The sequence below is a fragment of the Nothoprocta perdicaria genome, unplaced genomic scaffold (genome assembly GCF_003342845.1).
Source record: "Nothoprocta perdicaria isolate Ctin4 unplaced genomic scaffold, notPer1 scaffold_132, whole genome shotgun sequence".
NCBI classification, from domain to species: domain Eukaryota; kingdom Metazoa; phylum Chordata; class Aves; order Tinamiformes; family Tinamidae; genus Nothoprocta; species Nothoprocta perdicaria.
The window spans coordinates 690,487-834,665 of record NW_020454450.1 but is presented as its reverse complement, the minus strand read 5'-3'; the positions used below and the strand labels follow the sequence as shown (position 1 = coordinate 834,665).

General features: G+C 38.1%; 1 protein-coding gene and 2 long non-coding RNA genes across 8 annotated transcripts; all 3 read right to left on the bottom strand.

Moving 5' to 3' along the window:
* Positions 1-28,061: 28,061 nt before the first annotated feature.
* On the bottom strand, positions 28,062-123,068 carry GULP1 (GULP, engulfment adaptor PTB domain containing 1). Of its 6 annotated transcripts, XM_026033710.1 has the most exons (15): positions 123,028-123,068; positions 99,658-99,736; positions 86,662-86,782; positions 75,667-75,740; positions 66,837-66,898; positions 57,099-57,170; positions 51,774-51,872; positions 49,442-49,579; positions 47,994-48,110; positions 47,543-47,635; positions 41,165-41,392; positions 38,269-38,407; positions 35,299-35,393; positions 34,224-34,234; positions 28,063-29,828 (listed from the first exon to the last, which is right to left on the bottom strand). In XM_026033710.1, the coding sequence occupies exons 4-15, from the start codon at positions 75,692-75,694 to the stop codon at positions 29,807-29,809; spliced, it is 1,104 nt and encodes a 367-aa protein (XP_025889495.1). In that variant the 5' UTR covers positions 75,695-75,740; positions 86,662-86,782; positions 99,658-99,736; positions 123,028-123,068; the 3' UTR covers positions 28,063-29,806. The 6 variants fall into 6 exon arrangements, with proteins under 6 accessions (XP_025889493.1, XP_025889494.1, XP_025889496.1 ...); XM_026033708.1 differs by lacking the exon at positions 34,224-34,234 and having other exon boundaries at positions 28,062-29,828; XM_026033709.1 differs by lacking the exons at positions 34,224-34,234; positions 123,028-123,068 and adding an exon at positions 102,965-102,985 and having other exon boundaries at positions 28,062-29,828.
* A 2,421-nt stretch (positions 123,069-125,489) lies between these two features.
* On the bottom strand, positions 125,490-133,350 carry LOC112942720. Its single transcript, XR_003248433.1, has 3 exons — positions 133,333-133,350; positions 131,925-132,087; positions 125,490-126,056 (listed from the first exon to the last, which is right to left on the bottom strand). It is a non-coding gene; the product is annotated as an uncharacterized LOC112942720 (long non-coding RNA).
* A 4,155-nt stretch (positions 133,351-137,505) lies between these two features.
* LOC112942718 lies at positions 137,506-140,027 on the bottom strand. Its single transcript, XR_003248432.1, has 3 exons — positions 139,944-140,027; positions 139,493-139,517; positions 137,506-138,068 (listed from the first exon to the last, which is right to left on the bottom strand). It is a non-coding gene; the product is annotated as an uncharacterized LOC112942718 (long non-coding RNA).
* Between the last annotated feature and the right edge of the window lie 4,152 nt (positions 140,028-144,179).

Genomic DNA, 144,179 nt, shown 5'->3' with positions numbered 1-144,179 from the left:
GAGGAGAATATAGATCCAGAGTGAAAACAAAACAATGTGCAACCCAATCTCAGTCCTTAAGGAAGCTGAAATCCTTTAAAACTGAGAATGGTAATAATGAAATTCTTGCAGGGATTGTTTCTCAGGATTTATCTTACCAAATCAGTCATTAAAATGCATTGTTAGATTGATGAACTTTGCTATCTGAAAAAAAATCACACAGTTGTTAAACAAAGCATAGAAAGTAATGAATAAATAACATTTTGGTAAACAAAAGGGAGTTTCTAGTGGAAGTTTGCTGTGCTGGAGAAGAATGCATAAATCATGAGCAAGAGGCTGTAATGTTAGAAATCAGTCTGCATAGGACCAGATCACTTTAGACCAGTCATCTTTAGATAAAAGCGAAGAATGAATACTGGGAAACGAAACATATAGTCAGCGCTTTCCATGTAATATAACTCTGGAGAGTGATCTCAGCCTTCTTTCAGTCAATGTTTCAATGAACCAAGTCAATATGCTCTAGCTTTGCTAAGAGAGAGCGTGCAAATGCAACACAYCACCAAGATGTTGAAATAACATTTAAAATGGAAAAAGAGTAGACATAGAAGAAGTTCATCTGAATGAAGAGATCTGTTGCACTTTCTTTTTTGGCAGTGGGCAGTTCAAGCTGGCTAAAAGCATCCTTGCCTAAAAAGTTAACTCTCGTCCTGGAGCAGTATGGCTTAATTCAGGCAGTGCTGTGTCCAAGTGCTGAGTTTTGGCTGCCTGAGGATAAAGCTGCACCTTGTCCTTCTGCACTTCATTTGGTAATCTGGAATGACCACAAAAGCTATCTGCATCCTCCCTGAAGGTGTATCCTCAATCTGGGAAGACCTCTGAAAAGCCCTCTCTGAGGGAGCCTGCTAGGAATTTAAGGACACATATAGATCCGTACACATTATTATCTCCAGAGCACTTAGAAATGCTCTTCAGTCTTCATCGGGTTTGAAGTAGAAGCTTTAAGCCTTATTACCACTGAAAGCTCAAGTAGCAGGGCAGGATTGTTTTTATTGCAGAACTGAGTTCCTCTGCACTCCCTTGCTACGCTTTGCTATGTTATAGGCAGAGAACCCCTTATATGGCTGAAATATTTGGTTTTGAYATAGAAAAGACAGGGAAACCATTTTTTTAAAGAAAGTGTATCCATTACAAAGTAGTCTGGCAGTACTGAGGCAGCACAACCTCAAAATGAAAGCAGAGCATTTACATTACTCCTGTGTTTTTCACCTTTTTTTTTTTTCCCATTCTCCCAGAAAATGCCTTTCCCTGCCCTATAGGTTGTAGAACCAGTAACATCTCTGAGCTGCAAAGGGACACTGGACACCACGTCCTCTGTAGGTTGATGTAGAGAAACATACTGTTAAGCCCTAGAAAAAGGTCCTATTTACAGTACGAAAAATTATTTTGCGCGTACTCATATTTCATATTGACATGCTTGGTYAGATAGTGTTAGTGAGCTAATAAGACAAAAATGGGCTGGAATTTCAAGTGTCCAGGGGGTTTTCTGGTTTCCAGGAAATGTCAACCCCATCCCTTTTTGAAAATGATTCTGTTAGGATCTGACTTATTCAAGATGAGCCAATATTTTTCTAATAGTGCTCCACCTTTTCAGTTTAAATTAGGCTCTGTAGTGTTGCTTCATGCCCATGGGGCTCTGTTAATGGTCTAGGCAAAGTTTTAAGGCCTTAAAGAAGATAAGCAGGTGCATTGCTTGAGTGCAGAAGGTGTCCTGGGCCTCAGGAGATGCTGGGTTATACTATCGCTGCCACCTCTTGCTGCAGGGCCCTGGAGAGGATGTTATTTATACTCCTGTGAGCATCCTGCACAGATTTGCTGATGTTAACAAAGGTTGAATTATACCTAAGTTAGCTTTCCCTATTATGTTTTGCTTTGATTAAACTGTTAAATTCAAGGTCTCTATCTTACAATACTGAGCAACACAGAGATGTTGCCRTCATTGTCTCAACAATTTGTATTCATTGAACTAGAGCAGTGATTCTTGAGGATCAGATTTTCACTTCAGTTGGAAGAGACATAAGCAAAAATACTGGAGCTTGTAGACCTTCTGTGAGATAAAGACATTACCTCCAAAAATATATTACATCAAGTTTCCCTTTAATTCTGCTGTAAACAAGTCTTTTTCTTGCTCTTAGGCTATATTTAAACTGTTTGCTAAAGTAAATCTGCTAGTTGAACTAGCAAGCTTAAAGAAGTAACAACATTTCTATTTTTCGGATCTTAAAAATAGACCCAACTGCGTTGGTGTGCCAAATATCTAAAAGTAATGTTGATCAGATTGGATGAGACATACAGCAGGGCCTTGAAAAATTTATTACTCTGGCCAAATTTGCCATTGCTGGCTCAGGGGCTAAAATTGAAAACAATTAGTTTTAGAAAACATTAACTTGTCTACTACTTAAGCCATTCTAGGTAGTCCTTTAAAACAAAAAAAAATTTATTCTAAATTGATACATGTCATACCTTCWTTTCTCATATGACTCCTCCAGTGAAGAGAGTTGTTATGAATTAATAATGAATAATTACCTTACCTTTTAAATTCAGCCACCAAAGCATTCCTTTTTAGTTCTTCTTTACTGATTTATGTCAAAATATCTGCAGTTGAAAACACAAATGGAAAACATAAACACCACAAAGTTACAAGAAAATGTAAAAATCAGAATAGGAGACACACAAAGGCACAGTAAAGATAATTTTAAAACTATATTAAAGACCTAAAACATTTACACAAACTAATCTACAAATTATAGTGTCTAGGTGGAGCAGTTTTTTCATTCATAGCATACATGAAATAGTATTAGAAACACTAGAATAACAGTGCACAATTTTAAAGGTATATTCCTGGAATATGATGCTATTCTTTGCCTATTTTTGCCTCAACGAGGTGTCTCAAGCTGCCCTTTTCATGAAAAGGCTGATAATATTGGGTAAGAGTTTAATTTTTTCCAAAATTTGAATTTTCATTAGAGCACATTTTAGAGAGAGGCATTCCCATAATTACCTGTCTCGCTACCTGCCAAGGCCTCATGAGTCTTGGACACATGTGTGTGTCCAAGTTGGTCCCGGGGTGAAACAGTACAGATTATGGGTGATGGAGAGAAGATTTCTGGCCTTAGATTTTTTTTTTCTCCTTCAAATCAGATCTAAGCTAAAAAATAGTTATATCTCATAAGCATTTATTGCTATCTTGTATACCTGAGACCACCAAATAAATCAGTGACTAACAATGGTAAAAGCAGTAAGCTAATGTCTAAGAATAATTTGAAGGTCACATATCTTTTTGAAAGAGAGCAAATTTGATGCATCTAGATTTTCTGTTGGATGCTTATGATTTCTAAATGCTGAAAACAGATATCGATAACAACACAGATGGTTCCTACTTTCTCACCCTAGCTATTATTCTGCTTGGTATGTCTAATGGTTAGCCCTGATTTCTTCTGAAGGTTTTCCAACTTCTGTTTTCAAAATGAAAAGAGTATTCTGTCTCTTTGAGCCAGAAAAAAACTAGGCATTGTCACTTTTTCAAGTAGTTTTGTGATTTTCAAGATACATATGCCAAACATGGACATTAAAAAACGTCATGGAAATAAATATATATATATATGTATATGTGTGTATGTGTGTATATATATATATATATATATATGGGTTTTTTTCCTTCCTTGCCTGGCTTTTTGGCATTTCTAAAAGGCACTGACAACCTTTATAAACACATTTAATTGCATAATAATATTATCAGCTAGATATGCAGTTTCTTCCTTATCACATGTGGCCACAAGATGTAAATGCATGCCCATGCAAAAGACACTAGAAACTTTGTAAGCTGTCATTCAATCAGGAAAGTAATCTCTAGCCCTAAAATAAAAATGGGCAATTTTTTTTTTAATTTTGTGCACAAGTATTCAACATCTACTCAAGGCTTTCTTTGGGCCTCCACATTCATGTTGTAGCTCTTCATAACAACAGCTTATTGCTTATATCTATAATTATGGAAAAAACGTTGGTTTTATTTTTAAAGATACTCTGCATTCACCAGCATTATCAGGTTAATGGGCTTGTTCCAGCTCAGAAATGCCCAAGCTCAAGACATTGCATAAGACATCAGCCCAAGACTGGCACTTTTATGCTGGAGTGCAAACAGCATTTTCCCTTTTAAAAGATACAAGAGCGCCAAAGCAATCAAAGAGACCATGGCAATGCTTTAACCATGTGCCAGTCACACAGACCTGTAGCAGTTGAATAGTGCTGTCATGAGATCCCCATTGCCCACRTTTCTGTTGCATCTCTATTTGCTGGCATGAACCATCTGCCAGGTGCTTTGGCAACTACATCTGTGAGGTTTTGTTGGCTGATTTAAAGCAAGAAGCTCAGGATGATGGAAGTGGCTGTCAGGATGATGTCTTGTCTTGAGGAAAGCAAGAGACTCCAAGCCTCGTGGCCTATTCAATACACCCGACACAAGCACAACTGCTGAAAAAAACTTCAAAGATCCTGCTGAATTTTGCTGTCCTAGGCGCCAGATATTAGCCAAAGCAAGCACAGATTACCTTTCTAAAGCAATAGCCCCATCTTGCAAGATGCTGCCACGTTCAGACTCTGGACCAATGCTATGGCCATTGCATCCCACAGGATCTGAGGTGGAAGAGATGATAAATGAGTCTAAAGGTGCTTTTTAAAGCACAATCCAAAAGAAAAAAAGCACGCACATATTTTGTAAGCAAAAAGCGCAGACGACCTGTTACTCTGCCACTAAAGAGCTTTAGGTTTCAGGTCCTTTACAAACTATAATCCTTAGCATGACACTTGCCAGCTGATCACTACATGGAGGAGATGCAAACYCAAGCCAGACATGTATGGCTGGAAGGCTCTGCCAGCCCCTGCACTGTGTGTCTCTCCTGTGCAGGGCTGCCACACAYGCCTTCCAGGGAATGTCCTCTGAAACCTGCTCAAGCTCCAAACTGCTAAATCTGAAAGCTAGACTAATGCTAATTAATGCAAAATTAACAGGTAGAAGTAGCAATAAGATAGAAGTAACAATAAACAATTTTTCTTATAAATACACCAGCTATTGTTCTTATATTCATTTCAACAGGCAAATAGATACATTTCCACATTATTTATTACAGCAGTATCTCACTGATGCAATGTGAGTTAAACCCATGTTCACCAGTTCCAGGAAAGAAAACTCTCTTGAGGCAGCTTGTAATTCTGGCTGTTGAAACAACCTTCCCAAATCCTTCTTTCCTAAAAGTTTTGGACTAGAGATAAGCTGTGCTCAGTTTCCTCAAAACTGGACGACTGAGGGCCACAGATGGATCCACCTTCCCACTTGTCATGGAAAATGGCCTGTAGATGTGCAAGAGAGAAGTCTGTGACAGAAATGCRAAATAGAGGAGAAAATGGCCTGTGTTCAGGCAGGTCCTATAAGTGCTCCAGATGATCCAGTCAGCATCTGCTCAACTTGATTCTGCTTAATCTCTTTGCRGAGTGCAAATAGAGCAGGAGAGAGGGGGCATTTGTATACATCAGTGTTATGCAACATAATTTAATCACAAATAAGGCACAGGATTAAAAAAATGTAATTTTTCATGTCCAAAAGCAAACAAATCCTGATATCCTGCTCTACCACRTGACCAAAGCAGTCACTTTTTATGTCTTCATAGTTTGTCATTCACATTCCTTTGCTTGTGCTWTTAAAGGAACATGTGGAGCAGAAAGGAACATGTGGATTTTTCACCACTGCTGAAATGCCATTTAGATCAGTGGAACAGATCACTAAAGGAGATTATGATTTTTAATGTGCATTTAAGACTTATCCCAGCTCTAGAATAGACTTTAAACAAAAGAAGAATCTAATTAGCTGTTATTGCACTGACCAGCTTAGATTTTATAAACAATAATMATTACGGCCCAGATTGGAGGGCTTTCTTAGAAAGCTGATTTATTCAATTTAGTACCATACAGTTACAAGATAGAATGTTTATGTCTATGAAGTTTAATGCATTTCTAATGTGAATTAAGCAAAGCATAAAAAATTGAGCAATATGAAAAAGATGGGATTCATGTGCCTCAATTTTCAGCAAGAAAGAGAATGATCCTCAGCTCAGGTTTTCCATAGCAATGTTTGCTGATAGGCTGTCTGATACAAAGTCATGCTGGTGGTAGCTACAACTGATGCACAGTTCTGGTGATTCTGCCTAATTAGAGATGTCGCCTTTGCTGCCACCAACCTCAATTGGTACAAAGTGACTCGTCTTTCCTGTGACCAAGTCTGGCCTCCTACGCACCGAGAAGAAATATGGGTTTATTGATTCAAATTCGTGCCCATTTTCCATAGGAAGTGACCCTCTTCCACAAGGCTGGAATGGTTAGGGAGGAACTCCATCAAGAGAAACTTCTTRGATGTTTATACATTTCCACTCAAAACAAGGTTAAGTTGCCAGAAAAATGTTTTATATTTGCTTCATTTGCCAGTTTTCTATAAAAACCAAAAGGATCTGAAAATTACCGATCTACATTCAATGCAAACCATTAATATATTCAAACACAGCTGGATACTGAAGCAGAAAATAATAGCTTTGACTGATAATGACGTAGTTCACAAAACAGACATCACATTTTACTGAGCTGTGGTCAGTGGAAATTGACTAACTGGAATTGGTCAACTTTTGAGAAAAAAAAAAGATGTTCATGGTCCAAAACACCTTTTACATCAAAGTCCTCAGGTAGATTAATAAAGGTCAATTTAAACCATGGACTCAAGACAGAGGAATCACTATGCACAGGGGTGAAATCCATTTTTTTTTCTCTTTTTTTCCTCACATAATTCTGACTTACAAAAGAGAAACAGACAGAAACAGAGTTTGATAGCTTTCATACACGAGCAGCATCCATGCTATTTTATACCATATTCTAAGACGGAAGAAAAAAAAAAAAGTGAACATATGTCCAAAGCCCCTTGGCTTGGACTTGGCTTATGATCCCTAAGCCAAGAACATTTGCTCGAGTTTTCCAAATGATGTTGATGCAAGTTAYACCAGTAATACAACTTTTGGCCCTTAGACTATGTAGAAGACAATGTTCTAAATGACTACAGTTCACAACTCAATTGGAAACTATAAACATTAACTTTTATTCAAAAAAAAAAAAGAAAAAAAAGCATATATGTTGAGAAACATTTCTGTTCCATTAACAGAGAAGGGAAATAAGCTGAGCTGAATAACTAGAACTAACTACTTAGGCTTATGAAATGAGAAAAAATATAGGAAAGGAAATCAGTTCTCAAATAAAACACAGCTAAAGAAAAAGACACAAAGCCAGTCTGTCTGCAGAGCACTGCAGAGCCGTGGATTATAGATTGGACGTGACRCATGTGTATTGCAAAACAGGTAACCCAGGTCCACAAACTTGCAAGTGCTCACATGTTCTAGAGACATGTCAGGTAAGGTCACACAAAAGCACTCCAAATGTGTCTCACTGATGTTTTCCAGAAAGAAGAACAGGGGAAAATTAAACAAAACCAAACATTGACTGAGAAACAAATTGAAAGAGGCAAATTGAGCAGCACGCTTGCTTTTTCCCTGAAAAACGTCTAGCTACRTGGCTACAAATTATAAACACACAATTTGTAACATTGCTTATCGGCCTATTTTTGGCAAACAATAGACCAAATACCTACTAAAATAACTGGACACATYTGCGGCTAGCATTCTTTGGACACATTAGAAATAATCTGCAGGCAATTTCTAGATCTGTAGCTACGTCCAAAACAATGCCCAGATACTACTTAGGCTTTGCATCTGCCAAAACAGAGAGACTGCAATAAGCAACCTGCAATACAAATACTCACATTACTACTGTGATTAATACTATGAATTTGAAAATGTGCTCCATATTGGTGAAATTGGAGCTGCGAAGCCTCTCAGCAAAGCAGCATGATCCCTGTGTGGCATGTAGCTAACCTACGGTACAAGAAATGGAACAAGTTAGCATTTAATTATCTGAGTTGAACATAAGGATGCTTTATTTCTAATATTTCTAATATTTCTAACATTTCTAACATTTCTAACAAACATTTCTAACATTTCTAACATTTCTAACATTTCTAACATTAAAATATCTAATTTAGCAACAAATATGTCATCACTCTATGGGACTCCCTGTTTGTGCCCACTCAGTGCAAATGCAAACTGTCCCCTCCCAACCATTGAGACATTTATGCCTTACATACACCATACATAGTAAGGCCCCCTATTTGCACATCAGGGAATACATTATGGGCTGAGTATTTCAGCTGTATCTCATGGGGCTCCTCGACTCCTTCTTTGGTTGTAATATCCTGCAGGAGATCCCAAGTTTGTAACCCTTTGTAGAAGTTTGCTCTGCACCTCTGCAAAGAGCCCAGCTCTGTCCTCTCTGCAGTGCCCACCTCAGGGGTCTGAGATAACAGTGAGATCCTCCTCCTGTTGCTGCTCAGCTTGATTTTGTCATGCTTGACACAGATGTGTTAACCAAGGTTATATATCTGTTGTCTTTACCAGTTTTTGGCAACCATTCTGATATGATGTTGGCACTGCAAATTGCCACTAATGGTATCTTAGCTCCCCGAGAGTTTTGGTTAGTAAATAAAAGAGCTGGTTTATTTGTAGCTTGGCTGTGGGGGTAGACTGTTGCTCAGACAATCCAGATGACTTCCTCTGCAAGATTTAAGGGTTTTATTAATCTTTCAGGCTTCCTTTCCTGTTCAGATGGTGATGAAATACCACTGACCTAGCACTGATCTAATGGGAGTAGGAATATAAAGATTAAAGCTACTTTTCTTCCCCATAAKCTACATTTACAAACTAGTTTGTAATCAGTGCATATTCTCTCTCATTCTACGTGCTTTTATACTGTATAGAAAACAAGGATGTTGACTTTTTCCTGCAACAAGCTTCATCTCTACTCCTAAGTCTGTTACTCCAGACAGTGGAGATGCCACATGCTTGGGACAGAAGCTGCTTTTTCTATGGGGCTGTTTTGAGAACTCCCTCTTTGGTTCACATTTAATCTTTTGTTTTCTAAACCCAGTCRGAGAGCGAGAGACACCCAGGCAATTTATTTCTTGGTATTTGAGCCCCAAGAGGTCACATGACTCACCCACGCCAGTTCCCACCAGATGCTTTCAATCAGAGATCTGCAGGAATCCACGTTTCGGAAGGCTCCCAAACAGATGCTCTGGACAGACTGTTTCTGCTTCGCTGTCACGTCTTTGCCTGGAAGGGTGCTCTGGGCTACACAAGCCTGAAGGGAAAGAAGGGTGCGAGAGAAAGATGTTCACAGAGGGCATCACAGCCCCAGTGCAATTACTCCAAATGAAGGACTGTCAGATCTTACATGTGAGGAAGAGCAGGAAGGAGGGCCACAGGTTGCCTTGGAAGGCCCAACTGGCTCCTCATTAGCATCATATCTCCAGAGATATCAAGACTGTCAGGAGGAGAGGGGAGAATAATGAAACATTTCTTCAGTGTATTAGTCACAGCAAGAATGCCTGGGTTGCAGATTTTACTGCCTCTAATGCCAGGTTTGGTTTTGGCTCAATTAGAAAAAATCTCCACTGATTACATATTTGAGGAGTGATTATATACATGAAGATGCTTTTAAAATGGAATTTATGTGACCTCGGCTATAAAAAATAGAACATCTGTGTTACTATATACTTCAAAATGCATTGTTTTGCACAATCTGAATAGTATCAAATTACAACTTAGGGCAAATTGAAGTTGCTCCTGGCAAACCTTGTATTTCAAATTTTTAAAAGTTAGACTTTGGGCTGTGTTTGAACTTGTGACTTTTACCAAGGAAGCATTTTGTAACAGAGTTTTATAGTAAAAACTGCATGTCTCACWAACGGAATAAATAAATCTAATGAAAATATATAACCTAAGTTACTTCACATTATATTCAACATTACATGCTAAGCTTTCTAACTGAATTTCAATAGTAATAACACTTAAAAAATAAATCACATAGCATAAGCACCTATTGAAAGTGAATAATAATGTTAATTATAGCTACATGACAACTATAAAGCAAAAACTATTCCAGCAAAATACAATGCTATGAAGCCAAAGAAAAAATGCCATGATGAATGATCTGGCATTTGATAGCCTTAAGCCGCATTGCTTTAAGTAAAATTGCTTATAAGATTTCAGTTATATATATATTCTAAAGTATTTTCAGAAAGAGCTGATTTAAGCCAAAATTATCTGAAGATTTACTTGGTGCATTTGGCTTTGACTGCAGCTCCCCTATCTGCCTGACAGAGCGAATTAGAAACTTTCTCATGTCTAACGACCTTACATAAGGCTTACAGTGGGTCTGCATGACACCAGTCATGTGCTCACTGTTATAATTTAGTTCATTTGGCAAAGCTCTTTGGACAAGCTCCACAAGAACTCGCCCTTTTATGTAAAGGATCTGCTTTTCTGTAAAGGTTAATGTTGATAGGCCACCGTGGGCCAGACACTCTCTGTGCTATCATACGTGTAATTAATTACACACCATCCTTTAGCGCCTATGCAATATGTCCATTAAGATGAGACATGTATTGCTTAATGAGACCTTTGACTTTATGTTTGTTTCCCAACTGTTCAGTGAAATTTATATTTGTAAGTTTAAAGCATTACCAAACKGACAGTGATAGCTGGTTTGGCATTAGTCACTTTTTTTTCCGAGATTTAATCCAAYAATATCTTATTGAATACAGCTGCAATATTCAGATCTTACAGATGGTCACCACAGTTCTCTGAGTCTAGAAAGCCAAGGCATTGGTGCCAGCTGATGTAATGACCCTTAAACTAAGTACTGACACGTACAAGGAAACCCATGTGTCTCTGCTGCGACTTTTTCATAAGCAGGCACGGTTCTGAAGGGGACCTGAGTTGCACGATGCTGACTAAGAGGTCAGYGTTCCTTGACACGAGGGTGAGGGTACACTCTTTTATTCCCTCACGAGGAAGTTAAAAAGCAGATTGTTAACGACGGCTTGGCTTTCCCATGTTGGTGGGAAAGAGAGAGGACAGTCTCTGTGGGTTGAGTTTCTTCCCAAGGCAGATTCACTTCTCATGGCAAATAATGCCTTTTTTTTTTTTTTTTTTAATCTGAAAAGATAAATACTGCTTTTATGTGTTGTTCTGTAGGGAAAAAAATAAAACCAATTTGCAGTCAGGAAAATAGGATTTCTCCCCCCCCGCCCCATCTTTGTGCATGTCTACCTCCTCTGATTATGAAAAGTGCTCATATTTCATGGAAGACATACAGGTTATCTTATAATCACTTGGAACAGCAAATGAGGGTGGAGATTGTTTCAAGGTGTCTAATTCGCATTCACTGCACTTTAGAATCCATCACCGTTTTACAGAATAGTGTCTACAGTTAATAMTGAGTTTTAAACAAGTTAGAGAGGGCTCTACTTTAAGTATTAAAATACTTGGTTTTTAGTCCTAGTACTCCCACTTCTTACTCAGCAAATGATATCTTAGCATACAATTGATTATTGGCCAATGATATCTTAGCATAGAGTTGATTGCTGATTTTGAAATCATAAATGACAGTTACAGACTAATACAGAAAAAAAAAAATGAAAATGCATGACGCCTCCTGTTACAAAACACGTCCTGTAAGTGTTGCTGAGCATTTAAAAAGGAGGAAAGGTAACACTCATAAGTTACAGGTATGTGACAGTCTCCTCTCAAAGTATCTTGACAGAATTTTCTCTGATGCTTCTTTGAGGCACGAGCACCTCTCTGAGAAGGAGGTGGAAACTGCATGATATTTGGAAGTTCAGATGATCCAGCAGGCAGCGCCACTAAAAGCATACCCAGCTCCTACAGCTCTGTACAGCAGTCTATYCAGATTTTGGCCAAGCAGAATGTATTTGTGCAGTACGTACTTCAATTTACTAACAATATGTGCCTKTTTTTCCCCCCTGAATTGCAGAGTCAGCTTGTAAGAAAATGCAGGAACTGAATTTCTTGAAGTATTCTGTATTAATAAAGTTCATGGGCTCTAGACATGATTATTAAATATATGCAAATTATTTTATATAGTCTATTTTAATAATAAAATTCAGAATAAATAAYAGAATTAAAAAGTAGGATACAAGGATACTAAATTGCCAATATACACCAATTGACATGTAGGCTCTGTTCGAAAATCCATTGAATTAAACGGAGCTATGCTGAGTTAAATCAGTTGTCAACCCAGCCTGTGAGTGTGTTGCTTTTCATTTGGCCAAAGGGATGTGCAATGCATCAACTGGTCACACGCAAAACAATGATGCAAGGGTTATTTGGCCAGAGAAATTATTAAGCTGATTTTGCACTGTGTCTATGAACTTTACATACCTTTGTGAATGAAGATACTTTTCTTCCCAGAAATAAAAATCAACATAACTGGTATATTCTCTTTGGCTGCCTTATTTAGAAGCTGTTAAAAAAGGCCATAACTTTAAAAAGACACCACTGAAACAGAAGCACAGGGACACTCTGCCACCACCCCCACGTGTTTCTGTGCAGGGCCTGAGGAAGGGGAGATGAGGAGCAGGGTTCTATGCACAAGACCATGCAGCACATATCCATGCTAACTATCACATTATTTATTTCTATACCTTTTTTCCTGGCAAACTGCTAGGCAGAAGATTAAAAAAAATAGAGTTTGATCTATACTAGACAAAAAACTTCTCTCAGGTGTATTCCCACGAGACTGTTGCCAGATACCAGATACTCATYTTAAATATACCACATTTAGGAAAAGCAGATTTGATTAATACACCAGTGTATTGTTACTGTCAGAGATGAAGCCAAATACCTCTTTCTTCTGAGCCTAAGCTTATTTGCACTTATTCCAGAGTGCTGATTTTTTTTTTTTGTTACTGACGTGGTCTCCTTCGAGATGTTTTTATAATCTTTGGAACAAGCAAAAGCTAACAATTTCCTTGATGTTTGCTGTTTATTTAGGGCCAATGTAAACCAAACCATTATATATTCCAATCCTTAAATGACCCTCAAATATCAATTTAACATATTTTTCTTAGGATTAATACTGCTGATGCCAAAAATTCCAGTCTAGGATTSCTAGGAGATAACAATACGCTGTTATAACCATGCTTCTCTACTAACCTTAATCCACTCTACTGGCTCCCATCCTTTGTAGGAGTTTGAGCCGTTACAGATCATATACTGCTGGAGCCTAAATAGGTTTGTATTTTTATATGCACTTGAAATACGTAGTTTCCCAGTCTCTGTAGCATCACATTTTGTTGCATCTTCAGACACTGGGTATCTCACATGTTTGTATTTAACTTGAGATTTTCCAAAATTGGAGCTGAAGAACAATCATTTTGAGAGCTGTTTGCCAGACACCTGTTGCTCACTAGATCCTGTTTTAATTCCCTAGACGTTCACTTCCATAAAGCAAGATATTATCTTTGTAGTTCTTAGAATCCATTGTACAACAAAACTGCATTCTTGGTGGAAGAGCTGCAGTGCCAAACTCAGCTCCAATAGGAGAGTCAAAGGGTGGGTTGTAGCTGGTTTACTGCTTCTCTTAAGGAGTTTTGTCCTTCACTCATAGTTCAGTGAAGGAATACTCCTTCATAACAACGTGACTCCTCAAGTGCCAGGTACTTTATCCTCTCTTATTTTCGTAAGTTTATTCCCTTCCCATTTATAATATATGCATTTATGCACTCCAAGTGCCACACTGATGAGGATGAAGTCAACACTGCAAAACTCCTCTGCATCTGACTTCATTTTTTCTATTTTTCCCTGTGTCACTGTTTCTGACACCGCTCTGGGCTGCAGCTCTCTGTGCAGTTTAAAATTAAACTTGCCACTGCCAGCCCCAGCAAGGTGGGAAGCCTGCTGGGAACCAGCAGGAAACTGGGAGAGCTGGAGGAGCCTTCCTCCAGCTCTCCCAGGGCCAGGGCTCCAAGGTGGCRCAAAGCAGCTCTGCAGGCCCCTGCCAGGAGGAGAGCTCCTGCTATGAAGAACTTGCTGCAAAGCAGAAAGCAACAAAAAAGTGCTCAAATAAGAGCAAGCAAAGGGAACACCCTGTCTTCCAAAGATAAAGATGGTTAGCAATGGTTATTTGCACACCTTTTTATATCTATTCATTTTTGCTTTTTCTCTTTCATAAATTGCTTTGTTCCAGATTGTATGCTAAGAAAATTCAGCATATTCAAATCTTCTAACAGCAATGCAGACCAATCTTAAAATCGGGGCTGGCTTAGCATCCTTTTGGCCTTCTCRAATTAAGAGGGCTCTTCTGCCACTTTGAAACCATAGCCCATATTTTACTAACTGCTCTGCTTTGTGCAGGCGTGGCAGACTTAATGCCACCATGTGCTTATGCTTGTGGACACAAGACTCTTGCATTGAAATATTTTGCATTCTCTGTCCTGCCCTCGGTGTGAGAACAGAGTCTGCTTTCTACAGAGTCCATCTGAATTTGTCTGGCCAACCTTTAATTGCTTTATCGGGGTTTGTCCTGGGGCCTGCAAAAGTCTCCAGCAGAATTTTGACCTGGATCCCATTTCTTGGCTGCTCTTTTATCAGATTTTCTGCACTCTTTTTACACAGTGTTCAGAATTCTCTGTGCTGTATTTCATAATTTTCCTCTTCTTCCTGACCTGAGCACTGCTTCCAGGACCTCTGAATCACAAAACAAAAATAAAGCCAACTTCTGAGAGTGTCCTTTTTCACAGGCACCCACAGCACTTAAATTGTTGTTTCAAAGCTGCTTAAGCTGTCTGACATATTTTCAGAAGTTTCAGCCTGCAGTGCAGTTTTTCTCTGATTTTCTAAAGGCCTTTTTGTTTTATTCTTGGAGTCCATAATCATGTTCAGCCAAGCAGTATGATCGAGTTCAAGTTCTAGAGTCTGTTGATGTTCAAATTCTAATTAAGCAGCATTGATGAATTCTTGCACAACACAAAAATAATACCCAACAGTAAAAGCATTTTCAGGACATGRTTTCTGAAGGGCAATTATTCAAAAAGAACAGGAAACTACATTCATTAATTGGCTACAGAAGWCCAACATCTGGAATATTGCTTTCGTAAGGAATTTGATTATCATTAATATTTAAGAGATAAGAGGAAACTGGAAAATAAGTTATTTAAATTTAACTATAAGAACCAGAAAATAGAAACCATGACACTGAAGCTGCTAGTTTTCTCTACAGCTATCTAAACCTTTTAGAAGTGTTAACTCCATAAATGGAGGTCTAGATGATGACTAAAGATKATATAGGAAGGCTATCTGTTTTTGCTAGGATTTATAATAACCTATCTGGTGCTATATAGCTTTTCTAGAATTTTATTTACYTACTGTATTTCTGGACAGCACTTACAGTTGTCGTTTACTTTCAGCATAAGATCACAACTATTATATATATTTATATGTTTTTTTTCTGGTACATTTTAGATATTGCATATTATTGGATCTTTTCACATTTCTCCTAGTACATAAGCATATTAGCCATCACAGAGCMGCTACAGCAATACTGCATTCAGAGGAACATTAGAGGACATTTAATACCAATATCCTCTAATTATCAAAGCAAATGTAAAACTAAGGATGCTCATGCAGCAAAGAGCTTTTAAACATAACCGTTCTTGAGAATGGACATCTTAAGTGACATGGCAGCTAGATGGAAATGGAAAAGAAGAGTCAAAGCCTCCCCACAACCTGACCTTATTACTGTCCTTTAAAAAGAAACATCATTTCTCATCACTCAGCCTCTGTCTCATCTATTCTTGCAACAGCTATAGGCTTGTCCTCACAGTAAATGAAGAAAGCTTTACTTTCCAACTAGTCAAAGAGACTAAAGAGCCTACGGAGTTGGAGTGGCAGYGGGAGCGAGCCAGTGCGAGCTCTAACCAATAATGTTCCCTATAAAGTCCAACAGGCTTTATGAAAAAAAGGATATCCCAAGTAGATCCAGAAGAGGTTCTGGGAAAAGTTAAGATGGATAGATGATTTATATTAATTCAGAGCATGTGGGAAACAGAATAGAGGGGAAATAAACCACAAAATCTTTGGGTATCTGAGCAAAATTATTAATTGCTATATCAGATTGTGGCAGAACCATTCTTATGATTGATATATCAATAAAAAATGGTATAACAACTTCACTAAGTCAATAGCTTATGCTATGAAATTCACAAGATAGAGGGAAAATAGAATTGCTTGAAGTCTYAAATGTTTATTAAGGGGAAGAGAAAGTGGTAATTATTATAGTGAATTTTTCTTCCAAAGATATCCAGACCAGGATAACCCATGGTTGAACAAAGTCTCTTTAGAGAGAAATTAGAGGGTACATACATATTCTTTGGGGACTGGAGTGATGATTCTAGTAAATGATGCTTCTAGCTAGCAGTGAGTGAAGCTGCAGTTCCAACGGCACGAGGGAAAAATGACTCATCTAAGTCAGCCATGTTCCAAGCCCCAAAACGATTAAACGGGACACTGGTTTGTGGCAAAATGTTCCATCTTTGCTTCATTGCAGAGAAAAAAACAGCTACTTTCCACAATACATGCGGAAAAGACCCTTTCTCTGAGCACAGATTAAAAACAAATAAAAATGTCCATTTTGTTACAGTCAGGCAAAGTCAACACGGAGCACTGGGGCCCACAGCAAGACTGGCCCACAATGGGTCTCTGAAGTCTCTTCACTGCAAATGCCTTTACTTTGCGAGATGCTCACGCGAGATCAAAAGCAATGTAATCTAAGGCTCTAAGTTTATTTGTTCCCAACAGTGTGAAAGTGCTTCAAACCCACAAGTACTTGCATCCCCTTCATCAGATTTAGAGGAGGCACCAGAACCTCAGTCTCACAGAGGTACCTCTAAGGTTTCCTGCAAATCAAAGAACTGCTGCAGTTCAGGCTCAGAGTGCCTGAAAGACAAAGCCAGAAGGATTTTAAACTCAATTTATACTTGTACTAAGTATTGGAGATGAGAAGGGCAGTTTGCAGTGAAATCCATGACAAAGACTGAGGAAAAGATTGAGTACAGTGGGAGGCTGCAGTTAAACCAGCGATCAGTACAGGCCTAGTGAGGTTCAAGTGACTTAGTCCCTGAATTGCTCCACTCCTGTCGAACCCACAGCTTGGAAAATGCTCCTGAGTTTTTGGTTGTCTGTTCCACCTCTGCTGCCACTATCTATATTTATAGGGAGCAATATCAGCTGGTATTTGCCACTGAATTTCCATGGAATTTGGACAGTGAATCCCCTTCAGGTTCCATGAAAACTATTTTAGTAAYGTCTGAAAAACAATTTAAATGTAAGTGAGGACATCCAAGCAAAATTATATCTCTACTGAGTATCTTCTAATGCAGCCTTAATGATATTTGATTTCTGAATGTCTCAGCTTTGTAACACAAGAACTCTTACAAATACAAAGTTTGAGTTAGCCACAATGTCAACCAAAAAGAAGAAAAGCATGTGGCTGTGCTGTATTAACAGATGGAAACAGTAGACAACCCCAGATAATTTAATAATCTCTGGCAATATTAACTTTAAATCAGAAACATTGTGAGAAAAAAGCATGTCTGATTTTCCCTAAAGACATTAATAAAACCTAAATCAGCTAACACATAAATAAAATGGTTTAATAAGAACATCCTTGAGGTTTTCTGTTATTCTTTCTGTAAATTGGTCCAGTGTCACCTTGACATAGAATGTTGTTATGGCTAAGAGATCCACACAAGAAGAGCCATCTGCATCTAATAGCCATTAAATTGACTGCACTGTGGTCAGCATTTCACCAGGCAATCATTTTGAACGGTTGTTACGAAACATTACAGGCTCCTGCTGTGCTTGTGCTTCCATAAATGTGGCCTGAGTAATTGTCTAAAATTATAGCTGTGYGATATGCTTTGTTAGAGAGAAGTACAACACTGGAATCAGGCAAACTACGTGTCCAAAGCAATAAACAGAGAAAGGAAATGAAGATCTTCATACTGCCTAAGCTTTAGAAACCAGATTACTACCTTCACTTTTTCCTGCACTATGATTTACAAGTGTGTAGTCTGTTACTGAGCCTGCAATCAGTGTAATAAGCTGCAACCCACTCATATTACACACGTTATACCCAGTTTAAAGTGGTGGCACAGTAGCCTATATAATTCAGTACCCTGATAGTTGAAATAACTCTTATACYGGAAAATTGCAGAATAATTTGCTTTTAGGAGATACTTCTATCCAAATCCTGTTCAGTGTGTAGTAAGATGATGCCAGGAAGCACATACGAAGGTAGGGCAGGAGAATGGATGACCATGGGCTCATTATTAGCCTGTATCTCTGCCAAGGCGCTAAGGCGCTGCACGAAGGGGACACTCCTGATTTGCCTCCCTTGCTGCAGCAAGGGCAGGGAAACTAGGCCAGTGACTGACAATTAATCAAGGAGTTTGCTAACTAAAACAAAGCAGATGGGCTGTCAAGGATTTCCTAGTAGAGCAGTCTGAGACTTGCAAGCTGCATGTTCAGACTTAGATCAAAACCACAGAGTACGTTGGAGTTTAGCTTAGATTTGAGTTTTTCCAGAAACAACGGAAACATGATACCACTTCACATCAGGGACAAAAGAAGTCAAATTTTCACTGCAGAGTTCAGCTTGTGGTCATGTTGTATGAAAGAAGGTCAGATTACTAGTGACACTGCCACACACTTATAATYAAGATAAGATACAATGAGATGCGAAGTAAAGAGTTCTCTAATATTTGATCTAAGAATATCACAACCTACTAGTATCAATGAACTTTAAGTTTGCTAGAGCGTGTGTTACCAGTGATGTCTAAAACATCAATTCAAAGAACAACACAACTGAGCTCGATACAGAGAGCACCAGGAAACTGCTCTGTTGCTGCTAATGGTTTGGGCTTTTTGTGCCTTGGAACTGCTGGCAGTGTATTCATGYGCATTATTTCATTATTTTGTTCTAAGTATGCTACATTAAGGATTAAGAAAGGCAAAAATTGTGAAGAATAGTAATAAAATTACTTAATTGYTTAAGAAATTTGTGGGGTTGGACTAGACGACCTTTAGAGGTCCCTTCCAACCCTAAGGACTGGTCCATCTTTTCTCAGACATATTGTAATATGGATTCAGGATAGAATAGAAACAACAACCGAATACAGAATTCTAGTTTTATCCCTTTCTTCTTCTCCCACTGTCCTSAGTTTCAAATCATTCTTGGGCCTTTCTCTTTCCATTACAGTTAAGAGGCTGCTAATGTGAAAGACCTTCTTCATTTTGAACCTCAGCCAAAACCTTCTCTCTTACTAACCCTGGCACTGCTACTTGTTTGCCCAGCCAGCTTGTCCAGACATCACTTTCAGCTGCAGCTTCCAAAGGAAGCTGATAAAGCTGTTGGAACCYGGCCTTGCCCACCACAGACCTTCCAGACCCTGCAAGGGCTGACTGGCTTCCCCTGTTTCCAGAGACTGGATCTTCTCCGACTACAGAGTATTTTACCTGCGGTTAAAGTMAGTAAAGTCCTTCGCCACACTGAAAAAGTTTCAGAAGAAATTCCATCAAATAAAGATGAAAGTGAAATAAGCTTGTGGGATGACTTAGACCATGAGAACCTTCTAAGAGCCAGTCTTTTCACTATAGTCTGACATCTCCTCCAACCATCAAAGAAATCCCTCACACTGGATCCCAATTGTCCCAGAACTTGACAGAGCTGACCATGACATCCAGAGGCACTCAGACCCATTAATCTGTCATTCAAACACTGGCAGAGGTGAAGCTGGAAGCTTTACTCTCTGTCTGGATGTGCAGTCTTATTCTGAGTTCATTTGTAAATTTAGATTCAGTGCCTTTGATCCTTTAACAAACAGCACAAAGGCCTTCAGCAATACACACAAGGATGAAAATATGRACTGGAATGTGGTAAGGGACAACTCCGTGGGTGGCAGCCTCTGGACAGTCTAGCCAGCCAAGACTGCAGGGCAGCTATTCACTTTTCCACGTGCATTTAATCTGCAATGGCCGGGGCCTGGTCCTGAGAGAGCACTRTGCAAACTGAGAGTATATTTGGCTTGGCCCCAATCAGCATCTGTGCACACCAAACAAACTGCTGAGGACCATGGTGGCGGCCACACAAAGCATGCAGTTCCAGCAAGACTTTCAAGGGAAAAMGTGATTTATTCGTAAGCAGCATCTAATCCATCTTTCAGAAGATTTAAATACTTACACTTCAAACAGATCCTACAGGAGTGGTGCTTGGAAGACTGGTTTCTCTCTCAGCAGGGGCAGGCACTCCACAGGAAGCAATTAAAGCTCGTGCAGAAAAAACAATTAACACATATCAAGTTCAACACAGGATTTCTTTTCAAGAAGAGAAAGGAGAATCCTGCACCGATTAGTCAGGAGTCAGCATTCATGGATGTGGCCTTAGACATGCCAATATGATTCTGCTGCTTGCACAGGGACTGTAGGTGGGAGAAAAAGGAAGCTAAAAAGAAGAACCCAGAGTTGAAGGGACAAATAGGCTTGTATAARTTCTGTGTGAACTTAATCATCCATCCCATTCGTGTACGCAAAACATCCTGGTACATAAGATGCTTCCCACTTCCATGAGACCAGCCAGTGCTGGTCCTAACAACCTAACAATTCCTAACTTTGTCCTCCTGTTCCTGGTGTGACTACAAAGACTCCACACTGTGTCTAACAGGCTCAGTTAAGTCACCACTTTCTATTGAGCTGGTACAAAAGATGCCACCTGAGACACATGAGTGTTCTTTCGTATTGGGGCATGAAGAACCTCCACAGTGACAGTGGCCTCCACCTTACACCACCTTGCTGGTGATCCTCCACCAACCTCTTGCAGGAGGTGACTTGCTCAGTGTACTCCAGGGAACAGACGGCTCTGCAAAACAGCATAGAGCTCATGACCACAATTGACTTTTCTGCCCCACTGCATATATGAACATCTCTGCATAAGTAAACTGGAAGCAGGACAGTTACATTAGAGATGGCTGCAAAAGCACACATGCCTTGGATTGCCCACTGCTGGGCATCTGACATGCTTAAGGGTCAGCCGAGAGCACACCAGTCCAGAGATCAYAGCACAGAGCTGCCACACCATGAAAATTTTGCTCAGGAATTCTTCTTATAGAACAAAGCTATGAAGCAATTCCCTTGCCTTTTTATGCAAATAGCCAGCATGCTTCTAGTGTGCATTATATATTGTTGTATTGTAAATCATAACACCAGAAAAAGACTAATAGCTGACAGCACGCTAGACAAAAAAAAAAAAAACACTAAGCTAAACCACAAGGTGGTAGCAACACAACCCTACTACCCTGAAAAGCTGCTTCTTCCCCCCCGCCCCCATGATCCTTGGTTTGTTTTTAAAAAGTGATTGCATGAAGTTGTGGTCCTTGCAGTGGCACCAACATTTTTTATTTCATCCTGTCCCAGTCACACAATGGGAAACTGCAAGTGTAGGTAACCCCACAGATGGATTCAGTGAAAGCCAGGGGTGCTGGTGGAATCTATTTTCCTCTGGCATCTTGTGTCAGAACAAGTGAGCCAAGCTGCTCAAGGAATTTGCAAAGCTTCAAACCCCCTGAATTTTCCCTGCCTTTTATCAAGGCTCAACACATACAGAATTGGATTCACAGTAAGTCTGTATCTAAATGGGCGCAAACTCTCCATTAGATTGTACTTAAAATAGTTTCCTCCTGGACGCTGGCCACAAGAACTACTTTCCAAGAGTACGAGACTGGAACATTTTCAGTCAATATTCAAGCAGTGTGATGCTGTGGCATTAGGTGTGGAAAGAAGCTGTAAGAAGACATGGAGTTGTAGACTTCAAACTGGCTTATCACCCCTGGAAGATGACACATTTCTCAAGGCCAAGCACAATATTTTTTTCCAGTTTCCTTAGCAAGTTTGTGTACTTTTTAAAAACATAAGCATGCAATTTGTGATTCCCAGGGAAAAAAAAGAACTGAATTTCAGCATAAGAAAAGTGTCATGTCCTAGGGTTTAGACAGTAATATGCTGAAATATTCACATACATCCCATCAGTGCATTTCASAGTTTACCAGAAATTTATCTAAATAAAAATAGTGGAGAAAAAAGGATGAATTTGTAAAATTTAAGTAAATCTTATAGAAATAAGCATTATACCAACACATAGAAGCCTCAGTCTTCTCTGTACAAACAACTACTCTCAGTTTCAAAAGTTTGCATTTACAAATGAGGGAAATAATGCACTTTCTACAAATTTAATTATACTTTCTCTGACTTACATTTTGCTTCTGAAATAGGGATAGTCAGGAAGGCACATAATTTGCTATTGCTCTGCAGGAATCCACCTGAAGGTATCTCTTCCCATGGCTTTACTCTGACCTGAAAGGAAGAAAGCTTTACATGTCCTCTGCTTTAGAATAGATTCCAGAAGGGGCCAGGGTTTTGAATGGTATCAACACCTGCCTGCAGTGACTGGCATTGACCTTGAAATTTTACTTGAGATTTCCTCAAACCTTGCTAGCTCTTTTAACTGGTGTTTCAGTTCAGAAACTGATGTAAGCAGCAACTCCCAGTTTAATCACCAGACTCCCCTTTTGATTGCCAAACTGCACTTTGAGACATCCATGTAGAAGAACCATTCAGGACACCCCTTTGCATGTTACAGTATTTGCACAGTATAATTTATATAGCAACAGAAGATTGCTTTCCCATATTAATGTCAATAGATTGATGGGAATATGTCACTTTGGACAGTGCAAAMATCCACGTTATGCACAGATGATTCTTCAGAAAAACAAAACATAAATATATACCTACAGGTTTTATATTTATTTTATATAGAGAGATATATAATATACAATAATTTATCAATATTTTAGATACTTGATATTGCTCAGCCATATATTTTGAATCACTTATAAGTTAACAGATGCTCAAAAATTTTTCTCAGGTCACTACAACATCGCAGGAGTGTTTTCTCTGGTCTATGTTGTCACACAAATCAAGTTTTTTTTTTTTTTTTTTTATTGATAATCTTATTTCCCAATCTCAAACCCACATTAGTATTTGCATTTTCACCACCTTCCTCTATTTCCCAGCATCATTTGCCTACTATAAAATCCATTTAGGACCACTTGAGCATCAAGATGTTTCTTGTAAGCATATTTAAAAATAGGACTGCTAAAGCCAGAATAGAGTTGATCATCTTCTGCACTTACTGAGTAATGCTATTTCTAACTTGATGAACTGTCTCAATAAGCAGCCTGCATTTGATGATCATGTTTCTAGCTCAACCTTAGCATAAACTTAGCTAAAGCACTATGGTGGTTCAGGGTCAAAAGACATTTGTGGGAGATTTTTTTTTTTCCCTACAGTATTCAAGTCTGCGAGAGACTCAATCTGTGGTCCTGAGAAAACAATCTCTGTTTTCCCAAGTACATTCACTTTGGTTATATGACTCATGAGGCTTTAGCGGTCTTACTGGCTTATTTATTGGACTGCTAAGTGGCATTTTTTGGTTTACTTAGGTCTCTAATCACATATATCAGTCTTTAAGTAAAACTGTTTTGCTTTTAGAAAATAATTAAACTTTCTAAGGACTATTAAATTTGCTGAACCTCATTTGTCACTGCACTACAGTTTTATACATCAATTCATTATGTTATTACAACATCAGCCAGCTTTGTTATCATACAGCACAGGCTTGTATGAACTTTTTGCGGCCTAGTCAAATATTATGACAATMTACAAATACTATTAAAATATGTACAAATGCATGCTAACAATCCTTAAGTATATTGTAGGATAGACTTTAGTGTAGACTCCAAACCTTAAGGCTAGCAAATAGACACACACTTTGGAAAGTCAAGATTAAAACTCTCCAACATTAAACACTTCCCGGAGGCATATTGCTCCACTTGGCAATCCTAGCATTGCTACACAGCAACCAATACAAGAGAACATTTTCAGAAACCTTCATCTGTTTTTCTTTGTTTTTCTATTGGATATCATCTCTCATGTAATAGTCATGCCTCTGTCATCTTAATCATGAAAAATGTATTATCTGCTCTCTCCTCTCCCCCCATTTAAGAAATTTTTAGATCCCAGAAGCCTCTATCATAAGTTACATATGTCAATATCATTATTTCACAGAACTGAACTATCTCAGAGATTCAGACCTCTTCTAGTTCCTATTGCTCCGTGGTTGAAACTGTCCACATAGTTTTGGTCTACTACTACAGCAGAGGCCTAGAAAAAATAAGTAAATTATGTATATGAATCATAATGCTATTCTACTGTTGTTTAAGAAGGATAAATATGGAAAAATGGGATTTTATAGTACAGCAGTATCCTTGAAACACTTAAAAAAGAAATGATCTTCATGACAATCTCATCTCAAGCATTTAAAAGCACTTTTCTCCAAATCTTATTTCAGAACGCCTTTCAAATTCTGAATTCCTATTTTTCCTGAAGAAAATATTACAGCAGATTTACAGGTACATTTTAGTTTCTGCGCAGCAACTTTAGAAAATACCTGGTGCTTTTACAAAATGAAATGCTTACACAATACATTCAAACGTGCGAGAAATAAATCTTACCATCYGCAATAGAGCCCTAATCAGTTTCACAAATATGTGATTTTTCTGACAGCTGCTTTTTGGTCAGAAGAGCTTGAGTGTAGGATGAAGGTGGAAAGGGAGTATTCCAGATTCCTGTTTTTGAAAAGCTCTGATTCTTAAGGAGATTCAAGTTTTGTGTTAACAATCTGTTAATGGGCATTTAGAAAGGACTTTCTGTAATTAAAATATAGTCCYGTTGACACACTTTCCATTCAAAACGAGAATAAGCAATTAGCTAGAACATATTTGTATTCTTTCAGTACAGACTCCCCCTCTGGAATTCCTCCTCAGATGAACATACTGGTCAGATCTTTATTATGGTACAAACTGCTGGAAATTAGGATCAATGAATGGAAATAGGAGCTAGTGACAGGCATGTATCTTCGAAGAGCCTCACTGAGTAACCTGCTCTATACAAGGAAGATAAAAGTGGTAAGAAAATATTCATGCTTATGGTTAGGCTCRAACAGCTCTAGTAGCAGTTCTTGCAGACTGCAAATAAGTCAGATCTGCTCCTTGGCAGTCCTTGTGTGAACTTGAGGTAGCTGTAACAACTGACATGGCAGAATGAGAGAGATCCTATCAAGTCAGTAGGTTTGACAAAATATTCAGCATGTTACTTTGTCGCATGTTAGCACAGGATGACACTAAGGAGTCCTTTAAGCTTTCCTCTATACTTCATTTCTATTCCTAATTAAGGCCAGGCTTTCTTGAATTAAATTTTGGAAAATGTGAAAAAATGACAGTARAAGCTCAAACTGATTCTCACTGCTATTCATATGAGCCTTAAAATGAGTTCAATCTATTTCAAAACTCACTGTTGGAGACTGAACTTACTATTTACATATAAATTGGATTCTCGAGAAATTTCTTAAATGCAAAAGGTATATTGCATATTCATAAGCTCAGAAATCTCTACCCCATCTCTCACACTTTGTGAAGTCCCTCAAATTCACTGGTTTGATGATAATACATGAATGACCAATTTAATCCWTGCACAGTCACTAAAGTGTCCAGAAAGGCTGAGGTCTGTATTCACAGACTTTACATTTTGACAAAGTGTTGCCTACCATGCTGAAGTAATAGAAAATAAATATATATTTTGATGAGAACTACTATATATGTACTTTTCATAGTTGACAGTGCAACACGTGTCACAAACTCTCAGTAAAGGGAACATTTTTCTTAAAGGGGGAAAAATGCAGGTCATTGCCTATCTACCAAAGTTTGTTGTCTTTAGGTAAAGCTTGYAGAGGAAACACTGAGCTGCATTTTAGAACATATTACCAGTTAGACTTTTAAGAATGACGCCTGCATTCCGTTGTTCTAAAAACAACAACAAATACCTGAATTATCAAATTAAAGTTGAGAGGTGGGATGTAGTTATTTACACATCATGTTACCTTAAAACGGTGCCAATCTAGTCATTGATAGGATATAATGAAAATAGCGACTCTGCACTAGTTTAGCTAGAGGTTTCTCAGACAGTGGTATGTTTTTCCACTATAGGAGAGACTCTTCTTGTGAAGTAGAGTCTCTTCGTGAGAAAGAGATGGTGCCGAGTTCAACAAATTGAAAAATAATCATAATAATGAAGCCTCAAGAGCCAACTCCATTTCTTGGCAAAGACAATCACCACTGGGATTATATAATCATGCTTGCTTCTAGAAGTGTTAGAAAACTTGAGGCACTTTTTTTTCCCTTTCCTCCTTTCCAAAAATGAAGCCAAAAAAAATCCTTGTCACATGAAAAATTGATCWTTGCCAATTTGAATGACCTCTTCAAGTATACATGTCCAGCACAAGCCACATCCACCACACAGAAAGATGAACAAAAGCTACTTACAAAMCAATCTGAAGTAAAGATAATGGCTTAAGCTGACAACATCCTGTAATGATCCTCAGTAATTCATCCAAGAAAGACTCCAAACAGGGAAAACAAGAAAAAAAGTAACCAGACATAAGCTTTTCTTAAGAATATTAAGCTAAAAAATACATTTATGCATTATGTAATAAGAAAAAGTAGCCTGCATCATACAGGGAAAGTAATAGAAATTAAGGACTCTCACTTGCAGGTGTTCATGTGATTTGAGGACAGACATGAGCACAGCAGCCACTCAGCTGACAAACGGGCCTGAAGTCCACCCCCTGAACGCGAGGTATGGAGGTGGTCACAGCATGGTCAGTACAGACATCACAGTGGTCATAGCTCAAAGTATTCTTTTTTTTTAAAAAAAAAAAAGCAGGCAGTAAAAACAGGAGGCTTCTGCTAAGTGAAATCTCCGAGATCACACATTTAGCATAGCTGAACCATTTGGAATTYTCAGTGTGACCTGTCTGTCCCTGCCCTTCCTAAAAGGCAAGCAGACCCTTCAACACACTGTGGACTATGGTTTTTAAATGATAATTGAGCAACTAGGAATTTGTTACCAGGCAGTTTCCAAACAAAAATCTGCTCTCAGCAATTGGAAAGCTCCTAATTACTCAGTGCAAGAGTAACCACCTAGACTCCTTGGGCTATTCTCAAATACATACTTTTAATACTAACATTCTTTTACATACCTATTTCCTGCTAGCACTGCCAACATCCATTTCCTAATGGAAGTTAGATGGGCTGTAGAGTAGCTGTTTGATCAGATCTCCCGCAATAAAAATAATCACCAGACTGTTTTAAGATCCAAAGCATCAACACCACATGCAGCAGCATGTCCCACTTAAAAGTCAGGTTTACATTGGCTTTCTACAATTCAGAAAGACTTTAATGTCTCCTTTAATTCTCAAATATATCCTAGTTTTTTTTTTTTTAGTAGCTAAGCATAATAAAGCAATTAAAAATTCTATTAAGCCAACAAAAGATTCAGAAAGACAGAAAAAGTGAAGACAGGCGTAAATATTCTTGCTTACTTGTATTACCTACCACATATGGAACAAGGTCTCTCTTCTAGTTACAAGCTAGGCTAAACAACACAAAACGTCCAACAATACTTTACACTGGTTGCGATGAGCTTTTCCAGTTTATAAGATAATCTTGATGTATTTCAGCATTAAATCTCTGTGATGCTTTCATATTAAAGTTCTTCTCAATACTTAGGCAATGCCCCACATGCTCTTCCACTAGGCATTTTACTAAATGAATATTATGTTCTGGGATGCAATTTATTTAAAAACATTTATTTTAGGCAAAATTAAACAGACATTTGAGATTACATAGAAATACAATTTCCAATCAAATCACTTAACCTTTCCATTAAAAATGCACTGTTGTGTTGATTTAAGTACTTCTGGATGGATCAATCAGTTACATAATATATAGCCATGCCATTTGCAGTCAACTATCATAAAAATCTGTAAAGAAAAGGTATTCTTAAAATGTGCAAATATTATCTTAGTATTGTTACCATTGATTATAAATGGCCACTAAATATATGCTCATTATGTAAAGCTTTTTAAAATACAATAAAAATACAAATTCTATTTGTTAAAAAAAGGCCATTGCTATGGCTACTAAACATCCTCATTATACAAATTCCAAAATACTATATGACAAACAAAATTATAAAGACTTTTCTTTATGAAACATATACTACTCTATTTGTTAGTGATTTTATATATATATATTTTTATATATATAATACTCTATATGAATGYAGAACGAAGGATAAAAGAGTGGAAGACTAACATAACGTAGAACATTAAGGCCCACATTCAGCAAGGTACTCGAGCATGTGCCAAACTTTAAGCGAAGGAGTAATCCCATTCATTTCACAGGACTTCAGGGAAGGCTGTATGCAGAAGTGCTTTGTTGAACAAGGCATAAACATATACGTGCAACAACAAATTTACAAAATACATTTTAATGTGTAAACCATAGCCTCTAAGATTAGAAGTGTCACAAAAAAAACCCCTCTCTTCAAAAGGAAACAAAATATCCAAAAAAAATGTGATTTTTATTTTTCCAGATCTAAAAACAGAGCTTCCAGAGAACTGAATTTAACTTATGTACAGACTGGATATTAAAATGCTAATGATAATACTTCTCTGGGGTAAGTGTAAAATGTCACTTTATTGCTTATGGTAAAGATTAGTGAAGAGTATGCATAGACAAGTTAGAATTAACCTTACAAACAGCCGAAAGTTTTGGTGTGCAATTATTTCTGTATCATCAGTTATAGTGGATATCAAGAACTTAAGTCACACTGAATACTTGCAATGAGCTTCAAAATTATAGAACATTTAACAGTTTAGCAGGCAGTGAAAAAACTACGCGATGGACCTAGACTGTAGACACTCTGGTGTTGCAAGTAACTTGAGTGATGCCAGTAAACATAGTGTCTGCTTATGCATAAAATTACATAAATATTCTGATCCTTCTGTGATATTATTTTTAAATTGTGATTAACACCTAGTGAATTACAAATTATACACTTTATGGCTTAACAAAAAATAAAATCAAACCATTGGCAACAACTTCGTCTACTCTGCGATTTAACAGTCCTTCTACATTATTTAAATGTCAATAACAGACTAACAATGTTTGTTTCTAAAATGCAAATAACAGTTCTAAAGAACTTCTGAATTTAATGAACTAATAACAACATATATGCTGCATAGTAACCATACAGTAATACATGGAATACAGATTAATCTTTTAAGCACAGATTAGCACTTTTTCATTGCAATTCCTTTTTTTTTTTTTTTAAATGAGATAAATAATATTACTGGTTGGACACTAAATAATGGCTTAAGAGCTTCATTTCAAAACTCCACTATGTGAAATATTAAGTAAAAATCGTGCTTGCTTGTCTGCTAACAGAGAGGTATGCATGAGCTTTCCAATAAACTTTCCCAGGCCAAAGAAACAAACACAACACTAATTTAATTCATATTTCATAAACAATACAACTTTTTACATTTGTACAGGGAAATACTGTAACTAAACTGAAATTTTACAGAAGCAAACCTTACAGGAATTAACATGTTGAAAAATATTTTTGGCACATAGATAGTATTTGTGAATATCTGTTTGGAATTAAAAAACACCGAGTAAGAATTTCATATTTAGTTTCTTGCCATCAGCACCTGCTGTCTAGTGGGTCAAGACAAAACACTGTGCCTTCAAGGGTTAATCCCATTTTGAACCCCTCCTGCAATGAAACAAGACATAGTTAGTAAAGAAGAAAGCAATTTCTAGGGGATTATTGTTGCTTCTATATATGAGTTCATCTTTAGGCAGGCAAGCAGCATTCTGAGACTTTTCATAATGATACTTCAGAGTGAATCACAGATATTATATTGTCAGCAGATATTTAATGTGTCCCAGGCATTAACATATAAAACATTGTAACCCTAGCATGACAAGATATATACATAAAAGTGAAGAAAATAATGAAAATATTAAATATTCATATACATAAAACAAACAAGCCTGATTGCACCACATTGGTCTTGCATAAGACTCAATGATTGAAAAATTATAAGCAAGAAAACTCAATGCACAAACTATCATATCAACGCCTTAAACACTAAAGAAAACCTCAGAGCTTTGTTCTGAGCTGTTTACTGTGCTAATGTGGCAGGTGTATGTTCTATGGCCTCTATTATCTGAGCTTGGCTAAAAGGTGAATAAAAATACTACCAGCTCCACTGCAAATGCACCTAGTACAAATTTTGAGGATCTTAACTCCATGAAAATACAATGGTGATTAAGTACTAATAAATTTTCAACAAGGTCTGACCAAAATTCCTCTATTTCCTCACATTAGTTTCCTTAGTAGAAACATTTTAATGTTTCTAAGAGAAAGGCTGCCAACCTGCCAACCCCTCTGTTCAAAATAACTTTATTCTATAGGTAGCTCTGCTTTAAAAATATGCTTTGCACCAGTTCCAAAATAACATCTTTTAATAGTTTAATACAGAGACAGGGTTCTTGTTTTCATCTATTCTTTTTAAGTAGTTGAATAATTATGGCTTGACACTCAAAAGAAAAAAAGTCACATTTGAGTCAAGAAAAAAATCCGTCTCTTAGGTCAAAGTACTATAAAACTATACACAATGGGAAACAAGGGCTCTGCACAGAAATGCCAAGAGAACATTGACTCCAGGGGCACCGGTTGGGTAAACACACCACATTATTGCACAGTTTACCTAGAGTACTTGCTTGTGTGCTATGAGAATCAAAAAGTGTGCTTTTAGGCACACATCTTGTAAAACAAAATAAATTCTCTTGTAAAGCCATTTCAATTGGGATTAAACTCAAGTCTTTTCCCATAACTTCTAGAAGCAACTCAAAAGCAGACATTAGAGCTTTAAAGGATAAACCACAAGTCAAACTAATTTCATTTTGAACAAATTTAAATCACAGGCTAGAATTCTAAAAGTGTATGAATGTTTAATAATCCTACCAAGTACGACCATCAGGAGAATAATTCTGGGAAGTAAACCTCCTGGAGATGATTACCAAATGGCCCAGGATTTTCCAGAGTCTAGATTTTCCTAAAAGCAAATTTACCCAAGTAGATTATGAGCCAGACGCTACTGAACTGTAAGCCTTACCTAACCACACTGGTAACCAGTTTTCCTTACTCAGGTGACATGGAGTTGCCAAAGCTCAAGGGCATATTCAGCGTTCTGGTCTGTATTYCTCAAGAAGCTAAGCAATTCAGAAAATCTTCAGTCCAGTCAAAGCCTGGACAAAATGACTGCCATCAAATTCCTGCAGATCAAGAAAGCCCAGGCCATAGCAATCGCCATTCTCAATCCTACAAGTTTTGCAAAGTGACTTCTTAATTTTGGAATCTGCAAAAGTATTCTTTGGCAAACACGCCATACACTAAAAACATCCAACCAGCCGTAGTCAACCAAGCCATGAGAAAAGCTGGTTTTTAAGGGAAGGATCTCTTATGCTGAAGTGCAGTTGGTCTGTGATTAATGCACATGAACTATCCTATACTGTGGTTCTTCAGCAATGCAGAACAATTACAGATTTATGTCTACTTTCAGAAACACATTTCATACACCCAAACTATATGCTTTTCTCAATTCTTGTGGCTATCTTAAGGTGCTGTATGATTATTATGACACCCATGATACAGCATATGTCTGCTTTCAACTCGGCACACCAAAACCCAGCATTAACAGCTGTAAAAATAACCATGTCAGCTGGAAAGACTGGGGAGGAAAACAGATTCTCAGCTATGCTTTATTATTTTCTATTAAACTATATTAACAGGCAGAATATATTTTCTTCAAAATGACATATAGTCAGCTTTAGTTCTGGATAAATACCATGTACATGTAAAATTCATTTTAATATATGGTATTTTAAATATTTTGCCTTATGAAATACAAAATTTCACATTCCAGTAACATGATCCTTAGCATAACACATTCCCTGCTCATTAAAACAACATGCATGCCACAGCCTCCAGTCCTTCAAAGGTTCAGGCAACAGCAACTCCTTACTTAGAAAATAATTAAAATCTACAGATTTCCAGGGAATGCAGAAAAGCAGCAACCCCTGACATCGGACAAGAGTGGGAACAGGAATAGCTCAGGMGTGAGGATCTACATTGTGCCTTCTCTCCACAAAGACACCATGAAGCAACCATTTTACTTCCAAGGTGATTTAACACAAGTACCGAACATGTTAGTTACTCCATGACAGTACTGCGCAAGACACAGGGTTAGTCTCTACAAGGGAGAGCAAAGCTCCTTTTCACTAGAAAAAAATAACTTCCAAACATCCTCCCCAAGAACCTCCATTTTTTGTTACTTCACAATAAACAAGGCATGTGAGTTTTTAACTGTGAAATAAAATTTCACAGTTTTTAACTGTGAAATAAGGCTTCAACAACAAAACACAACGTACTTCTACTCCATCACAAGGTAAATTTGCCAAAGTCAATCCTTGTGGCTCTCACTTGATCACTGCATAGTCTGACTGCGCTCAATGCACTTTAGGAGCCAAGAAACCGAGGATAAATTTATATGACTCTGGGAAGACCATCTACAGGGCTGAGAAAAACTTATTTCAGAGCTACATAACAGAAGTCTGCTGACTGCTTCAGGCCATGCAGGAAGAATGGTTTGCAGCTCCTGGAAGATCTTTAAGCTCTTTAAGATATCAACCACCTGAAAGTTTTTATAAATTATAGCAGCTGTTGCCGGTATGACTCATGATGGAGGGAAACTTCCCCTTTCTATGAGATTTCTGGGAAAATAGACACATTAATTTTATTAATGCTTGAATAAAGTCAAAGTTGAGAGGATGAAAATATGTTTGAGCATTAGGATGAGGGGAAACAGGAGACTGGATAGTCAGAGAGGTTTGAGCTGTTAAGTTCCGATCTCAGCATATGTTTGAGTTTTAATCTTTGAGCTCTCCAAAAAAGTTAAGAGCTTATATTGAGAAAGGGAGTAGAAAAACCATGTGAAACCCGGACCATCATTATAGTTTAACTATGAAAATATGTCACCAGTGGTCAAGAAACTTCACTGACTCTCATTAGGTTTGGAGTATTAGATGCAAATGAAAAGCATCTGCTACCTGAAGGGTCTTCTCCCCTTTGGTCTGCTTTCCTATTCCATCTTGCTCATGCATCTCCCACCTGACACACACCTYGAGGCAGCTCTTTCCATTTCATATTGGCAGATGTTGCTGAGGTTACACAGCTCCACATTAGAAAGGGGCTAAACCTTAGACCGGAGCCGCTGCGGCCAGGCCGTCCCTGGCTGCCGCCCAGGCAGCTTGCTGGCCACTCCACGAGCGCACGACGCGCTGTATTTAACGACGCGCTCTCAGAATACACTGACCACCCGAACTGTCAGGTGGGCGAGCAAACAGCTCGCCTTCCTATATTGAATCAAATACCTATTCACTACTACTCAGACTTAACTTTCAATATAAAGACTTCCTACCTCTTAACTTTCTATTTGAGCACATATCCAAGCATGGAAGATGATCAGGGGTTCCTTTAATGATCCTTACTGCTATATTTCTCTGAGCACACAGCAGTTGTGGCATTATTTTTTCTAGTGTTCATTTCATCCATCTCCTTTTAGGCCGTGTCTCACTCTACAATAGCTACCTTCTGCTCACTAATCTTTCAGATTTTAAAAAATATTTTTTTCTAATTCAAAAGCAGATTTACAAATATGAACATACTAGCACAGAAATTCATGCATCCAAGGTTTGGCTTCTAAAATGTAAAACTGAACATTCCTATTCATGAAGACCATTTTACATAATCTGATAATGAAAACTATGTTAATATTTCACTAGTGAAAATGAAAAACAAACATCAGTGAAAACTAAGGTTTAATATTATGGGCTGAAAGAAATACCTAAAGAAAACCAGAATTGGTTTTCCCTATCATGAAWATTGTAGGTCTTAACGTTATTTCCTTATAGAATTGCACCAATAAAATAAAAATCTTAAAATACATACATATATGTACACATACATACACACAGACATGAACACACTCACATTTTAATTGTAAGTGCTTTAAATACCATTAGTAAAATATGATATACCAACCATCGCTGACGCTAGGCCCCCAGGAAAGCACAAGAAAATAAAAGAGATATTAGTAAAAACATGTTTCAATTTCTATTATGCATCACTGATTCATACCAACATCACCTATAAAAATAACTTACACATACCTGGCACCTACATTTACGAATGGCGATGCACCAAGTGATGGAAGGATGTCATAGTTAATGAATTGTACATAGTTTTTGCTTTGGTCAAAATCAGAAGTGKTTTTTTCACATCTAATCAGCCTTAATCTTAACCTCAACTGGATGATACCTGAGCAAGTTTTCTACCTACTCAAAGACCCACTAATGAATTTTCAGTAAAAACGTAAGGTTATGTCATATAAGTATACTAGCACACTAGCATAGAAAACACATAAGAAAGTTGGCAAATCAAAACATGTATGTACAGGGAATACTTAATCAAGGGAATGAAAATCCAGAGAAGAGGAATTAAAACTATACTTAAGAAAAGAAACAGAATTCAAATTTTAACTTAACTAAGGTAAGGTCTGCATCTATTTAGATACCATACTGAATAGAATTTCAGAATTAACATTTTATCACAAAAAATATTTATTGAAAAATATTCTCATTAGTTTGAGCATCCCAGTACCCTAGTCAACCAAGGCTATTTTTACAGGCAGAAAATTGCCATGGCTCCTTCTCCTACTTTACCTACATCAGCACTGCAGAAAACYAGACTCCTGCCCCCGAGGCAAACAGCATGGTGTAAGGGTGGTGATGGCTGCTGGAATCAAAGGGTGGCCAGGATCAGCATGTCTAGAGCTTCAGCTCTCTATTCCAAATCACAGCCCTGAGCAGGGGCAGCAGCCTCTGTTTTGACTGTGCTGTTGAGAAACCTTTAACTGGTTCAGGTGTCTGTATTGACACCGTGGACTTACATTTTTAAGGATCCCTAGGCGGACAAATTCCAATTCCGATTCAAAGTCAAGAATACTTCTTACCCTATGTGTGCAGTCTCAAAAGTATTTTTAACCTACTATAAATATATATTTCATGCAWATTTATGTGGCAATGAAAAACCATGTAATTGATAACTCCGTAGTTACCTGCATCTCATCTAGTTTGGACTGAATGTCTGGAGGGAAATCTCCTGCTCCACAGCTAAAAGGGTCAAAAGGTTCTGCTCCAAAAAGGTCTCTCTCTGGAATAACAAAACAGTGAGTCACTGAGAGAAAAGATGCAGTTTGTGACAACAGCTTTATGAAAAGAGACAGCTACTTAAAGCTGAGTAGTAACACACCTAAGTAWGCAGTAGGCTAACAATTAAAAAAAMCAAAAAACTCAAACATGAATTTGAAAATCAGGTCTAGATTAGCATAATGTTAATACTAAAATATATTTCCAAGGACACCATCAGCTTCTGTTTAAGCCTWTATTTAGTTTTCATTAATGCTCTTACCTTTCACAGGAATTCTGGGGAACTGATAAGAAGTAGTTTATCAAGAACACAASAGTAGACCACCATTAAAGGTCATTTTAGAAATCCACTAAGCATGGATCCATTAATAGAAGGAAATCATCCATTTCACCCGTTTTCAGAAGGACAATYAGATTGTTATTCAAGGCATATTTTGAGGATAGTGACTTGGCCTAGCAAGCTCAGTAGACAATCAAATTTGAAACTGATAGTTATTTCCTAGCTGGGTTTCTACAAAATATTATTTTGGAAACTTTCCCTATAACAATTCTTTACCATTTAAGTGCACAGGCTGAAAAAGTCAACAGACACCTAAGAGATTGCATTGCTAAAATCTCAGATGGACGAAGTTCCACGACATGTTTCCAATAGCATCAATGGTGTTTCTGGTTTAAACAGAAGCTGATGAAGGTGTCAAAACTAAATGAATACTGAAATTTAGTTTTAAAAGCTATCAATGTTGYAAGGCATTTCCAAAGGTTTATCTACTAGTGTCACCACCTAGTACAGAGGGTGCCTTCTTCAACAGATACAGAAAATTTGTGAGTGATTTCAGTAACTCGATTTCATGCTAGGTAATTTGCATTGAGCTTTGTTAAAAGTAACAAAATTATCTATAGATAGGCAAGCAGGTTTTTCTCCAATATGTAGCAACCAGGAAGCCTTTGAAGGTGATCTTTTCAAACAACATATAKGACTTCCTCTTCCTCACTCAGACCAATTTGATGCCTTCCTGGATGCAAATAAATTCCCAACTTGAAAAATGCGACCAAAAAAATTCCGAAATCATGACTTGTTAATATTTCATAACCACAGCCCAAACTACAGAAAGAAATAAACAAGGAATAAATTACTGCTCTTGTGACCTATCTGACACTCAAGACAGAGTGATAGAGAAGAAACAAAACAAAAAAATAAAGAGTAGCAGTCTTCCCTCCATAATAAACTTGAAGCTAGCAGGAATCAAATAAGACTCTACARCCATTTGACTTTTCTGCTTCATTTTGCACCTAATCTTTACACTAGCTACCATGCATGTACAGAGTGATGTTGATATGCGCTTCCCCCAAGTGTCTTAGAACAGCTGTATTGTGAAATAAAATTTACATTAAGTAGAAGCACCCAAAAATACTTGGGATAAGCCAGGGAAATATGCACATTTAACACAGCAAGTTAAGAAACATGAAGATGATTCTAATTTTTTTTTTTTTTTAATTTATTTTTTAAGTGATGAAAACCCCTCCTTCAAGTGCTAARTGCAATGGCAAAGAAGGCCGATAGAGGAACATGAACGAGAAACTCAGAAAACCAGGATACTCCAAATTCTGGCTCCCCTTGGTTGCCATCTACTTGACACATATTGGAGAAAGAAATGCCAGCTTGTCCGTACACTGTCAGCAACAATGCCAAACTAGAGAATATATTATTGTACACTGTTTAAACAGGGTAGCACTACACAGCTTGAATGAAATATTCACGGGATCTGAACTGTCTCACTCAAGACTCTAGGTCCCTGTCTGATTGCACAATATTCATCTCACTTTAAACTATTTTTAGAATATACCAAAGGGTGTTAATAGTTGATGAATCAGTTTTCCACATATGTTTAGAGTAACATAAGGCAGACTGAAAGAGCAGTGATGACAAGGATGGCATTGATTGCCTATACTKTGAAATAAATCATTTTAATCTAATGCAAATGAATAAAGTGCAGAACTGTAACTCTTCTTAATCAGCCTATATTACTGAATAAATACACAATTTTCTATGATAATCTATAACACAAACTTCACTGATTAAACAAATATAAAACCAAAGGTAGAATTTTTATGACTAGTGTTGAGTCCGTAAGAATTTAAACACTGATTTCAATGGAAACAGAGGCAGAACAACAGCTAGTATAATTGAAAGAAAATAAAGTTGTCCCGTAATTCAACAGCCTATAACAATGCTTGTGTGTTACCATCTCCATTCACACGTTTCGACAGASCCTTAAAAGTTTAGGGAAGGTGAAAACCTTTTCCCATCTACCCTGAAGCATTGGAAAAGCTTGCTGTTCTTAGACATCTTCTAGAGGGCTTTTAGAAATAATCCACAAGCTGCAGCGCTGCATCAACTGTGACTGAAAAACAAAGCTGTAAATTATAGGAAAAATAATGTTAAAATTACTACGCCAACAGGCTTCTTCAAGGATTTCTTCAGTTCTCTCTTCAGCATCATCTTCACCATACTTACTCCACCCACTGCTTTTTGCAGAAACATAGATGCTAGAACTCTTGCAGAAACATAGATGCTAGAACTGTGACTTGATATGGAAAGAGCTAATATAGAGTCAGACTATTTCCTGAATTCACTACAAAAAACTGCAAAAAGAAAAGCCAAGTTATAATTCCCAAACTTCCTTAAACCGTTAATATTTCAGCAATATAAATTTGTTTACAATGTCACTTGGCAGCTACAAGTCTTTGGAGAAGACATTATCAAATGTGATTTACAAAAAACTTATTTGTCTTGTCATGCAAAATGTATGCAATTCTTTTCAGACCAATACTAAAAATATAGTGTCAGCAAAAATTAGGTCAGTTGTTATAAAACTTACTGATCTCTGTAGATCTACTGGGTACTGGAGGAGGCTGTGTGCCATTGCGAGTAGGTGTTGATGACTGAGGGGATATGGGAGAAAAGGGAACCATATCAAAGATGTCAGTGGAGGGTGATTTAGGTGTCACACTGCCTGCCTACAATAAGGACAATAAGTATTAGGGCAGTAGTTCACATAAAAGGAAAAAACCACAAGACTGAATTCCTCAGCATGCAACATTTTCAAAAAAGTTGAAAAAAATAACAAAAAGCAGCATGCAAAACCAGCTCCTAACAACAAGCACATGGCATTTGCAGTCCAGAGCCTATGAAACATGCTAAAACTCTCCAACCATATTATAAGTTTTTCCATTTTTGGTACATCTGATACAGTCAGAAGTATATCAGTTAAGCTTGAAAAGCCTGGGAGACAAACAGTTSTATATTCCACCAAGAAGTGTGAATAGAGATACTTTTCACAAGACCCATTTAAGTTAAGGCAATAACAATATTTTTATATCCCTGAATACATAGAATCAATTGCTGAACTTAGAACATACATTCCTAGTATTTCCTTTTTACTAATTCTTCTTTATGTGATTACTTGACAACCTAAAAATGCTGCTGTGATCAAAGTTTCAAATGCATTTTTACTTAGTAGCAACCTAGAAATGCAATATACCAAATGCAAAAATCAAAATAAAGTTTTCTGAGCTTGAATATGGAGCAGAACAGATTTTGTTAGTAAAGCCTGAGATTCTTTGGCAGGCTTCAAAAAATACTAGATAAACAATCCCTGCTCTCACCCCCCTCCAACTCAACAATTCCTATGGTTCTACAGCCATATTTATTTTTAATGACTCATTCCTGCCATCCATCTATTACTTCAGGACATAAACAAGCCACAGTTAAGTGAAAACAAACTAAATGCTAAAAACACATGAAAGAATAGATTAAAATTTAGACTGACAAGCTCAAGGTAAAATAAGTGTGCAAAACTAGTTTGCATGTTAACGTTATTTGGAAAAATGAAATACTACATGCTGGGTAACAGACAGGTCACACTGTCAGGCATAGAGGCAATTTGCTACTTTTAAAATAGATCCAGTTTAACCATAGTCCTTGCACAAGTTGTTAGTGCAGGTTAAACTGCTCAGGTTCTTTTCTTCCAGAATACTTCCATGCCACAGCCTGGCAAACCGCAAACTTTTATCACTGCTGGTCCACGAGAGCTTCATTAAGAGGTTCATCTAAAGTTTACTTTGGAATATTGCTTCCTTTAGTGTCCTCTGCTTCAGCTACTGAAGCAATCCTTCCACAGTAAAGAACTCTGAACTAAGTTCCTTAGTTCAGGTAGCCTTAAACTAACTCTCTCTGGATTTCACAGTGACTGCAGAGAAAGAAAGGTTAGGGATCGTGGTCTTCCACTGAACACAGTGCCTAGAGAAAACTAGGCAAGGAAGCCTTATGTTCCTTTGTGTTTTTAATTTTGAATTTGAAATGTGGATTAGTACAGATCTAGAACTGTTCATTGTTTTTGTGATATTTCTACCTGGGTACACTGAAATACCAAGCAGAAACAACCCAGATTTTGTTTGTTGTTTACTTTGATCTTTTCAAAAAGCAATTTTCTCAGCCATTTACTTCCCTCCAAGGTCAGGGCTGAAATATATACATATATGTATATATTTAAGACTACAAACTAAGACTAATTTTACTTCATTCAAGAGGAGTTGGCATAACAGTTGCAAGATTTCAGTGAACACTATTTAGACACAACAGGTTTTTAGTACGATGCTCCTAGGACTTGCACTGACCTCAGAGTYAACACAACTCAAGTTGGAAGAGAGTGCTGAAGGTCAACTGCCACCACTCAAAGCAGGCCAGTGTAYGTGCTGTGATTCAAAGTAAACCCCCTAGTGAACTCCAAATCCTTCAGACAAGCAAAAGAGTGGAAAGGTTTTGTCTGCATTTGGAATATGGGACTAGGTTCAATGAGAGTGGGTACATGCTGTGTATTGCCTACACTTCCCATCGACAGTGACAGATAATCCTAGAACGACTTGGGGAGAGTAAACGCTAATAGAGCTTCCTGCATTTCCTAGAGTGTTTATGGCTACATAGACACTAGATATATAAACAGTATTTATGTTTAGTCTTAAATGAGTCTTTTTGGCAAAACAAACTTTTCACTGACATTTTCCATTTATGTGTCATTCTGTTGAGATTGCTGAACATATTGATGCTATGGCTACAACGAGCTTCAGTAGAAGCATAATTTACTTATTCTAAAAATGATATATTTCTAAATCTATATGACTATAATACACTTTTAATTAGTGAATACATGCAGAAAGTCATGATATTTGCCAAATACAGTCAAATGTTACTTGAATAGAAGAATAGTTGGGAGTAATAGCATATTGCTATGAAAAGTAGGCCATTCATTTTTAAGACCATTTCATATTTAAGAATAATTTTCAACCTTCATTTTGCATAGGTAAAAGGTATATTAAAAAGATATTTAATGGCTGACTTTCTATGATTCAAAAGAAAAAAGACACTCAAATCAGACCTTTACATTGTTTGCTTTGAGAAACTATTCTTACTATAATGATTTTAACAAAGGATTGATAGAAAACATGGAAGGATTCACTGATTACTTTTAAAATAAGAATTTTAAATAAGAATAAGTTGGGAAAATAAGAATTTTAGTTTTGGATTGGAGTCGGGGAGAAGCTATGCAGAAATAAATCCTCACAAATTCTGTACTYGTATGAAAAGATAATCTAAGATACATCTCATCTGTCTTCTAATCACTGTCCAAAATGCACAATTTAAATACAAGTTAATAAAGAACAGAGAACATCTGAAAGCCTAAAAAAAGTAAAAAAGCTTTTGCATAGCAGGATTACGCGAGGTCTTGGATAGCTGCATTCACTGGCTGGCTTTTGAAGACCACTTTTTGAGGGTGGTGGTATTAACAATCCAGATGGTAGTCGGGAGTCAGGAGAACTCCTAGGAGTAAGGGTAATGGAAGACATATCTAAACAAGGAGGTGAATCCTCTTTGTTACACCAGAAAAAAGCAGAGGAGGGTCTTTGAAACATATGTTCATCATTATCACACTTTACGTGCAGCAGCTGAAAAGGAATTACAGAAAGAGAAAACATTCTGAGGAACAGAACATRGTAATGACAGGGAAAGAAGAAGAAATACATTTCATGCTTCAAAACAGCTTGTTTGGCCTTTAGTGCTATAGTGACAAGATAGAGAACTCTAAAACATTTTCAAAATAAAATCTAAACCTGTATCACAATAAAAAGTAGCCCAGCATTAAGTGGAATGAAGATTTGCTCCTAGATTGCATCAAAGCAAAAGGGAGGCATACATCTTCCCAAAGACGTAGGCGGCAGATGCATCAACAAATGTCCGTATCTACCAATATATTGGCAATATCTCATATTTGCACATGGAAATTACAGTCAAGTATGCAATCAGTAAAAATGGAGATAAAATTTGAATCATTTTGAATTAAATTTCAAGTGTTACTATGCTATAACTACAGAAGACTTCCCCTAACAATGAGACAAAATATGTAGCACTTGACATATCCACTGTGGAAATACATTAAGTTTCACTAGCATGAAACCATTGAAAGTTGCACTGCTCCTTGGAATCTCACCACCTCATTCTGTGATTGCTGCTCTGCCAATATTTCCTCTGCATTTCTCCCATGTCCTTCTAGGAGCCCACTGATGGGACAAGTTCAGTAGAAAAGCACATGTAGCAATGGAAAACAAGAAATGGAAGGCTAAAGTGATGGGTGATACAGGGCTTTAAAAAGCTGAAAATGACAAATTCAGAACATGCAAAAGGAAAAACAGCCTCTTTCTCTACAAAATGTGACCTTTCATTTTGCTTTATGCTTTTTCAAGGTATATTTAAGAAGCTCTTTGAAAAAAGCCTGTCTATTCTTCATTTAAATTCCTACATGGTCTTCAAAGAGTTGATCTGTAAACAAGACTTATCAGTTAGGCAAAGAGTTACTAGGGAGTCCAGCAATTTCCTGGTTTGTAAGGTTGCCAGTAAAAGTGTGCTGTATAGGGAGAGATCAAAATCAGCATCCTAAAGCCCCTCCCTTTCACTGAATAGAAACATATGGTAAGAGGATTTTAGAAAGTCTTACATGTTTCTTTGATTATCATGAAAGTTCCCTTTGTTACAGAAAAACATATCTARTGCTTTCTACACGATTGCAGCTTCTGAAACTTAGTAGTTTTGGGGAGTAAACAGAGTAAATATAGTAAAAACATATTCAAACGCCATGTTATATGGTAGCACTATAGCTTCCGAGCTTCCCACTCTGTAATGCTCAGGCATGTAACATTGATCAGATTGATATTATGACTTTCCAATTGGGGTCCCATTTCAACAACCCAGGAGAACAATGTGATAATGACTCTTCATCTGGCTGTACATACTGATGTTAAGGTATAAGTTGAAAGGACTGGATCTTACTGCAATTAAGTGTTATCACATGCTGGGAAAGAATAGATTTGGGACTGCTCATGTTATTAGGTGAATAATTCATAAACTACTGTAAAAGCATTAGCAACTATATTTAAAAAAGTCTTCAACTCATTTGCAGTTTTTCAACTCATTTGCAGTTAACATGAAACCTAACATCAGCATTTTTTTTTGCACAAGTGACCTGTGTATCACTAAGAAATCTAATCAACCAGTATATTTCATGTTCAAGGCCTGCTAAAAATGGATTTTTTGCTGACACTGACACAATAAAGACAGAGTTATGTGAGTACATGCATCTACTTGACAAGATAATCTGTTTCTTCAGGATCTGTGTGAAGATCTCAAAGCAACTTGCAAGCAAACCCTCCCACTCTCCAACCAAAGCAGAAGAAAAGCGTCAGAGATTTCAGCTGTTCTTAACAGTTCAGAGAGGAGCACAGTTCCTTTTGGGCTCGTCTTTCCCAACCACTTCCCCCTACCTTTTAYTATTGCCTGCTGCTAGGTTTCTGCTTCTTTAAAATTCCATCATCCCCCATGTTAAATTCTTTTTCTGAATATTCCTTTTGCCTTTTTTTTTTAGTCTCCTATCAGAAGGGGGACTCATGCAGTAGTCACAACTGTTTCCCTGCTTAAATACCTTGCTCAAAGAGAAAGCTTTCAAGGAATGCTTAAGGAACTTCAACCATCTCTAAAATAGATAAATAAAAGTCTCTCCCCTCTCACTAGAGGTTTATCAGTGGCCATAAATGATTTACAATTCACTCTACTAGAAAAACTGATGGTGCTGAGTGTATGCAACTGGTAACCCACATGAAGGCTGTATGTACAGCTAGAATCTCTATACAAGACCGATCTCCTGGTCTACARTACTCTAAATAAGACCAAGAGTGAAAATATGCTCAAAGTCACAGAAAACATGAAAAAAGAGGTCAAGTAGACTAGTGCTCCCAAAGATGCACTGAACTTTGCAGCTCCCTTTATAGACAGGGCAGAATGCTAACTTTTATTGTGATACAGACTTCAACAGATTCATTACAAGAAAATGAAATGAAAATCAGATTGCCCCCATGTAATGAAGACCAAATGCAAGACGGACCAGTGATTAATGTATTGCCAAACCACTAAAACAGAGGAAAAGTAAACAGCAAAGATACAAAAGTAACAGAAACTTTAACTGCACATCCAAAGGAGTGACAGACAAAGCAAAAAATATCCCATGCCAACAGTTCCTATGCCAAATGTAAGTGTAGCTATAGAGGCAAAAAAAAATTAAGGAAACCATGTTTTGCTACAGCCTGCCCTTCAGAAATTTAGAAGACATCATAAAAAGGTAACAGTTTCTGTTGCATAAGACTTCTTCACTGGCAAATATATATAATTTAGTGGCCAATTTATACCAAATTTAGCAAGACTAGCAATACTAAAGCATAATGCCCAAAAACATCACTAAGGAATTGATTATTTACTGAACATGTTGTATAAACATAATCCTAAATAATTGTAATAACCTGTCAGAAAAGAATAGGCAAGGAGGATATATAATTTGGTATTCTAACTTTGCCAATATATTTTATGCTACAGCATTTGATTATAAAATCTAGTTGTCTTTCCTGTGGTTCCAACTATGTTCTCATTGGTTTTAATGATTTCTTTTATAGATTCAGAAAGAAATTTTATTTCTTCCATACAGAGTTTATGTACTTACAAAAAGAGCAATTAAATTAGGTTGATGTTAGCATGGTCATTTGACTAGATTTAGAATAACCGCAGAAACATTTTGGTGGTGAGAGCAAAAACACCCCTGAGAAGCAGAAGCCTCCCTGCTTTTAATAGTTTGCAGCCGTTTACACTTCAGGAAAAAAAAGTGCATTAACAAGCATATTTCTAAGTACTGTAAAGTCCAAGTGCAGGAGCCTTKGAAGTTAGATGTGGACAAAGTATAACTGATTCTTAGTTTCTACTCAGTTCTTATTCAGGTTAAATTGAAGAGCCAATGACTTATTTATTCAGAGCTAGTATTATGGGGTCAATGAAKTTCATATACAGCTAAAAGTCCTGAGCAAGGGCAATACTACAAAAACCTCTAAAATCATTCCAATGGTATTGAATGGGAATTTTAAGTGTTGYGGTATTACATTTTTGATGCATACAGTTTATACCCATTTCAGGTTGCCAGTATTTTAAAACAAGTCCTCAATATAATGACATGATCTGCAAAAAAAATTAGCAGTGTGATAAGGATAATCAGGATATCGGTTCTGTACTACATATAGGAATGTCTGGGAAACACATGTGAAAACTAATACTGCTTTTGAACTGTAGAGAACAAAGGTGCTCACGTAAAATTCCCTTTCTTACTGTTTACATATGTGAGCATATTGTCTCCTTTTTAATAACAGAGTGATTGCTTTTACTAWCATTGCCTAAGAAAAACAAAAGCAATTGAAACACCTGGTGGTGGACGTTCCAGGTCAAAAGATGCTGTGTCAGTGGTAACTGTCAACTATTCAAATTATTTTGAATTCTTTAAAATAAAACATTAGTTTACAATTGACAAAGCTTGCATTTTTTTCTCTTATTTGARCTCTCAATGGATTTTGCACGTGTCACCATCTAGTTTTCTTAGGGAACATTCTGATGAGGGGTAGCTACAAATTAAAATTTRATTGAAAACTCAGTATTGAAAACCATGTTTCGCAATAAAATGTTCCACATCATTACCAAAGAGTTCAATACTGTCTATCGCCTTTTAGAGAGATAAATCTCCAACAGTAGTTTCCAATATTGCAGTCTAGCCTTTAATAAGGAATTTGTTCTTGAGAATTATTTTCTTGAATTATGTGCTTTAGAATCATAAAGCGGTATATTTGGGCCAAACATCTTTAAAAATTAGGGCAGTAAATGAGGATCAAAGTCTGAATTCACAGAAATATTACATTTGATCTTGAATATGAATTTYAGCAAATGAGTATAACACGCATCTTGGTACTTATGAAGACTATTTTAAATGACAATGGAAAGTCAGAAAAGTTTACTTGATATGACAGTCTAGTTGCATCTGTGTAGAACTGAAGGATACTCTTGGCTTTTTGGAAAAGCAGTGAGCAAAATATTTTACTATATATACACGCACACTATACTTTTACCTCCACAGTTTACATATCCTCCAAAACTGTTGCTTTTTGATATGGAAGTCTACACTGCAATAMAAGYTTTGATTGCCYATCTTGACAGCTTACAAACCAAAAGCAAAAAAAACCCTAGAGAAATCATTTGCATATTCTCAGATGGAAATAGGGGAGACTATGAAATCCAAACCAGATATATAATATAGCACCRTTAACTGGAAAATCATCTGGGAATCAGAAGATTTGAGCTTTGTCTCATTTTCAGGAAAAGAAAAAATGTTTTTTCAATATGGGATGTTTAGATATGTATCATCAAATCATATATGCTGCACATATGAACACCATCAYACAGGCCCGGGCATTTAGGAAGCCCAACAAGCTACCTTAAATACAGGCAGGCTTCCTCTTCCCTTCACTGAAAACCATTTCACAATGATGCTTTTCCACCTTATTCTTACTTTCTCAAGCCTTACTCTTACTTTCTCTCTTACTCTTTCTCTCTTACTCTTACTTTCTCAACCTAATTGGTTGACTTACATATGTTTACTCACGCTAACATAATTAAAACTGATTTAAATGCAATTTAAAACAGATCTACAATAATTTTTTCCATAAGTTAATAGAACATGGCAACTTAAGATTATGTTCCTATGTGTCAATTGAGAAAGACATTCCTGAAAATATTTATTTTCATCATTGGCTGCACAATTCAAAAAATCATATATAGGTAGAAAAGGATCTTGGGGGATCATCTAGTTTAGTCTCCTGCTCAGAGCAGATCCTATTAGAAGTGGTTATTGAGGACCACAGAGAAYGAGGTTTAGAATAACTCCAAGGACAGAGATTCCTCAGTTGGTACAGACCTTCCTCAATATTTACTCATCATTTATCTAGATATATCATATGTCCCAATAAGTTTAGATACTAAGCAGGCTAACAGATAGTTCTTACTCTAAGTCTAAGCATAAGGAAACTCAAAAATTGAGAGAGGAGAGAGTTGATTTTTATAACTCTAACATTTATAAGGCTTAAAAAGTAATATATTAATTATATGTGAACACAAATTCCTCATAATACATAAAATGAATTATTTTAAGTGAGGAGAGATTGCAATTATACTATTTCATTCCTGAGAGTATTTTTCACTAAGTTAGATGCGGGATTGTATAACATAACAGCGTAATAGGTAGATACATATTACAGAAAATAAAAGCTTAAAAGGTTAAATGGCAGGAGTAAGTAACAACATGCTTGTGACAAGAAGTTCTTAAAAATTCAATATTCCAATGTCCTAAAGCTGTTCTTGACTCAGATCCTTTAAATGCAAAACACAATTCTTGATCCTGTGCTTATATGTGTAGTTCTCTCTAAAAAGGGAGTATTTACTGTTGCTAGGTACCAACAAGTACCAAAAGGATTAGGAAACCACAGTTTCTTGAAGGACTGCAATTTGCGTTTTTGTTGGCTTGCCACAATCTTACTGTTACTTCAGTACTGCAGTTCATCTGACACATGATCACTGTATGTTAATTATAATCATTAGAAAGAACTGGGATACTAACAATTATCATAACACTCTAAATTTACGATCATTGGTAATGTCAAATATAAAAGTTATATTCGTGTACTTACTGGAGATGTATGTACTTGTGTTATTCTTAACTGATTTTCCAAATCTTGAACTTTATTTTTCAATTCTGCATTTTCAGTTTCTAGCTCTTGAATCTACAAAGTAAGTAGTTATTTCAACAGCTATTCGGATATTCATTCATTTTCATAGTAGCTACTAACTGTTCCTTAAGAATAAGTTTTATATGAACTGTGTTGATTAACTATTTAGGTGTTCCTATTAAATTACACAAAGTAATGAAAACAAGCTTTTCATACAGCCTTGCTTTTCTCTCTAGTAATTACGCAAGATGAACAAAGGCACATATAATTTTTTCATAGTATTATTTTTTTCAATTGTCAATATCTGTTGAAATCGCTAGCAATTTGAGAAGAGCATTGAAAATTAAACTGCTGCAAAGAGCACACAAATACAACAGTACATTTATTTCTTTAAAAATCATGTAGAACTTACTCTTTTCTGTAAACCTGCAATTTGTTTTCTTGTCTCAACATCTTTTCCTCCAGATTCCAGAAATTTCCTGTAAGCCAAGTCAAATGCTTGACCAATTGTTAAAGTGATCTCTTCTGCCTTTACATGAAGGAAAAAAAGGAGATTGAAAATAGCATATTAAGCATACTGTATGTAATTACTTTCTTTCCAAAAGATCACAGAATATTTCACAAGATGTATCACATTGAAAGAGGTTACATCATCCATCATTAAAGTCAATACTACAAATGGGCATGGTAATCACACTTGAACAAAATAACCTGACATACGATATACTAAATGCAGCTGAAGAATCCTCTACACAAAGAGTGGAAAACAGGCAAAATAGCATTAGCTAATTCTTAGTATCAATTACGACTCGCATTTCTACGCACACAGAGAGCATGCTGCTGCAAACCTCCCGACAACTTCTGATGTGCTACAGCCTTTTCTGTAATTGTACCCATTGCTTCAATTTTAAGGGATGCTCAGTTGTGCCTGTTTTGTTTTAAATTGGGGTTTCAGTGCTTGTTTTTAGCATTCTTACAGCATACCATTTATGAAAATGTAGAAAAATTTATCTACCCAAGTATTTAAAACTACAATAATTCAACYGTTCTCAACAATATTTACTGAAGCTGGCATTGGGTCAGCATGGGTGAGCAATAAAAATCATGAGAAACATTCAATCTATTAAATATATTAAGTAATCTAAGAATCTATTAATTAGTATGCAGTGATATATAGTACATGTGCACACTTGTAAGTATGCACTTTTTTCAGTGTTCCTTATTTCCCAGAGTGAACTCCTAACCCTGTTTCAGCCAGATATGACTTTTGTCATTTCCTGTATTCAAGTATTATTTTCTTCTACTACAGCACTTGTCTGAATTTCAGTTGCCCTGTTCTACCAGATACGAGTGCATTTCAGTGGTGGGTGAAATTAACTCTCCTGCAGTACACAGAGACATTAAAAAACCTGATGCATGTGGCAGGGAAGGAAGGAGGAAGAAAGGAGCAGCATTATAATTAAGAAAAAAATATGAAATAAAAAAACAACAACAAAATCCCATGAAACTGAGTGTCTGAGACAGAGACAGGAGCAGAAGAGCCTCCCAGAGTACCAAGTCCCAGGGTTGCAGCAATCTCTACGAACAGCTGTGCAAACATCTCAAGCTTGGTGGGATACTGTCTGTTCTCTAAGAGTAATTCAGAGGGTTGCCTTACGGTATGGGCAGTAGGAACTGCGGTCCAGGAAAGGCTAATTAATACATCTAATTTGCAGTGCACCACATTAGCGTGAAAGATCATGTCACACCAATGCCCATCAGTAGGAGGACTATTTGATTTTATTATCCATCCTTTATTTGAAAGCAGATCCGAGTCTATACTAGAGACTCAAATTCTTCTAGAGTATCTTGCATACTTACACACTTTTCACTGTCAAATACATAGCACAAATGCTTATTTGATTCTGAATCTTTGCAAATGAATGTAAATATTCTCTTGTCAGTTTTATCATCAGCACAAAATGATATCCTATGGAGTTGACAATTGTGCTGGACTTCCTGCAAATAAACAGAAAAATTACTAATTGCTAAAGAATTACTACATATACTTGAGATAAAAATGAATATATCTCTTTTCCACATACAAAAGAATGGACAAATTGCAGTAACATTTCTTAGTATCTTTCACTATACACTAGAGAACCCAAACATACTTACAAATATAATAGAAACTAAAAACACTATTCCCATTTTTAATGAATATAAACAGGAAGTTTTTAGTTGGAAGGGTTTATTTGGACATTTCTGTTTTAGAAAAAGACTTTTACTGTTGTTCTGGGTCCCTGTGCTATTTATTTAGGATTCATTGTGTAAAATACTTGGATCTTCAAGCTACATTCCATCTTCACATTCAGTCTCCTAGGGTTTGCAGTCCTACCAAAATCAGGCCTTACCTTTCTTCCTTAAATATAGGAAGCAGAAATAAAGCAACTTTGCTATATAAACATAGAAGAACAAAGAAATAAATCAGATAACACAAGTAATTTCTTTAAAAACAAATATAAGCATTTTATGGTTTTTGTTTGCATACTTGAGATACCATAGACATTTTCTTTTCCATTAAACGACATGCTCCAGATATTTTTAAATGTTGCAACCATCTTGTTCTTCAGCTGAGCAAGCTGAAATGAATAATCTGAACTACTTCTTGTTTTTACTCAGCAAGTCTCTTCTTGGTATTTAATTTGGCTTATTACACAGGAAAAAAGTATTTAAAGAAAAATATGCAGTTTGAATTTGAGCTATTATCTATTAAAAATGTTCCTGTGCATCATCGGGATGGCAGACGTTTCCAGGATCTAGGATTGCTACAGTCTGCTATGATCTCAATGGCATATCTACTCCACACACAATCATTTTTCAAAATATTTCTCTGTGGCCAATCTCTTCCCCCTTTCTTTCCCCGCCACTCAGTTCCATTTCTCAATATTTASAGCCCAAAGTCCCCCCCTCCTGCACTTAATTAGCTCTTTAATACAGTTTCAGCTAATAACACATTTTTTCTTGCTCTAAGTCTAGAGATCAACATCCATCATTCACAGACAGAACCATTTCCCTATATCCTTGCTTTTGCTGGGTTCAGTATGAAATGAAATCCTGATACTTGAGTATTTTCCTGCTCTTACCACAACAACAGTCATGGAAACAAAATACATAAGAKAAAAAAACCTGTGAGAGCAACAAAGAATTTAAGACATTTCCTAAAGGATCTTTAAAGTTTTCATCACTGCCCATAGCTTACGTTATGGTCACTTGATACTAAAACAGAGCAACTGGATTCTTGGCCGATTCCAGAATAGCCACTTATAGGAAAAGTACTCACTATGTTCTCAGAATGCATACATTTTAAAAATCCACTTTTACTGTATATGAAATCAAAACTTAATTCAAATTTAATTTTACATGCAACTTGAAAAAAGGCAGATAAAAAGATTGTTTGCACTTGATCACAGTCTACATAGTAATGTAATAGTAATAACAGCATTGCTGAGAGGTTAGATTGTTCTTATTGCCCAGAAATTTCTGCCCTTCTTTTTCCACAGCAAGAGTGAGGAAGTTTAACTTTAGCTTTTTATCCCAGGAGGATGGCTTGCTTTACATTTAACACCTTCTAAAATACTGAACAGAAAACCAACCAAGGGATGCTATGTATGGCATGTGTCTATAAATGAATTTTACATATAAATGAGTAACACAGCAGGAAAACACGAGCTTTCTAAGGCAGAGTGGATACAGTAATCAAATTCAAAAACCGTAATGCTAAAAAAAAGTAATGAAAGGGGGAGGCAATTCCAAACCCGCAGCACAAGTAATGAGTCACTGCAAATGAGTTTTCTCCTTGTTCACTGAAAACGTCTTCATGGGGGCACCAACACCATGGTGACCATATGGAAAGGTGCCATACATAACAGCATGCAGTTACCACAGCATTTTCCTTTTCCTTATTTAACAGTGGTGTGAAGGATTAAAAAATAAAGATAAAAAAACTATTAGCTTTAGTCTAATCCATTTAATAGTTGCATTTAATCTTCTTAATAAGATATGACCCACATGTTGTAACATGAAATGGCATTTACAAGTTTCCGTCAGCAAAACAGTTTTTACTGCAAAGTTTGTTAAAAATAGCAAATGACAAAAACTTAGTTAAAAGAGTTTTAATTGTGGTTTAAGAACACAAACACAAATTTCTTACCTTTGTTTTGGGGTCTAGAATTTTTACACCATAAATTGAGATTTGTAATTCAACTTTAGGAGTTTTCTGGCCTTCAGATTTCTTGATATGTCTTGCAAACTATTCAATGAAATGAAAAGCAAAGCAGAAATCACATTACTATCAGTTTTCTTTATTTTTCAGTAATTATTTCCTCTTAAGTGTTCCAAACATAAGTTGCTTCCTTCTTCCTTCAAATTGCTTTAATAAACCATACCAACAACTCCAAAACATACTGAAGAGGCAAACACAGTTTCTTACTGCGTACTACAAAATATTCCTGTCCTTAAAAAATATTTTWAAATTATTTGGCTAGATCTTGATACATTTATCTAATATTTTTGCCCTTAATCATAATTCTTGCATCATATTTCTAGGAGACAGCAGATCAACACCTATCATCTTCGTTTAATTACTTGGTTGTTTTGTTGACAGTTCACTAAATAAYGGATAGACATTTTATGACTGGATCATCTCACCTGTCCCACTTAAACCTCCCATCCTTTTCTACCCTGTTTTCTAGCTGCTACATTTGACACATCTTGCTCTTAACTCCTTAGGACGCCCCTTTGGAAGAGAAATGTGTACAAGGTATTTCTATACAGTAGAATATCTGAAGAGGAGAACTGTGGAGGAGAAATAATGATGGAATGCTTGGTATTCCAGCTGTAACCAACACATCAGGGACTTGAACAACAGCTACAACACTGAAGATATTTTTAAATAACTAGGTCTGCAAGAAGTTTAGAACAGCTGGAGCAAGCTTGCTCCAAGTAGTCAAGTCTTATAACACTAAGGAAGTTACAGCAAAAAAAAAATCTGTGCCAATACTAAAAAAACACACGCACAGGCACGAACCTACTAAAAAGGATCTCATCACACTTCCACCCTCTAACACCACAAGCAAAATCCAAGAAGYAGCAAATTCAAGTAACATGAAATTAATGACAATCAATACATATTTTTATGAAAAACGCAGCCTATCACAGTACATGTGGCATTTAACTGTGTATTGCGTGCCATTATATTTAGGAAATGAAGCAATATAAAGAAAGTATTAGTTAAGTTAGTTGCATTACTCTCCAGATGCAGTTATAAACAGGAAGCTGTCATTGGGAAGATATGTTTCTAATTTATTCCAGCAGAGTTTATTTCTCAAGCATGACATAGAACAATGGCCATGAGAAAAAAGTTCCTAATAAAATCTGTGGGCTAAAACAATAAAATTTCAGAAAAAGAAAAGTAACTAATGATTTGTAGTAAAATCTGAAACCATTACAGAGAACAGCTTACAGACAATACAGGCTGCTAAAGCAGCAAACAAAGATCATGCCAGCAAACCAGAATACAACAGACTGCTTGTATGCAAACAAACCATCTCTGTTGCAATATCAGCCTCTCTAAATCACGCATCTGGGAACAAAGCTTCCTTCCAGGGAGACTACTCTACGAAGCTGGAATTATGGGTGTCATGGCAGGCTTTTAACCATGACACTCTGATAGGAAAACTAAYGCAATATCCTTGGATATTTTAAAAAGAAAGATGACTACAGGGAATACAGTTGCTGGTGAGACCACACTGAAACTTCATGTTCTGAGATGTTGAAATGCAGAAGGATGCTGACAAATTGGAGAAATTTGCAAGAGCTGGTAAAGGACTGGCAAGCCACTTCATAAGAAGTTCCATTAGCTCGGCAAGTGCAACTAATGAAACTCTAGTTCATGATGGGGAAAAAGATTCTTGAAAGCCTCTCTCAAGTACAGACAAACAGAAAGAGAGAAATAAGCATTAAAATCAAATGTTTAGTGAGATGCAGTGACTGAAAGGTAAATGCCAATAAATTCGAACAAACTCAARATTTGCGCAGTTTTTCTCTTGGGTTTGGTTTGTAAATGAATTCCAGTTTGAAAAGATTTGCTCAGTGAAACCTGTGTTCTGGGTAAGAACTGAAACAAAACAGTAATCTCATATCTGGCCTTCTATAGAAGATCAAAAYCTCCCTAACTTGTCTAGGTTTGTACAGCAGACCCTAACCCTTACTCTGCCTGTTACTGCTACACATTCCTTCCACCTGAAAATAACTGAGGGATCTCTGGAGAATTTAGACTAAAAAAAAATTCAAAAAAGTTATTTTATTTTAGCATGCATGTCAAACAAAATAATATTTGTAGTCCACCCACAACATTATTTAAGAGGGTAAAAATCTGTAGCCTCCCATTGGCATCAAAATGGACAATGAGGAGGAATACTGAGAACTTGGAGAGACATTTGATCCTTGGATCTAAGATATGCAGGAATAATAGACGTGGATATAAAATTGTAATGAATCACACTATGGCATGGGAAGAGACACAGTGGGCCAAATTCTTAAACTGTTAGTTTATAACATACACACTGTTCTCAGGCAAGACACCCAGATTTGGCCCAGTAACACTAGCAGCTCACTGGTATGAATTAACTTTTATTTGATTGCTCTACAAGAAATTGTATTTTGCCCAAATATTCTARGGGAACCAATACATGCAAATAAATCTATTTTCTATGATTTCATTTAGTTTAAAAACAAACCAAAAAAAAAGAAAGAAAATACCATATGGTCTGTAGTTTGTTACAGTAGCTGAGACAACATGCTTTCACGTTCTCATTGGAAATATTGCAGTACTTATGCACCAAGCATTAGTAAGCCACAACCAAATGATGAATCAGTTAAGATTTCATAAGGGGGAAAAAAAGATACAAGTTCTAAAATCAACCAAGAGATTTATTCAAAGAAATAGAAAAAAGAGTATTTAAAAGTTACACCAAAAGATAAAATGATGCAAATTAAAATTATGTGGTTTAATAATTATTTTTCATTGTATGATTTAAAAAATTAAGCTAACTTGAAACTGAAAGGAACAGGTTTCCATGATGTGGGTACTAAACTTTTCTGATTTTGATTGCTAACCTTTAGCAAGAGAATAAAGACTAACCTTTAGGCCAGGGAATACAGGTTCAATTATTTTCTTTTACTTGGGACTTCCAGTTAGAAAATAGTCCTATCAGTGCACAAAAAGATCTTTGAAGATGTTTGAGGCTGCCATAGTTGCAGTAGCTGAGCAAGAGTGCGCCTGCAGCCCACAGATTTATGCACACACACACTTCATAAATAATGCTTTTATATTTTTGTTAGATGACAYATTAACTGAAGCAAATATCTTTATCCTCTAACTGAAGCAACTATCTTGATCCTCATACAGTCCCCCATGAAACAGTGAAACTAGTATTTATAACACAAAAAAATAATAAAACTATTCAAGAGTAGGAAGCACATTAGGAKATAAAACAGATGTTCTGTCCCAAGTTTTAACATTTTCATCTTAATTCTCATGTTTTCTACCTGGCTGTAGGAAAACACTTTCTCTGTGTTTTGCCCTTGGAACACTGTAAGGAGATGGTTGAAGAAAAACTCTAGATATTGTTTCTTCTGCAGTGACTGCATCTTTTAGGTCATATTACAATGCCATCTCGAATGTTTGTTATATGCATCTAATGAAATGACAACCTCTGAAGAAATTAATTTCTTCAGAGTAAATTAAGTTAATTTCTTCAGAGTCAATTTCTTCAGAGTGAATTAAATTCTCCCTCAATTAAGAGGAGCACTCTCTTCATTTTATGCAATGTGATTTGACAGCTTCTATGTCTCTATGGTCTAGGACTGCCTTGATGCCATCTCCCTTACTGTATGTGTTTTGTTTTTTCATTCTACAAATTAGCTTGATCGGAATATTGGAAGGAAAGAATTACTAGAACAACATGACAGTTTACATTAGAAATAAAAATGCACACTAAAATGCTTGTGCCCCATTTTCTTGTTTATTTCTTYATCTTGCATTAAAAATCTGAAAAATTTGAGAATACTATCTGCATAAAAACCCTATGGACAGACCTCTGAAATAAATTTGACTCTTTAAACTGTGTATTTTAATTGAAGCTGAGCCAATGTGCTTAGAAAAAAATGCTACTAGTATGTGGGATAAAAAAGTAAGTATGAAAAATTAACAAAATTATCTTCTTCTAAGTTACTTGATCTTACTGTAGAACATTAGCTCCATCTACTGGTACAAATAAGTTGATGAAGTTGGGAGCAACAATTTTGCACAAAAACTAATTCTTTTGGCAAGCAAAAAGTTCTCAGTAGTGTCTGAGCTGTGAGTTTCTGATTAGAAGTAATAAAGAGCTACAGGTCAACTGTCTGTTCTGACCTGTGTTGATGAAATAATGCCTTGATAAAAGAAAACTTATAACAACAGTATGTGGAAATAAATGACTTATAACCCTTGCCAAAATAAGAACATAGTAGCACGTTAGCGCATAGACTAAAGCCAAGTATAGCCTGAGTTCTGCTGTTTGCCTTTGGCCTTCTCACTGGGATAGCTTTTCATTCCCTGCCAAGTCTCTCAGTGCCCACCAGCACAGAACCCGACAGCAGATGTTAAGGCCCTATTTTCTGAAGCTTTGGCATCGTGCACCCACTGGCACAGACTGCTTTTGTGCGCACTGGCTGATACCTGGGGGGCAAGGCAGTAATGCCCCGTGCCCTAAATACATTCGTGTAGGTTTTTAAATCTTATTTTCCCATGGCAACAATGTGTGAGGATATAACACCGATTAACACAGCTAGGGCATGAATGACACTTGTTCCAGCATCRCAGGCCTAACAGACAAGTCTGCTTGGGGTGAAGAGCAGTCCAGGACAGCCAGCATCCCAGGGCTCTCGTAGCCCGCCTAGCCTCCATGCAACATTCCTTTTCCCAGGCTCTGGTGCTAGCAGCTTGTCCTCAGTGAGGGCACCAAATTTTACAAAAACATTACCCTTCCCAGGAAGCATTTGTAGCCCATGGAAAGCCAGGTCAGGCAAAATCAAGTCACTAGTTACCAGGCCAAGGAAAGGCTGGGTTCCATCAGTGTTCTGCCCTAGGACTACAGCAATCTAATCAGAGGTGTTCAACAGCCAAGGGAAAACGGCAGCTAAAAGAATCTGTTGCTACCTAGTTTGGGCTTAACAAGGTCCTAAAATTTCTAGAGAAAAAGCACTAAGCATTAAGGCATATAATACATTTCTCTGATACAAAATGTATMAGGTACAATGAAACATTTGCACAAAAAAACACATCTGATAATACATATAAAATAGAGAAGACTCCACATGTCTGTCAAGAGATTAATGCAACGGTTCCTAGAGAACACTTTTTTTCCTTGTGTGTTATCCATGTAACAGGATAAAAATATGTTCTATTTCATTAGATTTACAAATGCTTCCTTACCTTCAGTTTTCTAACAGCATCTCTTACAACCTCTGTGCCTTTGGGCTGCTCCACTTCTGTACTGCCAAGAAACTGAAAAGGTTGAAATTTGTGAGAAATGARGAGTTACACAATGAAAGATCTAAGCAGCTTAAGTACTTGTTTTCCCACTATTTGCAAATAATATTCTCCAAAGACAAGTATTTAAATAGTTGCTTTAATTACACAACAAATCTTCACATAGCTATCTCTATTCAAAAGAGTATGAMAAATAATTTCCATCTTTTTATCACTTGCTGCATCACCTGTTCTCAACTATTCTCCTTTTTATTTCAKCTGCCCAGTCATCCCACTTTGTTGTATATAAGAAATCGATTACTATGGCATTACTTGCAACAGTTAAGCTAAAACCCCACCAATATGTTTGTCAAAGAGAGGCTTCTGATGACACACTCAAAGGGATAAAAGTTTTTGTTGGTATTATCCCTAACAGAWGAGATGTTGATTACATCCGGACATCTAAAGTAAAGAATTAATTGATCATCCTAATGAAACGTGGAGACGGCCATTTCACCATGGCCTTTGGAGTACCTGCTTTGCTCTCACATACACATAAAAATAAATTTATCTTAGGAATCCAGTRAGGCTGTGAGATGAAGGCAAACAGTCATTGTGGAAGGTTTTGTGTTATATAATAGAATGCCACCACACACAGTTGTCCTTAACAGTGAGCTAATACTACTCCTACAGTTAATATAATTCTTAGACTTTCACTCTTCCAGTAGAGAGCACTGTTGGATATTTTAAAAAATAACAGCTGTTCTTTTGTCAGCACATTTCTATCTCTTAAAAAAATAAAAAATCTTTCACAGCAACACATTTCTGCGTAGCTCTGAAATCTCTGAACATTCAAGTTCCCCTTCATGCAGAATTAAAAAGGAAATACAGAACAAAAACACTTAGTAAATCCACACAATGAAAGAAAAAAAAAAGCAAGGCCGAATTACTGGATAATAGGTGCCAAAATATGATAAATTAGCTCCTTCCACAGCAGAAGTTGCAAGAATTTTGACTCACTGATGACAGGAAGAAAAATATACCCATTCTCACAACATCAAAGAATGACTGTCTATAATAAAAATCAGAATGATGAAAAATAAAAGTGGAACCAGATTTGAATCAAGAATGAACAAATGTTATCTAACTTGTTAATCATATCTTAGAATATCAATGTTTTTTGTTCAGCCTTGCATATGAGTCTTTTCCATCAGCTGAACAGGAAGTCTACAGTGTGGACTATAAAAACACTTCCAGGCCTGTTCATCTCCCTCCAGTGAGTGTCTCTCACCAACAGCTTTCTCGGTTCTCCACAGATTTTTGGTAGAGTACACAAATGCTTGGATTTTTCTCCACCAGGGAGCCACATTTGTGCAGTCATATCTTGAAAAAACAACTGTCTTTTCCAGGCAGGACKGCTGTTCAAATGAGAGCAACAAGGATATATTTAAAACAAATCAAATAGCAAAACTGCCACTAGATTTGTTATAAAAATGGAACACTTAGCCTAAAGGTAAAACAACATTAAATGATGCAACTAGTACCTCTACAAGGAAGATAAGAACAGGCTAGAATAGAGAGAAAAAAAAAAAAGCAAAAAAGCAGAAAAAAATAAAGCTTATCTTGTCAGGACTCTCACTATAGAAAGCAGCAGTTATACCTGAAAAACATTCAGTATTTGTTCAGTGCTTTAGCAGCACATCTCGAGCTCTGTCACGCCCTGCAGTGGTGTCACACTGCATGGAAGGTGACAGTGGGGCTGGGGACAGTCAGCTGCACCACTGTAAGGCAGAGTTACCAGCTACCCTAACAGCTGCCCAGCACTTCACCATGGGGAAACAGAACCTGCAGAGGTCCACCTTGGTCTTGCTTCCTCCTCAGACAACCACAGAAGCAACACCTGACTCGGCTACAGTCTTTACTCAGACTCTGGTCTGACTCTTCACCTCTGTACAGCTCCAGTAACCTCTGTACACCTCCAGTAACCAATATGTAAACACAGCAATTCTGGCGACAATATTTGTTATGAGAGGTAAAACAGCAGAGCAGAGGCAGGGCAAGAAGGCATCTCTGGAAAAAAAAGTCATTCCTTAACAGAATTTCCCTGGATGTGACTGGGACACTTATTTTTAGACAGAATTCTTTCTTCATGGGTGCTGCCCATCACCCTTGACATGCAAGGGTCCTTTGCTCAGCGAATGAATAAAATGGAGAACAGTGCAACTACTAATGTCAAAACTACGCTTGCAAACTTTACCTTCTGGATTTCCAGTTGAACACAAGCCGTATTTCAAACTCTGGCATTTATACACAGGAAAAGGTGTGTACAACTACCTCTGTAGGCAAATAAGGTCTCTTTTGTATGTAAATCTGACACAAGAGAGAGTCACTCCATGACAGATATATGTACTTAGGTACAAATGAGAGTGAAAGATTAAGTGTGATTTAATTTTATTATTCTGTTTCTTAAATGGCAATTCCTATACTGAAAAATGAATAACCCTAACACTTTCCTAGCAAAACAATTTCAACAGGAAAAAAATGCTGAGTCTGTATACTCACATAAAAAAAGCTACAAGAATGTGCTAAAATAAGCATGCTACACTCACATGAATTAATAACACCATTTTGACACAAGTYGCCATGAAACTGCCAGCATTTTCTAATGAAAACTACATTTTTCCCTTACACCTAAAAATTACTTCCTAAACAGCTACTACATTAAATATAACGTTRATCTCACATAGATATCACTAATACTGTCTTCCAAAGTTACCTTCCTAAGAATTGAAGCATACTCTTGATGTATCTGARCCATTAACTGCAAATATCCTATCTGCATAAGACAGCAACCCTCTGCTGAGTCTCCTTCCTGACCCCGACACTGGATTCTGGAAGYACAAACCACACGAGCAACGCACTCCCTAAAGAAAAGCACTTCCTACACTGATTCAGATGTATTAGGGCTTTCATTTTTCCCATATGTAACTGGAAGTGTCTTCTTTGTGCTTCTTGTTTTATACGCGTTATGTTCTTTTTTATTAATCCATTTCTTCGAAGAGGCAGTTTCTTTTCTTCGCATAATCCCATATGAAAGCCAGCTGTAAAGTCTATACATGCAAGGATCCACATTCCTCAAAACTTGGCCTTCAGAAACTTCAGAATATTTGCAACTAACTCCCTTTTTCTAACAGCCAGCTACAATAAGAGTTATTTATTTTCAAATACTGGCAACAGTACAGTTTTAAATCCACTGTTTGACAGACATATAAAACAAACTGCACTATCACGCTATTACATTAGTGAACAAAGCACTATCCAGACATCAGATTTTTTTCTTCTAAATAGAAGAGAATAGGGAATTGAACTTCAATCAGAAAGAAGCTTTTAGCAGGCTGAAGCATTTTAATAGGGAATACTTCAGACTTTTAGCAAGAGATAAAAGATGAAACTACTCTCAACTTGACATTAATACCAGGTAACCTTAAGATCCAAAAATAAAGAGGGCCATCTCCACCTATTTTAAGAGAACATGTGGTAAGCATTTATTAAGTAATTTTACAAGTACAATCAATCCAACACTAAGTTGTCTGTCACTTATTTTATAAACAATATGACGCTTTCCAGCGAAAGAACAATCTTCAGAGGCTATTGTGTTAAAATTAATCTGGTCTGGAATAGTGCAGTTGTACTTACACCTTTAGTTTGACATACAATAGGAAAAAAAGCAAAGTTGACAAGTGTTCGTATGAGCAGGGATGATATTGAGATTGTTTTGAAAACAGCGATTTGGGACCCATGTCTGAAACGACCAGGGTTGGGGGCGGGAGGGAGGGAGGGGATATCACTTGGGTTCCCCATATTCAAAATAAGGATAAGAATTCATCCCACTTCTTGTGGGCATTGCCAATTACCCTATTTATTTCTTCAGCAGAGTAAGTTCCTTAGAGCTAAGTTCCAGGTCTTCTGACCCTTAATTATTCTGAGCTTCAGTCTATGACCATGTGTGCACAAGGGTGGTACCTAGAGGCTTTCATTTTTCAGGAGACTACACAAASAGAAGATAGTCCTTGGCTTATAAGAATTTATGATCCAAGTCAGTTGCAAGAAATTACAATGACCTCTTACAAGTGCACAACACAATTGCTTCAGTTTAGTACCTCCAAGGATTAGTGTTAAAATCTGATATAAAACATTGAGCCACATTCCTCATTGCTACTCAGGCCACAATATAAACACGGCAAGTGCTCATGATAGTACAAGTTGAAGACAGTGGGCTCCAACTCTGCAAACACAAAGCAAAGGAAAACATCTAACTTGCCCTGGTCCCCCTCTCATGGTTAACCAGAGGGAAAACATTTAGAAAACTGCAAGACCCTAAAACACTTGAGACTCAWGGAAAAAATGAAAAATCATCAGTTCTAGTTCAGGACTGCACATAGTTTTCATGTCTTTAAAACAAATTTTAGTATTCAACATGTACACAAAATTTTGGTGACTGTTTTTTTCAGTTCCAGAATAGGTTTGCTTCCAACAGCTGCAGTTTGTCAAGGGCTCATACACTGCAAATTATGAAGCTGCTTCTAAGTTCTTAAAGACCTACATATTTCCTGATTTCAGCGAATTTTAAGCAATAATCCTGTACTCAAAGAGCAAACGAAACCTTCCTCCCACCTAAKCATTTAATTAGCTGAATACTCCAATTAATGTGATTTGTCTAGTTACTTCTCTGTTTCTCCAGCATCTCCAATTTCAGAAGCACATTAATGCAACAGTGGTAATGAGATATGCCTCCGGGATGTTTTTACTCAGCACTTCAAATTTTTTCAAACACACCAACACAACACTGTTCAACACCTATCATTAATATTTGCTGTATATCCTCATTTCCCTAGCTTCTTCCTTTTCAGTAGTATTACAGCAACAAGTTAAAAATAAGCTGTAAAGTTACAGAACTATTTGTTTCCTCTTGCAGATTGTAAGTGAAGGAAATTCTATTCATATAAAAGTATTAAAAAGATGCAACACTTCTGGAAGACATAGGGACAATGAGATGACAACATAAAGCAAGAAAAAGAAAATTCAGACTAATGCAGCTCCCTCTTGTATCCCCTTTAATGGTGAGTAATAATTGCTGGTGAAAACGAAAGTCATTTTAATGGAGCTTTACAAATATTTTTCTTGGTTACTTCCCAAACCATAAATGACTATTTGGTATGGTAAGATAATGGCTTAAAGTCCCAGGTTCAAAATGCTCTTTGGGATAGCACAAGATGGGTTTTAWACCTCCTGAATGGAAACCTCCTGAGATTGATATTTCTGAGTTAACAAGAAGAGTCCACTACAGGTCAGGATCTCTGCTTATTGCACATCAACATTTTAGTTTATCATGAGTCTCACAGTGCAGCTAAAAGGCCTGTCCAATGGTTTCTTGAAGAAAAATTCTCACAGAGAAACTCAGTAGGTGTGAAATGCTTTTCAAAATTAGTGTATGCATTTTCCATGCTGATTTGCCCAGATGTTGTTCAAAAAGTTGTGCTCTCCTTATCCTCTATAATATAGTTCCATTTATTGTTTCTAGTTTGCTTGGAGAGAGTTGCCCACATATATCTGGTTACCCTTGAAGGGAGTGACATTGTAGACCTTGAAAATATTCAGGGAACTGAAATATCCAGTTTTAAAGAAAGTTGGAAAACAACTTAGTTGATCTGCATGTCTGAGTAATTCAAGGTGGGGGTACCTGATCCAGCACTTTACCATCTTCCTCACTGAGTAAAGTTCACATATATAATAAAAATACAGGCTTTTTTTTAAAAAAAAGAGGTTGTTACAAAGCTTTTCTTGAATTTCCACTTAAAAGGGATCCTTCTTTGTTGGACCAGTTATTGCACCTATTGTCATTACACGTAATCATCTTGGGGTATTTGCTGCAGTTGTCTTGAACATTAAAGCACTGCAGCATTTCACTTATTCCTCTATAGGAGCATAATCAGCATTTGCATTAAATTCACAGCTGTGTTAGTGGTTCAGAAGTTCTAATACACTGAACAAAGTCACTTCCCTGACATAATATGACTACTGTCACTGTTTAGGAGACTAAGAAAAACACAACAAAAAGAAAAGAGAAACCCCCCCAAAGATCCAAAAGTTTTATCACTTTGTTGAGATAAAAGAAGGCTTAGAAAGGGACTTAAAGGGCCTAAAGCATCKCTAAGAATGAATCCAGGTTGCTTGAAGGGGCAAGTTTATTTATGAAAAATTATCTGAAATATTAAGCACCTACAACRCACTTACTAGCACTAACAGGTATGATCCATTTTCTCTATATTTCATTTTTTTTCTGTATTTTCTTTTCTTACCTCTGTGAGATTATAAATTCCATTTTTTATTTGCACTGCAAATCCGCTTCATACTTAAAACTGAAGTATTTAGACACTTCAAGTGAAATGTTTCTTCTGAAAGGATCAAGGAATCATAAGTAGAACCTGAGGTCTACACAGAGGAGAACTCTGGAGACTAGTTCAAAGTTACTGTTTTGTCTTGTAGCTGCAGTTTATAACACACTATAAAAATAACCAATATTTTGTTATCCCACAACTCCCTTAAGGCCACTGAGAAATCAACATCTTCACTGCAAGTTACCAGAATTTTCCTCTACATTTGCTTGGGTTTTGCCTCCACATATAGGAATCAAAATATTATACAAACTACAGTAAACAGCTTTGTATCATTTCAGAAGTTTCTGAAGCCCTTTGGAGTTTTTATTAGTCCTGAGTGGTGAGGGGATGATGACTTGCCAGGGTCTGGCATTTCTCATGTTCAGACAACAGCAGCATTTCCAGCCTAATATTGGTCCAAGGTACCCATTCAGTAGCGTTTTAAAGCCAACATAAAGGCCACACTGTGCTGCTCTGAAACCTCTAAAACCAAACCTTTTAACCTTATACAAACAAGTCCCAATTATTTAAACTGTTAAAAGTAAGTTATACTTAAGTAGATTACAATTAAATTACTTAATTTACTAGCACCAAAACCTGTTGGCACCAAAATTAAATCATTATATCCAGTAACCTGTAGACCAAAAATTATAGGCCAAACTCTTGAGAAATAGTTCAGAATGGCAAACACAGACTGGGGCTGCTGTGAAGGAAGAAGAGGAAATTCACATTGATTTTTTTTTTCCTTTTGCTTACAGAAACTGAGTGATCCTGCTTGTACTTCCAGAAGAAACAATTCTGCCCATTTTGTCTTACAAAGGCTAAGTCAAAAATCATCCAGGCAAGTTGTGGTCTATTCCTAACTCTATACTAAAGCCCTCTCCAATTTTTCCCAAGAGAAAAGCAAACAAAAAAAACCAAAAACAAAAACAACAAACAAACAAAAAACCCCACCCACAGAAAGTGGTGCTAACTTCATTAGTTTTCAATTCGTTTTGTTAGGTTTGGTCTTTATATGACAGCAGTCAACTCCTGAACTGCATTTTATCAATAAACTTTCACTAACTCTTAGAAAAATCTTTTAAGAATTAAAATACAACTAGACAAGGTGTTTTTGTTAGCAAATTCTTTTTCTGATCATCACAGAAGATTAGCTTCAGAATGATGCTGTCTTATAAATAGGAAGAGAAACATTTTTTTATTCAAAGTAATTTCCATTCAGAGAACTGTGTAGCAGATTTTAGTTAACTGCCCATACAAGAACTCCTTAGCTATTGCTTTCCATCAAAGTTTTATGAGATTTGATTTACTGGATGGTCCATCTTCATTGTTCTTCACATATAATTATGTTGTGACATAAATCAGTTGAAAGGGCTGCCTTTTCTCCTGAAGGAATCTAAACGCTGTACAAATAGAGTATCACAGATTTCTAGAGTGGAACAACATCTACCAATATATGAAAAATGTCAGCGATTCTTCACAAATATTGGCTCTGCACATACTTCCTCAGTTTTAGCTATTTCACAATCTAGTTACAGCATGTGAACCTAGTTGGATATTTAGTTAAAAATCAGAATGCTATAAAGCCAACTAAGGGTATTAATGCATATATACTCTTGCTTTAAAAAAAAAATACGTCAAAGTCTAATGAAAGCAGTACTTGAGCACTGAGATRGAAACTTTTTAGAGCCAATAGATTACTTAATTTGTTACGTCTGCGTATGCCAGCTAAAATCAAATAAAAGCTGTGCAAATTTATTCCAGATCCTATCAAAAAACTTCTGTAGACATCCTGAAACCCTGCACGCTGTGTTAGCAAAGCAGAGCATTTTCCTTATTTTGTAAGAATGAATTAAATAGCTGACAATTCTGAATAATAATTCTCCATTTTGAATGGGAAGAATGGGCCACCTTAATTTAACATGTGCTGCAGTGTACTGCAGCTTCCTCTTCCTCTGCCCCAGAAAGTGCTGTCATTTCTCCCACTCTATTGCTCTTTCCTTTATCCTCCATGTTTTTTTCCTGAGTACCTGTAATGATATCTATTCAGGAGATAGACTCCACCTGCACTTGAGAAAGAAAATAAAAGGGAAGGATGAGGGACATGACTTTTTTCTTTCTCTTTAAAGATCACAAAGCTACTGACATTGCTCTGTACCTACATCAAAAGGCATCATGCTTTCAACTCGATCTTAAAACTGATGAACAACTACTCCAGCAAATATTCCTCCCTCCCAAAAGGTGCCATATATAAGTCAAGGTTTCCAGCAAGGTTGTGCAGTTAAATACTAACACATCCGTTATATTAGTATTTATGTGTGATCCTTTGGTCAAAAATTCACTCAGAGTTCACAGAATAAAACATGTTCACTTGGCAACTGGCAGGGGGTGGTTTAYGTTTCCACTAGAAATGCTTGCTGAGTGTGGCAGTGCTACACTAAAGGAAAACTGCAAATAGAACAGCAGGGAATACCAGCATAGGAAACAATCATCATCTGTGAGCAAAGTTTTAATTTTACATTAAAAAAAATACACCAGTCGTGGGATAAGATACAGAGTTTTAACCAGAATAGAGAATAGTGGAATTCCATTAAGACAGTCTTCCCCTTTAACGGCAACTGATAGCTGATTACTCGGTTCACTCTCAGTTATTTTGGTTAGCGTTCCCTCCTCCTCCTAAGCAGAGCATTTTCCAAGTTTCTAAATTCAGGAAGATGCACTCCTTATGGGCAATGCCATTAGGCTGGAATACCACTGTAGAATTGCAATGCATCTGACACGAGCAAGCACCAGAGGAAGACTTCTGATTTTGCTGCACAAAAAAACCATTTTTGAATATTTCTGAATACTTCATATCTAAATACACCAAGTAGACAAAGCTCTTGATTGACTGCCCTTGCTATTGCTCAAAAGAAGTCCATGCTATTGCTGTTAGCTCTTGGGATACCATAAAGAACTAGTTTGTATTTTCCTTTGCACTCAGCATTTACATCTCTCTGGTATCCACTAAAGAGAAACAGAGCATCGAGCAGACCAGGAACTCARCTTTGTAGATAGCTACAAGGTAATTCAGATGGAACAAGAGTAAGTTGGCAGCTAACATTTAGGAAAKAGAAATCTTTCATTTGCAAAACATCTATGACTTAAGTTCCCTCCTCACCACTTCATTTAGCAAATTCATGTCCCTGCAATTTTGAAATCCAAACCATGACATAATGTTCTGTCTTCTAAAGGTAAGAGGATAAAAAAGTACGTATTTTCTTACCTTTGCATTATAGGGAATATAATGCTTTGATAAGGCTTCAGGAGTGTGCATCCATGTTTTGTCTACAGAAAAGACAAAAGAAACACTGAATAGATTATCTAGTTGTTAAATATAACCATAATAACTATCTGAAAAGCATCAACCATCTTCATTTTGTTCAGATAATTATCTAAAGTCTTTACTGGAACTGGAAGCAAAGACACTGTACTCTGCAACTTTCCAACCATTTACATGGAACAGCTTAGATAAAGTGTGAAATTTGGTCAAGAGAAGTAACTGAATCAATTTACCACAAGAATTCCAGCTCATCGCAGTTGAATATATTTTCTGGTCCAGGGATGTTTCCTGCTTCTGCCACTTCAATACATTCTGTTGGTTAAAGCACTGACTACATGTTCACCTTTTAATGATTTGGTTGTTTGGATGAATTAAGAGATTTAGGAAATTATTTTTGAAAAATTAAACTGAAAATGAACAGAAAACCAGTCCTATTCCTTCCAGAGCTAAACCAAGTCAGATTGGAGAAATTTAGACCATATATAACCTTTTACTATATATTCTGAATCAATTTGCTTATTTTCCTTTCATGATTTTCACATCTCAGGAAACTACACCATCATCTTGCTTTTTCCTCTGTGTTTTACACAGTAACATCAGGAGTTAACTGTTTTTGAAATTGATCTTCCTCCCTTAACTGGTCAATTAAAAGGAATAACAGAAGAAGGAATTCTAAACACTAGAAATACYTCATTTGTATCAGAAGTTCAGAAATCCTCTAAAACCTTTCAAATGAAGACAAGAAAAAGAATGTATGAAGATCCAAAATACTAAAACATAACTGCAGGAAAAATTCTCTAGCACAGCACTGTAAATATTTCCACACATTTAATAGGGAGTAGTATTTAGAACATGAGACTTTTTCTGTTTTTATTAGAGTGAATTAAAGTCCCAAAACCTGGAACTTGATGGAATTAAGTAATGGAACAATAGCTTAAAGCAAAATTCTACCCTTGGATATTGCCTTTAATAGGAGTTGCAATATAGTGGTTAACTGTTCTCTCACTAATACATAGCAAAAATAAAACCCACTCCAGTTAAACTTTGCAGCATTTGCTCTTAATGAGCCAAAAAAAAAAAAAAGCTATAGACTCTAAACCAACAAGTAACTTTTCTGAATAAACAAGCAGCAAGAAACCCGTAACACAAAGTAGTCATCACAGTCACGATTGTAACAGGATCAAAACTCCAAAGCTAGCGGGAGATTTTCTTCTTTCTTTAAAGAAATCTCACCCTATACCACAAAATGGTCAGCTCCGTCATTAAMGAGTGACAGGGCCACTTGGTAACCAAGGAAAGACGATTTCTCCATTCAGAAGTACCCAGGACTACGCTTATGCACTGCAGCGGGTTGTGACTGGAATACTGGAACCAAGAGAACTAATATCCCCAAAACATATTCTAAACTGAAGTCTGGTTTCAGTACATAGAGTACAGCCGAGGTTATAGAGAAGAAAAAAAGTGACAGCCAACGTGAAATAGGAATATTAAAATAAAGCCTGACAACCCAGAATATAAGCATTATATTTCAAGTCATTTCACTCCTCTAAGTCAGACAAGCAGCCAAGTCACTGGTTTTGCCCGAGAGACCCAGATGCAGAGGAGGCAGCAGTGGCACAGGGCGGGACTCCTCCGTCCCAGCACTCACTCCAGCAGAGCCACGACCTGCACACGGGAACCCTGAGCTCTGCGACTGGCCTCATCGTGCTGGGGGAAGCAAGTGCCCACACACCCCTTCTCTTGCACCTCACCTGCTCACAAGCTTCAGTAGAAGTCTTGCAGACTTGGGTGCTCAGTAATTTTCAGTAGTAAAAATTCAGTAGTAAAAGTGTTCCAAATTAATACTGAGTTTCCAAAAAAAGAAAAAACAAAAACCCACCCACATTCAACTTGCTAACTAGCACCAGCCCAATAAGATTGTATGATTTTTATGCAGATAAATTATTAGACAGGTACCAATACAATTAACTACTCCAAAACATTTCCTTCTCCTTCCCATCTCCAAGCTCGACAAGGTCAAAGAAGAAAAAAAGATGCTATTTCTTTTATTTCATTTTGTTATAATAAATAAAGCTACTTTTTAAATCCATCCACTGGTCTACCAAACCTCAAATCATAATGCTACAACAATCAGATTGTAGGAAGGAACTAACTGTTACAACAGTGTTCTTATGCATGCTGGTACAATAATTTGGGACAGATACAGATATATGGATGGATGCTGTCAGCTCCGAAGGAAAGAGATAGCAGTAAGTCACCAGGGTACCAAAAAGATGCCTGGATCCTTTGAAAACTCAAGACAATGATTAAAAGCTTGAGTCAGCAAGCAGCGTTTCCAACATGCGCGCGTAGACCAGGAGACACTGGGACACAGATTCAAGTTGAGCACTGATTTAGAAGCCCATTTCCTAGAAGCTGGTACCAGTTAAAAGAGCGGTGACATGGCAGGGGCGGGGGGGGACATTTCTTTAACAGCTTACAAAAGTCATTGAAACACATATGGCAAAAGGGTGCAAAAAATATCGCAGATACTACASAGAAGTTCTTGTGACCAGTTTCTCCTGTGGAATTGTAAGCTCTGATTTTGGATGCTTGCCATTACCTTTCAGCACCTGTTTGAAATACTGCTTCGAGTCTGATTCAACAGCAGCTGGAAAATACCAGATTTCAGAAAAAGTTTTGCAAATAAATCTGAAAACTARGAAAACAGAAAACCCATAAAAAGATATTCATTTCAATAGCTGAGGTACAYGTGGCTTGCTATTTGTTTTACCCCTTGCTTCTAAAGTCAAATTTAAATGGGTTTTCATGGTTTGCTAAATTATTCATTCTGAAGCAATAAACAAAATATGAAACCCTACACTGAAACACAATGAAAAACACCATCCACATTATTATTTTATTGATTACAGCACAAAGACCTAGAGGCTTCACAAATAAGTAATGCAATGAGTTCCAAAAAAATCCTTAAAGCCTAAATAAAACAAAAACTGACAGATGCATTCATCTAACATAATGAAAGCTGAAAATGAAGAGGCGTGGGCTATCACACCTTATGAAAGCTATAGATATTTTAGAGCTGCTCTTTGCTCATACTGTTTTGCACTCGATACTTGCATAAAAGTTCAACTAAGTACTCAGATATTTTTTTGAGAAATAAAATTCAGTTGAGTTCAAACCATTCTAAGAGCATTAAAGTAGTAGGAGGATTATGGATGGAAGAAGTTCTAGGAGGACAGCGCCTGAACACATGGTGGGCTTTGGCCAAACCTACCATCAGTGTGGGGGGGGAAAAAAGAGGAAAAATGGATCTATTTGGATTCTGTTGGGAATTCAAGTGCAAAGGATAAGGCACAGCCCTGCTCAAGAGGGTTGGCTTTCCCTTAGCTTACATGCAATGCCTGCTCAAATGCTTGCCAGGGAAGTATGCAGTACAGACTTGGCAGAAAAGTCTTCCTCCCACTCTCTCAGATACCTTCCTCTCCATGTTACTTGTTGACCTTTCTATTGCTATTTTTTTTTTCCTGAGTAGTGAAACCTCCCTAAAAGGGCAACTTCAGGTAAGCTTCCTGCAACCCCACACTTGCCATTAATGCATGTGACAAGTGGTTCTACTTACCCCTGCTCTCAGAGCATTTATGAAATTTTTAAGTCTGGCCATTACACTTAATCTAATGTGCAGAGAATATAAACCTGAGTTGCATACCTTAAATGTTACAGTGAAAACACAAATTTCTTGAAGCACTGAAGCTTTTTCTATCCTCCTTCGGCAAGAAACCTTTACCACGGACAGATGTTAAAGGTTTCTTGCCTAAGAATGTTCCTTTCCTTGCTCAGGAAGGAAAGTCTTCAATAGGGACATGCAAAAACTGTCACCCGCTTGAATCACTTATCTTGTGCTCCAGCTTGATAGGTTCTCACAAACTGAACTTTGGCTAGTCAGAAAATGCTTTCATAAGCTAAGACTTCTTCACTACAACCAAGACTGACACCTTGAGCAAAGGGATTCATGCTTGGTACCAGAATTTTTATTTGGATGCCATACCTCAACATTATTAACCATGAATCATCTTCTATGATTCAGCTACAGTGTTTGCCTCAATCACCTTCTACAAGAATAAACTACAGAGCCTGAATTAATATATGTTTTAAAGACAGCAAGTTAATAAGGTACTGCCAGATTATAATGATTAAGTAATTGAAATTGAGTCAAATTCTACCCCACAAATGTATAGGTCTATTCARGGAAATATGCATAATAAAAAACCCCACCTTTTGTTAAGCATGAAATGTGCCTTGGAGACATACTGATTCTTAGCCAAGACACTGGAGGCCTTATCTTCCTAGAACAGAGTGGGTTTCTCCAGAACATTTAGCTATTCTGTATCCTCCCCTCAAAATATTCAGGACATGGTTTTAAATAGCTCCTCATTAAAATAACAGAACAATACAAGCAACATTGGGTTTGCATAGTTAAAAAACATTAAAAAAGAACCTAGCATTTGCATTTCCTCAAAGAGTAACGCTCATTGCCCAAACTACAAACTTTACATTATATATTAAGGACAGACAAACAGAGCTTCCTAAACTGAAGGGGGGAAAAAAAAAATTGAGCTGTTCAGCCCATACCCCTTATCTTGGTGCTGCCAGAAGAGCTGCACTGTGCCTCTGCTAAAAGCCCTGAGCTGAAGAAACTGAAGATATTATTGGTGTAGTATAACTTAAGCAAAAACATTTTCCAAAATCATCACTAGCAAGTACATACAAATCATCTTCTAACCCCCTCATTTCATTTAGAATTATTCAAATATTTTAGTATAAGGAAATGGGGACAAAGTGAAGCTTGTCCCCATTAGGATATGAAATTGGTTCATTTTCAGTAACTGGAAAAAGTTAAAATTCATTTTTATTTTAATTTTCTCATTCAATAACATTAAAATAACATAATAAAAACATTTTTCAGTCCCACTAAAACTTTTCTTAAAATGCAAATAAGCTGGAAAGGGTGCAGCAGCAACCACTTCAAGCAACTACATAGTGCTAAGCTGTAGCTTCCATACCTACCTACAGGAGCACAATGCTTTTAAGATTCTAAGGGACTATATTTCACAATACATTTTTCCAAATTTAAGCAATAGTTTTATAAGAAGTTCTAGGAAAGCCAAGTCACCACTGATTGCTATCAAACTATTGCTTTTTAGTATGAAGTCAAAAGTTATTTCTAACTTTAGCCTAGCCCCATGCAACTCGAGAAGAATCATCTCAGCTGTTATCTTAGAAAAGCTGCTCAATAATAATGCACGTAATAAGTATATATCCTGAGTACTCTATAGCAATATACTCTATACTAGCCTGTAGATCTCAAAAGATAACACTGGCAAAGTTCAGTGTAAAACATTTATCATGATGCTGTAGAAATTGTTATAGAGTAGAGAAAAAGAAAAAAGCTTAAGACTCTCAGAGTTAAGACTTGGGAAGAGTTTCTGCTCTTCTGAAGGTGTTAGTGCTCTGTGATTAAGCAGTTTGCAAATGTGAAATTTCACACAGAAAATGATATTTAGCAAAATAACTTTTATGGATTTATGGATTTGGTCACAATATTCTCTAAGCAGAGAAAAGATAACCTCATTTCTGCAACACTCTGAAGATCACGTGGATAAATAAGCAGCACAAAACAATTGGGCAAAAGAAATGTCATAAATAAAAATGCCAAAAGGTTTAGAACAGGTCAGGGGTCGTATTGCCAAACTGCTATCCTCACCAAAGGAAACATGATTCTACGTAGAGTCAAACAGAAGCAGCACAACCACAGGAAAATTCCTAAGAAAAATCAGGCTTATTTGTGCCCAATATGAATCTTACCAACAKTGCCAATGCATACTTGTAATTTTTCCCTATGCTTCCTCTAAAAGCATGATTCACTAAATCCTAAAGAGTTCACTCTAGCTCTCTTCCCCCTGCTTTCAGACTCCATGGATGACATCTGCCTTTTTTTTTTTCCACGCTAAGTTTTTTGTTTGTTTTAAATATATCTCTAGGTAAAACASATAAGTAAATAGATACTTGCATATATGCATGCATACACATGCTGCAAAACTGGTCACTTACTGTGTTTCACTGATAAGTAAAACTGAAACAGTACAGAAATATTTAGTACATAAAATTAGGTTTYTATCCACTAAAATTTTGTTCCTATAAAGATTCATTTTAAAAACCAACACACAGTTATCAATTACTAGCCTTCACGGGGAGGAGGGGAAAGGAGAGAGTATTTAAACATGGTTTCCTTTTTTTTCCTTAGAAAGCTATYAGGGATTTTGAAAACACTTTATAATCAAAAATATATACAGACCATGTGGAAGATCATAATGACTGATACTGCTGCCAAGAATATCAGCAGGAGTCCTGGTGATGAAAGATACAGAGGACACAAGGGAGCTGACAGACATCACAGCTAGGTTGCTCTCAACCATCTTTGAAAGAACATGGAGAACAGGAGAGGTGCCTGAGGACTGGAAGAAAGCCAAGGTCCCYGCGCTCCTCAAAAAGAGGCAAGAGGGAAGATGCAGGGACCCACAGGCCAGGTAGTGTCACTGCAGCCAGCTGCCGCTCCGCACAGTCCTGCTGAGGGCAGCTCTGCAGTGCTGGGCACCCTGCTCCAGGCCACCCCGCTTGAGCACGGCGTCCACTACATGATCTCCAGAGGTTCCCGCCAACCTCACCCTTCTGTGATCTCTGCAACGTAACTCAGGTCAACAATAAATTTAAAGAGCGCTTTTTAGCCAGTCCATACCTATAAAACTACATCCTATAATATTTCATGGCTCTTCTGCTTTGTCAGATTAGGCTCGTTAAACCCATCTCTTGATATTTCCATAAACAAGACTGATAAAAAGTCACTGTATAGAAATGGAATTCACAATCCTTTTGATTGATGATGGGCTATTACCTCAACATATTCCATTTAATAAAAGAATATCATCTAAATCTCATAAGTTGATAGTCTGGCAGCAATTACCAACCTTATGAACTCCTTTTTTATTGAAATAAAAGAATTAGAAAATTCAGATTTCTACATTCAAGAGCAGCTTTGTTACTGAACATTGTGCTTTATGTAAGATAAGGCTGACATTTATTCTGGAATGAAGCAGGACCGTTGGGGAATAACAAAGGATGAGTCAAATTCAGCTGGGRTTTACAACTTCCACAATATCAATAATGTCTATGGGGTTTCATACTACGTATTGCTAGGTTTAGTCCAAAGTTCATATACATACCTATATTTTTAGCACTGATTTAAAATAGTTTCACTCTCTTACTCCTAGAAAGTTTGGATTACAGTCATACCATATTTGAATAAGTCTCTCTAAAAAAACACTATATTTCTTTCACATTTCTGAAGAGACAAGGCCAACAAATATAAACTCATTGTTGTTTACATATATGAACCAGTTCCAAAACTAGTGTCAAAAAAATTAGCAAAAAATGCCAAATTAAACCAGGAGATGAATCTTCATTTCCTAAAAATAAACCAGTTAATGCTTTCTGGTTTGCGCTTAAACATCAAATGCATGCACAGTCACATAAGGACAAACAGGTAAATCAGTTTAGGAAGCAGTATTTTTAAAACTAGGAAAATCAGTATGAAGATACAACATTTGACAAGATCTCTTAAAACAATTGCTTTAAAATATCTAAGATGCTTGAAAGAGACTGAGATTATCAAGGTATAAACATATCTTAAGGTTAACAGGACTGATCTCTACCACTTCTTGCACTACAACCTCCAACAGTATTTGAAGAGATTACAAGAAGAAATTCAAAGTGATCATACTCTCTGTGATCACGGTGTGTCTTCTGATATTCCAGACAGTTTTTATGAGCTGGAGACATCTGGATTTGGTGAATAAACGTGCTAGAAGTAAGTGCACTAGACACACAAGGCTGCAGTTATGCTGTCAGCGCACGTTGTGATGAGCTATGATAGACTCCCTTTCCAGCCTGAATATTCACAGCAAGGAGGAATTCTTGCTACACTAACATCTGCAGTCTTTCCAATGGAATTTACTTAGCTACTAAAATAGAGGCTCTAGCTCAGTAGGTTTCACTTAAATTTTCAGCAGAAAGGAGTTTTACATCACAGGAAAGAACTTACTTATTTCTAACACAGAACATGCTATTCAGGACACATTCGGACAAAATAACAAAATTGCTAGTAGAAAAACTATATCAATTTCTGTCTAAATGTTATATTTAATAATAAACTGATCACAAAAATAAGCAAACAGAAAGAACAGCATACATGTGAACATTTAGTGATTTGAAACACGTCTAGAAAGGGTACATTTCAGATTGTGACGAGCTCCAAATAGATTCCTATAGGTGCCAGACACTCGGTAGCATGGGCATATTAAAGCGTGCTTTCCAAAACAGCTTCTCCAAAAAAGACCCAGTGAAGGCATATAATACAGAAATCATTAAGTCTCTAGAAGTTCTAAAAGCTTTCAGTAAACATCTCTTTGGAAAGGGAAAAAAAAAAGTATGAGATTCAATTAGAGCCTTACACTGAAGAARTTTTTGCATAGCTATCACTCCAGATGTGCTTTTCTCTATACATCTCTTAGAAAATCTCTTCCTACCTAATCAGAAGCAACTATTTTCTTCTATTAAGCATTATTTTATCTTAAGTGTTCTCTTTTACAATGCTAATATTTAATAGTCTAAAAGAGTTGTGCAAACACTTCTTCCATAGAGTATAAGCCAAATTACTTACCTTTCTTCCTGCTAAAAGCACGATTCATGTTGAAAATATATCCAGATCTGTTTATTTTTTCCCTTCACTTTAACCTGCAGAACAACAAACAGGGAAAAAAACAAACAAAAAGAGAGAAGTTGATTATTTTTAATATGAGGATAAGCTGCTAATTTCAAGAAGTTCATATGTTTTTATTGATTCCCAAGTAATTCAGTATAATAAATGGAGTACAGGTTCATAAATGGAGTTAAAGGAATTATAGTTTTGCAAAATTTTGAGTGAGCTGGAGTCCCTAATATCAAGTGACATTTTAAAGTTTTCTGTAAAGCCCTTCAAGAGACTTATGAGAGACAAGGCAGATGGTCTTATGCATGAAGACAAACACTACACATAAGCTTTACAACGAATGCTGTCTGCAGGGCTCCAYATAAACATTTGGTCCACATATTCACCACCCTGTTCTGTGCCACTTAGGCTGTCAGCTTATTTTAAGCTATGCTTTCATCTTCACATGAGCTTGACCATCTAAAAAAAGCACAATATAAAATTTCTTCTTCACACTAGGGATTCAATACTGAAAAAAATCCCTGCAATCACTGTGACAGTCTTCTTGCTCCACTTACATCAGAACTTTTAGCCTTACCAGCAACTGCCTCACCTGACTGAACTTGCAAGAGTCAAGTATAACTATCCGCTATATGGTCACRTGTGTTTATAATATCACTATATTATACTGCATTTTCTTCATACAACACAAAAGATATCCCTTTATATGCTTATCTTGCTTTTAGATTCACAACACGGTATTAGAATTTTCTTTTCAACAGCAAGATTTTGCAGGAAAAAGAATCTGATGTCCAAAACAATTTCCTTTCATAACCCACACAGATTTTTCCTTTTTTTTCCTCTAACTTGCCAGCCAAAATCTTCCCTTTCAAAGGAAAACACCTAGAATATTATCCTTACTTTTAACAAAACCAGAAGTTAAACCAATATTTTAAACAGCAGATTCAAAATGGCCAAATGTACCTTTAAGATACTTTACACAGACTCTTTAAAACAATAGTAAAAACAAAAGTTTCCCCTTAAAAAAAATTTAATTTTAATTAAAAAGGACAGTATTTCCCCTCAATWAAAAAGGACCTCTCAGATGCAGAAAAAGCAGGTGGTTAAAAGTTGCACAAGTTTTCACATTTCAAGGTCAGATCTCAAAAAGGTTTATTTGCCTTTAAAGCTTAAGGGTTTTAGAGATACTGCACTGCAAGAAAGCCTGCGAGAACCTCAAACRACAAAGGACAGCTTAGTTTTAAAATCACACAACAGCAAGAATTAACTACCAGATTACCCCCGCCTTCTACTGGGAAATCCTGCTAATGCTAATTTCAAAGACGGGGGCAATGGATAAGGCAGGAACCCCCTCTGGAATCCTCAGTCCTCAGCTGGATATTGGGCTGCACCCTGGTATCAGGTGTGCAGCAGTGGCAATAGCAAGTTTTGATTCAGAGAAGGGCAACGCTTGCWTTAAATGCATCTGATAACAATATTCCCCCAGACAAATCAAATGAGAACCAGCTGTTCTCTGATCATAGAAGCTAGGCAGCTTTTCAAATAGTATTTAATTCAATTTCTCCCAATTCTTTCCAAAAAAGTAACACGCAAAGAGCTGCTGGAAGAAACGGGTCAAAAGAGCCTGCTGGGAGCTGGTGCTGAAGCCACAAGGTAGGTGACTGCCCCAGGGTGCAGGGCTGCTGCCCAAGCAGGGTCGGGGTGGGTGTCCCATCGAGGCGTCTGTTTAGAGCAGCTAAAGCAGCTCTGTCTCCGAGGCATTAGGCAGTGGGGACCAAAATAGTGCATTGCTCATCACTGAGGAAGACACACCTAGGCAAAGAATGTTTCTCTTCCTTACTGCTAGGAGTTTTCTTCAGCTTTCTTCAGAAATCAAATCATGCTTGGAAAGGGAAGCTTGCATGTAAAAACCCAAGTGATTAGCTGCCAAATTACAGAGAATTTGGACAGATATGGATTAGGGAAGCTTGGGGTTACTTTAAGTTACTTCTTTGAGGGCACAGTGAAGATTGGGAGCTTGGAAAGTAAATTCAGAGGAGCACAGGCAAACCCTGGGGGTGAGTCTGAGTCAGGGCAGGGAGGGTGTGAGCCTGAGGGCTAATCCYGCAGCACGGGAAGTCCAGTATATAAACTACTCCAGGAGACAGAGACAGGAAAAGCAAACGCATCCATCTCCTTTTCCCTTTCATCTTTGCTTCCATTAACTCCTCACTTGTAGAGGTCAAGAAGGAACTGCTGCCAGCCAGTAGCAAGGCCTGGGAGGACCAGGGGCACTTGGTGACTGGGATATTTGCAGGTGACCGCTCCTGTGGGTACAAAGATGGCAGGGTTTGAACCTGAAACTCTCATCTTGCAGTTACTTTATACCACTGATTATAGTGTCYGTTTGGTCTTCTATGCTCTATGCAGCAGAGGAATCTCAGCAAAAGGAAGGAAAGTGGCAGCCTTCCAGGCTGCAACATGAGCAGCCGCAACCTCCCCTGGCTGCAGAAACAATACCAAGGCTTCCAAGCCTCTTCAGACAGACATCTGTAAATGCCTGTGGGCTCCAGCACAAGCTCTGTGTTTTGATGTGTTTTCTAAATTTAGATCCATCTCAGACAAGCCAAGAGAAAGGGCACTGAGGAAAGGGAGAGAATCCACCCAACCCAACTCCTATCTCCTTTAGGAACAGGGCATCCCTCCCACCCTAGYCCTTTCCACCCCTATATGTTTTTAGGTTATTACCTGGGCTAGGCTGCTTTAGTGGTGGCATATGTGCAAACTGAAAAAAATCAGGTCAAAAAAATCAGCCTAATTGCCCCACACTCCCCCAGTGATGCCCTGTGACAGGCACAGGGAGGCAAGGTGGCCAGGGAAGCGCCATCAGCAGGGCCCAGAGTGCAAAGKAGGGCACAGCTGGCACAAGCATCACCAAAAAGAGCTGGGAAGCATAGCACTAAACCACACTCCACTCCTCAGGATGCAACCCCTTCTTATTATGACAAGAATGACCAGGAACTCCCTAACTGAAGGGTTAGGCTAATATAGACCAACTCTTCTCAAACCAGCAGCAAGATACAAGAATCACTGATTACTTAATAAGAAAAATCTAATAATGCAGTGACGTATATTTTCCATAGCAAGAAGCCTTTCCACCACAGGTAGAGCATTTTGCTTCCACTAAGTCTGCCAAAGCTAGAGGAGTATTTGCTCCTCAAAGACCATCTGACTGAGAGCAGGCAGCTCACGCTTTGCTATCGCCGTGAACATCAAGCAGAAACCAGGCCTAAGGAAAACTACATGAAACTCTATTACAGCAATTAAAATGAAAAAGGAGAAAAATTGCTAGTCATCAAGAAAGAAAATACGAACCAACAATGAAGGTGACATGTGCAGGTCACAGAAAGAACTGCTAGCAAGAACAAGTCCTCAGCAGGATGAATTACAAGTTTTACTCTACAGGAACAAGAATTAATTCTCAGTATTTAAATATTCAGTGCAGAACTCTAAAGAAAACTTCTTTAAAGTAGATGCAGGCAATGATAAATCTTAAGACCAGCTATCAACTACCTATTCTATTAAGGAAAAACAGAGATGGAAAATTYATCAGCTTCACAAATGCCCGTTTTTCCAGATCTGCATTTTAAAGCATTAAGCTAATAAAAAATATTACAAGTGTGTATTTGTAGGCAGTTATTTTGTCAAAAAATATGTTGAGACATATTAGTGGAATATAATACTCATAGAACAAATGACTTGCACCATGCAAACAAAGTTTAAAACTAACAGGAATATTTCTTCCTTCCCAAACTTCCTATATCTCACAATAAGAATCAATACTTTTTTTGTTCACTGCAATAGCATAACCATAACAAGACGCAAGGAACTTCCTTTTTCCTCAAAACCACAAGTGCAATGTCGAATGAAACATAGGGGAGGATTTCAGTCTTGCCAGCCTGATTGCTTTTAAACTTTACATGAACTTACAGGTGTCTGCTGCTTAGCACCAGTTCAAAGGCTTGAGCCGGCTTCTCTCAYGAGCAACTCAGACACTTTTATCTGAATTCTGGGACAAACAGATGGCAAACTGTTGCTTAATCTAAGGACAGTATTTGATATCCCAATAGACATCTCCCTAGATCAAGGTGAGGTTTTGGGGGGTTTTTTTGGGGCTTTTCACATCACCTTCAGAGATGAAGGAKAGGGTTTTTGTTAGTATTTTGTTTTTAAAAGCACCACAGTAGATTCGGCGATGGGAGTCCATCAAACCCATGAACACACAACAGCTCTCAGAAGTAAGACACATCTGCTGCAAGGACACACAGAGCACGAGCCCCCACTTTCAGACGCAGCCCATGCTTAGATGGATAGGGCTCAAGTGCAACATGGCCTGGTACTGAACAYGGATGGGTTACACGTGTGCTGGTGTCTTTTCTCCTCCAGAGAGTTGATATGTTGCATAGAGCCTAGTGAAGCTGTATTTGTTTTGTCACTGACAGATTATTTTCAAATTCCCTATTGAGATTATTTCCTCTGCAAAAAGCAAAATATTTGGATTTGTTGTTTAGTCAAACAAAAGCACATTCCTATTAACCTTGTAGATTTTTAATGCATTCATTGCATGTTCACAATCGCACCACAGGAAAGGGCACCAGAAAAGCAGAAACAGAACAACTTGAACATTTAAAAAGTAATCTCCAAATACACAAATGCAAGAGTTTTAGAGACAGCTCAGTTATGACCTACAGCAAAGAGCTTTTCACATTTCAGAGATCTGCTCTAGAGGCACAACCCTGTTGAACCAGAGGCAGCACTTGAACCTACACTACCCAAGCCTATTTTATTAGGCTTAACAAGAGCTTGAGAGCCACCACCGTGCACAGCTGCTGAGCAGGTCCCACAAGGCGGTCTACACACTTCCTTAGACACAAAACTGAAGCTAAAAAAAGATAATTACTTGAACATGGAAGAGAGTGTGAAAGACCAGGATGTCTGTTGGGACAGAGGCCTTCAAAAGACATTCTGTGGATGGACCAAAGAACAAGCAGCAAATGCACAGCTGAAGACAAGTCCTTATGCACACATCTATACCGCACAGGCAACTCTATATATTTCAGTATATATATATACATATATATGAAYGTTTCCTTCCTATCAWGGGTTCAAGAGGCCTGCCACAAAAGTACTGAAAAAGTATACCATTTACTTCACAAAAACTTTTCTTATGTGATATGGAACATCTTCCCTTACATTAAGGTCATTAAGTTTCTCATTAATTTTAATACAGTCAGTATCATACCTTTAATTCTTAGCCTGAAGAACAGTAGTAAGTTGTCTTTAAATAGATAAGCATAACTGAAAAAATAGTATAACAACCTAAATCATATTCATTACAGATTAATCTCTTCTTCTTGGCTGGTAGATCAGGAATGTGCTAAAGCGGTTCATTATAATGTCTATTAATGAGAAAGGTTCAGCTTTTGCACATTAAGTTTATCACAGATTTTATTTCTAGATTTCAGTAAATGATCCAGCCCAGAGCAATTTTTAATAGAAATAATGAAAGTTAGTGATATATGTGCTACTACATAATAGAATTTCTGAACTGGCAAGGTTTAAATTGCAGCATTTTTCCTAGAAAGGAATGCTACATAGCTTTGAAAGCAGCTAGGGCTAAGGAGTATGTATAGGCTTGGAAAGTGTTATAGATGAGCAAGGTTAGAGTCAAACATGCATTGCACCAGAGTCATACTGGGCTACATGGGACTAGCAAAGCTGGAATTTCGGTCCCTGCTCTGGTGAACTTCCACACAGCTGAAAGAAATGCTTAGGCAGAGCTTGACACTTCACATGCAGTTTGTTCAGCTTGGCAAAGAAAATGCATCACTGAGACATTTAGTGTGTGGATGAAAACCTGCCTCCCCTTGTCCCTTACACTCACAGATTTCAACAATGACAACTCTGAAGAAAACATTACTTTCTTCAAAAGGAAGGAGCTAAGTTGATAAGAAAAGGAAGTAGCAGAGAATCCCTATTTACGGCTACACAGGCAAGATTCCAGGATCAGGTGTCAAAAAGAGGAAATAATAAAAATATCATCTCCATATTTGGTATTTTCAACATTTTCTTAAAGATGCGCTTAGTCCTCAAGTGAGAGGCATGTAAAAYCACATCAGCTAATACATAGACCAGAGTCCAATGAAAGAAAAATATCAAAGAAACAATTTTCTAAGGATGGCCTTCACGAAGGCCATCAAACTCCAGACGAACCCAAGTTCAGCAGTGTGGAAGCACGCTGTGCAGCACCAGCCYGACGGAACAAAGCGGCCGCCGCCACCAGTGCCCGCAGCTGCGGAGCGCCCAGGTGCGGGAGCCCCCGCGGCCGCGCAGGGGCAGCGCTGCAAACGCCCTCCGAGTCCTCAGCACGGCCACTGCTTTGGGCTGTTTTTCCACTGTAAACACTATAAAAACTGCTATGCGAGTTAAACAGCTTAAGAAATCTAATTAGGCAAACTCYACTAGTCCAGCCCCTCAGTCTGGGCTGATGATTCAGTTCCAGTCCCTGCCACAGTGCACAAGCAGGACAGCTGGGCATCAAATTGGATCCATCCAACTTGGAATCAGTGCCTTAACAGCTAAAGGAACTGCACTTTAAATAGTGGGCTTCATCAGCAAAGGCCTAAAGCAGTTTCCCAGCTACAAACACTGTCAAGTTACTGGGTTTTGCACTGACAGCAATAAAAGGCTGAATGTTCAAATAAAACAAAGTTCCTTGTTTGGCTCAAGTATGCACTATGGGATTAAAGAGTAAATTGCAAAGCACAAGCTATTCTTAACAGAATTACAGCACTTTCCATAAGTCTGCTATGGCAGAAACAAAGAGACAGTCARACATACAAAAGACCTACACAGTCTTAAGAAACCCATTCCCCTACCCCCAAATAATCTCTGCATCCAGCCAAAAGCGTCTGCAGAGGTTCCTTAGCATCCGAAATGCGACCGCACAATGTTTTTAGGTACTCACTTTCCTGAATTCAGTGCTCAAGCAAAGAACAAACAAATTAGAAGGAAAGTTTGACTAAAGTCCTGAGAAGGCTTTTCTCCCTGAAACCAGGGCAACGTTAACTTCTTCTCACAGCACAGGCCAAGAGCTGATTAACTACAAGTTTTTCTTGTTGAAAGTGGGATTTGTGCTATTCAGGCATCATTTGCTTCTGCCACAAAATCACATGTCCAAAAGAAATGAAAATTAGATAAGACAACATATGCTTTAATTCATATTTATTTTCTAGAAAGATGTAGATTGCTTGGCTGAAAACAAACCTAGTTCTAGTAAGAAGTTCTTGGACCTGTTTAATACATYTCACTACTCTATTAGGATTTTGGCAGCAAACATCCCTAAGCACTTTCAACAGGTAATTAGCTCCCTTCTACCCAAGTCCTCAGTTTTAATCATTATTTAAAACAGCGGGAATCAAGCAACTAAAATGATACGGATCAAATCATACCTTAAAGTGAGAGCCAATTAGAGTTTGTCCTTACACATTATTCCAAAAGGCACCGCAATTAGCCAATTTATTTTAATAACACTGCAAAACAGTTGAGGATAAAAATACCTCAAACCATTTAATTACTTGACTTTCAGTGATGCTAAAAGCCTAATGCTGAATTAAAAGCTGTATAATCCAATATAACCTGTAAATAATGCAAGATGCAGGGTTTTTTGGKTTTTTTTTTTCCTTTTTTCTTTTWAATAGAGGACAGGGTAACTGCCCATAAAGAAGAATGTAATTAGAAACATGGTGCAAACGTTGCCACTTGCAGTTTTCAGAAGCTCAATGTCGCTCTGAAGCGGGGCCCAGGCTGGGAGCTGCTTGCAGGCGCAGGCGGGCACAGGCCGCGCGGGGCAGCGAGGCGCAGCCAGGCTGGTACCCAGCACGTGGCAGGGCCACCCCTCCGCCCCGGCTGGACACGGCCCTCGCTGGCTCCTGCAACTGCCAGCCATGGGAAGCAAAAAGCCAGGGATGGCACCAATCCAGGTGTTTCGGAAGGGAAAGCAGAGATGTATAGGGACACCAAAAGGCAGGGATGGTGAGAGTCTGGTGTAAATAGGAAAAGGAAGAAATAGGAAAGGCGTTTTAGATGAAAAGGTCATGGKCAGCAGTAGGGAGCGTGGTCATATTTTTACCTGTACACATGAAACTACTACGTCCTCCAAATACAAGATCCAGCAGCACCTATTATCAACACGCTTCCCTTTTGAATCAAAAAAACTGCAAAAAATCCCAAACAGCTACACATCTTGCAATTAAGACTACAATTAAAACTTGCGTCCAAATAGTGATTTGAGTAAAGCATTTTTCAATCAGCCATACCAGCGGGAGTTTTTAGCTTCTGTCACTAACTACTGAAGTTACCAAAATCTGATGTTGATGAATCTTGCCTCAAAGATTCCTGTATAAATACTCYGTGTAATTCAACTTAGCAGTGCCTCAGCCTGCCCTCACCCACAGTGAGGGACCACCACCAGAACTAGATACTTGCTGRGATGTCCAAAAACTGCAGTGCTTTCAGAAGGAGGGGAAGCAGGGAGAAGATTTTGCACCTAATGAACATGGTTTTGCCTTTGGACTCCACAATTCCAAATACTATAAACCTGCTGAAAAGCAGCAAAAGCAACACAGGAATTTCCATCTAAGCTTCTTAAATTTGCTCCAACTGCCTCTACAAACTGCTTCCATGTTCTGGTAGAAGTGAGACCTATTAAGCAGCATTTCCCTCCAGTGGGTCTGGCTCCGTCCCAGTCTGTGGAAAGGGAGCCCATTCAGACAAAAAGGTGAAGAGCTTAAAAAAACATTTCCCAGCACAAAAGATCTCCCAGGCAGATCTTCCACAAACGTTGTCTGACAGGGAAAAATCTATCCCCTCCCATTTGGTCCCAGGCTATAAGGCCCTTTCCTAGGTGAAAACTTATTATTATCTGAACAGACACAGAAGAATATTGCCACCATCAATCTATTTTCTAAACACAAAATGATATCACACAAATATGTTTTAAGACAAAAAAATGATCAGAATAATATAAAACTGCAGAAGTATCTTGGTTCTTCTTGACACTCACAATTCAGGAACGATCTCCTCAAAGCATGCCTAATATAAGAAATGACAGGCCTTCACAAGGAGCTTAACAAGTTCCTGTGATAAACTATTTTTAACAATATAGAGAAAAAATAAATATATTGTTAAAAAAATCAAAAGAACTGCCAACAGCAAAGAGTTTCTGAAGGAAGTTGACAAATGCTGCAAGAGGGGGGAGCAGCTATTAACTCCCTTTTGGTGCTTAAAAAAATATCATCTCTATCCTCCAAAAATGCTAAATTAAAACATTTTTATATATTACATATATTTAAACAAAAAAAATCACATGCAGAGAAAAGATTTAGTCTGGTAACTCAGTGTGGTTATAAATATCTGCTAAAAAGCCAATTCTAGGGTCTCTTAGGCCTCAGCCCAAAGGCAGTTTCTTTCACCTGTACTATCCAAGACCTGTTCTGTGGCCAAAGACTGAAGAGCATTCTCTGCCCTGAGATAGCCCTAATCTTCTTCTCTCTTTTCAAGCTGGGGGACAAAAAAAAAAAGAAAAAAAGAAAAGAGAAGAAAAACACACTAATGAGCTGCCGAAGGAGGAGGTGACTCACCTGTTGGAGAGCATAGAATAAAAGAACAGAGGAGGAAGGTTAAAGTGCTCCAAATCTGCCAAAATTGCTAAGTTGTGGATATCAAGAGACAATGGAACTCGTAGGGGAATGAAAGCTAGCTATATTTTTGAGAAGTAATGATACTATGGCAACATTTTTCACTGGAATATGGTGTTGTGGTACCCTAGCAATAGCCCTCTTGATGCTACGTTAAAGAAAGTCCTGGGAAAGCAAATAGCATCAACTGACTGACCTGGCCTAAACTGAATTAAGTTTTTACACTTTCTCAGGGTACTGGAATAGATTTTTTTTTGTTTTTGATTTAAAATCTAATGTAATACCAGGTACTTGCTCTAAAGAACATGCCTGCAAATAAAACAAGTAAGGCAAAAGAAAATGTTTTGCCAACCCTTAAACTGTCTGCTAAATGCATGCTTTGGCTTATCCATATATATCAAAACAAACAAAAAAAATTGGTAAGTACTTGCTTTACCTTCCTTTCAAATAACATTGAGCCCAAAGGAAACTTTTCCATCCTCCCCCAGAGGATCTTGGTTCCTTATCCATACTTAAAATAATTCAGTTTTATTATTTAATCTTTATGCAAGTATATCAGAAATACTTGCACAAATAATTCAGTCGCTGCCTTGTAAAACCCCAGGTTTTGCCTTTCTGCAGTAAGTCAGTTCAAACTTCAGTTTTTGAATTTCTTTTAACCAGGCAAAACTTGCTTTAACATTAAAGAGGATAAGCAAGGAGATTGCAGCCTCACTGAACTTCAGGGGTGTTTTGAATGTAAATATTGAGAGATCAGCTTGGAGAAAGGAAAAACATAAGGAAAGAGAAGGAGATGTCAAATATGTTTATTTCTCAAAACAACCACCTACCCAAAGGAACAAAAAAGGTGATTTTGATCAGTGATATCACAAATAAGAACTACCAGTTCCTGAGCAGCATGGTAACTGAAACACAGTAACTTTGGCTCAAAGTGCTTTGGATCAACAACTTGGATAGACTCGAGGGTGGACTTCATGACAAGGGGGCTCATGAATAGGGGAAAAGGGCACAAGCAGTTGTTCTCTCTACCTCATCCCCTGCAAGGGGCTCCAAACTTTGGTTTTTTGACTTACTAAAAAGACTTGAATAAAGATTTGGACTTGAATCATTCATTCGACCGACTTAAAGGGGGAAAAAAATCCCTTAACTGGAAAAAAATGCACGATCCTTTACTGTAAAGTAGTGAACAGCAACAGTTAGAGGAGCTTACCCTTTTGCATTCAAATTTCTTGCCAAGGAAGAGAGCAGGCACTTGTTCGCATGTAGTATAAATCACTCATTTGTCAGTATTTGCGAATTTCTGTCCCTGCTGCTTTATACTTTCTCATGTACTAGAACAAAAAAGAAACACAACATTAGTTGTGCACTGATGTTTAAGACAAATTTTTCTCATTTACAAATTCTAATATAAACAGCTTAATTGAAATACACTTCACACTAGACCTTTTCAACYAATTGCAAGCTTTCCAACAGAATTCTGCCTAAAAAGCTGGAAGCAACATAACCTCATCTCCCAATAGGAAATCAGATTCCAAGTAATTCCCTGTAGCTCCCTGCTCCCAATATGCCCTATACCAACAAAAAGACCATTTAACACACAGAACAATGAATCATTTATTATTTGAGTTCCACTAAACATGAGATGTGTAAAGGCATGCAGCATTAGTCCCAAATCTTCCCCCTTTAGGAAAAGTTGATTAGTATCCCACCATAACTAAAAAAAAATAAAATAATAAAATGAAAAAATAAAAAAAACTGCCCTGATCAAGGTTAGGATCAATGTTAGCCTGGATAAATTGAATCCTATTGGTTTCAACATAAGGAAGGTCAGGCCAACTCTCCAATAGAAAAAGGATCYAAAGAGAATGGTCCTTGCTCCCCGTTCCTTATTTTACGAGGGGAACATGTGATATTGCTGCTCCTAAGTAGCTAGCAGATATTCTGCATGTCAAGATACTTAAAGATGATTTTCCAACAGTACTATCCTCTTTGCTGAACATTTGGGTAAGCCATACAAATTTAATCCTTGATGTTTCTGATAATTCATTCCAAGATGTTTCATTTTACTGTTCCCTTCAGTTCTCTTGAATATGTTCACAATCTTCAGGTATTGAGATAAAGACCTTGATACAATAGAACTGTTACCTAATCAGCAATAGAAAACTATTTCCTTGATCTCTTAAGTGATGACTAACTTATRTAGATATTTTCTTTGTTTCTCTACTTCATTCCCGTCTGACATGCAAAATCGGTTTGCTTTTTTCCCTAGTAAAAAAATAGTCTTATTATGCAGTCCTTCCATCTTGTACTGTTTCCCTTGTTCATTGTCCAACTTTTTATTAGTTCTCAACTGATTTTCCATCTAGTCCAATCCAATTGCATGCTTTCTTTTTTCTTGGTGGTAATCAAAACCAGACTAAAGACAGATGCATTTAGCACCTTGTCTGAGCAGTCCCTTAAGTTTGATTTATGATTTACATTTTTTTTTATAGCCAGTGTGTTCAAGACCTGATGTAACACAATTCATTTTTCAATTACAACATGGAGAAGTGCAAATATCAAAGCCAAGAACTACTGCAAACACCGTAATAACAATAATTATGGCCTGATTCTTACTCAAGTATAATGAATTAAGGATAGACAATGAATAAATAGGACACACACAATACTACAGAAAACACAACTGTTGCATAATATAACTCGAGAGCATCGTCCATTTTCACCTTTCCTCAGCTTCCCCTTTCCAGAAGGTTTCGCTAACATCTACTAAGCCTGCAAAGACTTTACTCTATCCTGCTTACAGGATAGAGTAATATTACTATCCTATTAGATATTAGATACATTAGTATCTAAGAGTAAAGGATACTTACAGTACTCTTTAGTTGATATTGCCAGCCACAGCTATGACAASTTATTTTGATTCTGCACAATTTCTGGGAATGCTTCAGAAGTGCTCAGGACAGATCTACTTTTGTTATTGCCCTATTCTTTGCAGCYTTGAGGAAAATACATTACAAACCTAGACACACCTGAATTGTTTTAGCCTGGAGACATCCTAAGAAATTGTCTGCACATCATCTGCTGGGATTCTCTGCTTCCAAAGAAATAGCATGTCTCTCGCTCGTTCCCATTGCCAGAGGTGACCTACTAGAGGCGCCTTCCAGTCAAATTCACACTGACCAGGGTCAGAGCAGAGCAACCAGCATGGCACAAGTTACAAGGACAGGGCAATTCTCAGCCAAACGATTCAGAGATGCAATAGAAACTTAAAGCAGTTCTCCAGTTGCATTCAAAGCACAGACATCACAGAAATCATACAGAGAAGTTCTTAAAATGGAATTATCAGAGCAAGCCCTGCAAGCCCCTTTGCTGAGCTCTGTTCTCATACAGAAGCCACCAATTTGCACAACGGCAGCAACAGCAGCTCTTAGGCTGTTAATACCTGGTAAAGCAGTATCTGTAACATTAAGTAACACCTCATTTAATCTAATACATATTATAATATCACTAAAATATTTGTATACACAAGACAAAAATCAAAATGAAAAATGAAAAAGAAAATTTACACATATTAAAGATTTAGCGATCATGAACAGACAGTACTAGGCACAAAATATAACACATCGGAAGGAAAGCAGACATAGGACAAACCCGGCTATGAGAATTCAGTCTAATCCTAGTGTATAGTAGAAGCTCTCCCTAAATACTCCATTTTTAGTCAGGGTTCAGGAGATAGAAGACAACTCTTTGTAATCATAGCTTAAAAGAGGCCATGCCAATTTTCAAAGGTGAGATAAGCATTTTAGGCAAGGCATAAAACTTGTTCAAGGAACTCTATTCTGGACATCACTTCAGGGCAATACGTTCCAGTTCATTTAAACTCTGCTCTTCAAAAGCTCCTGCAAGAACAGCCATGCTTGCTCTTCATGGCCAGGTGCACCCACCTGATGTAAATAATGCTTATAATCCTGACTGTATGGTAACAGGAAGAAATGAAACATCGAACACATAAAAAAATCCCAAACCCATAGCTGATAATTGGAAGACTGTCTCCAAAGCCTTGCTCCCCATTTAGGATAAATTACTCCTAAAATATCCCCCTCTGACTGCACCTACCTCTTTCCATCTTCCTTCTTCAGTTCATACACACACCCCTAGTTTCATCCTTATTGCAACAACTCCCAGTGATTAATACTTCATCCTCTAAGTTACTTCATATCTTCTTTTGCAGAGCCCAGAAAAATAGTTCTTATACACATTGCAACCCAACACCTACATAAAGAAAATGCCTATTACRTACACATGGCTAAAATATTAATGTCTCAAGACTCTGGTATCTATGTACTTTGTATTGTAATGGGCTTTACTTTTATATTCAAACACTGATGGCCAAAGATAAAGTAACTTATTTCAAACGTTTTTTCTTGATTTTATTTAAAAAATAGATCCATCGTTAAAGTGCAAAAGCCTGGAGCAAATTCTGAGATGGGTGCCAGAAGAGGGAGAAGGCAAAGATGAAGGGTCTACAAGAATTAAAACCACTCTGCAATACAAATGTTGCATGAGCACCACCAAATAAGGAGACACCTGATTTATTTTTTTCTCAATTTCTTCACAGTTTGGAAGTAGCTSTGACAGGAATTAGGTAATAGCAGCTGTTTTTCAAGTAGAAAAAAATAATCCCTTGAGGAGTAAGAGTCATCTAAATAACTTGTGGTCTACACAACTTCAAAAAAAAAAAAAGCTTTCACAACCAATAGGGCAGCACGAGTTTCTAGGGAAATAAAGAGCAGACCAATACGAAACAAAAAAAACACCCAAATTCCAACAAGGTGCTTCTCTTAAGCTTAGTTCAGGGAACAGGATGCTCCTTGAGTCTTTCTGATGGAAAGACAGCTCCTCTTTGAGTTCAAAGATCACCTTCTCCTTTGTACAACAAAGGGACTGTGGGAAAGGTTTAAATTTTTYAGATTAAACACTTTATATTAGATAAAATAGTTAAGAATGTGTGATGCAAAGCTGAAACTAAAGGTATAGGCAGTTTTAAGCAGAAGAAACATTAAAATAGAACACAGCTTAAATCCTCTATATGGAAAAAAAGTCATTCTAGGGATACCTGCAAAGTCTACGAGATGACAGAACCAAGCAACATACACTGCCCCATAAAAAGGTGCAATAAATACTTGTATCCTAATTTAATTTACAACCATTAGTGTATCTCCAACAAGAAGCAAGGAACATCTTATGACTGCAGAGAAATTCCGAAACAAAACAAGAACCCCACCACACTACACTGAGAAGCAGCAGAGGCAAACTGAAGAAATACAATCTATCCAAAATCCTCCTTAGACTGTTTGGTTTCTTCAGAGGCAGCAAGGCCAGTTATAGGACTCTCTCTCTCAAGAGGACAATGTTAGTATGTTAAGTAAATAAGGAAGGATAGAAAGGAGTTTTCTAGTCTGCCAAGCTGCCATACTTACAGATTTGTCTGGTTATAGCTACATTCACAGCTAGCAAAGTTCCTTGATTATTCACTCCTCAATACTGTGGAGTTTTTTTTTAGAATTTACTACAGTCTAACCCACAATCCATGAAAGCAAATTATTTGGAAATAGCAAACATAACAGTTTCATCACGTGCCTCCCTCCCCCTTTTTTTAAATGGGAATTCTGTTTCTATTTTCAAAAAACATTCATGGCAGAGGCAATCCCACCTTGATCCTCACAGCCCTTCTTTGATATTTCCAATTTCAGACTTGCAGGTGAGTCACTGACACAGAGAAAGACTAAGCTGATGCTTCTCAGCAAGCGCTTCTTTATTATAATAGTTTCATCATTTAAAGTGTTAGAAAAACTAAACTGATTGAAATCAATGTCTGCTCCTCCACACCGCCCAAAGTCAGGCAGAAAGTATTCACACAAATAGAAGTAGGCAGCTGGAAACACTGACCTTGGGGCAAATTCTCTATTTCTGGTACTGATTATAAACAAGAAAAATTAGAACTCAAGCTCTGTAAACTTGTGATGTGCTCATCTCAAAATGACTTAAGGAAGACTTAGATAACCCTGTTCTTTACTGCTGTTTGGATGGCAATTTTTATTTAAATGCCCATTACTCATTTGGGAATAGTTTTAAAGAGGGTTCTTTGTATTTTTGATTTACAATAAACCATTTAAATAAGGCTAGGTTACAAAAGACAACGTGCCTAAATTGGTGTGGCCTAACACAGGATAAGCTGAGCATCACAGTCCCTGAAATCCTAATTGGTGGTTTAATCTCTGCACAACATTATATAAAAAAAAGAATCAACCTAACAGTATTATCAACTCTGAAAAATACAATTCAGACTAAATAAAAGCAGATTATTAACAACTCCCAAGCATATAGTACTCCATCCCAAATAAGTGATAACTCTTTTAAAGATCAATAGCCCCACACATTAACCTATATTTGGAGTAACTGACAGCAACGCCACTTCATATGACAATGTTCCTCGCAAAGAAATTATCTACAAGAATCTCTCTATCTTATGATAAATTAGATTATTTGGCTACTTTAGCTGCTGTTGGTACTGAAACTCAGTATGAATAAAAAGAATGTCAACAGTTATTCGGGAACATTTGCAACTGTTTATGAAAAATGCCCTCATTATTACAGCTAGAGAATATTGTTCATTGACACTCACCCAGATGCAAAGGATTGGCAGGGTCCAGAGATTAGCCCCTGCCATCTGCACATGAATATGTATTGAGTATTCAATTAGTAAAAAAGTTACATTGATTACAGCAAAAACATATAGAGCACCATTAAAAAAAACTAACAGACTGATTTTACCCTGCAGAAGTCTAATATCTGTCAGAACAGGACTTGCCAATATGAAAGCCTACCATTAGTGGGGCTTTGAAGCATCAGATTAATTCAGCTCTGATTAAAATTTCAAGTGCCACCTAGACTTTGACCAAGAAAACAGAACTGACCTAATTCAAAGTGGGGAGCAATTCCTTGTGTTAAGATTTTGACAGTACTTAATGAATGCTGCTCCCAGTCACGTGGTTCTCAAGGCTTCCTTACCCCAAAGTCTGGATTGGGTTTGTCCATTACATTCCCACGACTAACTCTCTGCTGGAGTGCAAGAGYTGTGTCCTCATTGATTTTCTAGAGCACTTCAATCTGTCACTACCTCATAGATCCACCCTTGGAAGCTCTGCTGATGACATCTCTGCTGCCTCTCTGTAATGGCCTCCAACCTCAGCCTGGATTTCCTGGCCATTTGGATATTTCAGTTTAGGTTGGAATTCCCTGCAGCACTTGGCATCCTTCTCTGACAGCTCAAACTTCTGTGAATCAAAGTACCTTGGACAAAGTCATTTCTCCCCTACAGGCTACCTCCAGCAKTGTGTTTGGAAGTCGATTTAAAATAGCATTTCCTATTTGTGATTTCTTGGAAAATACCAGSATATACCAAGCTAAAATCCCCAAAACACCTCTATAAAAATCAGAGACTTATCCCACACTGATATTCTCTAGAATAGAAAGCAAACCCATTTGAAAACAATCCCAAGCAAGGTGCTTTATCCTTCCTTCTRATACCTACGTAGCATCCCCTGCTGAAACACAGTATTTGGCTCTGACTCAGTTGGGGCAGCTCATTCACTGCGATGGATGAGCAAGGCAAGGTCTGGTGATGTYGATAGCAGTGTTTGTGCATTCACTTTGGCTTGCTGTAGGGGTGYGCAAACATGCAGCAAACTAAGTAGGAGAAAACACAGGGTACACCTGTTTTCTTCTACTGCACCTTGTTTTAACTCTTAGAATAGGTACAAATTGTCATACAAAGTCAAAACTAGTTGCACTGCATGAGCTCTTCATACTCATGTTCATATTGCTTAGTATTTTATCTCTGAAGTATCTTGATTTTAGTGCTTGTTTTCCTTCTTTCTCCCCACTTTTAAACCACTTTTTCCTTTCACCTTGGTGTCCTACCTTTAAATGCTCCCTCCTTTCTTATCCCATATTGAGACATTCTCTATTCTCTGTATTAAGCAACAGAGGTCACAGCTTGTACTGATGGATGAGCCTGAGGCTCTCAGTAGCCCTCCCATTCCTGCATGAGATGCCTCCACGTTCTTTATATCCTATGCTGTGCAACAAGCTGCCATTGCTGCTGCGAGACAGCAGGCTACTCAAAACACACACAGCTACAACAGTATATCCTAGTTCTGTACACTGCTTCTCATTGATTTCTAGGCACAAAACTATGAGGATCCAAATGGAGCACTGGTTGTATGCAATAATCTATACAGTAACATGCTGCATGCCTCCCACAGCATTCTCTTACAAAAATGTTATTTTATAAAACTAAGTAGAACTGGTCACTTATGTGCACAGAATTGGAAAATATTCATCACTGCTTTGATTTTTAATTACAAGCTCCACAGCTATTAAAGTATCCATGCATGCTCACGCTATTCAGGGGATTTTCTATAAAATGGGATGATGCTCTGCCTACTCAATTTTCTTTTTAGGAGTCCCTTCAAAGGCTTTCCTACACCATTTTTCTGAAAAACATATTTACCTCATAAATCTTACAGAGCACTCTAATACCGAGTTTGATCCCTATGGAACAGGATGGTGAGTACACAAATACTTCTAGGTGAAACCTGAAGCCATAAACAAACTGAGCTAACAAATTGCCAAAGGCCACCCCTTCCTTCTGATATGGCTCATTAGAAGAATAAAAAATGAAAAAAGAAATCTGCATCTGGCAGAGCTCAAAAATGGCTCTTCTCAAAAACACCAACAAATGAAACTAGGGAATTTTTGAAAAAACTGCTAATAAGCAAGAAGCATAAAATGAAAGGAAGCTGGCTATTAAAAGGTATATCATGGAGGCAGCTGAGGCTTCTGCACCATTCACCGAGTGGGTAATAAAGAAAAACAGTCTGGTGACCTAATATTTTGACCCCCATGTCAGATTACATTTCAGATAAACAAAGGACACGTGTTGTTGACTGTATGTGCAAATGGAAAAATAAGAGTGCAAAGCTGGGAAGTGAGAGCACTCCTCAGGTTAAGAACTTGCGGCATCTGTCACAGGCCATTGTACTTTCCACCTGCAAAAAGCCAGCGAGAACTCCTAGTCCCAACTTAAATATTTCAGAGGATGTCTACAGTGGTGCTCACAACCTGTGGTTTATTCATCTCCACGATTAAAAATGTATACCTCCCTTCCCGAGCAAGTGACCCAGCGCCTGGTTTAGCGAATGGTTCTTGTTATGGATCCAAACGACAGCATCCATTACTGACCACAGGTTTCCACTACACTGAAGGTGTTTCTCACTTTTCTTTCTAATAAGCAAAGGTCTCACTCCAAGTCAATTGCCTCCAGTCATGCAGTTTCTCAGTAACTGTCTGCAAGCAGGTGCTATGGTTTTGACTGCATTTTATTACGATACCAAGGACAGATCACCTCTGTGATGTGTGTTTGATGTTCTACCTCATTCCCTCTCCCAAAGCTGTATCATTTGCTGTCTCTTAAAAATATGCAAGCAGGGCAATGCATTTGCAGTTCAAATGCACAGATGTCACAGCAGGCTGGCTTCCTACTGCTGTTATTGCAGGCAGAGGTGATGAGTAATGCCTCAAATCTATACTTCAAACATTAATACAACTGGACATATCAGAAGAGCTCATAGTGAGCTGACTGGCTCAGGTCATCTACCTGAATTAGCCTGAAAAAATTTACCAGTTATATCTCGGTGACACTAAACAGAAGGAAAAAATCCCAAACACGTAAAAGCAGTGTAAGATGCAGCTAGTTGAGCTACGACTTTGCAGAACAGGAACATATAACTTGTCAATTGTACTGCAGTGAGTAGCAGCATCTGCAGTAAAGTAGTGCTCACCTATTTCATTTAACTGCCCTTGCAATAGGCTGACAGACAAACAGTATTTTGAGGAAAACAGTGCATTAAATTTATATTCCAGTTCCCTGGTTTCCAACACTTACATACACCACAACATACACACCAGAAATGAAGTAGCTGCAGTACCCTTAAGCTAGAAAGTTACCATTAATKAAAACTACCCTTCCAATAAAYTAAATTCCAAAAAAGAASCCTCTTTTCCCTGCTTATGAAGAGACAGACTTCAGAATATATATTTCATTTTTTTTGGCAGAACACAAAGATCTTGCAACCAAACAGCACGAAGCACAGGCCACCGAGGAGACTTCAAATAAAAATTCCCCTCATAGAAGCAGCTGCCAGGATTCATTTCACCTTGATGATACTGTATTATAATAAAATTCATCCAAACAAAAGAGAAGATGCAGATAACTTTTACAGAAACATAAATAAAACACACTGAGATAGCAAATTTCAGATTGATTATTTTCTTTTAATTAAAGGAAGGATATTGCTAACTAAAGGTATGAAATTTTACTGATGCCATATGGTTGCAAAGGTTCTCCATTGCTTCACCTCCCCGCCCTGAACTCACCTTTTCCAGAATCATCTTCAGAGATAATTCTACTTGGTTTGAAAACAAAGCGTTTCTCTCCTCAAACTATAGAGTAGTAAAAGTTGTTCCACTGATGCTGTTAAATCCTACTGTATATCAAGGGGAAGAACTGACAAGTCGATATAACTGTGGATCCAGATGTCCTCTCAATAACTCTGCTTCACATGGGGCTRTTGCACCTTGCAGTAGCATCTCGTGCATTTTTCAGCTCCAACTCAYCCCCAAGGCCATTCTAAGCTTACAAGCACAGAGGAGCTTCTTTAACCTCAAGAAATTGCAAAAGAGATGTCAAGAGATGGAGGAATAGCCCATTTGTTATTAACAACCCTGGGATTTCACATTTCCTAGCGTATACAGGTCTTTGGTTGACTGCTACAAAGCTTTAAGAGAGGAAATGTTCTGCATATGTCCTTTTAATCTTTGCTACACATCACATGTCCTAGTATTCCTGGAACTACAGAAAGAGCAAAGCAAATGGGACCAGCTATCTGGGATGCATTTCACTAGTACAGTATTATTATTTCACCAGTACACCATTCCTYCGCTGGTCTCTGGGTGTGTCTACATGTTTTCCAAGCACTGATGCAGATTCTTTCCCGCCTCATTTCTGTTTTTCTCTCAGAGCTCTCCCCCTGCCTAMACATCACATGCAGTCCTAGAAAGGAGCGCAGCCAATCCAGAACTAACACTTCTTTAAGCTGGCTGGAAGTATCACCCRAAGGAAATCCTTCCAATGCTAACAACTTAGGCAAGGTAAAGCTAATTTACAGGTGTCTTTAATTTTAGGCTCCTCTTGCCTGAATCATGTCTACCACCTTAGTCATATAATAGATTTTTAGTCACTTCTTTACAGTTCTTTACTGCATCAGCAACCCTAAATAAAATCACTAATAGTTAGATTTACTATGGGACAGATWGAACCCAAATCCCCCAAACCTGAAGAATTTAGAAGAAAAATGGCCYGAGACTTTGCCTGCATTCCCAGCCTGACACTTAGCCTCTTCCAGGAAGAATGCCAACCGTACTGTGACACCGCAGAGGAATAATGAGGACTATTTCCAAGCAATATTCACTCATTCAGCTTAACTGATTCATATCTGAAACAACATTAGCATCCTAAGAGAGGACTGAGTACAACTGGAAGCRGCACAAAACCAGCTCTCCTCATAATCCTTAACCAATTCACAGTCAGTATTTGGTAGAAGTTGGTGACCAATTTCTTTTTAGTTTATAAACACAAAGCAACTTTCGTAAATCCAGGCACACTAAGTCATGGCACAGCAAGGCCAAAGTGCACTATAGGCAAGGAATAACATGCCACTTCATTGCTTCCCCTGGTAATAAGGCTTTCCATAATTGCCTGCTAAGAAAATATATCACAACATTAGCACAAAGGCAGTCAAGTCTGGAGCATCAATTTACCAGATGATGCAACTACAAGAAAGCAATTAYGGAAATGAGAAGGAAAGCTGCTATATCCCCTTCTTCTCGCATTAGCTTTGTTATTTTTCTAAAAATCAGAAGAGAAATTCTAATGATTACCTGGATCAACTACAAATTACATATATCATTATCCATATGTTGCTCTAAACCCTGCTTAACATAAGGCAGTATCACTAGGCTTCTTTCAGATGCAGCAGAAAAGAAAGATTTTGCCAGGTGTTATCCTGAAATACAAGAACACAACCTAGACCTAAACAAATTATTTAAAAGATAATACAGTATTTGGTGCATAAAATAGGACCATGCTCATTATATTACTTCTATATTCCGCAGACTGAAATCCATGTTGTAAGCACCTACTGACTGTTCATCCTTTCCTATGTATCAATTAATGCTTGCCAAATTTGCCAGAGTTCACCATTTCCCACTGCCAAACCTACACAAAAAAGGCATTCATACATACATTTCCTTTCTAATCTTTTCTATGCWGTTAACTTATTTGTCTTTAAATGGCAACATCTAACAAATGTCTCTATTTGGTAAATATATTTCTTCTGATAAGAATTCCTATGGCTCTACTCAGCAGGAGTGATGGTCATCTTATTTTCAGGGCACATTTCAGCATTACTTCACTTTCAGCATTGTCAGTACTAGATCACCAGCAGGATGCTTGGAATTAGCACCCAGCCAGTGCCTTCCACCACATCCACCATGAAGGTAAATTTGCCCTTTGGGGCTGAGTGTTCTTGGCAGCTCTTCTCCAACTTCTGCAAAATACTGGAGATAAAAAAGCAACTGCTTCTGTGTGCAGATACCTCAGCCATATCACATGGTTTGATATGTTCACCATTACAGCAGGAAGCAAATACAGTATTCATTTAATTGTCCTCAAAACATTCAGAACTGGTAAAAAATCCAGACTTCCATTTATGCACTCAGAATTAAGGTGCACCCCCCCACTCTTAAAAAAAAAAAAAAAACCACGAAGAAAAACCCCAACATCTCTCTGCTACAGAAGTTCTCGAACCCCTATTGGGACSTAAAAGGAAGTGTCTGATATCACATTAAAAAAATATAACAAGGAAACCAAAGCAGCTCTGTACTGAGCTAATGTGCTAACTGCTAGTGACCATATTCTACAGCTTTGTTAGATTGAACCTGCAGTATGAATTTATTCTACAAGAATAACAGGGATGGATACAGTGCACCTGTGTATCAGGAATAATGATCTGAATGCCCTTCTCTGTATACATTTCTATGTTCTAAGCTTTGAAAATATACCGGCTTTTAAAATTGCCCTTATGATGAAGATGCAAGTTGCATCTGTAATKACTGCCAGTACATTCTCATGATAGCAAACTTGTGCTCTGCTTGATTTCATGCGGTAGTCACAACACAGATGATATTGTACCTGAAATAGAATGTATTAGTCAAATTATTAGGACAATGCCACTTAAGGAATCAATCTCGCAAGGCCTATTTGCATATTTTAATTAGCACATTAACACATACAGGGAGAATGGCCATCAGAGCCTAAACCCTTTTAAACAGAATCATATATAGGTCTTAGCATCACCACAAGAAGTTTCAAGGTGTATTCACAGGGCAGTAGATGCCACGCATGCCAGTGACCGAGTCTCATAGATCTCTCCCAGCAGACAAATCCACATTTTATAATGGGGCATGAATGTTTTGAGGCCTTCTTRTTTATCCACATACTGTACCATTGATTGGTTACTCAATACAAAACCCTCTTTGTTCACCTTAGCTCTCAAGCTCCAATTCCAAACCAAAAAAGCAGCTGTTCAAAGTTTAAGTCTCTTAAAGAGACAGCTCAAGGGRTAAACTCAATATCTGATTATTACCAGGAAGCCTTTCCTTGGCCAGGATTCCAGACACTATCCTTTACCAAATTAGATGTAAATAGCACAAAATACAAATGCTCCAGCATTAAGAGTGTTACCTGACAGGCAAGTAAGATGTTGCAGAGAGCTTATCAACAGTACCTTGCTTTTACACAAAGCTCTGATCTTGCTCTCCACTGATTCAGAATCCTGCTTCTGGGCACCTACTTTACACACTTATGAAGTGTTCAAGGATATTCCAGAAAGATGTTTGCCTAGYTTCTCTCCTCTCCTCACTAAAGGGAGTATGAAGTGAATCTTGCACAAATTTACGCTGTTTCTCCCCTCCAATGAAGAAGTTGTTTCCCRTTACATGGAAGACTGAGTGCGTCTCTTACCACTGTTATCCTGTAGGAATGCAGCTTTAGGGCAGTGATTTTCCCGTCACACCTCGGTGTCAGCCTGCCATGTCCACTCCTGTAAAAGCAACAAGTAGAGATGCTCTAGYACAGCTGTCCATTTACTTCATTAACAAATTAGGAGCCCACATTTTAACCTTTCTGAACTGAGCTTATAAGCTGAAATACACTTCATATTGTATATTTTCAGTGTGTACAATTGAATATAAACAGTGTTTAGACATTAGAGCAATTTATTGTATTTAGAGATAAAGATATATTACCTTAATAGATAGGCCTTTAAGGTATTTCTGAATTTGGAAACAAATCAGCATGCAATTAGAAAATTAAAATGCCTAGGAGTTACAACCCACAAAAAAAAAAGAAAGCCCTCGGTCCCAAGAGCTAAAATCCTGTCGCTGCTTGTCAGACACAAGGTGCCAAGCTGTTAGCTCGCCCTGTAAAAGCTCCTATTTGCTCCATGGCTGACCCTCACCATTCCATCTTAGCATGARAAATGGCTTTTCAGCTCAGCCTGCTTTTAAGTGCCACCCGTCAGCAGAGGAAACAGATTATTCCCATGACCAGTCTGCTGCTTTGCCAAGTTCTGCTGGCTCCGGTCCCTCAAGAGCACCCACAGCTCCCCAGGGGAAAGTAAACCCTCTAAACCTGTGTCTTGCTCTGACTGAAGTGCAGAATGAAAAGCAATTACTGCCTCATGCCATTTGTAAGGAGCTGAGGTGCAAAGACAGCTGGATCATTTATCAGGCTCCAGCTTGCTGTGCCAGTCAGTAGCTCACAGGGCACAGCTAAAGCTAAGCCATGTATTTAAAATATGAGGWGAGGGGAATGAGTAACAGAATATTTTTGCATAACAGAGCCATAAACAAACCAACTGTGCTTTGGAAGTCCTCTTAAAAATACACATGCACACACTTGTCACAGATAACACAGTAAAGGTTATTTCACACTGTCACCAAAACAGTCCTAAGGGCTGCTGTGCTTTCCTGTAAGGCATCACTCCCAGCAGTTTGCTGGCATTCAGCAATCACGAACAGGTTTCTCTTTCCAAAGCAAAGCAGGTACTCTTTGATGCATAGCAGCATTAAAAAAAATCACAAAGTTAGAAAATGAAAACAAAATGCAGCACAGAAGATTCCCCACAATGGACTAGCACTAAACACTGCTGTATTCCAAGGATTCAAGTTCCTTTCCTCTCTTTTTTCCCCCTCCTCTCCTACAGAAAGGTAACCTAACAGTGACAGGTCACAGGACTGCCAGTTCATCATTCAGATTCAGCCTGGAAAATGAAAGTTTCAGCTGAGCAAATACTGTCCTTCCTAACTAGGCAGCTGACATAAGAGTGTCAAGAGGGAGATGATGGCCACCACTTCCCCGTGCTCTGAATTCAAAACAGTGCAGTGAGATTCTAAGGAGAAACACAGGCAACTGGCCTTAACTCTTTTCACACCCAGTTTCTTGGAATAGTTTCTGAAATTTATATCCCCAAAAAAATTCTTGTAACCACTCAAAAGCAAAGGTTTCCGTGCTAAGTTAAGGATAACTAGACCTATTCAAGYTCATCTGACAACAGTTCTGCCACAACCTCATTGTCCCCATCACAGACACCACTTTCCCCATGTAGTAAAACTACACTGAGGAAGAATTTGCAGAGATTATGAGGAAACRGAAGATTATTGGAAGTGGTGCATCACTAGACCACAGAAATCCAAATTTGCATCCCTCCTTTTAAAATACCGCTGACAACAGACTCCATACCCAACTATACCTTAAATTCCTAACTCTTAGCAAGAATTAGACTCTTAGATCGCACTTGTGGGCCCTGTAGATTTGATGCCAACCTTCAACTTGCCAAGTCTAAGTACCACTTTTGACCAAYACTGACCTCTCCTCCCTTGTAGGCCTGCAGAAAGGTCTTGGCTTCTCTGCCTTTAGTGACAAACTGACCAACATGTCAATTTTTTTCCTGTACTTCCTGTCAACCTCAGTTCAAATSGAAGGATCAGGAAGGCAGCTCTGTCCCTTCTTTAAATTCTAGACATATTATTTGTCTTGGAATTCGTGACAAATTGCAAACTGAAAACTATGCACCTCTCCTACCAAAACCCAAAAGGAGAGACAGCCCATTAACATTTGGATTTTGACRAAAAACTAGTTTCAGCTTCCTCTCCTTCAAATTCAGCAGACACTATTTATGTTAATTTTATCATTTCCCAATAGTTATACTATATTCCAAATGAAGCTAATCTCTGCTACTTAAAAATAATAGCTTGGRACATGAATAAAAGGGACATTTAAGACCAAGAATTCATTCCCTAATCATTTGGGTCTTCAGCTGTCTGGCAGACCTGAGAATAAACCTTTCTATCACTCTAATACGGTCACACCAGCAAACTGAAGGTGAATTCAAGCCTCTCTTTCCCTCCATTTGTTCTGCATCTTGTGCCTTATGCCAAGGCTGTTAGTTATTGATCTTACTGCTCTGGTTAATATGCAGACATACTTGTGATTTTCTTGGGCAARTAGTAATCAATCCTTTCTGCATCTAACAGAAGGGAATAAAGGAAGGATTCTCATTGAACTTGTAAAGATACATGTATATTCTGAGCACAGCAAGATTAATACTCCTACATTTATGATATTAAGAAATATTCCCTACCCTAGAGGCTGGTCCAATAAGAATTCATAAACTGACTGCATTTATTAAACTAGTCAGATTTTATCATCTTTCCCTAAGCAAGCTGTGGTAACCACGTCACCCCCACTGAGGAATAACTCATGCAAAACTCATTCGGRTCTGGCCTCTTGTCATAAGGGCATCTGGATCTGGAGCAGGGACAGGAATTTTATTTTCTTTTTCATTTCATACAGGCTTCATCTTTTCTGCTTTTTGCCTTTAGATCACTGCTGCCATTTATTCCTGAAAAGAACAAAACCAACACTTGCATTTATTATATCTAATACCTGCCAAAGATTTCTTTTTGTGTCTGATTTGGACATAATAACCATKGATAATGAACTTACTAAATTATTCTAATGATGGAGGAGAGGAAGGGAAGTGAATAATATCTTGCATCAATCGCACAGGTAGGGTTAATGATGCCAAGAGCCACCTTGGCAGGAATGTCATTTAGAGTGTATTAGTCCAGCATTAGGGAACTATATGATCACTCCAGCAGACCCAGTTAAAAAGAAAACACATCTAAAAAACCCAAGGCAACTTTCTTGAGAAATCTGGTATGATAATGACAGGAAACARAAATGTAAACAGCAGCTTTCTACTCACCCCCTTACTATTTATCCAATAAAGACAATTTGGGGAGGCTCTTCACTGTAACTGAACAACAATTTTCACTACGCAAACTCTGAACTTGGAGGGTTATTTTTAAAGAGAAAGGCAGAAAAAAATGACACAAAGAAGGCTCATATASATTCTTTCATACAAAAGCTGACCAAATGTCCCATGTGACACAGGCAAGCAAAAAGACTCCATTTATGCTGCTCTGACACTGACAATTACAGCTGAAATTTATTCTTAGATGTCTGATTGGAAGTTGGSAACACTTCCTATGTAATGCTCATTTCACACAGCTCTGCTATTTCGGCATTTTTGTCTCCCAATTTACGTAACTGATCTATTTAATCTGATCCTTGGGAAGACTGGAGTCAGTGTTGGATATGAAACCACCACCTATGTACAAACAAGAATCGACTGAAAAGCAAAACTACATCCACCAACTTCCAATTACACAAAATTTCTACAAAGATAAAAAGTTMAGCGATATGGTCAGAGACTCACTACTTGGGTTTTCTATCTTCTCACAAAATTTGGCATTTGCTACCTAACTCAGCATGGGTCAGAGCATCGTTGGATGCACACAGCCCTGTCACTGTGAACATGGCCAGTGTTATCTAACGTCGCTCCCGATGYAGTACCTGAGCACATGCACATTTCCCCCCAGCCCACCTGAGACATAAGCCTCATTTGAAATGCAACTCTTGTCAGCACATAAATCATCCAGATTAAAATCAATGTTATCTTCAGGGAGAATGATTAAATTTTCTGTAAGCAAGTCAGCTGATCAAGTTATTCTGGAACATCATTTCAAGGCTAATTTTTGCCATGTATCCATCTGAACTATTCCATGCTTATTTGCTAGTGTGCAGGTTAAGCGCCTTCTCAAGGAAGGAAGGGTCCCCCCTGCCTTGTATCACAACTCAAAATCTAAACTGGCAGCCCAAACTTCTCTCAACTACATAGAGCATTACTGATTTCAAAAAAATCAACCTGCCCAGGCCACTTCTCAGCCCCTGCTACCAGCATGCAGCCTCAAAGGAAGAGAAACAACCTGGGCAAGTGCAACAGAAATGCCATTCTCTTTTTGAAGTATCGCACTTTCCTAAGAAGCTGCAGTAGTAAAATAGCCAGGTTTCTGCTCTCTCCCAAAGCAGTAACAATGTCATTCTGAATAAAGAGACACAAGACAGTATTTGTACAGCACTGACAACAGCTTCTACACATTCTGTGATCTAACTCGACAGGAGAAACAATGAAATAAAAGCAAAGCAGCAGATAAAGCAAACAGCACATGAAGGTGAGGAAGAATATCCAAAAGTGTYATGAAGAAATCAAAAGCAACAGCAGCTGAGGCAAGTCTGAGTTATGTCCTGCTTAGAGAGGTCTTCACCACAGCAGTGTAGCATCAGGGGTAGTTTCTTTCATCCCAGCCGTTGCTCTTCCACCTGCCCTGAAGTGACCACAGAAAGCACTCAGCCAGCGAGACCTGTATTATGTAACGTCTGCCACGCTCTTCACTCCAGCACTCCACCTATCACATCGTATTCCCACTCCCCGAGCCGACGGAGCTGCTGTAAACTATGTGATCTAGTGATTGTTAGCAAATTGGGTCCACAAGACTGGTCACAAGCACCCACGCGAAWGTGCCAAGTCCAGCCAAAGAGTTAATACCAGGCAGGAGTATTTCTGCCATTGCCATCACTAATTCAACACATGCACTGAATTGGAGACCACGAAACTGGAGAAGAGTTTGAGGGACTTGATAAAGTCTATAGATTTTTCTTCTGTTTAAACACACCAGTAAAACACTGTCTAATTTCTGAACCAATAACATGAAATCAGATAAAGGCACCAACTGACTATCTACGTAAGACAGCACATGAAACCGGCCACTACTTAGCGTTATAAGTCATACTTGCACAATTAAGAGTAGATATTCAAGCTCTTGAGTAAACTGAAAAAGGCTACTGCTTGGAAAAGAAGTAAACAACTTCATCCGAAATTTCTCCCTTACTTCACCTGTCTCATATCTCACCTGAGACGTCAAACTACAGCAGAAACAACAATCTTTRGATCAAACTCTTTATCACTAATAAAACGTCAGGAAAATCTTCAATAGGCAACTCATCCTTGCCTGCATTACCAACACATGAATGCTAGTTCCATTTAGCTTAATAACTTGCAACATGGCTGTTCCTTTGCATTTAAATCCAGAGGGAAAAAGAGTGTCAATATCCAGGACTAATTGATTTCCTAAGGCAGAGGTACACGAGACTCTTGGGGGAAGAATACACTCGCCAAAATACAAAACCATTCCAACTCTTCTCCGTGGTACTAGTGAGTAGAATTGTGACCCTTCACTTTTCCTACTTGAAAATTGCCACTTCAGTAGAAAGAACAAATTAAGAGGGAAAAATCCTTATATTTACTACTTACTTAGATTGGCATTGGAATTCAGAACTCCAGTCTCAGCTCACTGAATAAGTCTATGGACAAAACCCAGCACAGCCCTTGCCCGAAGGGAATACACACCTGCAGTCACAACCACACATCATTCTTCAGACTCAGAAACCAGTAGACTCAGAGGCCCCTCATCTTTTTCRCCACTGTGAGAAATGAATATTTCTGGGCTCCAGCCAGCGTAACTCATAGAGACAATTCTGATAATTAATCATCCGATAATCACATCTCAATTCCAGGATGAATACCACCAGAAGTACTTCATTTATTCTTCTGTTTTAATTTACATTAAACATTCATGGTTGCACTTAGCAAAGTTTAATGCAGGCAATTCCAGAAAATTGTCTCAATAACGGACAAAGACATTAAAACTAGCTCTACTCCATTTTTGCACCTAAAACAGCTCTTTCCATAATCTCCGTGCTGCTCAGAGCTGATCTCTARGTGACTACAAGCGTCTGCACCTCCCCTCTCCCTCCTGCCCCAACTGAGGGCTGGTTTTGCCACAGCCGACCACGTGGGGAAGGTTCTGCAGCGACACGAGGTGGCCGGGCTGCATGGGATCATTCTGAACAGCAGCAACGCAAACAGGACCTCTCAGCAAAGATGCTGACTGCAATAAGCACCTGTACGTACAGGGATGAGGGCCCACACTCCAAATGCCTTGTCCTGTGAAGTCTCAGGAAAACACCCAGACATTCCACCCTACAAGATTCAGTTGACTCAATAAATGTAATGTTAATAGACGAAAAAGGTCTTGAATGAGAGATACAGTATATCAAGAGTCAGCTATTTTGGTGTTAAAATATCTCTTGTAGCCTAATTAAAGTTACTATATTATTTATGTTTCAAAGAGACCAGATACATAACCCACCCATAGCTATAGATATTCCCCCCCAATTTTACTGGACTCTGAAAGGCAAATCAATTTTCTTGACACAGGTGCACTGCAGAATAGCCTGTGTTCTCAAGAGCTAAAGATGGCAAATTTTATTTACATATGAACTCACACAAGCAAAAAACATTTCAGAATCTATAAGGCAAATCCCAGGTAAGCCATTTTATTTCCAGACTTACTTGAGATGTTAAATTGAGGAGAAAAAASAAGAGCTGGTTTATGCTTTCGAGCTTGTGTTACACAGAGGATCAAGCAGCACTGCCAGCAGTTTAAGTCTGCAACTTCTGATATATATGTCAGAAGCTTTGATCAGAGAGGAGAGATCTTTAAAACACTGATGCCTATCTATTCTGTTGATATCATAATAAAATACAAGCACATTAGGTTACTCCCAACATCTGCTTGAAAATAAAGCATTTGAAAGCATCTGGTCCCTGTCAAAGTTTCTTAAGATATATATATATATATATATCACCACGAGGGATTAGAAGTAGATACACTACCTAATGCATACTTAGGCTTTTACAGGGATATTAATATTAGTTACAGGGCTGTAACTAATGATCAGGGAAATACACTGTATTTTGTCTCCGTATCTCCAGTTGCCATCAATATCTAGCAGTAGAAAGCTGCAATGTAAACATGCGCCAAGCAGATACACCAGCTTAACCACTAATCCATGTAATTGTTAACGCAGTGCCATATGCTCAAGTTTCATTTCTCATTTACATCTAATTTTTACAACCAAGACAAATCAGATACTTGTTGTATAGCTCTCAGTACCTTTTTTTTCCTCCTCCCTCTCTTTCTCTCTTTCACTAGGCTGTTCTAAGTAAAACAGACAGCTACTGCCCTACGTAAGAACCGCAGTGAATGCCGATTATGGGAAGAACAAAGGTACAAATCAGTAAACCGCTACAAATTTTCAAATGAGACATACCTAAAATTTGACAACTCCAGCTGAAGCACTGTAAATTAACATTTTCCAGACACTTATTTTTAGAGCTTTTCCAAGTTTTTTTTTTTTTTTTTTTTTTTTTTTTTTTTTTGCATTAGCAATGCAGCTAAAGGAACATGTCAGAAAAGTTAGAAAAGTTAAGAGCATAGCAGAAAGCAGTATTAAAGGCTGGATCCTGTAGAGACAAGTGTCTGACAGTCCTAGATAAATTCTCTAATCTCTGTTACTGATGTGGGCCTGCACGATGCTCCTGGGAGAGAGGATTCAAACTGGAGCCTCGTCTCAGGGTCAGATGCTTCCSGAATGGCACTAAAGAGAGACAAGTGAACTTACTGCACTTATTCCACCAATTTCTTAAGACAAGCAACTACTTGGTCAGTAGGAATAACTGACAAGTGATATTTTAACTTGGAGTTTGAGGTCATTAAGATACCACATTTTTTTCCAACACAAAATGACAAAGTTAACTTAAGCAAATTTGTTCTCGGTCTTGAGCATGGTCACAAGGGACCTGCTCTTCTTCRAAGGACAGCATGTCTGTGCTTCATGGAAATAACTGTTCTTAAAATGAGTACAGAGGAAGTCACACCTAAAGCTGACAGCTGTAACTGTCTGCAAATTCTGAGTCCCTCAAGTACACCAACATTCACCTCTGCTCCCCCTGCTAAAGTCTCCACAGCTGTCAGTATTTTCCTTCCATTTGGCACATGTTACACATTCAATTATTTCAACTGAAAAAGTTTGATTCAATTATCTAATTCCAAGAGCCTGGGATACATTTATATGTGCACACAGCTTTAATTAAAAGAAAAAAACCCTACAGAGAAGGGGCATAAAATCTTTGCCCAGCAAAAATTTTTATATGAACCACAGRTTTCCTTGGTCTAACACACAACCAAGCTCTGTTCCCTCATCAATCATCCCATTTGGCAAATAGTAAAATGAACCTAATAGCCCCTGTCAACATTTAAACATGATTTAGTTCATGTGTGCTAGGAAATCTAACCCAACATGAATAACAACTACAAAGAAGCTGGCAGAAGAACCTATTCGGACCCTTTTTCTAATCTACAATGCAGAAACTGTCACCACTAGACAAAAATATAAATGAAGTAGTCACACTAATAAATAGAGGCCACASTGAAATTAAAGACATATCCAAAGGTTGCCTTTCAGCATCCCACTTCGTCCATCTCAGGATTTTTAATTCTGACCACCCTGCACAGCCACTGCGACCTGACACCATTTATGACTATGGCAAACGCTCCTCAGCTCTGGAATAATGGGATTCTCCAGCTGTTTATTAAAGCACAATACTGTGCTCACACCTCCATGATTTTACATCTGGAATGGAGCTGCCTCCCACACGGACAGCTCAAAGCAAAGGCTGATGAGCTCAGATTTGCCTGCACTGATCAAGGCACTTGCTCCTTAAGCAGTTGCATATTCTCAAGGACAGGACAATTTTGCTCAAGTTATAAGACTCCTTGTAGAACTGCAGAAGTTATCATAGATATGTCTAATATTTTAGAATATCAAAAACTCTAACTCAGCCTCAGCCATTTAAAATTTATGATGGCCTGTTCATTGCTGTAGACTACACAGAATGGATGCTTTAGCTGGCTCTTGCTAACTTGCATAGAAAAACACTTGTTACTTCTGGATTATAGAGAAGAATATGACCGTAAACTCTGGGCTTATAAGTAACAAGTCTTCTCCTGTTTTGGAACTGAATCTGGCAAGCCTGCCAGCTTGAGCCTGCACCAGAATTAACACATACAACTTCAAGAAGGCGCCTTTCAGCTGGTTCAGATTAAGTACTTAAAACAAACTGCCTGCCACAATTAACACTGGTTTATGTTTTTTTTTTTTAAACTAAGATGACCATGATCAAGCATCAAACCAATATCAAGATTAAGATAAACTATTCAGCTMAATTTTTGCAATGTAAGAACAGACACTTTGCTTAAGTCAGAACATACCTAGATTTTACTATCTAAATGTTTTTGACAGTAATGCATAGTTGAGCCTACAATGCTGATAAAATTCATCCAAAAATCTTCAGTTACGATAGTGAGAGACAATCCTTTATGGGAGATTGGAAACATCAGAATGGATCAGAGGGAACAGAGGTGAGGAGAGGAAGAAGAAAGAAGTTGTGCCAGATGCTGTAAAACATGGCAGTCCTGTTTTATAGCAAGCATTCCCGATAGCCTGTAAGAGATGGGGAKCCTGTGAAGGGAATGAGACATTTCTGCCTTCTGTAAGCAAAGATTTCTGGAATAGTTTAAGGGCAGAGAAGAGGCACATTCTGGGTATACATTCACACTAATCAGTAAATTGTGATCTTCATATTCCTATGACAGAAGTCTATGGAACAGATTTGTTCACTTTAATGGCCATTTTCTCCTTGAATTCAAAAAAAAAAAATAGAGGGAAGAGAGGGGGAAAAGACACTGCCCCTAATGTTCTCCTTAATCTGCATAAGGTTTGCTGAGACTTGTGAGATTATCACACTTGCTATTACAGTCCTACTGATTTAGATCAGCAGCAGATTCCAGTTAGATTACTCTTGGTGTTTTTTCAGTAGATGTGCATTTCTCATCACACAGAACAGGAGAACAATAATAGGAAAAGCCTCCTTTGTAAAACATATTAAGTATTAAAAAATCCAGGAGGTGAAAAAAAGTCTTGTTACGTGACACCACAGAAGAACAACAAATGAGAGGAAAGCAGAATCAGAGCATGATTCATCTTTTCTTTTGATTCATGYGATAGCACCAGACCGCCCTTAACAAGATACTTTGAAGCCTTTTACCATCTACAAGCKGCAATAGATCTCAGAAACAAGCTTGCAAAGCAAGCCCTTGGGAAAGTCGCAACAGAGTTATCATGARCAAAGCAGGAACAAGCAGGAACAGTTACTAAGTAGTAGAAATCAGGATGTAACAAGCAATGAACAAGTCCTGCCTTTGCAAGGGTAGAGAACACAACACTGGCAGATAAAGAGGAGAAACTGGAGGAAAAATAACTAAGGGACTTGCCAGCAGGTCAAGCAACCAAATAAAAAGACTAGAGAAACAGAACCAACAAACAAGCTAGAGAAGCAAAGCAGCAAAAATAGAGCTGCACAGAAGACATATGCATGAAAACACAATCTAATGGCTCAAGCAAGGAAAAAGAAAAAGCAAGAAAAAATCTTCTAGAATAAACAAAAAAYCAAGCCTTAAACAACAAAAGTAATATATATAGAAGAAAAAGGAAAATATACAGAAGAAATACAAAGGCACCCACAAGCAAAGTTGATTAGACAACCCCAGGAAACTTCCAAGTAGATGGAGTGCAGGTTGTAATATCCAAGATGAACAGGGAAGTTGCCTTAAATACAAGTTAATACTTTATAAATGCGTGAGACTTGGGGCTTGAATTCTGTGCATTAACTTTAGGCACTTAGCTCTGATGTAGGGCGGGTAGAAGCACAAAGAGAGACCAAACAGCTGCAGAGCCACCAAGAATATGACCTGCCTAAATAACCATCAAGTCTAACGGTTGACTTTTGATTTACAACACTGTAWTGGTKAGGCTAAAACATTCTTGGTCATTAGCAATGCAAAGAAGACTCAATCCACAACATTTAACCTTCATAAATAATAAAGGCATATTATATTAGTAACTTCAACATGAAAAAAATCAAAACTGCCTCTTCTCTAAACCAGCACCAGGGCCACCCAAAGAAGTCTTTTATCAAATAGAAATCAAATACAAGTGAGCTAAAGGATTTCTCACCTTCTTTCTTCTCTATTAACATTTAATGGCTAAAGTAAGCATTCCATTGTATTCTCAAGTCAACATATGCTCTATTTTGAAAGAAAGGTAGAAGCCAAGAGCTTTGTATTTTTCTGATGGTGCTCAGCAGGAGAACAAACCCACCTTTGCAATACACATGCTTACTATAACCTGAATTTATGATAAAGTCTAATAAACTGCATATAGTTGCAATTGCATCTATTGCATATCAAACAAGCTCCAAGTTCCTCACAAAACAGCATAATCTTCTCACACGTTAAAGTGGATGTTCCTTGAACAGCACAGAAGGATGTTTAAAAGCATCACTCTCTTCTGGTCAAGTCATTGATGAACTCTAACTCTATCAGTAATAAAGGCTGCGTACATTGGACCAAAGCTCACGGCCTAGGACAAGTTGTGCTTCAAAAAGATACCTTATTGCACCTTACAATTACTCCACAAGCAGTGCGGACCTGTGTTAGTTGAGCTGTTCCTCTCCGTTCCCAAGTACTTGCTCCTACTTGATTTACTTTGCCATGCAATATTGCAGGCAGCTGGGCCAGCGCCAGAGACAAGGAGCCTTAGGCAGCAGTGGCAGGGACACGAACTGTAAAAAGCTCGGACTACCTCTTCAGCAGCATCACTGCTTGCTCAGGCTGCTCTCAGAATTACAGTGCAACTGCCCAAACTCAGCCTGAGAAGTCAAAGCAGACAAACAGAATTCATATATCCAACCTGAAACAGGATCAGTAACAATGTAATTGCACCCATTTACAAAGTTGTTTTCTACATGCAAGCTGCTGAGTTAGTCAATACCTCACCATATACAAGTGGTTTTTCCTAGGATCCACTTGAGGGCTGGCTTAAAGGAATGATCAGTCCAGATTAGTGGAACAGACCAGCACTCACCTTACTGTAGTGCAAGAAGCTGAATACACAGGTAACAAGCTGCTTTCTCCAAACAAAAATGCTTTTGAGCTCTAGCATCTCCTTAAAGATCCTACACTATAAAATATTCTTGGATATACAGTGAAAAACTAGTTTCTGAATTATGTCAAGATACTCCAAAAAACAGCTAAAAAGAAGCAAGCTTCATTTACTTTACCTTACAGAAATACTGTCTGAGACTTCAGTTTGTATCACATCTTCAAAAAGCAGCTGAACATAATATGCTGTCTTGAGGAAAAAAATGTATTCAGAACATAAGCTATCAAATGAAACACAAGTACAAGAAACAGCAGACTAAGTACATCATACAGGAGTGCTCTCTAAGAACATCTGGCAAAATTCAACATAATGAAGTCAAAAAATTCAAAGCATTTATTTCCAGCCAACCACTAATTTCTTCCAGAACTGTGATCTGCATTTTATTATGTTCTTTACTATGCAGGCATCTTCCTTCAGTTGATTTTTTTTCTCCTTTGCCACTGGACTGTGCAATGCAAGAACTCTATCAAACTAACTTCCAGATGTCCTAACAAATGCAACTGCAATTAAGGAGTCAAAGGTATTCCAGTAACATTAAAGATTTCAAATATACGGCATTAATTTCCTTACTGCATGCTTTTTAGTTGATCTCGCACTAAACATCCATTTCACGGTACATTGGTCATGTTTCTTGATATCTTTTAATCACTGCCGAGTTACAAACCCAAATCCCTCCCTGGAACACAATCACAACACAGGTCACAACAGTGAGTGAAAAGAAGAAAGAAGGTGGTGACCTGCAAAGGAATGATTAATGCTTGTGCTTATAGGCCTATCTTCTGCTTTGTATATTTATACAAGAGATATTAGTGTTGAAAGTTTCTTCTTCAAGAACTTCTAAAGAAACATCTAGGTGCATCCCAGAAGTTGGTCTGAGGAACATACTGCACTTCTAAAGTCGTACATAGGAAAAGAGGAACAGTGTTCATAGGTCAGAGCCAAAGTGACTGAAGTCACCACAGTAATAAAATCTCTGCCCTTCCTCAGCTTTCACTTGCTTAGTTTTTGTTTCTTTTCCTACCTCTCGATTGAAAAAGTTCTTAGATTGTAATCAAACCCAACAATGCTTCAGAGGAAACAATTCCAGATCCGGAAAGGGGAGCAAAATGTCATTTAGGCATTCTTTATAAGCCACAAAATTACAGAAATGCAGGATTTCCTCCAAGAATTGCAAGAGCAATGCCAAACATCAAATACATCTTTTTGTTATTAGAATATGACTGGGCTCTGTATTTGTTCAAACTTGGGAGGAAGGGGAAGAATTGGAGCAAATTCCTTCTTATCCATCTCCATTCAAAGGAAGAGGAAGAACCTTCACCAACACAAAAATTTTGTTTTGATGCCGATTTCTCAGTGGAATAATGAAAGACATCCCTGAGGAATTACTAGCATATTTTGCAAAGAAAGAAGAGTTTGGCTTTTCATTTCAGCACAAAGGATGCAAAGACATGAGAGGATAACACTTCCAGCATTAAACTTCTGCTTGAGACATCCGAGATTGCTTAAATAAAAGTGAGTTTGGGAAAAAGGCGATGAGAAAATACTTAAAAATATGAAAAGCATTAGTTATTACTAAGGACTTCACCAACACAAATGAGTATATGTGAGATGACCAAAAAATACCTCTGTGGTCAGCAAACCTCTGCAGAAAAGAGCTTTCTAGTCCATATTAAATGATCAGTTTGGACAGCATAAGAAGGATCAACATATTTTGCTCTTCTTTACCTAAAAAGCACACCAAAGCTTAAGACGAGTGCAAAAAGATAACTGATTAATTCTTAAGAACACTCCCAGTTTCCCAGACTGAGACACCCCCATACCTGCCAAGCAGGCAAGTGAGAGAGCAGAGGCTCGAGCCTTGGGAACGCGATCATTTGGGCCTGCCGCTTTTCTCATGATGCTGAGCTTCAGCAAACTGCTGCACGTACTTTAAAAGCAGGCACACCACCAAGTACCGCAGGCAGCCTGCCATGCCAAGGTAAGCCACAGATCTGCAGATAGGCTATTCTCAGGAGTGATAAGGTATTCCTATTTTTATTCAATGTCTTTTTAAAAACCCCATTTCCAAAGTGTCTCATCTAGTCACATTCCACAATCAGTCACCCTCCCCACACAACACTATCTCTTATCTCCATCAACATTAATTTCTCCATCTTGCTTGGAATAAAATATGTAAACAAGTGTTGAAAAAACATTTTTTTTTCCTATTTTTAGTGCCCTATTTATTTAGAGAACTAGAAGTAAACACTGGACTGATGTCTGATTTATGAATACTGAAAATTAAAAAATGAATTTATGAAAACTGAAAATTAAAAAAGACTAAGGTCAAAGTATCAGCACATTATCATCATCTCTTTGGACATCCTGTATTCAATCAGGTTCTGGCTTGTACAAAAAAGAGCAGAAACTATGAAAAGAGTAGAAGTTTCTGCAAATTGTGCACTAAAGCATATCACCCTTTCCAGAATCTAGGGTTTTGGTTTTTTAAAAAAATTTGTGGCACACATTCCCTATCTCAGAGATAGAAGATACTGAAAGTCATTAGTTATACTAGGAGGAAGATAAAGCATGTGTTTTAGTGTGTGACTACTAATTTTGCAAAATGCTTATACAGAATATTCTGTACAATAGACACTGCCTTTTTTAAAWAACTTGAACTACATACAAGATATTACCATGGCACCCTATAATTGCTAGGCAGCCACCTCCTCGCTCTGTTTTTACCCAGCAACAAAAGGGAACATCTGAACAGYGTGACAATTTCTCACCAGCAGTTGCAGATCAGCAGCAGCCATTGCCACTGCACTGGTGCAAGACTGAGGAGCAGAGAGCACACAACCCCAAAGCAGCTACCCAAAAGTAACTATCTGAGCAAAAACCAGTTTCCAGTAGCTTATTACTATACCTACATAGGCCTGACTTGGCCTGGGAATTGTCATACCTGCAGACTTGCCATGTCTCTGAGCAGGAGTTGCCTCCTATCATTCCAATCAAAACACAGAAAAAACTGTATTCACGGTTATAGATCCTACCAAAGTGGGTGGCTCTTCAGTAATACAATCTGAAATGCTAAATAGTGGTTTGGACTCAATAGCTATTTCTCAGACTACAGAATAAATGAGTCTGACAGTTTAATATCTCTGCWTTTTTCATCCTGTAATGAAAGACATGGAAAATGGACCTCGGATATACGGTAAAAACACACAGTTTTAAAAGAAGAAACAATATATAACTGATATTCTGCAAACTTGAAATTGCTGTTAAGAACAGACTACTTGGGACAAAAGTCTGTCTGCTAGCCACAAGCTATTTTCTACATGTAACCAAGAGAAGAAAAGAAACTGTTTAAGGATGCCAATTAAGCATATCTCTGTAAATGCATCTTTATTTTCATGTAAAAAAGACAGTTCTGCCGGAACTGCAGAGACCCTGAACCAACTTGCTGTTCCACCACGTAACTCCCGGCCATTCACAAGTCAGACTGAACCAGAGTGGGACATCCCTGGCTAATCGCTAGGGCATCTGTTATTCACCCGTCCCCTGGCCACCTTCTGTCCCAAACCAGAATCTTCACACATTCRCCAGAATCTTTATACAATACAGAGCAAAAAGTATTCTCAGCAGGGCTGGTATTTTCAGCAGCCTGCATGCCTAGCAGGGAGCTAAGCCCATCAAACAGAAATACTACAGGACTTTTCCTAACCCTCCCTGTGGCAGCCTGACCCAGGCTCCTCCTGCTGAGCTCTCCTTCCCCAAAGCCCCCTTCTCCACTACTAGCAACTCACCCAAGACAGGTCTGCTGGGCAAACACACACTGTCAGCAGCAGGAGAGGTCCTGCTCTTCCTCCAAGCAGCACCTTGCAGCCCCTTCCAGCCTGCATCTCTGCCAGCATCTACAGACCAGTGCATGCTCCACACTTCACAGCTTATTTTGCAGTCTTCTCAGGCCGTAAAACACCGAGTCCTACAGCAACTCTTTTCTTGTACGTCAAAAGAAACAAAGAACAATTTGCTCAGGAAACTGAGAGTGGTGAGCTTCATCTCAACTTGGAAGGCTCTATCAGCAAGCTAAGTTTTCTAAAATAAAATCCATTTATAGATTCTCACTATTTTCAGGTTGTGAAATCACTTGTTTTAAAAAACAAGAAATTTATGCGAGTTCTCTTGATCCACAAATACACCTCCATTTTTTTAAAATAGAAAAAGCAATTCCATCTAGGAGACTTGCACCAAGCTACATGGAAATCATTCAATTTAATGGTAATTCCAACATTTTAAAGAGACTGTGCAAGAAAATACTACTTACTTTATATTCTGCTTACCAAGTCACAGTCTTTGGTGCTTTTTAGCCTATGAGTAAAAAATGCTCTACAAAAATATATACTAAAACCTAATACATGAGTAACCAATCAGGGAGAAAAAACAGCTGAAAACTTAATAMAAAAGGAAGTACAAAGCACCACATACACAGCAGCTGCACGTGAAATATTTCAGCCAATGAGGTGACAAATCAGCAAGTTACCTTTTCCAAAAACATTAGCATTATACAAACTACTGTTGCAATTTAGCTGTGTTGACATTCCGTCTTTCACATTACAAAACACTGCACAAGCAAACAATTAACGACAATTACTGGGCAGTAGAGAGATTCCTATCAGCTCCAGCTGCAAAATTTTTTGGGTCTTCCCCAAGTATCTTCCAYCTATACAGCTTACAAAACTAACACTGCAATTTTTAGGCTGCTTGATTCAAGGAAAGGTTCAACACCAAACTCAGATGCTCAAGACCTTCGTGTTTGCAAATCCACAGCACACACACCTTTAAAGCTTACACATGYGAAACAGATTAAGGGGTACAAAAGCAGGAGTCAAACTGCCTTCTGCCAGCTATAGAGTCCCCTGCTATTATTTCCTGCCCCGAATAAAGATTTTGCACTGCACTGCATCACGTGTACTTCTCCTCTCATCATTTTTTATTTCTCTGCTTTGACAAACTGTTTGCCATTCCTTTAGCTCCTAAATGGGACTAACTCATGGATACCATAACTGCAGTATGACCTCATCCTTTGCGTCACAAGCAGCCGCTGCTGTGGAAGGGAGGGTTCTGTCCAYGCTATCAACTCACACATTGGGAAGCAAAAGTCTCCCATGACTTATTTTGTAGCTCTAGCATTGACTCCACTTCATTGAGGCTGCGGCCAGCACACAAACAAACAGTCAGAACAAGCAGTCCTGGAATTCTGAGCCTGAGCTAAAAAAAATATCCATTTTCAAGTTTCTGACTTTCATAGTTGGAATCCAGCTTCATAAGAGAAAAAGACACACTAAAAACTCAAAAAAAAAAAAAGAACAAGTGAAAATGTGTATTATTTTAATCTCATTATTTTTAAGTCCATGTAATGATTTTGCGGGACGGCTCTGACTCATGATCACTGAACGCGTACAGCTGCCAGCACAGCATGGAAGAAGAATTAGGAACAGCAGATATCTGCACAGCACGATATCTTGGTGGATGGTCCAGAAAAGATTCCAAAAAATCAGTTGGAGCACACACCAAGCTTTTTTTTTTTTTTTTTTTTTTTGCAACACCTCTTAATTTAATTGGCATGCAAAGATAACTGCTGTTCCAAACAACATTTGAGATGTGATTGCAGGAAACATCATCTTTTATTGGGAACACAGTCCCTATCTAGGCTCATTACCTCACTTCTGTTAGACTTTCCAGAGGATTTCACAACCAATGAAAAAAGTTATGGCAAAAGATTCTAGAAATAGAAAAAAAACTTTCAATCTGACAAAATAGAAAGTGTATACAATGATAACATCAGCCAGCATTTGTGAACAGCCAAATATCTCTACGCCTAAGCAAAATACCAGTTGACCAGGGCAAGAGATAGCAAATTGCCAGTCAGAACAAAACAGCAGCTCCCAGGTCAGCCCTCCCAGAGATGTCCCTGCTTCAGGGAGGCTCTGGGCCCATAGGGAAAATGGCCAGTGATCCCCAACAGGGCCTATTCTACCTCAGCTTTTCACCCAGGGGAAGCAAAGTTTGCACACATTGCTAAGAGCTCTGGAACAACTTGAAGGATGGTCGTGATTTAGTATATCTGGCATCACTTGAAAAATTTCAGTACAAGGGCTATGTTCTTAATGGCCTATCCTGCCTGAATATCTAGGCCTTGCATTTGAAAGAAAAATGAGAAAGGGGAATAGACTGTTAAATGTCACAGCAGGTAGTACTCAAGATTGCTTTGCACACTATATGGCTCCTGCATTTTCTCCTTTGTCTAAAACTAGCCTCATTAAAAGGGAGGAGAAGGGTAAGGGTGGCAGGGGGAGGGGGAGATAACAGAAAAATCCCATTCAAAAATCTTAACATACTCAGAGAATCCCAAAGTTTACAAAAAGTTATTATATATAAAAAATGCAMAAGAATTTGAATTAGTTTTAAAGCTTTACATGTGATTTTTCAAAATTATGAGAACATTGCAGTAAACAGAGATTAGACTCCTCCATCCACATCTCTTTCCAGGCTCATCCAAGGAAAACAGAACCTCTACTCCCTGCTTCACTGCAGCCATGGAGCACACCAGCCATTGGGTACATGGAATTGTTAAAAAGATTTGCATCAGGTCAAGTGTATTTGCAAAACAACATTAGTTACTGCCTGCACTGGTCAAGATCTCCCTATACCACATGAACAATCAAACCAGAATGCCTTCAACAACTCCATAGATTCCAGTTCTACATGCCACGCTTGCTGAGTTCTTACTCTGCACGTACACACACACACACACACGTAAACACACACGAGCGCCTAGCATTCCCCATGACAAAAAAACAAAAACACCCACAGTTTTAGTTGGTTCACAGAGCTATCAAAAGCAACGTCTGAGCCAGCTGAAATCTCTGCTTCAACCATCATGAACAGATTTGTTTACTCGGTTACCATCAGCTACACTTGTGCAGACTCATGCAAGACAACAGTGTTGATCAAGTGTCACTGACAATAATCTGACAACAATTTGGCTTCACAGATGTTTCAGATGCTTTATAACGGCAAGCAAWAGAAAAAGACAAAAACAGAAAGAACTGTTTGATTCTTAATCAAATCTGTATTTGCAGCTTGGACATAAAATATATACAGGACTAAAAGCAATTAGGTGAGTCTCAGGAATGAACCCRAACAGATTTCTTACTGTCTGTCCTTCAGAACAGAAAGTAACTTTGCAGAAGTTCAAAAAATAGAGTCCTTRAAGTATTTAAGAGGCTTACTGGTACTGATTTGCTACATTATCAAGTAGCCTGTGTGCAACTGCAGGTGTTATGAAATGAGTTCTATTTCTTGCCCCAGTAAAGCCTCACTATTTAAATTTCTGTTAGAAACTTAGCTCATTTCTTCAGCAGAAATATCTATAAAAAATGCTGCATTTTACGTTCTTTATCCAATACGTAATTAGACCAAATCCAGTGAATTGTTTCAACCTGAGAAAAAGATAACATGTTAACAAGGAGCATCTTCTTGATTAGCAATTAGCTGAAGCTGGCAGAGAAGCAGAACCAAAGCCTGATTTCTTCCCTGGCAATTCAAGCTGGGTCTTGAGGACCTCTACTAAACCTCTGAATAAAACCTGGGTGGTAACATCACCTCCTTCTCTTCACAATCAGTGTAGAGTTTAGCCTAGCAAACATTTGAAACTAACCAACAAGATGAAGCATTTCAGATGATTTTCTGCTATTCTGGGTGAGGCTGTAACCTACATAAGCCCTTTTAAAACCCAAATGACCTGGAAAGAGCTAGGCAGTGCCCATGGAACTGGGCAAAAATCTTAGTGGGTCCTCAGACTACAATCAAATGACACAGGCCTTATCTATATTTCAGACTAAAAGAGTGGATGGAAATTCACCATATTTCTCCCACGGCACTCTCCCACATCTGACCTCATGGGTTAGGAGATGCCAGGAGGCTGCCTTCAAGGTTAGGAGCAAAGATATTAATGACTATCCCTGAATGAAAAAGGCTGCATTGAGGGCAAAGGGAATGTTGTCTGTAGCTCCGCAGAGGCCCCGGCAGTGCTGCTAACAGCAATAGTGTTSTCAGGGCCTCTCCTGGGACACAGTGCGATTCCCTGGGGTTGCTTATTCTTTCAAAAATCAGGCAAGGCGAAAAAGGAGGAGAGCCAAAGTTTATTCATACCTGACTAGTATGTTCTTATGTAACAACACTACTCAGACATCAATTCCGATCTTTTTTATCTTAAGAGCTGAGGTACTTGAGATATGGTCTCCACCTCAGCTCTTCCTTTCACCCTTGATAGCAGCTACAAATCCTAGGGGATCAACTGTTTTTGTGAAGTGAATCCGGTGGCCTTCTCACCCTCTCATTGCACTACTTTCTATCTTTAAAAACTGACCGAATTAGAATCCTGCTGCAAATTACATTAGATGTCAACCACTCAAGGATAAATTGGTTGATTTTTTGCTCTCTTTCAACTCACATTARTCCCTTGGTTCAAGTTAAAGTTTGCACTTACTTATTGCATCTGGTAATTTATTTTCTTACGACAAGTTCAAACAAGATAGTCCAGGGATCATCTTAAGAGAAAAATGAATTCTATAACTGTAATATAAATATCAGTTTACTATATATGACCTCTCAAGCTCTAGATGGATTTATTTTGACCACGTGGTTTTAGAGCAGCCAGTATTATCTACAAGTGCTATKTACCACAACCACACACACAAACAAGCACACGGCTGCCAAACTCCATATTCAAAATGACTGAACTTATATATAAGATGTGTAACTACATGAAAGGTAGCACTGTCTAAAGCCAAAATATTATTTTTCAGGAGCTTGTAAAAGAAATTCTGAAAGCTTACACTAGGTGAATATCTTGCAGAGTGGTACATTAATTGAACCCAAAGAGCTTCTAGCCTGGAAAAGATTACCAAGGTGCTGCCAAAGACAAAGGAGGGAGCAACAACCCTCTCTTCCCTTTTGATCCTCCAAAACCAGCTTTGCTTCTCACTGTGTGCTCCTAGCATGCAGCACACCGGGGTAGCACCTCACTGCTGCAGTTCCCTTGCTCGGGAACCAAAATTGTTTTCCTTTCTCTATTCACCCAGATGCTTTCTGTTACTACCCATATCATGTCTAAGACTATCATCCTTACTTCTAAGGCAACCTGATTGGTACTTCCTTCTTAATTCCAGTCTCTTTTCACTGTTATCCCTGACCCTGTATCACTCAAAACCACAAACTTGACTGTTCCTTTGCATCCTTCCGCATTGTGCCCTCTTCCTAGGTTTTTATTCATGACTCACTTTCTCTATTCAAGTCCTTCATGTAAACATATGACTTTAAGGAGGCCCAAGAAGTATCCCTTATTTTTAGATGTGCCGGTACATATCAAAAAGCACAGCATTAATAATCATATACTTATTACCATTTTCATACGGCTTTATTTTTCTTCTCCCTGAATGCATATGGGTAATCTCTGAACATTAGAGGCTCTGCCTGATGCACTGTCACTCCACCAATCAGTTGAGTAAATCAGTAATTGAAAGTGAACTTCTCTGTTCATTTTCAAACTGCCATAAAATAGAAGCTCAATTACCAAAAATATGTTTCTGGCAGGAACTATTTTGTCTCATTTTGATCATCATCATTCATGGCAGACGTCTGAAACTCCAAAGCATTGCTTATCACTGCAATGACTAAAAGGTATTTTTAATATCATAGTTTTATTCTAACATGCAGGAGAGGAAAAGCAGAGAAAAAGGATTTATTTTAAACAACAGGGTTCATAATCATTCCCAGAAGTAAAAATTGTTGGAAAATTTATTCTGAAAAGACCAAAAGTGTTTTGTTAAAACATTTCATAGGTATTGACACACATAGAGATCATCTTCAAGTCACCTTCACATAAAACTTCCTTTCCAAAGCAACGCGAAGGCTTTTGAACAAGTTTCCAGTTACCTCTGCCTAAGGATGACTTTTTAAAGACTTCAATGCAACTACAAGAAATTAAGCAACAAAGAGCAAGACCTTATTTTTAAGCAGAAAAAAAAGACCAACAAGCTAAAGAATTACATGGCATTTAATTTTTAAATGCAACGAGTGTTCTAAACCAGGAGTTGATCTAAACCARGGCAGCGGTAAGTTCCAAAAACAAAACGGCAGAGCGCTAGTGCTTCCCACCAGCACTAATCCCTTTGTGTGAAGGGTACAATTAACCTCTACAGGCCTTGGACTGATCCGCACTGCCCTGCGCAGACCCCAGCCCAGCGCGAGGCAGGCAGGAAGGCGCCTTTCCCTGCCCCGCTGGGGCTGCACCACAAACTTCCAGGCTCGCCCACCAAGCGCCCCCGCCGCGGCCCGCGGCCCCGCTCCAGGCCCGTCCCCGGAGCGGCTGCTCGCGGCGCGGGGAGCGCNGCCGCCGTGACAGGCGCGGGCGGGCAAACAGCCGCCGTGCCCGCGCCCACTGCCCGGGCGGCGCATCCCCCGCGCGGCACGGCGCTCACCAGAGGTTTTGCCCTTCCTCCTCCTCGCTGGGCAGCTCGGCGCCGCCGGGCCCCTCCGGACCCAGCAGCTTCTTCTCCGCCAGCACCGGCGCCATCTTGCGAGCCGCAGCCACAAAGAGTGACCTCACCCGGGGCCGCCGAGGACCCCGCGCCGCGCTCCCGCCGGGCAGCGGCGCGTCCCGCAACGCCCGCAGCCGCGCTGCTCGCGGCTCCAAACGAGACACAGAGAAAGAAGGAGCCGCTCGGTCGCTTCTAACTCCCCGAACTTCCCGGAGCCGCAAGGCGCGCGCAGCCTCGCGCCGCGAGCTCTGGCGGGCTGCCCGGTTCCGAGTTCGCGGGGCAAACGCGGCGAGTGCCGGCGCCCGCCGCCGGCCCGGGCGGCCCCGCTGCCGGCGCCGCTCGCCGCCAAGTTTCAAGGCGCGGGCAGCGTCGGTACCTGCGAGGCGATGGGGGCAGCGCGGCTCGCGGCGCCCGCTCCGGCCCCGCGCCTGCTGCAGCAGCCCAGAAAGTTTCCTGACGTCAGCGCGGGCGGGCGGGCGGGCAGGGAGCCCCCGCCTGCTGCCGGGCTCGCTGCCCGCGGGCCGGGGCGCCGCCGCCGCTGCTCCCGGGCTCCCCCTGCCTCCTGCCGCCGGGCCCAAGGCGCCGCAACCAGCAGCGCGCGCGGCAGGGGGCGCCGCTACCGCCGCCGCCGCGCGCCAGGGCTGTGGGGACCGTTACGGGGCGGCCGTTGGGGCCGTTGGCGCCGTTGGCGCGGAGCTCCCCGGGGACTGGCGCGAGGCTGYGGAAGGGACGCGCTGGAGCGCGCAGGTATGAGGTCACAATGGAGCCTCGGTGACGCCATCGCGAGCTGCGGCGTCACGGGCSGCGGCGGAACCCCGGGGATGGGCCRRCCGCGCCTTTAACCGCCCTTTTAACCGCCCCTTTAGCCGCCCCTTTAACCGCCCCTCTGGCAGGAGCGCGGGGCGGGGCCCGCGGATAAGAAGCGGAAGGGCCCCCGCATCCCACGCGCAGGAGGCTCCCGAGGGAGCCAATGGCAGCGTGTCCCTTGTGTTAGTGCGGGGCGTGGAAGGGCTAGCGGGGGGGAAACGGGAGTGARGCACCCAAGGAGCACGAGCCTGTTGGGAGACGGTGTCTGGGGAAGAGGACCTGGGTTGGTAGGCAGGTGTGCCCTGAGAAAACAGGCTTTAAGGAGAAAAAAAATGAGTCAACGGAGGCAATGTTCTTGGGAGATGCATTTCTTGGGTAAAACTGACATGGATCCGTGTCTGAAGACATGGGCTGTGCTGTGTAATCCGCACTGAGATGCGCTGCAGGGATCTGTATGTTTCCAAGCGGGGTCACATGAAACGCCTCTAAGGGAAAACTTACTTCCCATGGAAAGACAAGGAGCTCCTTTCGGCCACGCCGCACTGATGGCCTCCTGCCATAGGGCTGCCCGGAAGGGGACATGCAGCTTCCTTGGAAAGGCAGGACACTCATCTGTCATCCCTCCTTCTGATTTCTTTTTCCACAACAGAAGACCACTTTAATAAAGGCCTTTCATTTTCCRTTAATTGGCAGACAAACCTCAGGAATGGCCATTTAGATGGCAGAGCAAAACATGTCAGTGCAGTCAAAGCAAAYGTGTTTCCCATGTAGTGGGAGTTATGTGCTTTTTAGAGGTAAGGTCGAAAACAGAATTCACGTTGGTTATTTGCAGTTGCCAGTTGGAAAGATCATGACAAGAAATGCAGGAAGAGTAGAAAGCAAGACCTAGATCAATGCACACGGATGTGAATTACATGAGGAGTTAACTGATGTGGCTGTCTCTTCTATTCACTAATCCCTCCAAACCTTCCAAAACATGTAGACAGAAATGAAGAAACTTCATACAACATTTGTCCGTACTGGGGGGTACTATAACACTTCTGAAGCTTTCCACCAAATCATTCTCTCCCACAAAGGAAACAAATGTCAATTTTGCATGCACTTTCAAAGCTGTTTGTAAGCTTTACTGGAAAACTAATGCAGGATAGGAAACTATTCTAGAGCACCATTTTGTAGGAAGTTCACTAAATTAAAAAAAAATCTACTTTTACACCAATAATAATGATTTGGAGAAATATCTAATGAGTTAAAGTAAAATGTCCTCGTTTYCTTTATATCTGACCCTCGAGCAGTCCATGCACAGATCAATACTGGAGCTCCAAATACACTTTTCTTCTGTCGTTGCATCTGACAGCTACTTCAGCACACGCTTCTCCCGCCTCTTGTTGGAGCTGACAGCAGCATTGCATGTGTCTCCCCACCCATTTGTGCCTGTCAACCAGGGACAGAAAATCTATGAATTTTATGTAAGCATGGAAAAAAAAAAATAAAAGCAAATTGCTACCTGGACCCTTGTTTTCTAGCATTTTCTCAGAAATGAAAACTCATAGTAATTTAGGCCACTGTGAGTCTCAGTAATTGTGTTAAACATACAGATGTTGGTTGTCTTTTTCTTGTAATTCTGTGATTGATTTTTTTCAGGAAACTAAGCAGTGCCTATACTGCTTGCTTAGGCAAAACTATAATTCATCTCTGTGTTGGGAATCATCTTTTTATATTTGACATTTCATAATATACATCCCAAACTGGCCTTTGTTGTATTTGACAAGAAGTCATAAACCTGTTCAGTAAATGTACTGTTTGTTATTGTGATTAGGCCATCTCAGCTGCCATCTAGGTAATAGAGGTAGTCTCAACATTTCAATCTACCTGTTAGAAATATATGCCTTTATATGACTTTATTTGTAAAGTCATRGGCATCCTTACATGTTTTATGTTTCTCAAAGCTAAGCCATGATAGAATTTTCCTGAAAGTAATAMGGGTCTATAGCTCATCAATCACAAGAGTTGAGCAGATCATGTGCTAGACACAGGTAAAATRTTTTGGCTGCAGAAATACATTACCTTCCATTTCTCAAATGCAGTTTAGAAAGCAAGTAAAAAATGTACAATTAAAGTAAATGCTTTTACAGCACTGTAGCAGATACTTTAACAGAGACAGAACATTCAAATATGCAGATCTTTTTATTAAGTGACCGCATTCGTTCTGTCGACTTAATAATGTTCAGCAAAATTAAGCAAAGAAACAGGGTAGATTTCATCAGAATCAGAAGACTTTGTTTAAAAAAAACAGTTAAAAAAGTATAAAACATTATCTCATGATAGGACATTTTTCTTAGGACATAAAACACTTTGTTTCTTAAAAATAGAACCATTTTGTAATCCCAGAAAAAATATCCAGTGCATGGAAAGCTCCCTATTCTTATTTCTGTGATGTATTTTTGTCACAATAYGTATTTCAACATTTAAATAAAGCAATATAGAACAAATCTATTTTCAACTTAATTTGATGCATATTTCTTGAAGGGAATAGAGCAACATGTCATCGTGTAGCAGTTTCTTTCTTCTACTGTCATYCTTCTCTTCATCAATGCCAACCTGTGGGATGAAATTAGGACAGTATTTAAGAGAAAAGTAGAGCGAAAATGTAAGAACTCTAGCAGAGCTGCCTTTTCATCTTAAATGCTGAAACATGTGCATTAGGAAACACGTAAAGACGACGACAACAGTCGTGCTGTGTAATACAGGTCCTCCAAAGCCTGCAGTGGACAAAGAGAGATCGTTGCYGGGCTGTCCCTTGCTTGAATGTTGCAGAGGGGCTGAGCAAAGCACAGAGAAGTGAAAGACCAAGGACAAAACCACATTGGTTCAGGGAGCCAGGCTGCAAGCGTGTGTTTAAGAATGGATTTGTTTTATGGTTGTCATGAGGTTGTAAATGCCAGTCATGTAAACAGATGTGATGATTGGGTGGAAAGAACAGAGGATGATCAAAAGCAATGAGAACAGCTTTCTTTCAGATCTAGAACTCTGCTGAAATCAAAGAATAAACATTAATCACTTGGAATGATTTACCAGGAAACGGTTATTAGAAGGAACAGATTTAGGGACTGCACCAATTATGAAACCTCAGCAGCTTCAGATCCATATGCTGAACAGCGTCTCATCCAGCATATAGACTAACAACTAAGAATCTTTTCACTGCAGGAATGTTTAATGATTAAGAAACCAAAGTAATCACATTCAGTCTTTCTTAAGAGGAAAAAAAAAGCAGAGAAAAGTCTGCTTCAGATTCTTACATTTCCTGTTGTCAGGGTGGTATAATGTATACTCTTGATTTTAAGTTTCCCTCACTTTTTCAGAAGAGTGTAAATTGTTTCATTATAAATGAGAACCTTACTTCACATTAAGTATTATAATTTATATAGGAAACAACCAAAAGGAAAAGAGTCTCAGCAGTGAGATGAATTTTCCCTGTATTACTGATGGCAAATGCCAACATGATGACTGGTTATTTAGGCAACTAGTCACCTTTTGTAACTTAACCAGCTGGGAGCAGGGGAGCTGTTAACAGATCATGAAAGCAAGTATTGGTCTCTCAAAAGCAGTTCTGTGACATTGTGTTACTGGAATTTTCATTTTTGTTTGGCAGTCAATCAAAAACTGCTCTGAGACAGGATTTACCAAGGACAGAGGAGAGGCTGTTTTAGGGCAGGGGTGCAAGGGGAGGAACAGGAGACAAAGGTATTTGATCCAAAATCTCAGCGGGGAATGGACTGATGCCGCAAAGCACAAGATTCCTTGGCTGCCCCTGTGTTCTGCTCATAAAGGGAGCTTCCCAACAGATGCATGCTGCTGTCTCATGGCAAGAGCCTGTGCTGCAGAAAGGTGAAGCACACGTGTCGTAAACAGTCCTTTCTGTCCAGAGAGCCACGTACAGAGAGACATTCACTGACTGCAGGCATCTTGGGAGAAAATATCAGATCTGTTTATGTACACATAGATATATAGCACAAATTGATATGTGTGTGCACCCAAATACACACTACACAAAATATTCCTTGAAATGATTCAAAGCTGGAAAACAGCTAACACTGAAACTGAAAAACTGCTGGAATACAATTGAAACAACAGCAAGGAACTAAATTTATTTTAACATTTTGAAGCATCTAGATAAATATTTTATTGCATTTMCTCATTGTTACAGAATTTAAGTGTAGAGAGAATATTGCATTACTTAGTCTGATTGCGTAGGTGTCACAGGCCACTCAGTTTTATCCAGATGTCTAACAACTGACGTTACTAAACGTTAGTAAATTCAATTTAGGGCCTAAGAAAAAATAAGTCCTGTCAGACAGAACAGCTGAGCAGGGTGTCACCAGGGCTCAATTAGAAGTAAGAGCAGTGATTGATCACTGCTCATCAYTGCATGAGGGTGACTAGCAATTTATCTAACTAGTAAGAGCTTCTCTGTCACTCATCACAGAACTTCCCTCTCAGGGAGGGTCAGTCTTGATCTTTTCATCGCAGGTTGTTACTAAGAGTACTGTAGTCACCAGTAACAATGCTTTGCAAAATAGAAAAGCAATTTAATCACGCAAAACTTCAGAGGCCTTTTGGCAGATTATATATCTCGCATCTGCAAAGCCAAGTGAAAAAAGGCTCCTAGTTCCTAAATGCTGCTCAAGGCCGCTAAGCCCCTAGTTGTAACGCTTTGTGAGAAAAGCCACTGAAAAGTTCATTAAAAGCAAAGGGGCCTAAGAAAAACATAACCTGTTCTTTGCAAAATGCAAGAGTGCAAAATATTGCCATCTTTTCTGAGCCACTAACTCTTTAAAGAGTGGCAAGACACATAATTAGGAAATTGCCTGAGCAGATGTTCAGTTGCTTGCTCCATGAAAAGCAGTGCAAAATAATATAAAAAAAGAAAAAAGGTGTTAGCTCCTTTAAGACACAAGAAAAAATATTACTTGTCATCTATGCTATGTGGATATCATCAGTTTTCAAAACTAGCTGATTTTCAAAAAAATGCAACTACAAAAATATACTCAAGAGTGCCTGCACCAAAGAAAAATTCCCAGTCAGCTCTCATTGGACTTACAAGTTTTCCCATAGATTTCAAAGACAGCATAGTAATACATTAATAAAATATTTATACAAGAATAAAACCTCAAAATGCAAAAACCATCTGGTAAAGCCTACGCTTTCAGAGCTTCTCTCAGATAAGTGTTAGAAAACATTTTATGAGCTTTCGAGAAAATTCTATACCCTTGACAAACTCTATGATATTTATCAACTGTTAAATTGGACATTAAAACCTTCAAAAAATATTTAGCAACAGGCAAGGGCTAATAAAAGCCAAAAACTACTTCAAGTCCTTTAATCAAGACCAAATGAATATTTTAACTGCATATTTCAAATGGTTTCATRACCCATTGATTTCTTTATTTTCCTTTGCTTCTCTTTGGTATGTAAGACTTCATTCTACTTTATTCAAGATGCAGAAGGTCAGAGGTAGATCCATTTGCATTTTTGGATAGGTTTTACTTTTTCACATTACACAKATAACCTTAGATAAGTCACAGTCTTGGTGAGATGTAAGTGATGTATTTTATGTGTAAGTTTAGAACTGTTACTTCCACAAACAATGTGAAGCTGAAAAATTACAGAAGAGGAAGAGAAATGTGCTAGCACTAGAAGGCTAGAAAAAAGGCAATGCAGAATTAATATTGAAAGAGAAAGAACTATATATTGGAAGAGAAATGGGCATGTTATGAAATATATAATAAATAAAAAGATCTAGAGAGGAAAAATACACGTCCAGCTACAAGTAAAGGGTAGTTCTGAACACTAAGTTCTGGAGTGTAATTACCTGTTATTTGTGTTCTGTGTTTCTGTACAGAAATGGGCTGTCTTTCACTGTAGTCAGGTAAACAATCATTTTAAGTCAGTTTCTCTTCAACATGAGTCCTTAATATAAGAATCATGAAACCTTTCTTGCTTATTCAATTTTCAGAGATATCGGTTTTTTTTTTTTTTTGAGGAGTTGAACACTGCATATTTTCCTATGCACCCTCTTTCCTGAAATACACACCTGGAGAGCAGTGTCATTAACCTCTTCCAGAGACTGTTCCATGTAGGAGTCTAAGAGTCTACTGCAGATGGCAGCCAAAGAAGTGATGCTTTTAGACTAGCATTAAGTATCACTGTAGGGTTTGGGGCAGGCACTTGTCAGGTGCTGGTACAGATTTCTTCTGCTGGCATAGGCCAGCATCTCGGAGCAAGGAAGRGGAACAGAGCACCACCTTTTCTCTGGAAATGGACTCCTGAGCCAACATACCAACAAATCCAAACCTTCAGCAGACAAATATCTGAATTAACTTCATGTTCTCCTCTAGACTTCATAGGTATTATTCTTGAGTTACAGAAATATAGAATGAACTACAGAACTATTAGTTGAGAATTGATATATATATGATATATGAAAGATATTTGTAAGTGTAAGCTCTTTTTCTAGCCAGATGTCCACATATTTCCAGGGCTATCAGAGCACGAGGCTTCTCTGTTATCCTCTACCAACATTTTTTAATTTATTTTTTTCCATTTTCTTGGTATCCAGCATAATTTTTACTTAGCTTGCCCTATCATAATAATCTTCTTTATGCTTTAGGATGGATGAGAAAATTCCCAGCCTATGGACACCTTGTAAATGAACTCAGATGTCGCAGTCAAAATTCAACTCTTTCTAAAAAATAATGTACTATGTAAAGTAGCAAGTGCAAGGGATATATATAACCCCCAAAACATTAAAAGATATCTAAAAAATAAAACAGAAAGACACAAAAGGCCTGGGGCTGAATGAACTCTCTCAAGTAAATATATTGTCTTTCTTACAGAAAGAACTGRGATCTTTTGTGCTCTGAGCTGCACTAGGTAAGGGGAAGCCACTTCCTTGACAACATGTGAGGACTGGGCAGCACTGACCAAGGGATTGAGTGAGGTTATTAAAAGCAAATTACATTAAAATCTCTAGTCATAATGGGCCAGATACTTTTAATGAAAAAAGTAAATAAACATTCCCCAGGATTGGGACCATGTGTGTGACTATCTCTGAAATAGATGCTGCTTGAAACTAACATGAAACTGGGTGAAAGGCCTAACTCAGCTAAAAAAAAAGCCTTAGAAAGAGCTCTTTGCCCTCAGCACTGCTCCCCCCCCCCCCCAAAAAAAAAGGATTTTGGGTGCATAATTGTACAGTTCTATAGCAATATCCAAGAAGATAGGTCCACATAGGTCCACAAATTCAAGTCATTAAGAATCTACTTATCTACTTGAGGTGAGACCATTAACCTACCACAGTTAAGTTATCCTTGTACTAACCTTGCTGCATTCCTACAGAATTATTTAGCATTATTACTATAAACTAGGCTTCAAAATCAGATACTGAAAAGACCCAAAAGATCCCTTAGCCTGTACACTATTTCATAATTGTTCCCCAAAGTTTAATGCCTCATACATTACCTTGTCTACTTCAAATTTGGAAACAGTGACCTCATGTGCAAAATAATAAAAAAGGASAGCAAGAGAGAGAGGATAAACATTAGAGTTTAACATGATTTTCAAAAGAAAAATGATGCTACATATTTAATGTATGAAAAGCTAAATCCTGTTCCGAGAGGTAGTGCCCTTTTAACTGAGAGCATTTATCAGCATGCAGCACATACCATTGCATCTGTTGCTGCATGCTGAATCCCACTACACTGCACAACACCAAGGAACATTCACTAGTTAAGTTTATGCCCTTAAAAAATGCATTCATAAAGGCACAGCTTTTTGCCATCTTATTATGGTTTCATTGTTTTGGAGATGTTTTCAGTGTTAGCACAATTGGGCCATTCTTTTACAATTTTACTTAAAAAAGAAGCATGTTTGATTAATGTCTCCTTATTGAAAGCAATGCCAGCTGGATTTTATGTCCCAGTCATAACGCATAAAAAGTGGATGTGTTCAGCATACAAGCAGCCCAACAGAGGAGGTTCTGTTGCCTGTTTATTTTTCTTCCATGGCAAAAAGAAGGTATTATAAAAATAATAATAGAGAAAAAGGGAACACAAGAAACAGAGTGCCTTTAAAGATTTAGGCTTGAAGGAAATGAATGTCAATAGCATCAGTCAAAATATTGCTTAGGTCTGTATATTCTTTTCCAAAAGAAACTTAAACATCTAACCAGAGTAGGGCAAAACAGGCTCAAAGTATACACAGAGCCACAAGTTTAAACAGCTGTTTGGAAAAAGAGTAAGTTCACTCTGCTGCAAAAATATTTTTTCTTTTTAGAAAAAAATTAAAGTAAAAATTCCAAATTAAAGATGAGCACAGTTGCAAGTCAGTAGTTTAGATTGCAAGAACTTTGATGTGCTTAGTAAGAAAACTTCCATTATAAAATATCAACAAGAAGTACGCGGCTCTTACTGTTCCCCATGGATGGATAAAGCCTTYTCAAGCCAGCTGGTGGTATCAAACAAACCAAGTCACCCAGCGAGCAGTGCTGAAGATCTGACACAAGCAGGAGTGGAAGTGGCTCTGCTCAAGAACTTGGCCTCTGGTAGAAACATGACTCAAAAATACATATTCCCTTAACAGAATCACAGAACATATGTTTAGAAAAGAAAATAAGAAAATAATTATAAACATTTTCTTCAAAATAAATGAAATATTGCTTTTTTTCCCCCATATACTTTTGGGCACATTAAAGATATAGAAATAGCAAGGTATTTGATTGTCACCTTTCTCTGAGCATAAAAATCCTTACAGAGCTGCATAATTATCTTTGTTTCTTAATTCATATCACAAAAATGCAAAACAGAGAAGTATTTAGCAGAAAACATCCAACTTCCATAAATGTAAAATGATTAGAACCATCAGAAAAAATAAGTTTTTGCTTTTTTCTTATGTTGAAAAAAAATCAGATGATAGAAGGCCCTAGGGCAAAGTTGCTTGTAGAGGGTCTCTCTCCCCTATCTCCTACCTGACAACTGGAGCAAGTCAGTGCATTAAACACCATGAGAAGCTGCCACTTCTTGGCCTTACACAGTGCAAAACTCTTCAAATGTTGTCAGATGCCTGGGTAAGATCACAGGGCCTGGGATCATGGGAGGCCCCCTGCACTATGTGCAAGCTCTAAAATGCATCCCTACAAGACTGATTAAAAACCAGCCTGAATTTGAAGGGGAAAGTGCACTGCAAATTTGCATGCAAAATGCATTCACTAGCATGCTTACAGTTCATCTTCCCATTTCCTAAAATTTCATGCAAGTAAACACATGGGCTCTGAAATGGGGCATTTGTTACCTTCAGATTACTGTTGCACAGGCCATAAAATGAGTAAGGTGAAGCATTCAAATGACAAAATATTAGTGTTGCAGCCTCCTTAAACAGAGGATAGAATGATGTTGCCGAAAAGCAACACTGCCTAGCAGTCTATCGACTTTTCTTAATAAATTCAAGGAATGATTCATGACTCTATGCAAAATACAAATTTGCTTGCCAATATATCAGAACTTACTTCTTTTCCCATTGCATGACATAGGTCATTATAATGGACTGTGTAATTTAAAGAAAAGCACAGGTGACTGGAACAGAGAAGAAATATAGCTCCAGTTCAGAGCAAAACAGAACTAAACACAGTTCTTTCTGGGCACAGGCTTGATCCCTGCTCACATTTCTGACACTGGCTCTGTGCAACTTGAACAAATAAAGATGACATTGATTCTTGAAGTTTAGATATGACAGTGATGTGAACTAACTGGGAGAGAGATGCCAAAGTATTTTTATTGTCAACTGAAACAAACAAACAAAAAATCCTGTAACTCTTCCCTACCCTCCAGGTTATTTTTTCTTGACAGCTGTAATCCTGAGTAAGAGCCTAGGAGAAAAATACAAGAGGAATTTCAGAAGATTGATCCATCTGTTATTGTGTGGTAGTTCCAAAGGGGATCCTGAGATTTTCCACAGGAGTATCAAAGTATAGCAGATCTAAGTACTGTAACCACCTGGATCAGCAGTATCTAATGGATCACATGGGAAAAAGTACATAAATATAAGGAGAGAAATAAATATACATTTCTCAGGGCAGCTTTTTTTTTTTACAGACATAACTGTTTTGAATTTCTCTTATAGCTATTTGTTAATGAGATATTTGTTACGAAGGAATAAAAAGCAGCTATCTTTGATCAATACTCCATAGGAAGGGGTGCTAGCAAGAATTTCGATAAGAAAACAGATCTGCTAGTTACATTGTAAATGTTTTCATAAATGTCTAAATTCACTTTACCTATTTTTTCCCCACTGAAACATGCCAGATAATCCAGTCAAAACAGAGATATTGACTTAGCTGGACCAAGTGCTCCTGAGACATGTGATTGAACGGTATATCTCAGAGTAGAAAAGATGTTCTCTTCACTATTGACATTGCTTTTCATGAAGCTAAACTTGCTCTTGGAGAGTTTTTAAAAGCTAGCTGATGAAGGAAGGGAGTATGGAAGAAAATGCATTTCTCATTTGTCATCTTTTGTGGCCTGTCTTATCAAGACCTTGACACTTAGTATAACCTGCAGTCTGGAAAAGRAGGCAGAAACCACAAATTGAACACAAATTTGCTTGCAGAAACGTGACACAGCASTCTCAGTGGAACAATTGTTATTATTTTTGTCCTCTAAGCAAGACAAGTCTCTCAAGTATAGCATTTTGCTAAAGAAAAAAACCTCATCATTGCCTCATGCCTCATTTAAGGTTTAAATCAAAGCTGCCTGACATATTCTCTCCTCACCTTCGCACCTTGTCAACCACTTGTAATTCAGACCAAAGCAGAAATATAAGTAGTTTAAGCAAAATACTGTGATCAGTAAAAGTCTTGAAGCCTGATGTGCCATAGGGATATCACATATCTCTGAAACGGAGTTTCTCGCAACATGGCTGAACACACATTGCAGATTTTCCTTTACCTGTAGCAGCAAGGTTGGCTTCTCCCACCCATCTGCTCAGGCACTTCTTTTAGTGAAACTTACAGAAGCTAAAAATATTTTAAATTCCTGTCAAATTTGGTYGAAACTGTAGCACGATTCAAATAAGCAGTAGAAGAAAAGGAGAAAGGAGAACTGAGAAAAGCTCAGGGCATGTGTATTCTTTAGAAAACTAGGCCAAAATCCATCTGACAGACTATAAACATCTATTAACCTGATTGTAAACTACTTATGAKAAACCATAATGACTTATCAAATTACTCTTTTCAGAGCACTTGCTTTGTTGCATTAGGGTACAGCAAGGCTGCACGTGGGTCAGGATTTCAGCTTTGTGATAGCAGTAACAGTAACCAAACCCAATTTGTTGGAGCCTCCAACATGAACCATGAAYACTCTCTTGTAGCAACCTCAACAGGGATGACCACAAGGCTTTGATAAAGCCAGACTGAGAGAAAACAGACTAGGATAATTACCTGGTTAAATAGAAAAATAACTACAGGAAAAAAGTACCAAAAAATGATTTATACGCCACTCTAACCATCGTCTTGGGGAATAGGCTTCATTGTTGCCAGCATCAGTACTGCAGAAATTATCAAGCATATTGTAATTTCATTTTGTTGATACAGACTTTGAAAAGCAGATAAGTGACAAGTCATTTGGTGAAGAAATAGCTATGAAATCTTAATCTTCATTTGTCCTGTGATACCTGACAGAACTGAAAATGGGTTAATAGAATCAAGCGCAGATATGCCTGATAGGGACTATGCAATTCCTGAGCTCCTTAATGCAGTCAATCTGCAGGAGGAACCAGACAGGTGCTAGAGATATTAGGCCTTCAGAAGGAATCATCTTACAAGATCTTAAATCAGCAAAGCAGACGCTTTGTCATTAATATGTTTATGCTGTCACCTATATCTTTGACCAAACCTTTCAAAAATCCTTTCAGTTTCTGCATTTTGGAAAAGAGAGAACAGCCATATTCAAGTCAGAAATAAGAAAGTACATACTGAGCCCAGGTTGCAAGAAAAAGCCCCATTTGAAACAAGGGAAAAAGCTACAGAATAAGGGATATAGTCTTACTTCAAAAAGATTTTGAAAAGGGATCACTTAGCATCTTTTCTTGTCAAATGAATATTTAAAGATAGCATAACTATGACTTTAAATTATCAATTATTTAATGTTTAATTATTAAAACATTATTTCCTCTTTAAAAAATCTCTTTTAAAAGAGGAAATATTAATCATTTTGATTAAAAWTTTTTTTCATCTACAATTAAATTTAATCCGAGGCTTAGACTTTACAGTCTAGCAGGTGGTTGTAGTTTGTTCAAGCCTGCTTATACCCAGGAAATCTCTTTCTGTGCTTCCCCTGTGTATGAATGGGCACGACAAATCCTTCCAGCTTCAATAAACTGAGAAACCAAGTAGAAATAGTCTGATTTAAAATATAAGAGGCAAACATATATTGTTCCTCAGATTATAAATTTTCTGTAAAAAGTTATCCATAGCCACCTGTTATCACTTAACATTTAAAGAACRCCTAAAGTTTCTAGAGCCACATAACTTTTGCAGAAACTGCCTCAATCATGTAAATTGACCAAAATGAAGATTATAATCAGATATCTAAGAACTAGTTTACGCTAACAAAAGTTTTCTTCCTTTTCATTAGATAAGAATTCCATTTATAATTAAATTTATCTTTATTGTAACTTATTCTTTGATGAATACATTCTCATAAAATTCAGTATGTATCAGATAAGATAGCATTAGTTTTTACACTGTATGTAGCATAATTTTTAGCATGCCTAGGAAATAGGAATTAGTAGTAGTATAGAGTCACTTTAGCATATTTTCCATCATCACAGGAAAAAAATAAAAGTTTAGTCCTAAAAAACACTTTAAAAACCTTATTCTGTAATCTGCTCATTTACACACTCTTATRTAACAATCCACAATAAACATCTGTTATTTATGCAGAAGTTTTATATTGAGCTTCATGGAAACTATTGCAATCTTTACTGAACCATGTTAAATCATTTTTGGACTTCTTCCATAAGTTATGTACTACTTATACACACACATATATATTTTAAAAACATAATGAGTCCAAAGTCCTGCTTATATACCAAAAAAGTCCTTTCTTTAAGATGCTAGGCTTTTATTGCAATTCAGTATTTGAAATGTAATTCACAGAGCACTAGAGTACTCCACCCTAATATTTAGTCATAAATGATGGAAATAGCCATTATACCAATTCAGTATATAACTTGTCTGGCTCTTCAGTCATTTGTAAACTTTTCCAGAAAGTATATTCCTTAAATGTCTTGTCCCCTATCATGAAATTGCTCATCAATGTTTGAGATTTGACTTTAAAAAAAGTCACACAAATGAAACCTTCTTGGCAGTGACTCAATGCATCTTAGAAAGATGCGAAATTTCTCTCCTTTCCCCCCATCTCTCCTTTCATTAAAAATTTGCATTTCTTCAGGCTGAAGGTCTGTTTGAACTTCAGAGAAGGTCAAATTTTATTTACTATAGTTATATAGATTTTAATGCCTGAAGCAGAAAACACAGAGCTGCTCCTCTGAAATATCTTCACAATTATCACTCCTGATCTAAGACCTACACATGCAAATAGATACTCTGGCACACAATATCAAATATGATAAAAGTTTAAATAAATTCAGTATTTCTTTGCAAAGATTTCTTCATTAATATGTAATAGTTCCAAGCATATTGTCCAGTCTTTTTTTACTTAAATATTAACCATAAACCATCCAAAATAAGTCTCATTTGGATGTTCTGTTTTGAAAAAGCATACAAAGATGACTCTGCTACCATGAAAAAACAATAAAATCCAAACTAAAATTCTTCTACTTGATAATAACAAACACATTAACAGAACATCATGTTCTTTATCTTTATGCTTTGGCAAAATAGAACAGCTATCAAGAAGTATTTTAGTTCTCATCTTATTGTCCTTTCCCCCCTTCCCCTCAAACCTAAAGAAACACAGTGGTCCGTTCATATCTATGTCATATGGTTAGTGATCTGTCTGTACACAATTCAGATTCTTTGCAGTAGATCCTTTCTTCCATTAGCATCTCCAGGGACATTTTGATGCATGTCTTYATGTGTGATGCCTACACTTCTTGGTTAGCAGTGTATGTGTTAAATAAGAAAAGCTCTTTTCTTGCATGACAGTGTCTTTTTTTCATGTTTCTTCTTTGTGATACAAAGATCAGGCTTGTTCAAAAGGCAGTAGAGGTGAACCACCTCTTCAGTATGAGCTTCTTGCATTGAATGTCACCCCAGGTAGATTAAAAGCAGAACTTGTCCTCAGTGTAGAAGGTAGGCMTTATTACCAACAGAAAATACTAAATAACTTTAGAGAAGAACAAGTATTGCAAAATACAGAAAATGGGCATGAATTCAAATAATGTGACAATGTAAATTAGAGCAAATGCCTACTGTCTACAGAGGCCATATAGTAAGGAGGAAAATAGAAAGGTGACAGCCATCTGCCTTCCTATATCTAGGGTGCTACACACACACGCACAACAATCCCACTTGAGGCTGGCCATGCAGAGACATTCCTTGGAAAGGAAAGACAAAGAAGTTAGCATTGTGATGAACAGGGATGGTGCACAGCACAAACAGCAAATCTGTCCTGAAAGGCTTTTTCTTAGAGTAGTTGTATAAAACAGAGGAATTGTCGAGCAAATTCAAAGAGATTATTGAAAACCTCACCAACCCCCACAGTTCACTTTATACCTATGTAGGGCTTCACTAACACACTCCGRTTTGCAAAGAATGATGTGTGTTAACACAGCCCACACTCACCCTAGCCCAGAGATGCCTCATCTAAGATTATTTACTGACAGAAATCTAATCTCATTCCAAAAAGATACAGAGGCAGCCTGACTCAAGCTCTCAATTTAAGATACATATTGCCTGCTTTAAGAAGTTGTCTGATTTCATGAGGCAAATTGGATTTATCAAATTCAGAGGGAAGTACCAGCACAAGAAGGAATGAAGTGTACTGCCAACTTTGACAAATTCCTCCCAGTTTAAGCAATGAGGGTTTCCCGAAATCCCTTCGAGAACTATGAGCAAATTCTGAACATTACCAATGCTACTCTAATTCCATCTTCTATCTCCAACTAAGAAAGCTAAACTGTTTTATATAATTGAAGGTTAAGCCAAGAAAAAACACGCTCCTGACTGTTTTGTGAYCCCCCGGATATGGCAACACTGAAGTTGTCATTACGGTCAGCTCCCTTGCAAAGGGATAAGAGGAAAAATATGAAACTAAATTCTGTAATCAAGTKAAAGCTATTATTTCAAACTTTTAGACTCCTGAAGTCTTAGATTTGTACTAAGTAATTACCCTTACTGTTTAAACATGCCAAAAGCTTGGAGCACAGAATGGAATTTAGCTAGTAGAACAACTCTCCAGTTTTAACTCCTTAAATAAAGTATTATCAATCATTCTACAGCTTGCTTTATGTATAAGCTRAACAGCAATGTTCAAACATAGGTACTTTTGAGGTATGTAAAGGAAAAATTCTCAAAGTTTTACTCAATTTAAAAATCAGGTAAGCTGGAGCTGCAGAATTATATGTCAGCATCGTTTATTATTTTTAATGGTACCAAAGGTTTGACCAAAAGCACTCTGGATTTTTCAACRGCCATGAAAGTCCCTCTGCTGTAAAATAACCATCTAGCATTTCAGATATTACACACACAAATTTCTGAAATTAATTACTCTAAGATAACTGCTGAGAAAGACCTAATGAGCAGACCAGTCAAGAAAGGAAACTAGTCTGTTGCTTTGCCCTCTAAGGAGACCTTAAACTTATYAAGGACTCTCCAAGCTTCCATGAACAAAGTAGCTGGTGTATCACAGGGATTACGCCCTGAGATAAGGCTATTTTCATTTTGCTACGCTAAAACCACACACAAGACGACTTGAAATACTAGAAGCACATGCAGAGTTGCAACAAATAATTTCACTCACCTGTTTTTAGCTTGCACTTTCAACACTAAGTTAAGCAAAAAAAAAAAATTCATGTCAGCAAAGAAACTGATAATACCTCCAGGAAAATAACACTTTCTTGCCCTTGCACACTTCAAAGTAATCAGAAGAGCATACTTTGCCAATTGCTGCCTTTGTCATTCTTGTTGGCAGGTCTTGTCTTAGGCATTTCTTATTAAAAATAGCCTTTTTCCATTATTAATGTGCTCTGAGTTGCTGCTAATGTTGCTGACAACACATTTTATGAACTCCTCTCTAATATATAATGTTCCSTACCTCTCCAAAAATTTGAGAGAGATGTACTGAGCTTTGTCACAGCTACACACACTTTTTACCTGTCTAACTTTASCTGCCTAAACCCCAGCAATTTGGCAAACTCATGATTAATCTGTTAATATAATTACAATAATCTCTGGAATGCTAAAGTACTTACCAGCCTGGAAAGGGGACAGAGCAGGTGCTGCAAGAATGTGTGCAGAGAAGGGAGTTTGAGATATCAGCTGTCCTGGGTGTATTCCTATGAAAACAGATGAGAACTGCTGAAGTTCAATAGGCTGTACTGTAGTACCTGCTGATGTGAGCATTAGGATAAATACTCTGGCTGCATTTGCTGCCTCTGTTTATTCCACAGGTGCTGCTTGTGCYTAAGTTTTTCAATTTCCTGGATTAAAGCAAGCATACTCATCTGTAAGTCTTTACTCTGCAACTAAGCAAAAAAAATGGCAAATTACATTCCCAGTGCTTTATCAGCACAGAACACAGCATGCTCTGATAATAAATATTTGTAAACTAAGACTTCACTACATTAATGGATCTAACAACTCTTATTGACTTCTCCCATGAACAGARTTTTGTGTAACCACAAGCAAATAAAGTACAACTATTCCTCAATTTTAAAGTAAAATGTACTGAATGGACTTGTAGAGATGGATCCATTTGTTTGACTTTGTAAAAGCATATCTTGACACTTCATTTACCCAGTAATATCTGAAAACAACATTTGGGAAATGAACTCTTGAACACCGTCTTTGCACTAAGCATAGTGCAAACAAAAAAGCTGTAGCTAACAGTTGTTGATAAATGATCTGCTTAATTTTAAGGAACAGTGACTGCAAAGAAAGCATACTTCTTAAAGGGATGTTCTTGCATCAAATCTGATTAAGATTTGCATTTTGAAGAGTCTTATCTTTACTAAACCTCAGCCTAATAGAAAATAATGTCTTAGCAAAATTTTCAAACAAGCATTCCTTTGCAGAAGGATTAAGAACATACTGATAAAAATTAAGAAGAAAATAAGCTATAAAGACAGATAATCAAACAATTTAAAGTGGGCTTTTCAAATGCTAAATCACTGAAATGAAAACCTCAGAGGGATATGTCATATTTTATGTGTTTTTTTTCCCCCCACAACACCCAAGAAGCATATGTCTGAGGATAGACCAAATCTGTCTTAAAAAAAAAAAACTTACCTGAGAAGCTAAAGATTAAACATAAAGTTGTCTATGCTCCAGGTTGAGTATCACAAGTCTCATACAAATATGCCTGTCCTGTATATAAGGACAAGCGAGATGAAGGATAAGATACTAAACCAAAAATATTTTTCCATATATGATTTAGCAATATAAGTTAATATATAGAATACAAGCCTGCACCACCATTACCAGCATTTGTATTATGTTTTCCTACAACCACTTTCTAAACTAAACATCAGTAATCTTCAATATAACTGCTACCAATAACTTGATTTCTGGAGGGTTGATGCAGGGGAACACAAGCAGTTACTGTGATGAGTTTTGGCTTGCACAGAGATCTTTCTAGAACAGGACGTGGCCTTCACAACATGACACTCAAATTCCAGTTAGCTCGGCCTCTTAAACAAAGAAGTCTATAAAAACTTTAAAAATAGAAAGTGTATATTAATACATAAATAGGAGATAGCTCTGAAGGGAAGTCTTATCTTACATGATGAATCCCCCCCCTTTTTAATGAATTTTATCAAGTTATTATGTTACTTAATAAGTTCCTTCATTTCTACTGATAAAGCTAACCAAGCATAATTAAAACATGAGAGTGTTATAGTAAAGTGTTAGCATTAAAAAACTATAAGCGGGTTCAAGACAAAAAAAATTGAGGAAGAAATTTCTAGATATAATCCCATTAAGTAAAAAACTTCATACAGTATTACCCAAAAGACTAATTCATAARATCAATCAGCATTATAATAAATAGAGAATTAGTTTGAACACTTAAGACAAACAATAAAAGACAAGATTAGTCCCAAACAATACTAATGTTAAAAACTTGTCTATATCTTAACATAAAAATTAAAAAAAAAAAAAAACCCACACATTGCAGCACTTTAGTGAAATGCACTTTTGGGGGCATATCAAGCAAAAACTCACCCCTCCTCCAAAGAAAAGTCTTTTGGAGCCTATCAATAGCCTTTATTGGGCAGCTCATACTTTTTATAGGCAAAAGTGACAACAGGTGTTTTAGGTTACAAGAACACTAATGTCAGCTGTGGTTAACTATCCACACCTGCTGCTCGTTCAGGAGAAGCATCACCAGACAGAAGAGCCTGTAGATCATTGTGCGCTTCTGGTGGATGGGAGCTGCAGAGAGCTTCTCTCTCCTCAYGTCAGGACATTGACAAGGAAACATTTTGTTCTAAGAAAACACAATGGAAAGTATTTTGAAAGATTGTTTATTGATTTTACAGCCATTACTGGCTTCTTTTATGTGCAAGAAAGTCTATGAAGGGGCTAATGTGAGGTCTGCAAGAGCAGCTAACATGTCCAGCACAGGTGATGCTTCTCAGGAGTGGAGCCTGCCCCAGGTGGCCCTCATTAGCTCATTAGGAGGTGCAGGGTAGAGCAGTGAAAAAGGCTCTGCAGCTGCAGAAGGAGTTTGGTGGTCTTGCAGGCACATGGTGTGTGGGAGCCTCATTTCTAGCACAAAGGGAGAAAGAAAAGGCTGAAGGTAAGATATTATAGCAATAAATATTTTCGTGTTGGAGTTKGGGATTTTGCTTGTGTTTGGTAAATAGGCTCTTGTTTTGGGGAGTTGAAAAAAAGTTGAGTAAAATGTAGTTTGAATGGCTGTTAAAAAGTAGATTCTGTATGTTTAGTGGTTAAGTAAAGGAAAAAGAAGGTAAACTGCTGCAAAGGTTGCCTCTCCTTAAAAAAAAAAAAAAAGTGAAAGTATTTATACTATTTTGATTTGACTTTGGCTGAAAACAAAGGACAGGACAGCGAAGCAGGGTCTATGTGATCTTGGAAATGGCTTCTAGAACTTTCATCGTAAGTTTGCTCACAACAAAGTGTTTCCTGAGACCTGGGCTAGGTGACCACAAAAGATGCCTTTGGAGAGATTCACTGAGGTGGGGGGAGGGGAGAAGTGAGACTTGAAAAGAAAACTAATGTTAGGGGTTACCTGAAAGCTTAATTACTGCCTTAGTTTATATTAATGGGTGCTTGTTGTTTCAAAACAATGAACAGCCTGATAAGTTTTGGAGGAATATATGCTTTTTAGAATTTCAATTGAGCCATGTCTTAGTTCTCCAGTCATGAAGAAGAGCAAACCTTCTTTTGACTTTTTCCATTATTTTTTATGCTGCTGTGTGGTAGGTAAGATATTGAATGCAGCCTATTGTTTCCTGTAAGTTCTAGTTACATGGTAATTTCCAATCATGATCTTTCTATTTATGAGCTTTAAGTGATTATATATTAAATCTGTTAACTTTTTCCTGTGCAGGCAGAACCACATATTAACAGATAAATGTTTAGCTACAATTTCAAGGTTCTGTCCAGTGAGTTTTACATGTGTACTCTGCCTCAAATACAGCACTAACATTAAACTTTGTAAACTTAAAATACAGAAACAAAATGTAGCAGCTACCTGGTCAAACAGCCTTATTTGATTTGTGTGAGGACCTATATGCAACTGTGTTACTGGGTTGTTGAACACACAGAACGATGGTTTGCACAAAGTTAGCCCACTCCTTTACTCCACCCATGAAATGCATCTAGGAACAGGATGAATTTGGATCTTGGGGAGGCCTTTCAAAGTAGTTTATAAATGAAATGCAAAGGGRAAGTACAGGAAAAGAAAGAATTAGTTGTCATTTGCCTTAAGTACACTTTTTTTCCCCCTTTCTCCCAAAAGAATGTTCCAGATGGCCATAGATGCAGTAGAATCAAGACTAAGGAGAATGGGATGTATGCCTCTTGCAATAGCAAAGTTGGCTCTGAAGCTAAGGCTGTGAACTGACTGTTCTTTAGGAAGAACTAAAGTGAGGCAGAGGCTGGCAGGAAGGTTTAATTCTATGGTATATCTGAAGTTTCAGCCTCAATAAAACAATCCTGGGCAGGTATCCTCAGAAACCCGTAGCAGAGAATAAAGACTTAATCTATTTTTCCTTGGAACAGTTCATGTGGTAACTTTTCTATGGATATTATGCAAAAAAAATCGCACAATTTGTTCTTTCTGTGCACTGCTATTACTGGTTCTTCAGGGAAGAATTAAATGCCTATTTCTACAGGCTTCTTGGTCTTCCTTTCTTGTACCTGCTGCTTTGTCCTTGGAGGTCAAGAGTAAGTTCTGCCTAGCGAAGTGAATGAAATTAATTTTAAAGATAATTTATTGAATTTATATGGACTGTTACAGTCAC

Coding starts and splice junctions, on each gene's coding strand:
- GULP1 (XM_026033708.1), bottom strand. CDS start 75,694: ATGAATCGTGCTTTTAGCAGGAAGAAAG. Junction 49,580..51,773: donor TTCTAGACCCCAAAACAAAG/GTAAGAAATTTG, acceptor GTTTATTTGCAG/GAAGTCCAGCACAATTGTCA. Junction 35,394..38,268: donor CAGTAGATCTACAGAGATCA/GTAAGTTTTATA, acceptor TTGTTATTCCAG/AGAGAGACCTTTTTGGAGCA.